Here is a 144,179-nt window from a genome sequence, read left to right on the forward strand (position 1 = left end):
ACACAAAAGTGTATATAAAAACTCACCTCTGGGATCCCCACTCTTGTATGCTAACAGTGTTAGCATACAAATCCTACATATTTCTGTTCAGAAGTAAATCTTGCTGAGTGAAATAGGACTTAACTTTCAAGTGGGTATAGCTTTGCAGCCTGAAAAACTAAAACCAAAGCAGGGCTGTGCATTAGTAGGTGGCTTAGTGACCAGGGACTCTCACTGAATTCTGTGCAGCAAAACAAATAGGCTACAAATGGCAACAATATTGGGAGATAAATTGGGTTCATTGGGTACAGATTTAGCTCACATTCCAATAAAATTATTGGGAACACATCCTTTAATTTTTTTAATCCTTTAATTTTGCTTCCAGGGCATTTTGAGATGTATTTTCAACAAACATGGAAGATACTGCGCCAAACAGCTAGAAACTATTTTTTAAAAAGAAAAGAAAATTAATGGAGCCCTTGGATCACCTTGCAAAACTGTAGGTAGTTGACCAGTGTTCTGGAGGTACATGCATTAGACTTATTGCAGAAGTCTAATGCATGTACCTCCATCCTCATCCATGCACTGGTGTGGACGGTGCAAACCAGGGATACTGGCTCCAAATTGTGGCACAGACATAATTCTTTCTCACTGTTCATGGGCCCTTTTTTGCACTGAGATGGAGAAATGAACTTGTTTGGAAAAAATATGGGTTTGTTCCCACTGATAATAGTATAAGGTCAGTGGCAGAGAAATAGAGAGACAGATTAAGAGTGAATCAAATAATGAAATCCAAGCTTCAATTGTGCTCCAATTTAAGCTGTAAAAAAATCACCAATTGGAGACTATCCTCAAGGTTGTATATAGAGGAAATCCAGCAAGAGAAATATATGTAACTTGGCCTTTTACATATAGTCATATTGCTACCACAGGGGAGATTACCTTTATTGTAAACCATCTTGGAAGTAAATTAAGAAATTGTCCAGTAGCATCTTAGAGACCAATTAAGTTTGTTCTGGGTATAAGCTTTCATGCGCATGCACACTTCTTCAGATACAAAGTTGATCTGAAGAAGTGTGCATGTACATGAAAGCTTATACCCAGAAGAAACTTGGTCTCTAATTTTTGGGACAATTTTTAATTTTTATTTATTTATTTCAACCGCGTCAGACCTACCTGCACCTTGGAAATATTTTATATTGAAAGGAGAGGTATGAGTCAAGAATAAAATCAAATATTCTTTTACATTTTCTTTATTTATATTTTTTTTAGTTTAAGAATTACACACTAGCCAACATTATTATATATTTACATGCTGAAACTGGCTGTAGTAAGTTTAGATTCAAGAAAATATCTCTTATGTGCTACTCAATTTACAATCATCATTTGACTACCTCCATGATCCCAGAGGTTAGCAGTCCTTTTGAGAAAAACATGAAAATCTGATGCAATGATATCCACTAGTATTTTGCATTTTCTAGCCATTGGAAAATGTGCATTATGTGCATATTAGAAAGGCTACAAGGTCATTAGTAAGGCTGATGATTACTACATTATGAAGTAAATAGTACTAAGTAAAAAAAGAGAGAGAGAGAGAGAGAGAGAGAAGAACGGTGCAAAGACAGTACTAACAGAACCATTTAAACACCCATGCAAATTAAAATGTGAAAACTCAAAACATAGTCATCTTGATAGAATTTTTGGATGTTTTAAATGCCCGTGTTAACTAACTCAAACTGTACAATGAACCTTAAATATATTTCCGGGTGAAATTTTCTATAAATGGCATTAACAATGAAAACATATAAAATGCTGATAAACTTGAATTAGATAACTTTTAGAGATGTGTGAAGCATTAAGAAAATAATTTAAACTAACTCTCCAACTAATATCAAACTGCAGCTAAGGTTGCCACCATTTCAAAATAATAGTAATAACAAATTCATCATCAGAGCACTTACAGAAATAATTTGACGCATAAGGTATGTGTTGTATATAACCTGCAAAGATAACGAATTCCAATGTATCAATTAATTAAAATGGATAGAGATGCTATCTGTATAAGCTAAAATATGGTAGTGATTAATTAACATTCCATTTATTCCTCAAAAATTCAGACAAATGTTTCCTAGTGCATTTTGTTAAACTTTACCTTTGGTGTTAAGCAGTGTCTTGATAGTGTTCCCTTTAAATAAATTTCTAAAGTAAAGATTCTTTGGCATGGGGGGGCTGGAGTAGGGCTAGGTTGGTAAGGAAGAGACTACTATACACTGACAAATATGCCTTTCTGAAGACATTTACCTTCATGAAACAATGTCTAGAGGCCTGACCTTCATTTATACTCAAGGGGAATGACGCAAAGAGTATGTGGGGTTCTGATATGCACATGGAACTCTAAATGTGCACGACCCTGCTTTGGTGTTTGGTACGGAGGCACCAGGCCCATGGTAAATTCATTGGTAGAGGACGATCACACAGGCACAGTTCTTCTGTTCTAAGCCCACGTACTATAGCATGCATTGTCCGTCTGCATTGCCCATTGTGCAGACCGCTTGCCTTTTAATTCTCCCATAACTGGAAACAAGAGCTTTGCTCCTCTGTCATGATGGCAAAAAGCCACTATGTTCTAAAAGGTAGAGAATTTTTAAAGGAGCCCATCATAACACACAGGTCAGGTCTCCTCTCTCTACCCATAGGTATGCTCAGTCAACTACATGACCTCATGTTGCCTGGGGTCTACTTTATAGCATGCTGATTAGCCCAAGGGTTAACTCAGAGCTGCCCATTAAAATGGAGTTGTACCAGCCCTATTCTCTCAAGATCATAGCTTTAGTGCAAGTGAACATCAAAGCACATCTTTCTGTTGCTGTGTCTACAAAATTCGGCTATGGATCTCCAATCTTATAAGGAGCACTGCGCCAGCAGTTACTGCCCAGTCTCTTTAGTGTTGAGAAAGCTGAAATATCAATCACTCAATATGTGCAGGTATTTACGAGATGCTAATGCGGATAGGGCATGCGCACATGTACATCAGAGCCACTGGATGGGGTTGCTAACTGAAAACTCTCAGTCGCTTGATTTCTCTCTGCATTGTGTCAATGATCCAGCTAATGGTCTGTGCATTGACTGTTATAAAGTTGCACTTCCCACAGATTTGTGTATTAAAATTCTTTTCTGGAATCCAAGTCTTATGCAAAAGGGTGTTTAAATTATTCTGCTAGAGAACTGCAAATATTGTACTTGGTATTTTTAAAAAAATCACTGAACAATTACTGTTTCTATTGACTGCTCATTTACAGCTTATTTAAATATTTACATGATTTTAGGACACTAACCTAAATCATAAATAGAATCAGCTTTTTGCCTTACATTAAGTACAAATTAGAAGTTAAAAATGTTAAGAAATCTGATAATATTTACACATGTTCGGTTTTAATTATGATTGCTCACTTTGTATGTTCTATGTACAGATAGCAAAATGTTATGACCACTACTTTAAAAGTATTGTACCCTGGCCTTCCTTTTCGCTTTTTTCCATATAAATATTTTGTATTTTTTAAGCTCATTCTAGGTATTAGGACTTTTTTTTTTAAGTTACTAGTGGACAATGTTTTTATTTTAAAAAAAGAGAAGAAACAGGCAAGCAATGTGAGAGCTAGTCTACTTTGAGATGCTAGGAGGTACAGTACTATCATAATGTCAAACTGTGAAATGCTTCGTAAGAATTATATGCATTGATCTGCTGATATAGAAATGCCCAGTTACCCTGTATAGTAAGATTTTAATTACATTAATAATTTGCTTTCTCAAAAAAATATTCACATATCATTTGAATATAGAAAGAAAACTGTTATTAGCTTATTCCTTTAAAACACCTATGTAAGAGTCTAGCCCAAATCCAGACAACCACAAGAGCTACAGGAGGGAGGATGCTTGCCTGCATACCAAAAAAGAAAGAACGAAAGAAAGAAAGAAAAGAAAAGATAGGGCTCAGCAGCACTGTCTTAGTCTCAGCCCGGATCATCCACCAGGAAGGCAAGAGCAGGCAGTGCTTCCTTTTGACTCTGTGAGCCCTCTTCTCCTTTCCCATAACTGACTGGCAGTATAAGCATCTCACCCCCTTCAGTACAGATCATCTCTTAAGAGGGGGGCAGGAGCATCAAGACAGAGTCCATGTGACCTTTTGCTTACTCCTCATTCCTGTTTCCTTCTCACTGTGCGGATGTGATATAATGGGAGAAACCACGATCCCACAACTCTGCTGGGGTTACAAACAGTTTGATAGATCTTGGAATTTCACCTCCCCGCCCCCCAAATTCCTTTTGGCAACCTTCCTGCACCTCAATAAAGCAGATCTGTGGGCAGAAACCCATTTCCATGTGGGTCGCTCTCACTGGATTAGGATGTCTGTGTGCATATAGCACGTATATTACACGCACACACACACAGAGGAATATATATACACATATTGGCATACATGTCTATATATTCGTTGTTTGCTTGGATAATGTTTAGTGTTTTGTTTCGTTTGCTTACATTAACTTTGCTAACTATGAAATTGGAACACAGTTTCAGGTTTGCTTTTTGTTTGTTTTTTTAAAAAAACATTATTTCAGTTGCACTGTTAATGTACATATTACCTTAACTTAAATGGGCTTTGTTCCCCAGATATATCTATACTGTATATCTATCTATATATGCACTTACTCTCATGTTCTCTATGCATTGTGCTTTTGTGTCTGGCAGATTCTAAGTCCCATCCCACCCCCATATTAGAATATAAAAATTCTCAGATGTTTCCTTCAGTGCTATTATTCAAGACTTTTGTTTCCCCCTGGGGATGCTAACAGAAAATGTTCAGAATGACATTGCTTGGTTCTTTCTTCCCAGTCATTAAAACTGCAATAATATAGAAACATAACATTCCTTAGGCAAACACAAATATGCTGCATGATTCTTTTAGTTTGGAAAATGCATATTAGACTTACTAGCAGTCATATACAGAACATATTTACAGAGCATTGATTGCAAAGATATTGTTAAAACTGTGCCGTATTATATAGTAATTTTGCCATAAATTTCACAAAGATGAAGAGAAAACACCTTAATTGCTGGCTAGTATGCATCCTGAAACCTGAAAAGATGGAGTGATTATTATGTGGAAATATAGACCAAACAAAACTGTGAGAGAGTATATTTTAGCTCAATTCAAAGGTAACCATGTATTTAAGTTTGCTTTATGCAACAATATTATGGTCCCCCACTTTTTAAAAGCTCAATCTAGTCTGTACACCTGTACACAGTATTTAGAATTAATTAGCTCAGAAACAGGGTAGTCTGTCTATTCCTGGAAGCATCTTTTCCTTAATAACAAAAAGGACCTCATGGAGGTGATTGTTTACTTGCTTTGTTATCCCTGTGGGTAGAATTTCATCCTCTCATTGGCAAGGTCAGATAATATTATGGCTTGTACTATAAACTTCCAGATATCTTAAAGTGCAGTACTAGGAGCTGATTTTGTAGTTTTTATTATAGCTGACCTGTTGAACCAATGTGAGAAAAAAAGGTATTTTCTTTGAAGGCCTATAAATCCCGTGCATTAATTACAAGGCCAATATTTTTCACACTCCTTAAACTTCATTTCTTAAAATAATAATGGGTGTTTGTACAAAGAAAATGAAAATCAGAAGAAACCATGAATACAGCATAGCTCAACTGTCACAAAAGATGTCCTAAGCAAGGGTTGTTTAAAACATGACTAGTCCAGTTGTGGATGACATCAAAAGACAGATGATGCCCTGACTTGTGAAGTGTACTCAGCCCCAATGCACATGGAAAAACATGAGTCACGTGATCAGTATTTTTTACAAATACATCATGATGTTCGAAATTCTCAACAATCATGTATGAACACTGGGTGCTCAGTTACCCCAGTTTTAAAATTCTTTACAGAGGAAATGCTCAAACACTCATAGTGCTACTATAAAGTCAAGTGGAGAAGATACACCAATAAATAAACTCTGCAGAACTGACTGGAAGATTCAACAATACTTAGTGGATTTAACTTTTTGCCTTTATTTTGTCCCACCATTTCAGGAATGGGGACCATATAATAGTATGAATTACTTGAAGGAAAACGGGGGCATTTCTATTGTTCATGATTTTGAGAAAAATAATTCAGCCTCTTCCACCAGAAGATGCTGGAGAATCCAGCTATTTAAAATAAATATTCCCCCCCCCCCCAGTACTCCCTTAAGTATTGCGTCTAAAAAGAAACACTTCTCAAACTGAATGCAATGGAACTGGGTGAGGAAAATAACCCAACTCTTGTAAGTTTATAAGCTGTCTGTCTTTTAAAATATATATTGTTTAAACAGCAGACGTGATTCTATTCCATCTATTTGATGTGGAAATGAGATACAAATCAAAACAGCAACTGAGAATCCGTAAGAGAGGTTTATACTAACAAGCAAACTGACACCAATTATTTGTATAGTCTTTACCTGTCCCTTACATTTGGAAACATTTGCCACTGTTTTCTCTCTTCCACAGGGAAGGACTGAGCACCGAGAGAAAGCCACCTATGAAGTCACTTGCTGGCCTACTTACATTTGGCACTTTACACTTTAGACATTATGCTTCATGGCACACTGTAGCACATAGTTGGGAATCTCTCAAACAACTCTAAGGGTCATTGTCACACAGCACGGTAACCACAGTGCTGCATTAACTCTTTGCAATTTATCTTCCAAATGAAATGCTTTCAAGTTTCATGAAAACTCCTCACTCACCCAAAACTTCCCTTCTCTACATCAGTAACATCATCTATTTGGGAAACCTCTGATACTCATTCCGCATGGTATGACGGTAGGCACTACTTAATTTCAAGTTAATGCATTTGACAGGTAACACAGGAAGATGGTTTGGATTGCAACTATAACACTTCTCTCCATCCAGGTAATGTTGTGTATGCTCCAGATGTGAAGAGAGGCATGAGATACATTGCTCTTTGAACTCAAACCTATTTTCTTGCTTCCTCTTTCTGTGCTTAAACTTATGAGTGCTAAAAGGAGGGTGGAAACAACAGAATGAGGAAGTTTCAAATTCTGCCTCCAAATATCAAATGCTATTATATATTTAAAGGTCATGTTGTATACATTTGTACTGTAACTTAAATATTTCACAATTTTGCAAAGAAAACCCAAACATTACAAAACAGATTATAGAGTGGGCCAGCAACTAAGGTGTTTTAAAATAACTTTTTGTCCTGAATAGGTTTTTGTTTTTGTTTTCCCTAAGTCCCACATTTGGCTGTACAACCGATTTTGAAGAGAAATCCAGTTCTTGATAGCTGTGTGGCTTTATTTTGTTTTAGTTCACATAGTAAAGCCAATAGACAATATTGAAGAAGGAGAAAACAACAGGGAAGAATATGCGTGACCATCGATCTATGGCATTTACATCAGTCAAGTCAGGGATGGTAATTTTCAACTGAGAAGCACGTCTCCTTAGCCGGCTTTTCTTTTGTGCCACGTGCCGTTCCAGCGCATTGCGGCCAAAGCTGTGTCTTGGTAAGCCAGCCTTCCGGTACTGAATACTTGAGGTATCATAGGCCAGCATAGTGCTTCTGGGGTCCCCAAGGCCTATAACAGCTTCAGAGGCAGCCATCTCATTTTTTATTTCAAGCGTGCTCAACAAAATGTTTTCATGTGGATCCATCTGGAAAACACAAGAGGTTGTCTTAGAGTGTGTAACGAAACGTCAGACTCAGCCAATCATCAAGCAGGCAAGACCCAAGAAGTCCAACTCAATGTTGGCCTACGGAAGTATGCAACTTAAAGTGGCATACATACATTTACTTGTGGGTCCTGTATTTTGAAAGCACAGGCAAATACATTGTATGGCACTGTTAGTAGCCACATGTTTGTCTGGCAGATATCTCGGAAACTTGCGGCACTGCCACTATGCGTTTGCATGAAGTGCTGCACTTTGCTGGCCCAAAAGTTCTGTTCTGACAAGACTTCTCAGCATTTACAATTAGAATGAGCTCAAAAGAATGATGCAGCGATGAGATACATCAGGTATAACTTCTGCACTTCATCACAGGCCTTCTGTTTGGATGCAGTGTGAAATCCATTGGAACAATTTTGGAACTCTCATATCACTAGAGTTCAAAATGCATATTTTGATATAAAGATTAGATTCTGTGTTTAGAGAGAAAGCTGATGAGCTGCTTTACACCTGCGCTAGGACCTCTTTCAAGTTGCAATGCCCAGGATAACAGTGTTCAATTCATCGTGGAACATCTCATCAGAACAGAAGGCTGGCCATGGCATTAGGCTGTACTTCAGAGGCAAGTCTAACCAGGCATTCATTTCAGAGTATAATCACATTAAATCTCAGCACTGGTTTTGAAGTGTTATTAGTAACTTTTTAAAATGTGAGATTATATAGTATACTGTAATAAAAAATAATAATGCCATGTTGTTTCTGGCATTAACTGTACAAAGGGAAAGTGGCAGAGCTCTCTGTTACTCTGAGGTAAATCTGTCACTATCTGCAATTTTTTCCTCAAAAAAGTTGCCATTTTGCTTGGCAGGAGATAAGTACCAATCCTTAATTTTAATAGCTGTTATAAACCAGTTTTCTTATCAGACAATTAAATTTAAATTGATGCTGAATATTATGTTAACACATTTTATAGCAATTCAGTAAATTCTTTACATTTTCATTTGAAAAGTGATGTGTTTTATTGGGCTGACTTCTAATGGTGGACAGATTCCATTTTCATTACATGAACATATGTATAAATAGTTCAGAATAAACTGCATTTTTCTACTCTTTCACTCTAGCAATTCCTTACATGATTGTGAACTCAAATGTGTCTGCAGGATTCTCGCCCCATTTCCCAGGTCCTCACTCACTTGCATTTCAGCAATAGTTCTACTTCAAAAGTGCAGGCCCTCTGTTAATTTCTGCTGCTAGAGGGCTTGGAGAATTTTAATTCTCGTTTGACAGTATGTATGAAAATTTTCTATGGAGAATATTTATGGCAAGGTTTTCTCAAACTTTGTTTCTTATCAAATCTTGCCTTCATTTTTTATTCTTCCAAGCATAAACTAATGGAAAATGAAGACAACTAGATAGGTTTAGGTGGGATATAATACACACAAACAATGATATTCTGAAACCGCTAAAGAGAGCCACACATTTAAAGTAGTCTTCCACGACTGCCATTTGCTAGATCAGGAGCTGTGGGTGGGCATAAATCAAATGCGCATCTGAGTCTGGATGCTGTATGTCAACACTGCTTTACTTTCAAGGTCCATTTATTGATAAGAAATAAATAAATAACATTGCCAGCATGCAAATTTGATTCACGTGCGTTTAGGGAGGAGGCCATACTTTCAACCCCATCCCCACTGTTGCCTGTTCTTCCTGCAATAATTGTCTGTGCTGCATGCTGTTTTCTGCAGAAAAATTCAAATGTGCACACAGCTACTTGAGTACACAGGTTATGTGTGATAGGCACACTACAGGTGAGTACGTGCTCACACATTTGCATTTGTCTGCTAACAACTACAGACAACGGGGACAATATGGATGTACACATGAGTAATGAGTAGTTTGAAAAGCCAAAGTTTTACATATTTATGGGGTTATAGATTATCAGTGAGGATTTATTATTATATTATTATTATTATTATTATTATTATTATTATTATTATTATATTTAACTGATTTAACTCATTAAATGTTTATCATGATATTATATCGAAAAGTTGTTTTAAATCAAGGATTCTGAAGTAAGCTGAGTATGTTAAATTTGAAGTTGTGCTGCTAAACCCATGTGGGACTTTGCTTCTTAATTTATGAACATTTAGGTTTCAACAGATCAAGGTGTAATTTAGTCAAAGTGATCCAATTTTGCTTTCCTATTAAAATCATGCGGAGTCGGGTATTGTTTGAAACCCCATATAATTTCTTTTTGAATATCTGGAATGAAATTGTAATTCAAAATCTGTTCCACTGTCACAAAATATGCCTGTTGCATAGGATATGTCTGAGCTGGAAAACATTTACGGTCTAGCCTGTAACAAAAGCAACTTAATTCTGATCAGAATGCCTGGAGTAGGTTCTCTACCACTTCCCATCGAAACAAACAGCACATTATTTCTGCAGTCTCATAACAAACATTTATGTATGTATAAGCATAGCCATTTCATTTTACAAGACATTATTACTACCCCGTCACTGAATTTTGAAGTCAGCCAGCCAATCCCAAACAGGAGTAAACAGGCAGGGGTGAATATTCCGGGGCCCCCACAGTGGATAATTGCATATTTCAACATGTATTTCATGGCATCAAGCTTTATTAAAGAATTCACCATTTTGCAAACAGTAAATTCTTTATAAAGTTGTTTTTTTAAAAAATCATTTTAAAGAGAAGGAAGTTAGTCTTGTGACACAAAAACTGCAAAACAAATACGGCATTTTCAATTACATCCAAGGTTAAAGAACAGGAGCACTGGTTAATCTGAACAGCTATACTGGGGGTGGTGGGTAGGTTGGATGGGGTGAGTCACACAAGCAGGGTAGCAAAGCTATTTTAAAGTTTCATTTTCCATTTCCAGTCAGAGTCCAGACCTCAGGAGTTAAGCCAGTCTTCAGCCTTCTACACACTTCAGGTAAAATGGAACTGTGCACTTGGCCAGAGATAAATTTGCTTGAATGTAAAATAGGGGTTGGTGTATTCTGACAAGGTAACTTTACAGAATATTGAGGGTATGAAACACTGAGTAAAAAAGTGCCTGGTAATAAATATAAATCAAATTCTCAAATGGCCAGCTTTGGAGTCTTCTATGGCTGCTGCGGAGATGCGATTAACGGTTGCTGCAATGTGAATAACTTGTCACACACCCAAAGAATTTAGGAGAAAAACAGCATATAAGCAATTTAGTATTACTCTTTTTTTCTTGTCATATGTTTTTCTGCTGTTATCAGACACTTGTCTGATAACACCACAGTTTGAGAAGGCTGGAGGTCTCTACACCTTTTCCAAAGAGACATTGGAAATTACTACATAGCCGTAAATTAGTAATGGATGAACCTCCCAATTGATTTACTGTATAGCAGTTAGAAAGTGATTGCACATGTCTTCAAGCTTTTCCTCGTTGGAAATTGGTCTACCTTTCATTTCCGAAACAGGAAATGCACAAGGTTACGATAAAGGATAAAAGGATGAAAAGTAAATTGAGCTGATTTTTGGATCTGAAGTTTTAGGAAGGCAACTGAGAGCACCATTGCAATACAGCAGGTTCACCCATCCCTAATGAAAATGTATGCTTATAACTATATAGAAGCTTACAATACAACAGTGAAACACATTAATTCTGCAGGGCGCCTTTTATCCAGACGGATCCCAAAGCGCTTTACAGATTTTTAGAAAGCGACATCACTTCACCAACAAGTGCAATCACCTCTCAGGCGAAATGGGGTGGCTATCTAACATCGCCAAACAACGCATTGTATTTTAGTACAGGAAATGAAGAATGCTGTAGCCAATTAAAACTATGCAGTGGGTGGGTGAGTGGTGGGAATGGTTCAGAAGGTAGAAGACAACTTAGAATACAACTAAAACTTGGACAGGATCCTGGCATTAAGATGCTAGTTCTTGCAAAAAGTGCCGTGGGATCTTTAATTGACCACTAATGGTCCAAGATCTCACTAGTAAGTCTCTAAGGATAGAATCATTAGAAAACAATAAAATATACCTTTGTTGAATACATTTCTGGACAATGATATGTGCCAATTATTCTTCTGTCCTGTAAGTTAATAAAATCAAGACCGGTTTCCATAGAGAAAAGGCAGCTGTTAGCTTTCATTAAAAATTAATGTACTATAGGCTATTATCATAAACGATGCACTTTAATTAAAAGCACAGGGCAATCTGAGCCAACAATCAGCAGAAGTATATCCTTGGTTTAGAGGTGCTGTTGTTGTCTTGGCCCTGACAATGTAGACAACACAAATTTGTAATGGAAATGTACAGCCCCCGCACACACAAAAACCTGGTCATTTTTGACCAAGAAAGGAACGATGACATGTAAACATTAGTTAGGAGAGAGGGGAACAACATGGGGATTTAAAAGGTGGTAGGGGGAAGGAAGTCTGGGTGCTGATATGGTTCTTCAGCCACATAACGGGATTCTTGATAGGGCAAGACAGACTTTATGTATAAAAAACATCCACAGGGCAGGGAAAATAGGTAAACATGTGAAAGGGGGACAAGTAACAAAAACAGAAGATGAATAGTGCAAAATATTAACTTGAACATAATAATCATGGAGGTATCAAACAATCACTTTAAATGATAACATGATTAAGTGATAAAAATAGAATTCACTGTTGGGCCTAAAATCAGCTTGCAAAATGTAGACCACAGAGCATGGGACATTGCTGACCCTCCCAGCTCAAATAGCAGATAGACCTACATGGCAGGTGATTCCCAATATCTAGAAACTCCAAAATGATGGCTCTCTATAGGTGTTGACTCTTTAATATCAGCAGCACACAAATCTAACAAATTATTCAGGTATAAAATAATTATAACTATATAATAAAGTGACAGTTTTTATTTAGTGGTTACATTAGTAGCTTTCTTGCTTTAAAAAAACAGCTTTATTCTTGTACTTCTGTAGTGCACATTTATTATTTACTATCAAACATGCATCAAACTGACACAGTAAAGCATTCAGCCCTTCAATTCCATTGCCTGCAAGCAACTCACTTTTAAAACATGGACAAACAAAGCTGTCAATACAGTCATACTTTTTTGATTATTATCTCTGATTCTGAAATCAAATGAAACAAAGAAAACAATGTGTGAGAGCACTAATGCAACATTGTCAAAGTTGGCCCAATTATTGGATGGATTGTCTTATCCATTCAGCATTCCACCCCTAACAAAGCCCTTCAGTAAAAGATCTGACTGATTATTTCAAATCAGTATGTCTTCCTTACTGTCCTCCGCTCTACTCTTCTTTTCCATGTCTGCCCTTCCCTTTTCTCAATTTATTTAAGACTGCTCCTTCTGTCAAAACCTTCTGCTTTCCTTTCCCTGCTACCTTCTCAATTCCGGTAAAGAAAAGGAATTGAGAAGGTTTAGCCTGTGCTGGACATGGATTGCTCAGTCAATGGCAGTCAGAGAACCTTAGGATCAAAGCAGTTCAGTCAAGGGCAGCAAATGACTCTTTAGTTTGCTTGCCTTGTTGTTCTACAACAGTCAGTCCTTCCAGTCAGCTACTCTACAGCTATCACAACAATATACCGTAGATTACCGGGCCTCTAATCTTGTGCACTTGACCCATTTTAAGATTAATAATTTTTCTGAGAAATTGTTTCATCGATGTACAATTTACTATATAATTTTAACAACAACTGAAATAAAGCTGTCTGAAATTAGATCTGCGTTTACAAATGTGCACCAATAGGTGTGTGTAATTGCAACCCACTATTTGCCCCAATGATACCACTGCTTCTGTCGAAGCATTATGCAGTTGTACTTTTCTACACTGTCTGAACTGCTACATTTGAACATTCTATTTGTGATAGCTGTATCAAAATGTATTCTCTATAAAAAGATCTTGAACAACAACAACAAAAAAGTACTTTCTGAGAATTTTTCTGTCATGGCGAAAGCTAATTATTTAGCTCTCTGAAAGAATTGGAAGGCAGGCTTTCAGATTATGTAAGATAACTGATGTATCTTAAACAAGCAGAAGCTGGATACACACTGTCCTTGTGCAAATTAAAGATGGCATTCTGAGATTGTTACTATGGACAGAGAGCTTTACACAGCTGACTTGACCTTTTTTCTGATGTCACCAGGAATAGCACTACAGACTGTATGTAGAAGCTACCTTGTGACCTTTTCTGTAAGAGGCCACAGGCAAAGTCTGCTGCCACCACTGCCTCACATTACCTTCAAAGCAAATTCTTACATAATGCTAATGGAGAGATGGAAAACAATGGCGTGTACACTGCTGGTTTATAGAAAATTCTTACACAACAGCAATGCATAGTTATAAATAGTTGCTTTTAGGCACTTTCTTTAAAAAAAACCAACGAATTCAATGTGAAAAATATGGATCAAAGTAGTCATTTATTGCAGACTGTTTTAATTTTGGCAACTCTCTAAACCTGCGAAGTATGCAGTATAGATTTTGACCACGTTCAAAACCAGAGCTGGCTAACCTATAGCCCTGCAGATATTGTTGGACTACAATGCCCATTATCCCTGACTGTTTCCCATGCTTGTTGAAGCTGATAGGAGCTGGAGTCTAACAGCATCTAGAGGGTTACAGGTTTTTCATCCCTGTTTTGAGCTGTAGCTTAACCATAAATATTTACATGGTGGAAAGTCATGTATACTTAAGCATATCAAAGCTTCATGATATCCTAAACAGTAGGAATAACTCAAGATAAAGGCAAACACTTAGCAGGATTCAACTAATGAGTGCTATCAGCAGGAACTCTGTGCAAGGAATTCCTCTAGCACAATGGGGTCCCCCCCCTCCAAATGGATGTCCCCGGGAATTGGCTCTGGGGGGGTTTACTTTCCCAATACTCAATTTTTAAAGGCACTGGGATGTCAGAGGAAATGGAATTTCCTTTACGAATTCCCCATCCCTGTCATTCACAGTTTGCCACCTGACACTGATATAGCATCATCATACAAATACATCTGCATTTGTTGCACTTTTTCATTGGCATATTTATGGAAACTGTAATGAGCGGACCAGCTCTATGCTACATTTATTTCAAATTCATTTGAATTTTTGGTTGTCATCATGGGAGTGCAAAAGGGATGCAAACTTGATAGGTAGCTAGAGGTTTAGTACTGAGCAGAACTGGTTCTATCTCCTTTGTGGCTACGAAATAGGTAGCCTTTATACTGCAATTATCTTTCCACTTTCTCGTGGACCTACGAAACTACTGAATGACACTGACAGCTGAAATGGGAGCCAAGAGCAACACAAAAAAGGTCTCCCACCATGTTCTTCAATCCTACCTTCACTAGCAAACTAAAACACAATGCTGGCTAAAGTCCCTCAGGCTTGCTCTTTCTTAATTATGCCCCTCTCCCACCTCTTATTCTGGCTAGGGAAATTTAACAAAATGACCTGGAACTGGTTGTCTGAGATGGAGACACTTCTCAAACAACATAGAAATACAAAAAGAGAACACATAATACTAAATAAAAACACAAACAAACTGATAACCCTCCCCCCCTCAAAAACATTTAAAAGGACATATACAGTGGTACCTCGGTTTACGAACTTAATCCATTCAGGAAGTCCGTTCTTAAACTGAAACTGTTCTTAAACTGAGGTGTGCTTTCCCTAATGAAGCTTCGCTCTGCAAGTGCCCTTCCACCATTCGGATTCCGTTCTTAGACCGAGGTAAAGTTCGCAAACCGGGACACTACTTCCGGTTTTGCAGAGTTCATAAACCGAATCATTCGTAAGCAGGACTGTTCTTAAACTGAGGTACCATTGTAATGTTAATCAGCCAAAGGCCTGGTTAAAGAGAAACTGGCGCCTAGCACCTAAAGATATGTAATGAAGGCACCAGGTCAGCCTTAGTTGGTTGTTTCTGAGACAATGAACAGGCTTCCAAGTTTTCAAGCATGCTGTCCGTAGATATGTGACATAATACAGAGACTACTGAGCCAAAGTTTATCATTATATGCAGAGTACTCTTAAATCACAGCCAACATGTCCACATAATATACCTTATCTAAAAGTGCAGATGCTGGCCACATCAGTTCAGACTATATTTTGAAGTGGGGTTTGCCTCATAGAATCAATAATGGAAGTTTTATTAACATATATTGAAATGATTTAATTGTCAAAGGAAGTGATTTCTATATGAACGCTTCTACAAAATAGCAGATCCTATTTGTGTATTATTGGACAATGATATTGTGGGATAAAAGTTTAGACAAGAAAAAATGTGTTTATAAGTGAATAGACTTGAAAAACAAATAAATCTCAGGCAGTAAACTAAAAAGAAGTTTGCTAGTAGCAAAGGCAGTTGAACTTTTTCAACTTTTGCAACCAGAAAGAACATGTGCAAATCTGTACAATTCTGTAAAAGAACTGAATCTTGGCACAGAATTCTAGGCTCCCTTCTTCTACTAAACGCTGCTTAGTAAAAATCCTTCATTCTCACGTAAATACTGTTGCTTACTAGCTTGTTATAAATTACTACTGCTGTTATTACTGTTGCATCTTCATATAAGATAATAAGAGCATGCAAGGTGCATCAAACAGGTTAGAGCAGTAGCAAGAGAGAAGAGATCCCAAAAGAGGAAGCAAGGGAAGCTCAGAATGTTAAATCTCATATAGGCATAAGCCCCAAAGAAGCTATCCAGAAAAAATTGCAGTGCTAAGAAGTTATTGATAAATGATTTACATACTCTGCATGGAAAATGAAGAGAAAAAAATTGCTCACTGAAGGAAACAGAGTTGCACAATACCTGGAACAAAGCAAATCCAAGATGGTATGATATCCAAGCAGTGTGAAAAGTTTTATGGATTAAGATTTCTAGTTGGCTTTAAGTATGAATGTATATATATATATATATATATATATTAAAAATAGCTAGTAAGCCACAAATGGAAGAACAAAGCTCATTGGGAAATAGATTACACAAAACAAGTAACTGCTTACACACACATATATACACATACACAGAGAGTCTCATAGAAATAAAAGACAAACTGAAATGCATCCAAAAAGAAACTTTTCAACTTTCAGGCACTCCTCAATGAATCTGTGAAAAACTAATGAAGACTAAAATAATCTAGAAGGAGCCATAGTTCCTCCTAAAATTAGGAATAAGTTAAAATCGTGACTCCATACTAGAACCTTAGCAGTCAACTCCATAATAATAAAACAAATGGAGTATGGCTATATTCACAAAGGGCTAGATCAACATGGTTTAAAGCTAAACCTACTGAATTAATTCATAAATTGTCATTGCAACATAGATTATTTATATAAAAATTCTTTTGTTGCTTTTCTACTAAAAGAATTCAAAGTGACTTACAATGTAATGGATGATGAGAAAACAGTGGATATTTTATCTGGGTTTTAGTAAAGCATTTCATACAGCACTATACAATAACTTATGGTTAGAAAGCCAACATAAGATGTCTTGGACAATTAGTACAATCAAATGGATCAAAAACTGGCTATCTAACCGTATTAAGAGAGTAATCGTAACTGGCAGTCCATCTAGATGGGGAGAGATTTCCAGTGGGATCCAGGGATCGCAATTCGGTCCCATTTTGTTTTATATCTTTATAAAAGATCTGGAAGACAAAGTAGAGAATATGCTAAATAAGTCTTTTGGCTTCTACTAATTAGGGAATGGTGAGCAGAGCTAGAACTAACATAGTAGTTGTAAAATAACTCTAAATACTTCTTTGAAATTGGATGATAGATTTACAGACCATATTCTAAATTAAATGTGAGACAGAAGATAACAGAACACATGGGAGCTTCACAGAAGAAAACAATAGTAGGCTTTGCTAGTCATGTCTGTGTCAAATATCCAAAATGATTTGAGCCTTTTGGACTCAAATACGTCATATCTCTTAAAAAGCCAAAGACATTGTCACATGGAATGGCAGAAGAGGAAACGATCTCACATGGAGGTAAATTATAAGAGCTAAGTGGATAGAGAGCTTGATGAAAGTAAAGAGAATAAGGAATAACATGACAGTCAACTGCAGGAGATTCAGTCAGAAGTAGAGGTGTAAGTGCAATTAAAGCCATTAAAACCAATTGATCTGACAAAACAAGCATTATGGTAATCTTGACACTATCTTCCCAGGCTGAATGTGTGGTGTCAGCACTGAACAAATTACACATTTAGAACATAACAGAAAGGGAATTCATGGAAAATCAATGGAAGAGGGGCTTCAATGGAGCTGAAGCAGCTTTGGATCAAGATTTAATGCGTAAAATATAATATAATTGATCTATGAATGCATGTTTTCTTGGTAAATGGCTGTGAAATCACCATATGGGCAAACCCTTATGTTTCTTTTGCTAGCAAAACTGAATTAAAGGAAGAATTGAGATGCAGAGTCAAATATATAAACACAAAGTTCACATACTTATAGCATGGATACCCAAAAAAGAAAAGAAAAAAAAGGAGATACTTGGTAAGAACAGAATGTGAATGTGAAACAGAACAAACAGGTTTCACAGTATATTTGATTCATGGGCAAACCTTTGAGCCCTAAACTCCACCCTGGAATGCTAAAAACCTGACAATGGCACTTGGGTAAACATCAAGCAGCTGCATTCAGGACAATAGACAAGAAGTAGAAAGGTGTTACCACTAAGCATGTCTGAGGGCTGTCAATTACTAGGACAGGAGCAACAGGACACATTCTATTAGATTTTGCTTCTGTGCTGGCAATCATTATGTTGAGTAGATTGCTTTCTGTTTTTTGTCCGGAGCTGGAACTTTAGGGACTGACTGTGGTTATAAAAATTAAATAACAAAAATATTTTGGGAGACACTGTTGAGAGGATCCACAGCATCAATTCAGATAGGCTTATCTGGAATGGTATTAGGCCAAAACTTGACTGTTTTTGCAATTTATTCTGTGTCGAGTTAAGGGCTTCTTGTCTGCCTGTGAATTTGGTCTGCTTTTTTAGCAGTTGTCTTTTAGATTTTATCAGTTTAATGGGTTATAATTTACTTCTGGTATTTTTTTTGGTGTTGTTATTATACAGCACCCTGGGATTCATTGGTATGGAAGGTGAATTAGAAACATTAGCAATAAAGTAATTAATAAAACCTGAGACTGATACCCTTCTTTATAATTTGTAAAAGCTTGAGAAACACCCCTTTGGCATGCACAATTCTTGTCCTCTCCTATTTGATTTCCTCTTCCTTTTCCTTTGTCTATAGCTTCCATGGCAACCATGGTTACACTTGAAACTGATATTTGAAACCATAAATCAGGCATTCTAGCTGCACCCCCATCCTCATGGTTGCTGCCCTATTTGTGATGGCAGTGGGGAAGTCTCCTGTACTCATGGAGGCTTCTGAACATTTTAAAAACCACAAAACATGAGGGTTCCAAAACCTCCACAGATACAGGTCTCCCTGATGCAGACAGCCACTGAGGAACATTTAGAGGACGACGATGAGGAGGATGAACAGGCAGAACTAGTATGCTTGTGGACATTGTTCCCTCCTTACATGTTGACTTAAGCCCTATTCACTATAGTGCTGTTTACAGTACTGAAAAGAGAAGGGTTGGGAGAATTCAGGCCAGATGGAGAAGATAGATCAGGTGGGCCCTTCAGGATTTAGGGAAATTTATACTTGCACCAAGCTACACACAAAGGTTGTTGAAAGAATAAATGAAGCTATGCTGCTGTTGTTTCCAAGAAGGGTTTTCTGAAGAGTGAGAATTGTGACCCCTTAGAAAATAAGAAATGTTGCAAGTTACCTTTTATGAAACATCAGACAACTAATAGCACCACAAAACTGATACTTTGATTAAAAAAATCACAACAGTTTTGTCATGCCCTATGATACACTGGAGGAACACTTGGTTGTATCTAAAATGTTGGTTCATCTCTGGAGATAAAGTTCTGAAACCATTTTCCTTTGGCACCTGAAACTTCACACTGGCTTCCATTGGCCTCTGGAAGCAGTGACAAGTAGGCACCGATGTTCAAAGATCCTCAGTGGCTCCCAGTTTGTTTACAGGCTCAATTCAAAATACTGGTCTTGGTCATTAAAAACCCTAAGCCTGATACCTGTATATTTCAAAGTTCCACCTTCTACAATGGTAACTAAACAATTGGTTCAGATCTTCCCTAGAAGCCCTCCTCTGAGTGCCCCTGCAAGAGGCCAATGAAGAGATGGCCTTCTCTGTCACAGCACTCAAATTGTGGAACTGCTGCCCTACATATGCTCATTTCACACCATCCATGTTTTTATTTTGTGTGGTCTGCTCTGTGTTCTTGAACTTTGACAGCCCTATTCTCTTTTTATACATCATCTTCTGTTATTATTTATTTATGCTTCTATCTTCATTGGATATCTTGTTGTACTATAATTCACCCCAAGTCTAATTTACAAAAGGTAGAAATATATTAAATAAGCAAGTAAGTAATATCCATCAGCCACAGTCTAAAAGGAGACAGTCTAGGCACAGAGAAAGGAACCATGTATGGAAATGGAGTTCCCTTCCCTCTTCTTTGGAAAGTTGATACATATAGAGTATCATTGAGAAAACCTTTGCATAGAGCAAACCTTTGCATGAAAATGTAATATTTGAAATGGCTCTATGAGTGAATGGCTTCCACATTTCCCCAAATAAAACTTGAAATTATAATTTTGGCAGAAAATATTTAATATCCAAAAATTAATCATTTTTTGCCAATCGTTTTTATTGATTTTCCAATTTTAACCCAATTACACAAATTAATTCCAAATTAATACAATTTTGTTTAAGAGGTTTTCCACAATCCATTCTTGATGCGTCTTTATGATCTAATACTACTGCATTTCATATTCTTATTTACTTCTAGCACACTCCATATTACAAATTATCACATAGTCAACAGCTGCACTCTTAATGATTTCTATTCATTTTATTATATTATTGAACTTTCAAAAAACTTCAAGTGAGGAACAACAGATTTTCTTTTCTTTTTCAATCTGCATGCGCCCAAAATTAATTCTTAACCCACCTTTATTCATTGGTTTTCTTTGTAAGCACCTTCAGGCATTTTTGGCATGTTTTATTATTTGAAATGTTGAAAAAAAGATTTTAAAAATAGACATGTACATGCCAATACAGTTTTTTGTGTGTATGTGTTATATAAACTGTTTTTGAGCACCACTATGAGAAGATAAGGCTACTGTGATGGTTGCTTCCTGGTTTTATGCAGTTTACCTCTGTTAATTTGCAACTAGAAGTCAAGCAAAATTACCATAGTACCATTATTGTAACAAGCTGCAGGTAGGGAACAGGGAAATGAAGGGTTGTATCCAACAAAGTACTCCCATTCACAATAATTTCTGCTTGCACAACAGACCTCTCCCTTCCTCTTCTCTCTCTGTGCTCCCCCTTCCCAATCTGCTTGGGGGAGTTGAAGGAAATCCCAAAGCAGATTTAGAAGGATGCACAGGGAGAGAAGAGGGAGGGGACATTCCACTACATGAGGGAAAGTCTTTGCATAAAGGGGGAAAAAACCCCAGAAACATACCAAAACGTCTAGCCCAGAACCGTGTGAATCCAACAGTTATCTTTCTCCCTCAGTTTTCACACATTTGAGAAAATACGACATGGAATTTGGATTTTTTTTTAAAAAAAAATAAATAAACAATTTTCTATGAAATATTTCAAGTTTTACATCTATACAATTTTACAAATAAATCCATGCCATATTTGCTGAAATGATGCTTTTGCTGACATTATAAAAATGTAAGTATACTTATATTGATTCTATATTCTCTGTCAAGTTTATACCCCCTTTTGGTTCTGTTATAGAGTATCACACAGCTTTCAAGCACGTCGTAGTTTAGCCATCATTTTGGATTGTTCCTCTGAGGAACAGCTGGAAAACTCATGAATTTTTTAAAGTCTTCAAACCTTCTGCCTGACAGGTGACAGCAAAGCCTATAGTGAATACAATCCATCTTGTAAATCAAGCTTCAGAAAGAGGAAAATGCCACTAAGTGACAGTGTATCTAAAGCCCAAGGCATTCAAGGGCTTTCCAGATGATTTGGGGTGGGGGTTTTTTTGCATTATAAATAAGTGTACAGCTGTGACAATTGGTTGCTCAGGATCCAGGCATCTATGGATCTTCTTCCAATGTAGGAATATTGCATTTTTTACCACTGCACAACACCATGTTAAATGGGAAAAAGTTATTTTCTTCAGCTGCTACACTCTTGTGTTAGACTTTTAACAAGCTAGAGAATTCATGCTATGTAAAACCATGGGGAGGTCTGTTTAGAAGAATGATGAGCGACACTTTCTAGAAAGAATTTGCAACACCAATTCTTATAAGCTTGTGACACTTTTGATGTGTTTAATGCTTTTAGTAGTGCTGTGCATCTTATTAGACTGTTTTACTATTAAAATACTGTTGTGGCATTTATTGAATGTTTATTGCTATTGTATTTTACTGTCAACCACCCACTATACAAAACCACAGCAGCAAATAAATATTTGTTGGGGGTGAGGGTGGGACACAAGCACATCAAAATTTGAAAATAGAAAAAAGGGAATACTAACAAAGTTGTCTATACTATATTAATGCCCCCACCATCTCATGAAACATTTGCATTGCTTTGATTATTTTTAAAAAGCCATCACAGCCATGCACTATTTGTTTCTTTTGCGTGGATATAAAATATTTTGTAAAGATCCACTAATGGATGTGGAGAAGTCTATTTTTGCTGATTTCCCTTCTCATCTTCAGCCCCTAGAAAATATGCTGGGGGGGGGGGCGTTCTAGTTTGGAAAGTGTCATGGGCAACTGTAAAGGTAGCAGGAAAAACTGCCCCTTCTGTGAGCAAAGGCCTCCTCTAGATCAAATACTCTTCTATAAAAGCACTTCTTCAGTCTATGCAGAACTGACTGCATCCCTATATTTAGGTCTCTGAACATGGTGTGTTTATGTCCAGAGCACAGACACACAAATTTATTTTTCCCATGGCATATGGACTATCTTATCCCTTCCACAATGCTATATCTTCATCCATTATGTAAAGTTGGAAGTATCATATTATGAACATTGGTTTGGAGCTAGTTCAAGCTTATTTAATAAGACTATAAGGTGTTTTGTTTTGCTTTCCCCCCCTTTGCTTAGTTTTTTAAAAAATCATCTGGAAAGGCTGTATAGTGAAAGCCAAGATGGCCCATAAAATTCCTACTGGACTTGTGCAGCAGAAGAACCAATGTAAAAAAAAAGCTCTGTTTGGAAGAAAATGAATTGTCTAATGCTGTAACTGTAAGAGGCTAATCATGTTCCATTGGAACTTACCTTATTGACATCCATTCGTAATTTCTCATTGTTAGCACTGGCAGCTTTTTCGGCTGCTTTCTTCTGGCGTTGTGGTCCCCTGCCAAAGAAGATGTAGTTGACTAATGCATACTCCAGTAGGGCCATGAACACGAAGACAAAGCAGCCCATCAGATACATGTCAATGGCTTTCACGTAGGGGATTTTGGGCAGAGTTTCTCTGAGATGAGTGTTGATGGTTGTCATTGTCAGCACCGTGGTGATTCCTGGGGGGAAGCATCAAAAAATTCAAAATAGTGTGTGTGTATAGATATAGATAGATATAGATATATAGATAAAAATATTAGGGGGAGCTGGAGTTCACTCTAGAGTAGAACTAGAAGAAATATTTTCCATACTAGCTTCTTTTTGGTTTTTGGGTGGTGATGCTTATTACAGTAATGAGCAAAAAAACATTAAATGCTACGAATTCTCAAAGTCAACACCATGGAAATCTTTCCACTTGTGTATCGCACAGGTTATAAGGTGCACCTATTTCTTCAGTGTGCTGGTTTTGCTTAATATTTTTTTACATGTTGTCTTCTGGTTTGAATTCTCAGAAAAATCTTGCTTGAAGACCTTGTGCAATATACATTAGCTTGAATCGAGGGAACAGTAGAGAATGCATTCAACCTTCCTTTAGGTAATGTTTCTTCTTAAGAGCTATGGAAACTTGACAAGGCTTAAGTTTAAATTTGCATTAGAGTTGGATCCTTACCTGGAATGCAAGGTTCAGCAAACTCAAAAGGCTTGCTAATGTAAACTGATTTTAAAAGACCAGCTATATTAGTTTGTAGCAGCAATTATTAATTAATAAATAATAATAATAATAATAATAATAATAATAATAATAATAATAATAATTTATTATTTATACCCCGCCCAGCTGGCTGGGTTTCCCCAGCCACTCTGGGCGGCTTCCAACCGAATATTAAAAACAAAGCAACATTTGTTGTAGCTGATCATTTATTGGATTACTGCGCCAGGAGGTTAAAAATATTTGTTTGCATTATCAGTTTTGTTGGAATGGCAACACAAAAACTCTTTCAACCTCTGATTTGTGTATAACTGTTGGGTGAATGAATCACAAGTTGAAAGAAAGTAAACAAACCATGACAAGGCCAGTGTCTTATGAGCTGTTCCTATTCTGCCTTGGGACACAATCTAGAGTCATCATTCACAGACCCACATAAAAGCAAAGTGACTTGTCAATTTTTCTGTCAGGGACAAGAGGGTTTGAACTAGGAATTGTGGGGTCTAGGTTTGGGACCTAAGCTGAACTGTAGACTGTGCATGTTCTCAGGCTTCAGAGCTTTCTTCAGGCACAAAGGGACTGTGCAACATCAAGTCGTGTGACAGGTGAAGCCTGATACAAATCCTAGAAGCCATGCCTTTTACTGCTGTATGGTCACAGATGTAGAACCTATTTGCTACTCTTCAAGCCCAGACCTGGCGTTGGGTGCAGTTCCACTCAGCTCTGGACAGCCTTGGCAAATGTCAAGACAAGTCAACAAGGGCATGTGACTGAAGGAAGTGGAATTCCTTGTCTGCATTGCCTGGAGTTTTTACCCCAATGTAGCCAGAGGCAATACCACGGTGTAAATAAGTCCATGGTAACTGGTATTATTGGGATTCAGCTCGGTAAACTATTTTACTTGTGGAATTTGAAATGCCCATTAAGAGAAGAAGCCATACTCCTGCAAAGTAGAATCCTGTTTCAACCTTACCCAAATTTTACCTAAGAAGGCAATACTACATGTTGAGATAGGAGCGTAGTAAAAGATACAAAGTGACACCATTGGTTCATTAGCTGGGTACTTCTCTATAACGATGGGCATAGAGGCTTTCCAGAGTTCAGGCAGGATCTTTCCCAGCCTTGTGAAACAAGAACCTAGAGACTGAACTTGGGGTCTTCTGCATGCAAAATATGTTTTCTCTCCAGCTTTGAACCCTCCCCATAGTCTGAGGAATTACCAGCAAGGTAAGAATATTTTGTAATTTTTAGATTAAATATATTGCAAGAAAAGTAGCTAAGGTTGCAAAACTCTATGGTCCCTGAAAAGGTGACCTAAGCCATATGGTCTTTTGGATCTCCCTGAAAAGAGAGGTCTGCTCTCTCAGGGGAAGATCTAGATTTATAAGCCTCTCTTTGAGGCAACTGAGAAGTCTGCCGCTAGTGCTCCTCCAACCAAATTAGAAAGGGGTGGAAAAATCCTGTGCTCCACACTTTCCACATGAACTGGCAGGGCATAGGTTCTTCTAATTTTATTTCTCCCCACTTCCCACCTCATATAGGTTTGCTCCACTAAGTAAACAGTGCTAATATAAATTGCAATGATTTTAAGCTAATTCGGAGAAGAAATTGTTTTAGCTGGGCTGTGATGACTCAAATTCTGAATCATAAATGTAAATTTAATAGGTAGTAGTACACAACAATGCTGAACACCAGCACAAAACATCACACAATCTGGCTGAGCTGAAGCACTTGTATTTACTTTGATTTACTCACTTTAAAATTATCTCTAAATATTTTATCCAAACTGGTTCAAAAGAAAGCTTTTCAGTGCTTAAATATATGTAAACCTGACCAGCCTCCAAAATTAGTACAGGAAGCACATTCAAAGGGCAACAGCCAAAGTAACATTAGTGCCAGAAGAGCTGCTGCTGCACAGGTGAGCTTTGTTGTGTGATGGGTATCACAAGTGGAAGTAGCATAATGGCACAAAAAGTAAATGATAGAGTTAAGCTGTGCAATAATTCCACCATTCTAAGTCACCCATTGGATTTGGCTGTTATGTTATGTTAGGAATGGAGCTTCTGTTATGGGTGGCTGGCACAACAGGATGGCACTCTATATATGTTGAGCAAAAAGTGCTTACCTAAAGCCACTCTGGCAGCTGAAGCATCATAATTGATCCAGAATGAAACCCAGGAGAGAATAGTGATCAGAATGGAAGGCATGTAGGTCTGAAGTATGAAGTAGCCAATGTTTCTCTTGAGTTTGAAACTGAGCGACAGCCTTGGATAGGAACCTAGAACATAATTTATGTTTAGAAGGTCAAGTTTCCGTTCTGTAGCCCTGCAAACACATTGTTAACATTTACAACCCGCAGACTTTTATTGTAATTCAACACCCATAAGGCAAAAATAAAATTTATTATTAAACAAACAAAATGTCAGTTTCTTTAATCTGTGCCTAAACAGAGATGTCAATGGTTCACTGCCCCTTTGCTAACAGGTGTGCATACACTGAAACCATTAAGCTTTGCAGTAGCTCAGCATCCAATACTGCATTTTGACCTTTGCATGTTTTACCTTGCTATGGTCACTTTGAAATCACCTGAAGTGCTAGGCTCAGAAACTGGTTCATATACTCATAGCCACAAAATTCAGGTAAGCAGAGTTGTATTCATTCTGTACTAGCTGTCATATCAATCAAACATAACAAGTTGTCATGTTGGGTATTTATGGCATGATTCTGCTCCTTCATCATTATCTTCCTGGCAGGTGATGCCAGAACATGTAAAAACTCAAAATAGCCCCTGTGTAACCAAATAAGCAAAGAGTGGAAAAGACCGGGCTGGGAAAAGGGAAATGAAAGGGGATGAGAAGTAAAAACACCAGAAACAGAGAAATATTTAAAACTGTTTAGGCTCCGAGGTTTTTTTAGGCCTCCCACACAAACCTCCTGTGAGAGGAGCAAAATTCTGATCCTTATACTTTCAAACCACTGATCTCTGCTCCTAAGAAAAATCAAACTGGGACAACTGTTCTGCACAAATCCATGAAATGCAAAAGTGGTATTTGCAATCAGACTTGATTAGCAGTCCGGATAGTTACATCCTGTTCTCTTGAGGGTTGCTTGTTAGTTAAACCCCCCCCCCCAAAAAAAAACCAGCCCCACTGAACTAGGATTGGAAGTCTGTGTAGCAGAAGCAGGAGTTGCACATCCTGTTTCACTATCTGAGGAATGTACTGCCCCCACCGAAGCCTTACTTATTGGGGTTGCACAACAGCTTCCGGCAAGATCTCACGAGAGTTGCATGAGATCTTGCTGGAAGCGGTGACTGCTTCTCCTCACTTCCATAGTGGTGGTGGCAGGGGCGCCACCCCATGGGATTCCACCATCCAAGGCAGCTGCCTCAGTCCGCCTCATGGGCAGCCTGGCTCTGAAAAAAAGGGGGGAGGGTAGTATCAAATTATGATTCCATATGGTGTCATCAGGCATAAGAAAAGGGCATCCATATATTTTAATAATGAAAGTGTATGGGAAAAGTAGCTTGCTTTTTTATCAGCTTTGAGAGTGGCTGCAGAAAATAGAAAATAGCTTATTCGTTCAGGTCGATTAAGGTTGATACCCTTTTAAAACAACAACAACCCACATTGGCTGAATACAAAAGTATTTATTATATGTACACCACAGTCCTATACATGTTTGTTTATGTACTGTGTTCAATGGGACTAACTTCTAGGCAAGCATGCATAGGACAGCAGGTTTTAATAAAGAATAAATTGTATTGGTTTGCCTATTCAGTGCTCATTTGTTTATTCTTTATGCGATCCATGCAGTTAGTCATTATGTACTATCCAAAACAACTGATGCGAAGCTTTTCAGCGAGCAGATAGATGCATTTCCTTTGTGGCACCCCTTCACAAACCTGTCGAGAAAGCAACTTTCTTGGTGATAAGTTCATAGTCCACAATGGAGAATTGCGGCAGTTCAATCTTTCGCACTCCTGTAACTGCATTATCACCCCCACGCCAGTAAAATTCAATATCATCTGTTGTGTAGCCATCTGTAAATAAAAAAAGGAGGAAAGCTTTAGGACATGGAACACTTGCAGTATCACATCTGCTGCAAGAATAATCCAGTCATTTTACTTCGGTTTATTCTTATTCGAGATAAATATTTACAAAGTTCAAATACACCGAGCAGTTCTGCTATGCATACTCTGTACATTTCAACTGGCCTTGATTTAATCTGGGACAAGTGAAACAGAAGCCGCTTAGGAACAGGAATCAGAAACCGCTTGGTAAGAATAGAGAAAGGGACTTTTTTGTTAATGGTACCTTGAGAGCAGCTAGAAGACTGTCTACCCTCACCCCATTCCACCTCACACTTTTGTTGTTTTCACTTGATATATTGTTTTGTTGTTTTAAAAACTTATGAAGGAGTGGGAAAATGGGTTAAAAATCCTGAGACAAATAAATAAGAGAAATAACTACTAGCTTATAGCCTAAACTGATGAGCCTAGCTAGTAGCTGACAGATTCAGATTTTTGACAGAGGAATCCAGAAGTACCAGGTGAAAAACAGATTTAACAAAAATGAAATCTGCATTTCTATTTTGCACTAATTTAATCCTCTTATACCCAGTTTGTACAACCATAGCAGCTGTTTAGAGCTTTGATTATTTATATACACATCTAATAATCATCTACCTTTTTTTTTTTTTAAAAAAACACTCTTAAAAGTTAAAACTCCTTTTTTCAAACAAGTATCACATTTCTGTCAATGTGCTTAGAAAGAATGTCAGGGAGTAATCATGGAAAGTGAGGAAGATTTACGGCAGGGCTGTTGGGCTGCAAATGAGATATTTCTTCTCATTCCTCCGAGGCTGCACTTGCTTCTTCAAGTCTGCTTTTCCAGTACTTACAGCATGTGCTAAACAGACTTTTCTGAGTCAGAGCTCATGACTGCTGGGTGTGTGGCGACCAGGAACACCGCACCAGCTCAACGATCATGCTAAACTGCCTCTCACCATTACTGGACTGCATCCCCCTGCAGGCAAAGTGCCTGAATGGAAAAGGAATGTCACTTGTGCAGCTTGTTGATGACACCAGCAAAGAAACTGTGGGACTGATGCAGGAAATGACAAGCGGCAATTGAGAGAAAAATCAAAGGCTTGGCAGAGGAGTATCAACGTGATCCTCTAGTTTTAGATATACAGATCTGACTCCGATTCCTCTTATCTGATTCATGAGTTCTGTAGCCTGCAGACCCAACAGGGGTCTATTTAGCTATTTAGGGATGCTATTTAGCTAAAAATGAAGAATTTAAATTAGTTATGCTCAAGTGCAGTTTAAGTTCCACCGCAATCCAATGAATATACTTTGGGAAATAATCAAAGGCATATTGATTTCTCAGAAATAGACTCTTCTGATTCATAGTAAGCAAGCAAATAAAATAGAGTAGAAACAGAGCCCCCCTTTCTTTCCCCCACTGCACTCCCAAAATCTGCCCTGAAGGGTCCACCAACCCCACCCCCCATAGAGTGTGAAAGAGTGTGGGGAGATGCAGGGTAGAGGAGGGCAGGGGGAGGAAATGAAGGTGAATTCTTGTGTGCGTGGAATCTCGCACACAGATAGGTTTGAATACAGTGCTAATAACTATTTACAGGCCCTTCTGAGCCATTTACAGCACAATCCTATCCATGTCTGCTCAGAGGTAAACCCCACTGAATCCAGTAAACTTAATCTCTGGTGAATGGGTAGAGAACTGCAACCTTAATTGCTTTTACTTCCCTCATTGCCATCATGGACTTAATTCTATACTGAAGCCTGAGAAATATTTCATACTTCAAAAATTTATGTTTTCATGCTCTTAAGCCGCTATTAGCATCTCTGGAAACATTTTTCATTTTTCAAAAAAAAAAGAAGAAGTTATTTTGGTAGCATGAAATATGGAGCTTCAATCAGGGGCAAACATGATGATGTCCTTGAACTTTATTTCCACTATTGTTCCTTGTTGCCTGCAGCACTCACTCTTTGCTTTCGCTGGAAAAAGCGGACACCAACATGCTGTTTCCTACTGAGTTAACCATATGATTGCTTCTCAAAGGCAGCTGGAAGCACTGATTAGTGACATCATCCTTTCATTCTGTTTCCATCAAAGGTGAGCACAGACCACATGTATAATATTTCTTTATGTTTCCTGTTTAAAATCTCCAAACAATTTTTGTATGCATCCTGCAGAGCTTTCTGACTATATCTCTAATATATATCTGTGTAACCTTGTTATCATGGTGCAATCTACGTGGCTGACCACAGATGGCACACTACAGTAGAGTGACAATTACGAGGACATGACAGTGAAGACTGGAAGACGGGGCAAGTCTAAGCCTGAGGCGGAGGAGGTAGTAAGGGCAGAGGAAGAAAGGTGACCCATTGAGGAGGCAGAGGTGATGTGTGAGGCAGAGCACAAGAAGAAGGAAGAAGGGGGGGGGCCTTCAAAACACACCACAGGCGTAAACATGCTGCTAAAAGGAAGGTGAAAAGAAGGTGCATTGAAATTCCAACTTCAAGAGATCAAAGCATGATGTCAGTTGTTGAATTTGAACTGCAAGGCAGATCTTGATATGGATCCAGCACGCAGAACCAAAACAGTTCCCCACTTCTGGCCTAAGGTGGGGAGGAGGGCAGTGTGAGAGGTGCAAGTGGGAGAAGGGGGGTTTGCAAGGGGAGAAAACATGGGCACAGGTCCTGCAAGTTATAGAAGAACATACAGAAAAAATGCATCAAATACAAATATAATCCTAAATACATTTATACAGAATCTAGCTTCTCCGACATCAGTGAAAATGGTTTCAATCTGAGGAAATGTTTGAATGATGATTGAGTTGGAAATTCAATGTCCAACTTCTTTTATTAGGCCATACATAAACACATGCACACAACCACAGTAGTTTTATCAAGGCATCAGCTCTCTCTTATCAATAATGAACTAGATTTCCCCATTGCCACCCAACAGAGGTCTGAATAAGAACTGTTTTAATACACAGGCTGCAGAATTTTCATCTGAACAAAATTCAGTGAATGAATCATTCATTTCTCAAGGATTAACTGGGTCATTATATTTAATCCTTCTCTAAACTGGTGGACATGTGTTCCGCTTGACTGTAACATTTTCACTGGATTTGTGTCACATTATGTTTACTTGCTTCTTAAAAGACTGAAAAACTAATGTGCTGTGAAAAACCAACTCTATTGCATTTTAAGATCCATTACCTGATTTTTCTGTACACAAATATATATACTGTTTTAATGTACTTGCTGAGAACAGTAAGGAAGCACCACCACCAGGGACAAGTGCATAACTCCTAGTGCATGTGTGATCCAATTGTATGAAGGAGATAAATACAACAGTTCTAGCTTAAAATTAGACACAGCCCAATAATTGGTGATGGTGTCATGATTAGACCTCTGATTCTTCCAATATCCTAATTTCTTGAAATATGTGGAGTCCCAAATTTTAATATATCCTTGAGAAAGCATCTGCAAAGGGTATTTAACAAGTCTTATTTCTGAAACATTCACATCTCAGGGCAGCACCTACAGTCACGAGAAATTGACACTAAATTTATTTAGGAATGTTTTGTCATAGGACAGGCCCTCTGTGAGAGAAGGAGACCCTCATATGCTCTCTAGTGTTAATCTGGATTAGATATGGGTATGTCTTTATTAGGCTCTGCTCTTTTGCAATATCATTGTACCTATAAGTCCCCCATCTAGTAAATGTGGCCCACACCGCATAGAAAATATTATCTCTGAGAAATAATGAAAAAGCATACACTTGTAAACCAAAAATGATCAAAATTTGCAAAATTAATTCACTATACAGAATAACAGATTTTAATGCAAAAACTAAAAATTTAGAAACATATTGTTTCTGTTCAAGCGCTTAAAAAATCATTAGTATGGAAAGGTGGGGTTGGAACCCCATAATTTTTGTGATGTAGACCCTCTCCCCCAACAGCTACAGTTCTTAGCAAGGTGGAATGGGATCATGGCTTAGATACAATTGGCGAGAGTCATGTGGTGGGATTTCTGGATTTCTTTAAGGGCACCCCTAACCATTTCTCCATAATCCAGCCCCCCCAATTTAATAAATAATAAATTAGACCAGGCATAGGCAAACTCGGCCCTCCAGATATTTTGGGACTACAACTCCCACCGTCCCTGATCACTGGTCCTGTTAGCTAGGGATAATAGGAGTTGTAGTCCCAAAACATCTGGAGGGCCGAGTTTGCCTGTGCCTGGATTAGACAAATTAATGGAGGCTATCAGTGGCTACTAGTCTTCATAGCCATATGCTGCTTCCAGGATCAGATGCACCCAGCCTCTGAACACAGTTGCTGGGGATGGGGAATAACAGCAAGAGACTACTATTCCCACATGCCCTTGCTGTGAGCTGCCCATAAGCATCTGGTTAGCCACTGTCAGAAAGGGGTTGGGCTAGATTCGCCTTTAATCTGATCCAGCAGAGCTCTTCATGTATTCTTATGATTCAAAAAAGTACACATACTTCTGTACTTCCTGGGATTATCTGGTGTTTTGGAACAGAAAGATTTGATATTTATATATTACTCATTTTTCTGAAAGGCTTACCACTGACACCTGAACATTCCCACAAATATACCACAAAAGCTAAATGCCATCACTCAAGTGAAAAATTCACACAAAATTTCAAATGCAGACACCAGTTGTTTGTGGAATGTTACAGAATAGATTGTAGACATACTGAAACCTGCAGCCTGCCATTGCATCTCTCTTTCACTAAAAAGCGAAGAGAATGCAATTTATTGCAAATTCTATGTGTCGTTTATAAAAGTGCCCCAAATTTTCTTGTTTGCTTCAGTTGTAATTGGTTATTAAAACTGTAGGTTGGGCTGACCAAGCTATTCTTCCTGGGCTTATAATTTGTTCACTATGTTTCACACCTGGACATAATAATTCATTCTTCTGTGCTGTACTGACTACTATCCCAGGTAACCTATGCTATTTCACAAATCCAAAGAAAACAAGCATAATCTCCATGACCCAGATCAAGCTACTACAATAAGATAATTTTAACAATGTCTGCAGTACCTGCAGCACTTCTCGAAACACCATTTGAAATTCCCTTTTCATCGTTCTAATAACACCATTACTTGCTGTAGCAGAGCAACGAAGCTATGTAGTCCCTGATCCAAATCTCTACCCAAGGATGTTTTCCATCCCTGCTCAATATCAGATGCTATGGCATACTATGTGAATGCAGAAATGGTCCATCAAAGGTGCTTATTTTGCCATACAAAATATCATCAAGTGCTGTTGTACAGTACTCAGTTCAACTTGGACACACTACTTATAGTCTCTGCAGGCCATTTAACAATTTTGACTTTTGCTCTGAAGGAAATTGAAATCCAAAATAAGAGGTCAAATCAAAACAACAAACAAACAAACAACAAACCCAATTTGGCAAAAATAAATAAATAAAAGAGGGTTGGGGGAAGAGAAGTGGCATTATTTACAAAAGATGATGGTTATGAACAATCTTAGCAGTGCCATTTTGGCACTGAAAAGACAACAAAAATGTATGTGCCTGCATATGCCAGAAACCCCAAAATTTTCATTCTAGCTTTCAGTAAAAAATTAAAAGATTAATGAAACATAACCAGTGAAATGAGGCACAACAATACCTTCTAAGTCAAGCTTTTCATACAAGCACACTAATATGTAACATCTAACCCCTATCCCCACTTGCTTGGCAGGCTAACGTGGTAGTGAATTAGAACCATGAATAGAAGAAGTGAATAACATCTGGCAGCTCCAATAATGCTGGCAGTGAAATTGCATTAGTGCTCTACTTTGCTCAATTATTCCACAGTTATATCACAAATATAAGTTGCAAGGAATAAAGCATAATTCCCAAACATAATGCCCACAATGTAAAGTTACCAATTTCCTTTGTTATACAACGTGCCTATGGGGAATTTCCACTCTGTTCACCAAACACTGTATTCTCGCAACTTGGGTTTTGGCACATGTGCCGTAACATGAGTGTGTTTCATTAATCTGCACTGTTTCATTAATCTGGTATGCCAATTGTTTCCCTTTCCTGGAGAGAGGTCTGCCTTAGCCACAGTAATCCATGCTCTAGTCATGCCGTGGCCTGGGTACTGTAATCTACGGTATTGTGCTCTCTGTTGGGGCTGCATTTGAACTTTCCTTCAGCTAGTTCAAAATACAGCTGCCAGAGTCCCGACAGCTCGACCATGTAATACCACTTGGGCATGGAAGTTGGCTCTGTTACAGCAAGTGCACTGTTTGTCAATGCATTCCTAAATGCTAGCTTTAATAATTAAATATTTAATAAATTCGACTTGATATATCTGAAGGACTGTCTAAAGCATCGATATCAAATTGACCATAGGTTAAGATCAACAACAGAGCCCTCCTAGTCTGCCCACCAGTTAGTTCAGGGAGGTCCTTTTCTGTGGTGACCTCACAGCTCTTGAACTTCATAACAACTTATTTCTGGAAGGCTACCACACAACAGTGTTTTCAAAAGCCTTGGAAATCTACCTGTTTCAGGTAGTCTTCACATGACAGATATCTCTGAAGGCTTTATTGAGCTTTTAATTGTACTATGAAATTATGTTGTATTAGGGTTGCCATATGAGGGGTACTCAGAAAAATGGCCTATTCATATTTAAAAATAAAAATAAATTTCCATCCGAGTTACGAGTAATTTTCATGAGTTGTAAACAAAGTAATTCATTCTGACGTTCCATTTTGGCCTTTCTGGACAGAGTAACCTGTTGCATGGTATCTTTAAGCAGTAACATGAAAGGGCACAGGGATTTCTTACTCATGTTCACAAAATGGTTTTCAATAGTATACATGGATTTCTTCCTTTAGCAGTTCATCTAAGTCTCAGCATGACAAGAGACAATAGGGCAACAACTCTAGATCCTGTATGGTGCCAGTCTATAAAGACCTGCATTTTGCAAGCAGATTCTTCCAAGAGGTTAACCTACTCTTCCAAGTTCTCTCAGTGGTAGCCTCTTAATTATGTCAATATGCATATGAGTGTTACATAATCTTGCCTCCTGGGCTAGAAAAGGAGGATATCTGCATGCAAATATTCATTAAAAAGAAGCCAGCAATAATATCGTAATATCTTTACATACATAAAAGGAACTTGGCCTCAAAGCAAAAGATGACACACTACATTTGTATGCAAAGAACACCACACAGGCTCATTTATGCCTGGGTATGTGAGTCTTGTACCGACAGCAGAATGTATTAATAATAAAACAATGAAATAAACTAGCACAGGAGGGCTTCAGATTTAGGGGATGATTGGAGAATACTAAGCCATGATCTAAAGAAACCTGGGACTGTTGGAAACTTGATCATATGCTGCTGGAGCTCAGAGGAAGAATATGTGACTGCGTGCCTAGTCAAGTAAAAAAGTTTAGCAGAGCATAGTCTGGGGGCGATCCATATTCTAAAGAGTAATCCATAGTGTGGCACAGGTACCTTACAGGGTTTATGGAACATGATTTTTCTTCCTGTCCTATCTCAGGCTTTTCTGTGCATAACACAGCAGAGCGTGGAAACTCATGTCTGCATAGGGTTTCTCTTTGCTGGATCAGGATGATGGACTAAAATGAACTAGCCAAGAATGGATAAGAAGCCTCCTCTCAGGGGAGAGCTCAGAACTGTGAAACTACATCACAGCAGTAGGGAAACTCAGGCAAATATGCCCCTCCAGGCCTCTCCATCGTGGGTACTTTCCCTAGGCCATGCTCCCCTCCTCAGGCCACACACCCCTCTTTTGAGGCTTCCCATACCCCTCACTACCTGTGTTCTGCATCCTCCCTGAGTGCTTTTGCCTGGTGAAATATGTCTGTGAACTGAAAATACCTATTTCTTGCCTGGATGGAGAGGTCTCTGTGTGCAGAAATCTCCGGCTTCTACATGGCTGCAGTACAACCTAGTCACATCTGTTGCCTAACCCGCTTTTGCCTCTGCCCTCTTCCTTCAGTGGAAGGTTGCTTATAAGCAAATGCAGCTTTTAGGCTAATAAAGGTTTCCAACTCTGCTATATAATTTAATGAGACTTCATTAAATTTTGTCACCTAAGGTCACAAAAAGAAAGAAAGAAAAAGGACACAGCCTTAATTTATTTGAGCAGAAGTTTATCTTCCGGTAATCGTTTAAAACCGCATTCAGCACAGTTCCAAGTTTTCAACGATTTATCTGTACACTGGAAAAATGCCTGCCAGATTTTGGGAATATAGTGTATAAAAAAACAAGCCCCCCAAATACAATTGGCAACTGCAACCACCCTTCCCGCTCTCAGATGGATTTCACCAGCTTTCCTTTTTGTAGCTCCCTCTTTTCTTCTCCGTTAGATGCTGTATTTGTTTGCTTGCTTCCTCCATACAGAACTTGGGGCTTTCTTGCCCTCTGCTGTCTACTCCACTTTCCCCTTTTCTAGCTATTTGACCCTTCTCTCTTAGGTCTTCTCCCACCACCCTTGTTGGCCCCACCTTCCCCACAACTCTCTTTTCCCCCCTAGGACACTAGTTTTGCCTAATACATCTCCTCTGAGGCACTTTGGAGGTAGTCATCCACAGATGCTCTGATCTGGATGCAGTATGAGCAGAGATGACTTGGCCACTGTCGGGATAAGTTCCAGTTCCCCTGGCACAAGGATGTTGACTCAAATGTGTTTGTCCTGCCACATGTACTTCCTGACCGCTGCTGATCCCAGTTTATAAGAGCTAGCAGGAGGGGAGTGGCTGAATTTGTCCAGGGGTTGGTGAGACACTGAAGGCACTGACCCAGAGCCTGGAGGTGCTAATGGCCTGGATGAGGGCCAATAAACTGAAAATGAATTGTGACAAGATGATACTCTACTGATGGGTTGCTTTGATGTCAAGGTAATGGGTAGATGCCCTGTTTTGGATTGGGGTCAACTCCCTTAAGAAGTACTCACAGCACCTGCTTCTTCAAGGGAGTTTAACTTCTTGAAGAGTCCATGGAGGCTGCAGCTAGTGCAGCATGCTACCTATTCTCCATGATCTGCACATGGTGCAGGGACCAAATTCTTGATGAAGTGCCTCTTCTGGTATGTCCCAGCCTGGCCATGGAGATCAGTAGAGGGTACTATCAAAACAAGGCTAAGGGATAGCAACTTAGCTGAGGACCTTCTCTCTGTGGAATTCCCAGCCTCTGGAGGCCTGTCTGTCATCACCTATACTCTAATTCTGTTGGATACTGAAGACATGCCTCTTTACCCAGGCCTTTGAATCTTATTGAGGTTGCTCTTTAGGGTCAGTGAATTTAACAATCTATGGGAATGTTTTACATTGTTTGCTGTTTAAAGGCTTGAGATTATTTATTATGATTTTGTATTGTTGTCTACCTGTGTATTTTATATTCTTATTCTGAGCTGCTCAGCAATTTTTAAAAATTAAGATTGATATATAAATGGATTTAATAAATAAATGATCTAAATGAACTAAATAATGCTGTCATTGGTTTTCCTTCTCAGACATTATTTTGAGCTTAACAGTGCTCACTTTCTAAAATATATTCTCAGAAGAAATGTTTGAACAGCAATTTTGAACCAGCAAGAGAGCCTTTGGGGCATAATTTGTGCTGTGAAAATGCCACCTGTCTGTGTGTTGAAGGCATTTTCCTTCCAGCTCACTGCATACCTAGAGCATTTGGACACCCTAGTCAGAACTCTCACTCAGCAAATTCAATTATCCAGTCCCAATAATTCCTGAGCTCTTAGATACTATAAAAATAAAGTTCTTTTGCTTGTCATAAGGAACATGTGAGCTTCTGTAAAAACAAATAAATCATTTAATTGTTTGCACTGCTGTTTTTATATTATACCACTTAAAGGTTATTGCTAACATTGCTTTCCAAGTGTGGAATCTAAGGTTTACTTTTGAGGTTCCAGTTCCAGAAGTATTTAGATATTTCAAGCTGGAAGACAGACTAAGAAAGGGAAGCTAGTGGGTCAGCTTCTGGATTTGTTTTGCTCAGCGTGTACAAAATGAGTGGCAGGCCAGATCAAGGTGCAATGAGGTTCTTAAAATGTGTTTGTTTATTTATTTAACTGCAGACCTGACAGCTGGATGCTTACATAGTAATGTGAAGCAGGGGACCCAGATATTTGAATATATATATATATATTGTCCACATAATAGAACTCTGTTTTAGATTTACACCTAAATACTTGAGGGTGCCTGTCAAAAACTTGTCATATTTATCCAGCTATGGATCAATATACCTTACTGTGATTGCTGTGAAATAGGATTGTTATTAATGCCTTGGATTCATAAACCAACTGAAATTTTGTCTTTTAGCCTTTCATGATAAGCACATTTGCATTTTTGTCTATCAATTCCGGAGATATATTACACCATCTCTATGCCATTCTTCATCTCCCGTAATATCAGAAGAGGAAATTCTTCCTGGAAATAGGAAAAAGCTTATTGCTAGCATGACAAATAGCCTTTTTGGCAACTTCTAATTTATTACAAGCCTGTCTCCCACCCTACACAAAGAGCATGCATGTGTGCACGCACGCAGGCACACACATTTGGATCATTGTTCAGCAACTGAAACCTAGTGCTGATATGCAATATGCTTAGGTTTGGGCTTATTTGGAGCACATGCTGCACTTTGTCAGAACAAGCCAAGCTCCCACCACAGGACTGGAAGTTGAATGCATTATGATTCCATCAGCGAGGCCTTAGGGAATACTCCATGGATATGGTAAGGTATCTAGACACCCAGCAAAGTATCTATATACCCAGCTAAGATCTTTTACATCCCCTGCCACTGCACTCAGCACTGCCTCCTTTAGTTTCTTCCTATCCTTCTTGGCCTCTCTCTGCAGTGCTAAGACCTTCCTATTTAGAGGTCAGACTTTAATTCCTGTTGGTGAGAACTACAGAGTTCTCCCACAGTCCATATCCTGAAGACCATAAAGCACACTTTTCATGCATTTATGTATCTGTTGTAAGTTTCAGTATCTCCAATTTTAAATGCCAGGAGCGGTATCAAATTTCTTCATTTAAGTTCACACTGGAGTACCCTGGTGATGCAATTTCTGATCTTTGCTGGCTCCAATAAACATTTTTGTGAATCTATTTCCCCTCCATTCTAATGTTTGACCTTCTATTGCAACGTAGACATTCAGTGTCATATTTTACACTATTTTCTCACCTGCTCACCCCCCATTTCTGGTCTGCCATCCTCCAGTGCCCAAAGCAATAACCCAAGACTATCTAACAGCTCTGCAGGGTTCCATTCAGAGAACTGCCAGTCCTTGGCAGAGCAGAGCACATAAGAAAACTTCTCTTTCTGTTTTCACAAATGTGCATTGAAGAAATATGCTATTGCTCAAGGTCTCATCGGCATTTACTTTCATCTTTCCTCACATTTGTACCAAAAATACAACATCTTTTTATTATCTTAACAAATTAACAAGACATGGCAGTTCTGCTGCAATCATGTTATATAAACATCTCCCATGAAGATATATCATTAGATTATATTTTAAGCTCCCATATGTCATCAGAATTCATGCTGAAGCAACCTTACAAAGCAATCTTTATGACAGATTTCTATGGATTAACCAGGTTCCCCTCCCCTCTCCCAACAATTTTCTCTGACATTTTGTTAAAACTTTAATACTCTAAGCATTGACAGTTGACATCCTTTCTGACACTACTTTTACCAAACATCAGCATATGCTACAAAATAGTAAATGATGCCTTGCAGATTTAGGCCTCTTAGCTTGAAATACACAGAAATGTGTTGGTAACCAATGGCACCACCAATTAAATAATTAACTCTATTAACTCTATTATGCACTATTCAGTTTTCTGGCTTCTTTCAGAAATCACTTAGATCTTCTAGATTTCTTTGCATTGTGTTGTTCTTGCCGCTAGCTGCATAAACTTTACAATGTGCTGTAAACATTACAGCCTTTATTAATAGGCAGCATGTATTTAAATAGCCTTTTATACTCCAGCTGCTGGTGATGTACATGAAACACGTCATTCGATGTAACTGGAGCTTATGGTGGGAAGGTGAGGGAGTGTAGAAGGGATCTTAATGGCCATTTGCAGGCCTAACAGCTTTTAGTTTTTTACAGACTAGAGCTGCCAACATACACAGATAGGGGCAAATCATAAGCATCACCATTATGGGCCAGTGCAACTGGTAATTAACAGTTGCATCACACAAGCATTTCTGGATTGGTTCCCTATAATACATGTTTCCTATCTATCTATCTATCTATCTATCTATCTATCTATATCTATCTATATGGGGTCATGGTGGCGCTGTGGTCTAAACCACAGAGCCTAGGGCTTTCCGATCAGAAGGTCGGCAGTTCGAATCTACGCGATGGGGTGAGCTCCCGTTGCTCTGTCCCAGCTCCTGCCCACCTAGCAGTTCGAAAGCACATCAAAGTGCAAGTAGATAAATAGGTACCACTCTGGCGGGAAGGTAAACGGCGTTTCCATGTGCTACTCTGGCTTGCCAGAAGCGGCTTAGTCATGCTGGCCACATAACCCGAAAGCTGTACGCCGGCTCCCTCGGCCAGTAAAGCGAAATGAGCGCCACACCCCCAGAGTCATCCGCGACTGGACCTAATGGTCAGGGGTCCCTTTACCATAATATTTGAAGAAGAAAAAGGCTTCTCAATGCTTTGAGATGGGAAAGGCTTTGTTTCGAATGAAACTAGTTCACATTTCTATGGGAGATTGAGGTGCAGAGGGATTTTGTTTAGAGGAAGGAGGGAGATTAGAAAAGTGGGGAAAGGCTTCATTGAATCTACTTTAGAGTTAATTGAATACTAGTTACTGAAACTATCAGCAGATGGAGCTGCTGCTTTACTTAACCCATTTTAAAGAACATACCAAGGAGCAATTTCCACCCATTATAAATAGCAGTTTCAAAGGAGTGATTTTTGTCAGGAACCCAACAAAAGAAGAAAGGGTTATATTCCTCTTCCTCACCTGCTGCAATAACCCAAATGCTCAACATTTTAGAATGGGCATTTTAAAAGACATGCATATAAAGGCAAATATGAATTTAACATCAGATTTAGTTTGGCTCAAACACTGTGTTTAATAATGAGCGTTCTATGTTTTCACATGCTAAAACAGCCCAAAATATCAATTTTTCTCCATGATTCTGCTTTTTCAAACATTTTCTTGCTGAGGACTATTAGTCCTAGGCTTCTTGCATGAGAAAGCTGCAGGAAAATCCAATGAAGGGCTGTCAAACCCTGCACCAAAAATACAAGGGGGTAAGCATTATTAGAATCAGTCTTTTTTTTTTATGGAGGTATAGTTTGTGGCAGAGGTGGGGAATCTCCAAGCCATAGGCCTGGCAAAATTCCTAATTTGGCTCCCTCAAACCATGGCCACCTGCCTCAAATCTAATGTCGTATGTGCCATGAGGCGTGAACCAGGCTGGGATATGACTGTTTCAGTTGCATAGATGATCCCTGCAGAAAGCCAGGTTGAACTCACCGCCTATAATCTAATATGAATAATGAATCCAACCCTGTTGTGCAACTGGCTTCCCTATGGGGAACTGGGCCATGCAGCTGATTCTTAAAGAAAGCAGCTCTTCTGCTGCAGTTCCCAAGCACCCAACAACCAGCTGTCCCGCCCCCCATTGAACCCTACTGGAGTATCGTACATATGTCAATAAAGGTTTGAGAGTCTGACATCTCAGCATAGCAAGGGAGGCTGTAACCAGGTGATCTTGCTTATTCAGTCTGCTGTGCAGGTGTTAAGCACTGACTCAGAGCTTCAAGGCTCCTGCTCTGCCTTCTTATGATTCTTTATCTTTAAATCAGACTTCGACTGCACAGCGTTTCAGAAAACTCATTCCAAAAGAGGACAGCTCCCAAGTCCTTCACATTGGGGACTGTCATCTGTAAAGCAGTACACATGGCTACCCTACTAGGGTAAGATTATGGGATAGCGTGATCAGAAGAAGAGACTGAGGAATCTGGTTCTTGAGTTCTCAGTAGTTCTCTTTGCAAATCTGGAGGTCCAGTTAGTCAAGAAGAAGTGTGCTAAGACTCCTGAGTTCAATTTTATATATGGGGTGTATGGTATATCCAGATTTAAGTGAGAGAGGGGGGAGACAGATAATACAAAGCATTATCACTACTTTCACAAATCCATACCTTTTTCTTTTTTGGAAAATATTAAATTATGTTCATGTGGAACAAACTGTGCCGGATTTTCAGCCCCAGCTGGAATCTCCCTAGTGAGCTTTACTATACCTTCTGGCTAAAAAAGGCTTCCTAAAAATCAGCCAAATCCCTGAAGGAAAATAAAAGGATTTAAACATAAGCAGCTGCCCTATGTTGCTTGACTAACAAAATTTAAAGAAATGTGTTCTTAAGAATCCATGAACTGAAAGCCTAAGGCTAGCCAATGGTCCATTTCAAGAATGGTCAAGTGGACTCTGAAATAAAATAATAAAGCATTCAGCCAGCCCACACCTTCTGGCCATTTAACAGCCCAAGATAAAATTTGGCTCAACCAAAGGAGGAGGAGTATAGCTAATTCTATTCCATGGAGCAAATATGTCACCGAAATGTTGAATATAAAAGTGAAGACAGATATTCTAAAATGTGGGGAAATGGTTTCAACATGCATTTTCTGTATTCTGAGGAATTCTGAGGAACACATCCAAAGTGATACTTAACTTCCTGGTCTTCCCTGTCTGCTTGCTGCCTCAAATTCTGTATGATGTCTAAGATAGACAACAGTTTCCTGCTTACTAATTAAATGTCTCCTGTTCAACACTTCCACTAAGGAAATATGACACTAAGGTATAGTGCTTGCAAAATGATCTCACACTGGAGGGACATGGGAAGAGCCAATATTGACTTTAGCACAGAGCACGCTTGTCATCTAGTGGTTAGAGCGACAGGCTAGAACCTTAGAAATCACAGGGTTCAAATTCCCACTTGGCCATTAATTTCACTGATTGATCTTGGGCCAGTAACTGCCTCTCAGCCTAACCTACATCAAAGAGTCATGGGGAAATAAATGAGGAACAGAGAACCGTATACACCACCCTGATCTCCTTGCAGAAAAGGGTGGGATATAAATGCAATACATTAAATAACAAACAAAAACATTATAACATGGGATCATTTGGATGATGTCCATGAGCCTGACAGGCTTAAAGAGAACCAGAGAGAAGGTAAATTTTGCGTGCCTTTTTTGAGCCACAGCAGGACCAACCATGTTTATGAAGTAGGAAGACTTAAAAAAACCCTTTGCCAGACAAGGGTGGGGGTGTGTGACTTATTATAAGCAGAGATAAAATATGTTTTATCAAGCTCTCTAATGGAGAGTGGATTTGTTGACTGGGAGTTTACTGTTTCCACCTCATATGTCAACATTACCAGCTACTGGGTTTCATAGAAAACAAACCTAAGTATTTGCTTGAATGCATGATTGTCAACATTCATAATGTAACTTATGGAGAACATATTGCTTGCCACATTGTATTTATAAATCCAGCAATCTGTGTTGATGAGGTTCAGGAAAGAGAGTTCTTCGGAGGAGCTGCATCAGTGGTAACAAATGAGGCATTACATTACCTTCTATCACACTATCAGCATCAACAGCTGAGATTTAAGGGGCTTCTGCAGAGGGTTGGAAACGCTTTTTCAATTATGAAATGGATGCAAGCCACTTCTGAAGGAGGCTGCAGATTACCTCTGACAGCACTAGTAGTATACAGTAATTCAGTTTAAAGCTTACAGACTAGCCATGGAAGTAAAGTCCACCAAACTCAATCGATCTAATTTCAAGTAGACATGCATTGGATTGCACTGTAAGGGAGAAACGAGGTACTATGTTAAATACATGTATGCATTTAACGTAACCTTTTTGCTTTAAAAAAACAGCCATTCTGGGAGGGGGAACGAGCATGGTGGGGGAATTAAACTCCCTACAAGCTACAATGTTGATGGATTCCTGGCGCCTCTGCTATTTTCTCTTGAAGGGAAGCTGCAATTGGATTGCAGAAACTGTAAAGTTAAGTAATTATGTTAGAAACTGACTTTTTTTTAAAAAAAATAAAGACTCTCCTCCCTGTAAGGGAGGGGAGGGGTTGTGGTCGGGGCCCGAGCCCCGGCTAGCAGGGGGCGTGGCCCCCTGCTGCCCGCTCACCTGGCTGGCGCTCACGCCCCCTCGGTGGCCATCCAACCAGGGGCCACGGTGGGGGCGTGTTCAGCAGCATTTTGCTGCAGCGCCAGCCTTCCCCGGCCTCATTCTTCCTTCCTTCGTGGGAGTTTGTCCTTTGTCTTCCTTGTAAGAGTTTTGATTTTAACATTCATTCAATACCTTCTAACTTCTGGGCATCGTAGCTATGCCATGTTCAGCTTATACACACCATTCTTGCAAATAAAACTTTAAAAATGTGAAATTGGCAAGACTTCCCCCTTCAATTCTGCAGCAGTCTTGGTAGACTTTCAAAGCAAAATGAGCAAAACATTTTTTTAAATAAATAAATAATGGAAGCCATTGTTTTTGAAATGGTGGCATGATCTTCCTTGCTATAGAATCATAGAACTGGAAGAAAGAATATCACTGAGAGCACTAATCAGTTCCTCAAGATTACAGGGATTTGAGTTCTGTCTTCCTCCTCCTATGAATAGGATGAGCATTACCAGCTGAGGATGGACTGTCTGAATGTGAGGCAATTCTCAAAAAATTAAAATACTATTTTGTTTTTTATTCTTGTCATGTTTCAGGATAAATATTCATTTTGAGATAGCCCAGCCTTTCATCCTCCAAAGGACTGGAAGAAGCAGAGCTGTTAATTCACAACAGCAAAAAAGTTAACAGTCTTTGCCATAGCAATTTGGAAAGACAGTATGTGCCAAGTTTATATTCCCATGATACTGCACCATATGCATTTTGTAATTTCTGAAAGCTTGTAAAGTTTCCTACTGAAGTAGTCGTGTTACAACTTGCATGCCAATATGCTCTAGCAAACTTGCAATGGCATTTTCTCACATCAGTTACCATAGTTTAGGCTGATAGGAAATGACAACTGCATCCCCTAGCATTGCTAAAAGTTAGATGAAGCCTTGGCTGAATTCTCTTAAATGAACTGCTGTTGTTGTCAGACATAAACTAACTCATCACTCCAGATTTCATAGATCTAAGGCATGGAAAATGAGAATATTTCTAATGGCAGAATGCAGCTACATTTTCATGATTCATACAGACTTTGAACATGCTGTATTTGCAATACAAACAAAATACTGATTGAAAAGGACAAAAGTAACTTTGGATGGCACAATGTGTTCATTCTGTGCAAATGTCATTCCAATCTAATAAATATAAGATTCCATGTGGTTTAGTGTTTCATTATATTATTTCATAATCTTCCATCCAATGAAACATTGCCTTCCTTTACACTATCGGGGTCTCTTAACGATCCAGCACTTTGAGTTGGCTCATGCAGTGCAAATCTCCTACATGTTTGTCACTGGAGAACGTGAGGCCACAACTGGGAGGTGCTCATAGGTTAGTGCTCCCACCCAGGGGCCAACTAAGCAGTTGCAATGACCCGTGTGATTATGTCATCTTACAAATTGCAGTAGATGCATGGACAACGTCATGTAGGTGCACTGATTAATAGAGAATGCCACCTTTGTAAGAGCCTAATTGTGAAACCCTGCAGACTCCCTAAGTAGCTTCTCTGAGCCTTCCCTGAACTAACATTCTGCTACCTTCATTGATTTTGACACTCCCATTCCAAGGACCAACCGAAGTGGTGCAGCACATGACACCCCCTCTCCAAATTAAGATATAATAATAATAATAATAGTAATAATTTTTATTTATAACCCACCCATATTATTTTTTTAAAAAACCCATAAGACATTAAAAAAAAGTCCCAATACAGGGCTGCCTTCAGATGTCTTCCAAAAGTCAGATAGTTGTTTATTTCCTTGACATCTGATGGGAAGGTTTTCCACAAGGCAGGCGCCACTACCAAGGAGGTCCTCTGCCCAAGGCTGGTGTACTTATTTTTCAATCTGAGCCTGATAATCCCACATGTGCCTCTTTGGTCGCTGACAGTAAAAGTGCAATCATTCTAGATCTGTAGCTTCTAGTGTGGTGTGCCAGCCATGACCTTGCCACTGCCCTGCCCCACTCCATCTAGCACCATCCAGGAAAGCTGCAGAGATGCCGGTGTTGGGAAAAGCAGCTCTGCACCACCATACAAGACACTACTGTTATGAACTAACTAATTAGCTGCCCATTCAATACATCTAGAATCAGCTGCCCTCCCACTCTGTTTGACGGAATGGCCAGTGCTACCCATCCTCCTTCCCAGCTCCTCCACCTAGTCACGGTTCTCAAATGTTGAACAAAAATCCTCTTGATAGGGACCATAAGGACTAAACTAAGCATGACCGGCAAGATCTATGATTAAGATCTCCCAGCAATGTAATCATAATTTAAAAAATAGTAGCTGTAGCATGCCACCAATCAGATTAGCACTGTGGCACTGGAAATATTGTTCACCTGATAAAAATTATGCCCCTTAGCTGCTAGTATCTCTACAGAGCATATAGTATTTTGGGGGGTGGGGGACAATTTTATTCACAAAAACATCACCAGTGGGGTGGGGGAAGGGCTAAGACCCCTCTTCACCAGCATTACAGTCCTAAGGCCATTCTCACCACAGCTGCTTTGTTCACTGATTTAACCATCTCCTAACCACAAGTTTTGTCTCCCATGTCATGGCAAAAACAAGATTTTTTTTTAAAATGACTACTAATAGTATAATAACGCTTACAGTAGGTTAATCCAAACAATCTGTGATCAGATATTAGAGCCACAATGAGAGATGGTGAGAAAAGGATTATTTTTCTGCTTTTAATATATATTTTTCTCCTGTTGCCCAAAGTAAGAAATTAGCCCATTTATGCAATTCTACTGGATGACAAAGTTACAGAAGTGGGAATTTGGACTGCAGCAATTTTAAGCTGAGCTGGCAGCACTTTCAACAAAAGAAAATACTATGATTAGCAGATTTCATTATTCCATACAAAAATAGCTGTTCAGTTCTAGCAGGTTTAAATTCTTGTTGCAGCTGTTATAACAACCGGACATCTTCAAAGCCTGAAATTCATCATTTTCCCATGCCAGGAGGTAGGGGTTATTTATACAGTCATTTACAAAGCTAAGTTATTGGTTCAGAAGCAATGTGTAATGAATGAGGCAACTCGGTTTTCCTAAAAGATTTTGCAGAAATACCTAGGGTACTCAGCCTCCCTGCTTCTCTAGAGGCAAAAAGTATAATAGGAATGAACAATACCTGTTCTAACCTAACATGAACTTGCATGTTTTCTAGTATGGGTCAAGACGGGAACATCTTATATGCTGTTTACTGGTCTGGATCATAAAGAATCATATATTTAGTTAAACAAAATGTCTTAGACATGTTGAATGCAATGATAGTGCAGTATTGCTTGGTGAATATGAGACAATGGAATATGAGACAAAGACCCACAAAAAAATTATCTTTCAGTGCAACTAAGGACATAAAGATTGACTAGTATTAGTTCTGAAATGCAGCAGAAACTCCAGGCAGTCCTTTTTTTTTGGAAAAGAACTGGAGAATGCCTCTACCAGCATGCATTCACTCTGGGATAATCCATTTGCCACTAGTGATGCCAATAAATCAAACTCCCAGTATATTTATTTTGAAACTTTTAAATATGGATTTACTAACCCTGCTCCTAAACTGGACACAAAGGACAGCCAATGCGTTACTTAGATAATCTCAGAATTCCAACAAACACAGTTTATACTCATGAAGATTGATGCAGTTCTCCAATATATAAAGTTTGCTGTTTGATATTCTATCCAAGGCACACTAATTACATTTCCTCACTTAAAAGCAGATGTCATTTGCTAGATTTTTAGAGCAGATAATGAACAGCAATGAACATACACAGTGTCAAGAACTGCTGTCAGGAACGTTAGTAAATTTTTGATCTCATGGATACGTTCAGAGTAGACCCTAGTACCTTCGGTGAAGAGTTATTTGACAAATGAAACAAAGGCTACAATTAACTCTCTCCACGGTTTCACACAGTGAAAAATGAACAGGACTCCACATGCTTCTGTTCTTCAAAATGCAAACATGGGTATTGTTTTGTAAAATGTCTTATAGAGCAGCAAGATAACACATTACGTATCTATGTATGTCTACAAGCAATAACAGAAATTTGGCATTCATGAGTGTTGCACAGCAGATCTAAAGTATCACATTTTAACCAGAAATCAATAGGACAGAAATCAATACCCCTACTTTCCTGGAGCAAGCCCCACTAATCCCATTGACACTTTCTTCTGAGTAGGCATGTATAGGATTACACTCAAAAGTAAGACCCAGTGAGCCTACTGAAACTTATTCCTAGGTAAGTGTTATAAGATTGCAATTTTGTTTTAAATCAAACAAAACAAAAACATTTCAAAAGACAAGGAAGGATAAAACTGAACAGCAGTAACAAAACCCTTTCCACTGAAGAATGGCTTTTTATGCTTCATACTGTACTTTTATTTAGATGTTTCTAATTATTCTGTAAGCCACCTTGAATCCTGGTTTAGGAAAAGGCAGGGATATTATAGAATCATGGAATCATAGAGTTGGAAGGGACCCAAGGGTCATCTAGTCCAACCCCCTGCAAAGCAGGAATCACATCTCCTCTCATTCTCCTCTTTTCCAAGCTAAACATACCCAGCTTCTTCAACTACTCCTCATAAGTCTTGGTTTCCAGACCCTTGACCATCTTGGTTGCTCTCCTCTGCACACGTTCCAGCTTGTCAACATCCTTCTTAAATTGTGGTGCCCAGAATTGGACACAGTATTCCGGATGTGGTTTGACAGTATTATTAGTATTATTATTAGTAGTAGTAGTAGTACTTTAGTACATATATGTAAACACAACATATTTGCAGACAATGTTATACAAGTCAGATATGTATAAACCTAATTGAAATAACTCTTTGCAATGAAGAAGAATCACAATATGCACGTTTTGTACTTTGTGATCTGAATTCCAGTACAAACTGCAGTTTGAAAAGCTACTTTCTGAACATGTTAAAATGCTCACATTGTATACAGTCTTTTCATGCCACTGGACCAAGTTAGAATGCACATCGGAGAAACCACCATTTTTTGAAGACATGCCCCTCCTTCCCTTACAGCCTCCCTCAGTGTGGAAATGGCAAACATCTTTAGCAGAACCACGGTCATTCTCCTATATGCATTCTGAGGTGGTGCAGTCTTATGACAGAATTGCGACAACCACCACATGTTTGAAACACCTCTTATTTAAGCTTGTTCAATACCTTGGAAAGGATAGCCAAGGGGCTGTTTTTACTGAACAAGGATATCTATTTCTAGCAGAACAGGAAGTATTCTTCAACACAAGAAAAGCATTTGAAAAACATTTTTCTGCAGTCCCCTTGAGTGTGCAGAAAGCTGTAAAAAGAAGGGATCTGTCAAGAAAACCTTTAAACGAAATGAGATTGCATGTAATCTTATGTGTGGTATAAGAAAATGGGGGGGGGGGACCTTAGCCTTTGATTCAAAATCTCTTTCATGTTCAACTGCTAGAGGAAAAGGTACTTCCCAGGGCAACTGCCATTCAGAGAATTTATCCATGCACATTTGCTCTCTATGTGCCACAAATTAATTTTATTATTCTCAAATTTATTTTTTTCAATGAAAGCTATTTGTTTTATTTGAAAATGTATCTAGTCAAAACTATTTAGTGCGCTGTTTATTATCATCATTTCTGTGGCTATTATAAACTGTGAAACAAATTAGCCTTTTAGTGTGCATATGTGGCCGTGCATTTGCTTCTTCCTTCACAATTGTGAGCAATCAAATCAGGAAGTGTCCAATCAATCATGGTTCCCATTTTGTCTAATCTGGGAAATTATGCTTGCCAGCTTCAGAAAAAGTCAGTATATTAAACACAAGTTTGAAATTAGTTTTGTTAATAAAAGGTATGTGGCATGTGAACATACAGATTCTACTTTTAGCTGTCATGACAATCACCCATTGAAAGGCTTGCCCTTCATGGATTTGCCTAATTTTGTTTAAAATGCCAGCACTAAATTCAGTGGACAGTACATGTATTGTATAAATATGTGCTTTTAATCGTTCTGAACATACAATCAGTTCCATTGTATAATGAAGGTCTAGCATTATGACAAAAATAGTTTCTCTTTATTCACTACCTATATGGTTGCTAATCTGGTACGTTTCTGTCATGCTTCCTCCTCCCCTAGTTATCTTGTTCCTAAGCTAGCCACCCACACAAACAACCAAACAAACAAACACTAGTTTAGCCTTTTCTCATAGTGAGATACTCTATCTGGATGATCAGGGGGTCTCTAGTTGGCCTTTTATTTATTTATTTATTTATTTATTTATTTATTATTTATTTAAATACTTTATTGACAATCTTATACAACAAATAAAGTATACATCTTCTTTTATTAGGTAAAGGTCAAGGGACCCCTGACCATTAGGTCCAGTCGTGACCGACTCTGGGGTTGCGGTGCTCATCTCGCTTTATTGGCCGAGGCAGCCGGCATACAGCTTCCGGGTCATGTGGCCAGCATGACTAAGCCGCTTCTGGCGAACCAGAGCAGCGCATGGAAACGCTGTTTACCTTCCCGCTGGAGCGGTACCTGTTTATCTACTTGCACTTTGATGTGCTTTCGAACTGCTAGGTTGCCAGGAGCAGGGACCGAGCAACGGGAGCTCACCTCGTTGCGGGGATTCAAACTGCCGACCTTCTGATCGGCAAGTCCTAGGCTCTGTGGTTTAACCCACAGCACCACCCACATCCCTCTTTTACTAGACATGAGTATAAATCTTATAAATGAAGCAACAACCATATACAAGTAATACTCCATTTGTTAACAAACAAAAAACTTTCTTATTCCTTTTAGTGAATTTTCCATTATGGTTCCAATCTCTCTTCTTTTATGGGGGGTGGGGGGTGGATGGACCTTATCTGCTGACTTTAGGCTTTTTTTTTTTTTATCTAGGTCACTTTTCAGCTATTGCTTGAATTTATTCTGTCCTCATACCTCTCTGTGCTGTGCTCCATCACATCTAGCTTTAAGTTTTCATATTTAGCTGCTTTCTCCAGCCCAGTTTGTTCCTTTCTTTCACATTTCAGCTGCTGTTTTGACTTCCTTACTCAAATCCTGGCAACTGACCTTTTGTTCCCCTTGGATTGTGATTTTGGATCACTTTTCTGGTAAATAATTATTGGCTCCATCATGATTTGCCGTCCTTTAGAGCAGGGACAAAGAACCTGTAGCCCTCTCAGAGCAAACCATACTGGGCCTGAGAGTCGGGGTGTGACTAAAATACATGATGACTATTTACATTTGTTGTGGGAGCAGATGTGCACCCCTGAAAAATACCCTACTGTACCAGGCGAGGAGACAACAGAACTCAAGACCATGCTGAATAACTAAGGAATGACTAATACCAAGATAAACTAAACCTAAACCCCTGAAAATAACCTAGCGTAACTGATTTTAAAGATTGTGTTGAGACCATTTTTAGTGTGCTGTGCACCCTAAAGTAAAGCACATAATCTATGGCAGAAAGCAAAAAATGGCCTAATCCCATGTTTCCAGAAGGTAAAAGTGCTTGAAAATGTTATTTTGTTGTTGTTGTTATGCTGGTTTTTCTGTTGCTAAAAATACATTGTTATAGCTTCCGAGAATGATCTGCCATTTTTAAAACAAACAAACAAACAAACAAACAAACAAACAAACAGCAACACACCCTTACACCTTATCCAGGATACTTTGTGAGCAGAGTAACTTTGTGAGCAATAGAAGCTGACAGGAGCCAATGAAGCTGACAGGCTTATAACTGTGTGTAAGCTGCATGGTACCTGTTACAACTGTCTTATTCTTTCATGCCCACCTATGGTTTGATAATACATTTCTTTTTTAAAGTGACAGAAAAAGAGGGAGAGAATAAAAATTCTACCACTAGTCCAGTGTCAGCAAACACACAATACAGGTTGAGTAGTCTGTGAAATTGTGGGGCTGTGTCATGAAAGTTACTCCTACAAGGGTTAATGAAATGAATGACAAGTCTGAAATGTAGAACTGCCACAGTCCAGAGCTGCTGGCCAAGGCATGTGTCTGGGTGGCACCATATCTTAGAACGAACTAGCAAGGTCACCAGCAAGTGAAGGCTACTAGCTTGCATCAGGGTAGTTTGGAAATTATGGAGAAAGAAAACCACACCATGTGAACACGCCCCTTGCAAAAAGGACTGCAGCACAATTTCCTCAATACCCTTTAAAAACTGCACCCTGCTGTCTCCATGGCAAGTCTTTACCACAGAGAGATTAAAGGATGCTGAAAATAAACAAATAATATCTGACCAATTTTCCTTGTGATATGCAGTTCCTACGTTTAAATGGTGGGAAGCCTTTTTTAAAAAGAAAAACTTCACTTATCACAGCAGGTATTTCTTGACTGCAAACAGTCATATTGCACAAAAGTAGTACGCGTGCGAAGAGGGGGGGATAAAAGAATCCTAGGAAATAGACTACAAGCAAAAATAAGCAAACCATTTAAAACTTTGTGGTAATTCTGAACAATGCAGTAGCCATAACTCACCCAAAGAGGAATTAAAGTTGAGTATCGCAATTCTGAAAATTCACAATATTCCAGAAAAATCCTATTGGCCTTACAAGAAAACAGAAAGACACTCACCAAGGTGGGTAAGGGGCTTCTGAAAAGATGTGTGTCCCTCATGAAGCAATAACATGGTGGTTGTAAAGAATATAGAGGATTAATGGTGCTTTAATTACCGTAAGTACTATAATGGGGATGAGACAAAGATGACTCGGAGACAGAACTCTTCATTACATAGATCACAGCATTGTGACAAACAGGAAGAAGAAATTAACTGTTATCCTCAAAATCATCATCACATCACTGAAATCAATGGTATGAGTGGGACATGATTAGCTGAACATTTCCAAAATTATTTTAAATAATTTTCTGGTTGTATCTGCAAGCTACACACCATAGCTTTTACATATGGATGGTGTCATCTGAAAACCAGTATCCAGCAGTTCCTGGGTTTCTTTGTTTTATTTATTTATACATTTAATGAGAGAAACCGGTGTTCTGTGAACTGCAGAAAAACATCTGTTTGCCTCTGGCACAGAGGCTCATTTGTTAACACACAGCTAATATTGGAACACAGGAAAAAAAAGTTGGTGGAAAGGGAAAAGTCTGAATTGTCAGATAACGTAGACATAGATTTTGTCCACTTAATAAAATAAAAAAGGAGGGAAAGACCAATGCATGCACTACAATCTATTTTTCTGGGAGTACATGTCCCAAGGCTCGGCAGTCAGGACTGAGTTATATAATATTGAAAAGAAAAGTGGTGAAGGACATAGGCAAGAGTGCAGAGAAGACTGGGAGCCCGAAGGCATGGGAACCAGGGATATTAAAACAACAACAACATTCATGTAAGCAGGCTTTCCCTCTTCCACTGTCCTCAACCCACTTACACCCCCTCCAGAAAAATTGTTCCTGGGATAGTACAGGGAGTGAAATTAAGATGGAGGAAGCAGTTGGTATAAACTGGGTCCTCCTTATGTGAAAGGAGGAGGAAAATGAAACCAATCCATTTGGCAGGAATTGGTGCAAGGCTGCTATGGAGGAAAGGAGGAAACGATGGATAAGGGCACCCAGGGACTAGGAAGATTCGTAAGAAGCCCAAAAATTTGCTCAGCAACAGAAGATGGTGGGGAGGGTAGTGGAGTTGCCCTGCAGGTTGGGGATGGGCAAGGTAGTGGCAAGGTTGAGGGAGCTCTGGGTTGGTGACAGCACCATCCAGCTGCATCCAAGGAAGTCTTATGTCACTGGGAGGCTGATTTGTTATTCCCTAGCGTGGGTGGTGCTGTGGTCTAAACCACAGAGCCTAGGGCTTGCTGATCAGAAGGTCAGAGGATTGAATCCCCATGACGGGGTGAGCTCCCATTGCTCAGTCCCTGCTCCTGCCAACCTAGCAGTTCGAAAGCACGTCATAGTGCAAGTAAATAAATAGGCATTGTTCCGGTGGGAAGGTAAAAGGCGTTTCCGTGTGGTGCTCTGGTTCACCAGAAGCGGCTTAGTCATGCTGGCCACATGACCCGGAAGCTGTACGCCGGCTCCCTCAGCCAGTAAAGTGAGATGAGCGCCGCAACCCCAGAGTCGTTTGCGACTGGACCTAACGGTCAGGGGTCCCTTTACCTTTACATTTTAACATTAGGATACATGAAGAGGCTGGCTGAAGATCCTGGCTTGTTAGGAAGCAGTAAGCCATGCTCTGGGTTTGGATGTAATAGAGACATGCTACTCATGCAGAATAAATGATGATAAGCCAGCAACCCTGGCTTACCATGATGTGCAAATTTCATTTCTACTGTATATCTAAGCCAACAATCTGAAGGATCTGAAAGCAAGGACAAATGTGCATAAGCACTCTTGCTTTTCCTTAATTTAAACATTTTCCTATGCTGTGAATTCTGATCCCACCTTCAGATTACCTTGTTCTAGTATGCCTATATTGTTATAAGCAACTGGCACTAATTTTTATTTAAAATAAATGGCTTGTTCTACACTTACCCAACCAATCCATTCATCCATATACCTGCCCACACACTTCTTCCCAGGTGTAACCCTGGAATAAACTACAGGAATAATATCCCTCTATACTTTCTCTCTAACTAATTGTAGAATTTACTTAATTTATTTCTTCTGTACTGTAGTGCCATTTTTGTACCTTCAAGTGCTGTTTCAGTTGTTTTTCATATATCCTAAATGTGCTTTGCAGAAAGCATTTTTAGGGCTGCCTTATGACCTAATTCACCTACACAGAAAATATTGCACTCCCTTTACACACATATACTTAGCACCAAACTAAATGAAATGTAAGGCATCCCATCCTGCTGATACCATATAAAAAAGCACAAAGCTGGCAATATGTCTTATAAATTGTGCTGGTACTTTCTCAGACAGATATAAGTGGAAGGAAAATTTGCCTTCCCATAGTATTTCATGTTGCTGTTACTAATTCTGGGTCATTATTGCTGAACTGGAAACAACCGCAGAATATTGAGAAATCCAGGTCACAGGGAGGAATTCAACATCATGCTATTTTGATCGTTCCATCAGCTCCAGCGTTTCTGCTTACCAGATGGAACAAGCACCCTCTTCTCCTCCCTGCACACTGGTCTGGGGGAATCTTCTGATCCTCCAAAGTGGATTGGGGGAGGAGACACACAGGGAGAGGAGAGAGGAGGGAAGTCCCATTGCACTAGTGGGAGCCCTTGGGTTGGCTTCTGGTAGTTCACCAGGTTATATGAATCTGGGCCACAGTTTCCACTAATATAATTCAATGGTTTGGTTTTTCTCTGTTTGCTAACAATGCACCATTGCTAGTTATATATCACACACACATAATTAATCATACATGTATAGTCAATAAGCAAAGGCAGCAATTATTAATTATCCTTAAATATTACAAGTAAAATACTGAAAAATGCATTAGGTAGGTTAAACATCAAAGTTTGGTTTCATGGCAGGATTCAGCATCATTTGGCCAATTAAAAATAATAATAATGGAGGGACTCATCAATTCAGTGCCACACGGAACCATGACACCACAGCTCATTAACAAACCACGAAGGAGTGCTTAGAATGCAGAAGGAAGGGTTGGAATTGAAGCAATAGTGGATGGGCATAAACTGTCAGCTATGTATTAAGGCCTAAACAACACCCATCCACCCACCTACAATTAAGGTCACACAGCACTAGGGATGCTTGAATCTGTCAATTTCAGAATCTCGCAGTTTCTCATTTTTCCAATCAATAGGTGATTGATATCACCTGTATTGATTGGAAAAATGAGAAACTGAGAGATTCTGAAATTGACAGATTATATATATATCTATATCTATATCTATATATATATAAAATTCATCAACATTATATGCTACTTTCTCCTAATATACACATTTCTTTATTGTATGCAATTTTGCCTTATACAAACATTTGTGTTTGTGATTTTCATTAATATATGTGTTTTTATGCCATTTTGTATGCACTGCATGGCTGCGGAATTGCACTACAAAATTTGGAGAAGTGTGAATTTTGAAGGGCGGCCGTATTTCACTTCACTTCTTCTTTCAAAAAGTGCAAATCATGTAAAATTACATTTAAATGCAAATTGAAATGGAATCCATCCCAGTTCCTCTCCAGCACCTTATCCTCCTGCATGAGTGCTTCAACAAACACACCCAATCAACTGAATATGTCAACTAACTTGCTGCACACAATGCTTACTTATAAAGTTATCATCAATGTTTTATGTTCTTGTGCAGAAAATGCAGAATTTGCAATATAAACACTGGGGGGAGGAATCAAACATATGAATCAGTACAAAGAGGCAGGAAATAATAATTAAAGTAAATACACATGATAAAGCAATCACGTTTGCACTGGGAAGCCTAATTACAGTGGTGCATACACCATCTACTTCAATGACCAATCTAAACCCTTCATTTAAAAAACCTGAAACAAATAGCAATCCTGTTCAGCAGCAGAAAAGGATAAGGAATTGATAGTAATCCTCATGCTCCTTGCATGAACTCCAAAAGACATTTGAGTGAGCTGAAAATTGTCCATCAAACACACAAAATAAGTTCCTCTAATCCTTGTGCCACAAATTACTAATCCATCTGGAGAGCTAAATTTGTTTTGTGTGTTTACAAGGATCTAAATGTCATCCGACACACAGACAACTAGGTTAGTAGCATGTGGGTGCAGGGGGAAACATTAAACGTCTGAATCAGTTTGAGTAAGTAGGATTTACAAAAAATAAAAATAAAAATAATGTACTTACAGCTCTCTATCTCCAGTGTGCAGTTTTGTTCATCCAGGGGGTATCTTCGTAGATCCATCATACATGCAGCTGTTGTTGTAATTCTAGGAAAAAGCACATACAAAAGCTATTTTTGTGGATTTTGTTCAATCTGCTTGATATATAAGATTCTCAAGTTCCAAGAAAAGTCAAGAAAACAATCCATATTTGCAAGAAAACAATCAATATTTTTGCCTGATTTTCGAACAAGCTGAATGCCATTTATATTGCTTTATGAGGCATTAGTCTTTTTTAGTCATGATTTCACTTCCAGTGGTCATAAGCCAGTGGTGGGTGGGTCATAGGCAAAAAGTGGGAGGAGCACTTACCTTACCTTTGTACAATAGCTATGAAAAAGAAATAGGTTTCTACATGCACGCACACACCCTTCTATCCTCAATCCAGGTAAACAAAAGGCATCATCACAGTTAAATGACACATTCTAGCCTGGCATAAACACTTGGGGAGGGAATGCAGTATGGTAAGTGAGAGGTATGGTCTGGGGAGGAAGTTTGGATGAAAAGTAGTCCCTGCTAAGTGCAGATAATTATAGGACATCACCACAACTGGCCACCATCCCCAAAAATGGTCACACAACTTGTGGTTGTGTGAATCACTCTTTAGGCTTATGAATCTCAGATGAATTAAAAACCCAACAAGCAAGTTTTCTGGAACCAGTTCCTCTCACATAGTGGGACAAAGAATGAGGGAGTACATTGAGACAGAGCTTTTTGTACAGCACCATCTCAGAAGAGCATGATGTCTCGTGTATCCTGCAGTCCGCTGGAAAGATGCAGAACTGTCTGTGACTAATATTTCTTGCTAGTTCTGCCAGGGAAAAGGAAAGGAGTAGTGAGAGTGAGTAACTCTTCTGTGAAACCCATCATGAAGTTGTGTAGCCCTTCAGCGTTGAAACGCCACAGCCAACCAAATCTATAGAGAAATTACCTTCTCCTTTTTTTGGCCTTTTATCTCTCACAGAAGCCATGGCTCTACCACCTCCCCCCCCCCCTTTCCTTAAAGACTTCAGCTTTGGTCTGAGATATTGAATTTTAATAGAAAATTCTAATAATTGTACTTTTCTTCACAAACACAGCTTTCCTTATTCACACCTAATAGGGTGTCGGCTTCCCCACTTCCACACAAAAGAGTATATAAACTTATGACAAACGTTCTGAGAAAATTTTCTGAGAAAACTTGTCCACAAAATATGTAGAGTAAGGTAAGTATTTAAAGTTCCTAGTTTCCTGCCCACCGCACCCAGTAGAAAACAGGTATGCAATCAGAGGACAGATTTGAGTTCCTCATTAGCAATCTTCAGTATAAAATTATTTTCTGCACCTGTTTTCATACTTTTATTAAAACCCTTATCAGAAGTCTCCCATGTGCAATGACTAAGCTCTGGTGACTCTCGTTTCTGAAATAGTTACAAAAGCTGTGCACTTGTAGCTCTGCCCAATGTTCACTTCTGCTTCTTGGAAGCATGCCTGCTTTGTGACAGTTGGAAAGGCTGGCAGCAGACCCAGTTATAATATATGGAAATCTGAGGACAAAACTGCCTTGTGATTAATTTCTCTCCTGCACGGAGAGATCAGCTTTGAAGAAAAATGGTTATGGCTTTTAGCAACAGTATTTTCTTCTTTTCTTTTAATTTGCTGCCTGTTGTGAAATTCAGGATAATTCTGTTTCCAGGTCCCTTGTGGAAAAAATAAAATAAATTCAAAGCTTCCCTTCTACTTGGGCATTAAGATGAAGTGGGGCATTTTAAGAAACCTTGAATTATAGTGACATAATCCCCGCTCCCCAACATGTGAACTTTTCAACAGATTTGGGACTTGAAAGTACTTGGTCTAGCTTGTGGGGTGGAAAAAAATACTGCCACAATCTGCTATTCTTCTGCTTTGCTTTGTTTTGCTTCTGGACTTTTTCAATCCAGGTGAATCCCATGGATGAAATAAAGGAAAAAAGGGATGTTGATATGATGTTTCACACCATATCTCTTGGTTCATGGTTGGAGAAGGGAAATACAGTCTGCAAGCTCAGATGTTAACAGCAATGATCAGAATCTTATTGACCATGAGAATCATGTGATACCAGAAATCCAATATACTGTCCTTGCCTGCTCTATGAGCGCCCAAGTGGAGCAGGGCCTATGAGGCACAGTGAGGCAACCACCTCAGGCAACAGAGCCCACTTGGGGCAACAGACCCCAATGTCAATCTTTTGCTTTGCCTTGTTCCTGATGTAGATCTTCCCTGATCCCTTCTTCCCTGGCAGGGAGGAGGGGCGCCATTTTGGAATCCATCTTAGGTGCCAAAATGTCTTGGGTCAGCACTGATGTGGTGTAATACAGCATCATTGCACTCTACGTATACAGTGGTACCTCGGGTTACAGACGCTTCAGGTTACAGACTCTGCTAACCCAGAAATAGTGCTTGAGGTTAAGAACTTTGCTTCAGGATGAGAACAGAAATCATGCTCCGGCGACGTGGCAGCAGCAGGAGGCCCCATTAGTTAAAGTGGTGCTTCAGGTTAAGTACAGTTTCAGGTTAAGAACGGACCTCCGGAATGAATTAAATACTTAACCCGAGGTACCACTGTAGAATCAAACTGGGGAGACCTAAGTTCAAATCTCTACTCAGCCATGATGTTCACTGGTTGAATTTGAGCTAGTTTGTTTGTCTCAGCTTAAACTATACAATAAGCAGAACCTAGGAAGGGCATTGCTTGTAGCTGCCTGTGTCTACCTCTTAAGAACTGTAGGAACTGTAGTTCACCCCTCACACTGCTATGATTTCCAGTACCCTCAACAAACTACATTCACAGGATTCTTTAGGGGAAGCCGTGTGCTCTAAATATATGGTGTGTATGCAAACTTCTTCTTCACCTTGTGCCTTGTTTCATCAGCCTTCTGCATTTTTAATGCTCACATCCACTTTTACTATCTCTTTCTGCTAGATTGTATTGGCCTACATACAACTATTATCGACTTTAATCTCAAGGAAATAAATGTTAGATGGGATCGTTTTACTCATCCATCAAATTAGATTACTGCTATTTTAAGCACCCTGCCAGCAAATGGTGCTCCTCAGTACAATTTGTTCACAGAATTTATTAAATAAGTTACTTAATTTTTTAAAATCAAAAACTAGGCAGGCCTGTATCGGAAAGTTTTTAATGTTTTATATATGCTGTGAGCCACCCAGAGTGGCCGGGGGAACCCGGCCATATGGACGGGGTATAAATAATAAACATTATTATTATTATTATTATTATTATTATTATTATTATTATTTCCAAACTTTCATGGCCCTCTTTTTTGTTTTGTCTTACAAATAAAATAAAAATGAAATTGAAACCAAAAGACATTTTGGCTAATGCAAAAATTGTATGCCATCTTCAGTCTGTCCTGCTACATAAATACAGCACAAACCAGCATCTAAGTGGTCACTTCATCATCAGGTTTAAGCTTAAAATCTTTAACGTCACAATAAGCACTCAGGTGACTGGCATATTTCACTGTGACTCCAGTCATTGAAACAAAAGGTCTTCTAAGCTAGACAGCTGTAGAATCACAATTTGTAGTCTATGTAGGAGGATTGCTGTGATTCTATGATTCTATAACTCACAGAATGCCACAGTACAAAGCAGAGCATTTGGCCATAACACAGAGGAAAGCTGAGAAACAGACACATAATTGAGTTAAGAATACAGTCTATCACTTGAGTGATTTTAATAACAAATACAGCTATAGTTATTGGGTCATTAGATGTGTCTGGTGTAGGAGTTGATGGCCCTATGTCAAAACCAGAAAAATGTAGCTAGACTAGGAGACGGCTCATATGTTTAAAGAAATGGCTGAATAAATCTGAATGATGTGCATGCTTCTTCTTTTCCTACACAAAGAGCTATGTGAAATCAGGACTAACTGTTTGGGCCAGCTCATCTGCTATTAGTTACCTACCTACCTACCTACCTACCTACCTACGTATCAAAATTATATCCTGCCCTCCTTCCCAAAGGAGCCCAGGGCAACAAACATATCTGTAATAAAAGCACAATGTGTGTGTGTGTGTGCTCATACACACACACACGTATACATTTTAAAACTGTTTAGAAATCTAAAAAAACAACAAAAAACATGAAACACAGTAAGACATGTCTGAATAGGCCTGCCAAAAGATCTTTTCAGAAACCTAAAATGTTTCCTGATGCCTTCAGGAAGTTCCATAATACAGGTGTTGCCACGCTATAGGGAAGCACAGAATGGACACTGAACAACATTTGTAGAAGTGCAAGTTCTGCAGATTGAAGTGATCAAGTAGACTTAAAGTAAACTCTGCACAAAAATTCTACAGAAAAACCCCCTGTACAAAATGCATTTTATTAGTTCGAGATCTCATTAAACAGCTGCCACTACATCTCCCTTTAATATTTTTTTAAGTCTGTTTTGATAAGGATAGCACCTTGATGTGGAAATCACTTAGTATACATTACCCTCCTTAAAGCATCACCACCATTAATTTAATAACATTCTAATTTTACTTTAATTTTCCCCCACTACTCAATTCAGTACTGAAGTCCATAAAAAAACCTCTCATGCTTTCACTTGAATTGGAAAATGCCTCCACTGCCCACTATCCATTCCATAGTTCTTTCTATCTTCCTTACCGCTAGGACGCTGCACATTGTCCCAGCAATCTTGTAGATAACAGATTTAGATTGTATTGAAAATCAGATGAACAGATGAAGCTTAGAGGAAATGAAATGAGGTGAAACAGGCAAGAAGTGAACAGATGAGACAGATGAAATCTCTCACTCTGTTAGCAAATAAATATACAAAAATTGCAAACAGAACATTTAACATAACTAATGCAATTTTGCGGGGTGAAAATCCTTATTTTTTTAAAGCAGAGAAAGAAAGATGGTTGAAAAAAATGATGACATCTTAAGCATGGGGACATTCCTAACATTTCAATTTCCTGCATATTTTGTGGCTGTATATGTCATCTTTCTATCACATTTGTTCATAGTAAAAATAATTGCTGAGGAAAGTGTTGGGGGAGTAGGGTTTTGAACACTATTTATGAAAAAAAAATTATAAAAAAAATTACAATGACACATTGGCCGGAATGTGCAATTCATTCTGGGACAGACCATCTTAAGGAGAGGCCATAAAATGGGCCACATTGGGAATAATACAAAGCCAATTGGATTTCTTTATTTTAGATAGGTTGGAGAGAAAAGGATGACAGAGGTGGAAAACTGCAGCAGCATCCTGAATACAGTTTCAAATTCAAAACAATGTAGCTAATCCAGGGACACCTGCATCAAATCAAGAAGAGGGCATACTATGTGAGAAATAATGCCTGAAGGGTTGAGAATGGCAACAGAGATTCTAGGCTGCCAAATCTGAGTCTTGGAGAGCTGGAAAACTCGCAATTCTGCTTGGACAGAAAGGGACATGAACACAGACTGGGAAAACAGATAGTGCCCACCTCAGCTCTTACCCAAATAAATTCTAACCCACAGTGCTATTTTTTCTAGAAAAAGAGGTGCTGGACCTCACAATGAATGCCTCCTTTGTTCTCTTATAATGGCAATAGTGTCCACCTGAGAGGTGCTGGAACTGAGTTCCAGTGAGAGCCAGTGTGGTGTAGTGGTTAAGAGCGGTGGACTTGTAATCTGGTGAACCAGGTTTGATTCCCTGCTCCTCCACCTGCAGCTGCTGGGTGACCTTGGGCTAGTCACACTTCTTTGAAGTCTCTCAGCCTCACTCACCTCACAGAGTGTTTGTTGTGGGGGAGGAAGGGAAAGGAGAATGTTAGCCGCTTTGAGACTCCTTAGGGTAGTGATAAAGCGGGATATCAAATCCAAACTCTTCTTCTTCTGCTGCTGCTGAAAAAATGTCCTGCTTACTCAAATACTTGCCTCTTACCCAAAGAAATCCTAATGCCTCACTAAAATTAGCAACATACAACTTGAATGGCTACAGGAAAGCAGTGTCCTCTGTGCCCTTTAGAGATTGCTCCAAAATGCTGCCACTGGAAGATGTGGAATTGCATGGTTCTTGAGTGACCTTTGTACATTTATTGATGTTTGCTGTACTGTGTTTTTTAAGAAAGCACTCCTATAAAATAGTATAAACTGTATTTTATAGGAGTGCTTTCTTAAAAAACACAGTACAGTGGTACCTCGGATTAAGTACTTAATTCGTTCTGGAGTTCCATTCTTAACCTGAAACTGTTCTTAACCTGAAGCACCACTTTAGCTAATGGGGCCTCCTGCTGCTGCCGCGCTGCCGGAGCACAATTTCTGTTCTCATCCTGAAGCAAAGTTGTTAACCCAAGGTACTATTTCTGGGTTAGCAGAGTCTGTAACCTGAAGCTTATGTAACCTGAAGCGTATGTAACCCGAGGTACCACTGTACAGCAAACATCAATAAATGCAAGTTTAAAGCGGCAAGCTGAAGTTCCTATTTTTCGTTTTCTTACTTATGCATTGGCCTACCCAAAGATACGCAATCCGCCATGGTTAGGCTGGAAACTTGTATGTTGAGCATAGAGAGCCAAATAGATAAAAGAATCCTCTGCTACTGGTTCAGAGTTCAACAGATGGACAACACTAGGTTACCAAAAAAATGCCTGATTGAGCTCGCGAATGGATTACCCCTTAAAAACTGGGTACATCATTCTGCCCAACTGATGGGCAAATATGACCTCTCAGGGATCCGGGCTCAAAGAACTTCCCCTACATTCTCAGAATAATATTTTTAAAAGGGCCACAAGGGCAGTGGCTACTAAAAACGACTTAAACTCCATGTACCTATCCACATGCGCCCCATTATATTTTAAACTTAGAGAGGCCCATGAACATACGTTTTCAATGAACTGACTTTTGTACAACTCCGGAAAGCTGTTACAGAGTTACAATTAAATACAATAAACTCTGCTTATAGAGATGGGAGACATACCAGTAAATGAACGTGTTTGTATTAGGGGATGCCCTGAATTAGAGGACCTTACGCATTATATCTTACGTTGCCCCTTATATAATGAAGCAAGAGAATGGTTTTTGACACCTATAATGACAAGGTCCCCTGGCCAGAATCCTTCTGACATGATTCTTAATCTCCTTGCAGACATAGATAAGCATATGACGTGGTGTGTAGCACTTTTTGCAACTGCCGGCAGGAAAATTAGAAAAAATTATATAACCGAGATAGCTATCAACTGTAAAGGAGATGAATTTAATTGACCCCATCTACACCAAGCTGTATTTTTCTCACTAAACTTTGTACATAATTGTCTATTGTATTATTTAAGATTACTTTTAATATATTAGTGGCCCTGTGGTGATTTTAGCTGAGCCTCAACATAGAAGTATTCCTATTTTTCCATACACATCATTAAGTGTAATTTTGTAGTTCAATTATTTATATTTTAATGCTATCCCATTTTGAAATTGCAGAACAATCTGCTTCCAAGAAATCCACACACCATATAACTGCCATTATACAAATCTGCGGTGCAACCACATTTGGACTAGTGTGTATGGTTTTGGTCGCCCCACCTCAAAAAGGATATTGCTGAGTTGGAAAAGGTTCAGAAAATGATCGAGGGGAAGGAGAAACTGCCCTTTGAAGAAAGGCTACATAACTTGGGGCTTTTTAATTCAGAGAAGAGGTGAGTCAAAGGCAACAGGATAGAAGTGTACAAAATTTTGCATGGCATGGTGAAAGTGAAGAGAAGCATTTCTACCTCTCTCATAGCACAGGAACACAAAGTGCTTGGTGTTTTGGGTTTTTTTTTTTCCATTTTCTCTTCCTTTGGTCTCAGTAGGAGGGAGAGCAAGTACTCAAACCCAAGGGGTAGTTTACTTAACCCCCCTCATCCAGGGGTCCGTTGGGGTAACCAGATCAAAAGCCTCCCTCAATCTACTCCAGTTTTATTAAGGATTTTCTTGTTTTACAGAAGTAAGTGTAGTGCCTCGTATTTTTTTTTTCATGTAACGTTTTTACAAATCCGTTTCATTTGTTGAGGCATTAGGGGGAGAAGAAAAAAAAAGAAAAAAGAAAGGGGGTGGAGAGAGGGAAGATGGATGGGGGTGGGGTCGGGTGACGGTGTTTCTATTATGTTTAATGTATGTAGAGTTTGGTGTCAGCGTTGCTTATGTTGTTCACTTGTGTTCCTTTGGTGGTGAGAGAGGTTGGGGTTGGCCTAGGGTGTGATTGTTTGCTTGTGATTGGCTGTGGTGATCTTTGTTTTCGTGTGTGAGTGAGGTGGGTGGGTGTTTTGGATCAGGTTAGCCATATTGATTTGTATGCTGTTGGTGGATTATTGTCATTGTCCTGTTGGGCTGTGTATGTGCTAGAAGGCTATACCTATTACAAGCCCTGAGAACATAAACTGTTTTTCAAACAATAGTTTCTAGTGGCTAGTGCCAGAATCAGGCAATTCTAGCATCTAGCATCTATTCTGTTTTAATGCTTTTTTTTTTTTACAGTGGATGTAGTTCTTTTCCTTCTGGTTTGATTTTTTGACATCTCCCTCTGGCCCTGTAGCATATTTCCCATCTGTTCATACAGATGGCACATTCCAGCAAAGTCAAAGAAACTGGTGTCCCAACATTCCAATATATTATGCTATACTTGTATGGGCATGTTGCAAAATACTGGGGAAAGGAAGCCATTTCAACTTTCTCAGGAAAATTAAAGAAGAAATCCAAATACAGAAAACTGATACTGTAGCTATATGGCTAACTACCCATCCCACCTGTTTCCTCCCGGTGGCCTTTTGTAACTAACATTAGAACAACAAGACTATCTTGTAAAGGGGCTTCCATTGGTTAGCCTCAAAGCCAAGCCATTTGTGACTTTCATCCATATTGGGAGTCTTCAGACTGCCTCTAAGCTTCAGTTAGACTCCCTGCCAAGGAGAAATCTGCAAGAAGACTTCTCCAGGTTTTGTCTCTTTGTAGATAGAGCTGGTATAGTTGGGCAAATGATTAAAAACGCAAGCTGATCTTCCCATTCCATGCTTGGCATTATCATAAATATATAATGTGGACTTTGAGCTTTTCAAATAGAAGGACATTGGTAGCAGAAGCTCACACAAGGACTTCTGCTAGCACAAATGGGTTCCCCCCTCGTCCCCATTGCAATTGACTTGTGGGTGTTATGAGAAGCCCCATAACAGCACAAGGGGGGCGGCGGGGGGAGGAGAAGTGGGATTGTTGTACCCAGCAAGCTGAAAAGCTTCTGCTTTACAGAATAATTGCTATAGCAGTAAGTAGAATTCCTCCCAGTATAAATACTAAGAGCAGAATTCTAAGCTTGCTTTCTTAGCTGTCAGACCTGCTGCGTTTAATGGGACTTGGAATGCTTCAAGACAGGTGTTTCTTGTGGGATGGGTGCTTCTCATGCATGACTTTTTTCTTTTTCTTTTTTTGCGGTATCCACACAACATTGTTGGTACAAAAATGCCAGCCCGTATTCCACCCCCACACTTACACTTTATAAGAAATAAATTAAGTAAGTTTTTTAAAAAAGAGGAAGTCCTGTGGCCAACAACACATTTGCATTATTAAGCCCCCATATGGAAGTACCCTAATTCTCAAGCAACTGTGTTTGCAGTTGGAGCCTAAGTGTTATGATTTTCTCCCAAATATGGAATCCCACCAGGATGCAATCTGGTTTTAAAGTTAAGTTTCAGGAGACACTAATCGTCACATAAAGTAGCAATCAGTTCTCTAATGTTCTTGCATAAAGTTAGTCATCCCTCCTCCTTGATCACACATATTTGCCTCCTGCTGCCTTTAAAAAGGTGGGTTAGAAAACAGATTCCCGGTTTTCTTCTTCTTCAAACTCTATAAGACAAACCATAGAATGCCCACAGAAGCTCAGTTTCCAAAAACCCACTAGAACTTCATGGGTGACAAATGTTGACTCATCATTTAAAACATGCCATAACACCATGGAAGCAAGAATAAGCTTGCTCTTCTGAAACAGTTCACATCACACAGAAGTGAGCATTTTCCTTTCTTTTCTCCAAGGGGACAAGTTTTTGTATGTAGGCAGTAAAGTTTGAGAGTTTAAAATTAGCGCATTTTATGACAGAACTAAGCATTCTGCAGCAAACAACGGTCTGGGAATCCAGGCTGTTGTTTCTCTGCAGTAAAGGATTTTTAGGGAACAAGCAGCATCTGGGTGGAAATGCTGAGCTGTTTCCCATCTTTTGTATGACCCCTCAATGCCACATTGTTCCCAGTCAGGGTTCTGAAATAGAAAACAGCAGGTGAGGGGAGGGTTAAGCATTCTACTTATTGCCACGTCTTCTCTACAAATCTCTATTCCCCACTCGTAACTTGCTTTACAATAAAAAAGCAAAAACTGAGATCTTAGGGCTGATCCTGACTTCTCTTGTTTAGTGGATCTGTTCTTGTTCACTTTTAATTTCCTACCTGGAACCATCTCCAGAAAACCTGTGTTTCTTTGTCCACTCTTGGGTAGTGCTTAGCTTGATTTTTCTGAGTGTATCTGTCTTGCAAAAGGTATTTAAACATACCTTCTCAAAGAAACCAGAGGCCTTTCTCCTGGGCATAGTTGGCCAATTGGTACCAAAGAAGGATAGAACCTTTTTTATGTATGCCACAACAGCAGCAAGAATACTCATTGCAAAGTATTGGAAGACACAAGATCTACCCACTCTGGAAGAATGGCAGATGAAGCTGATGGACTATATGGAACTGGCAGAAATGACTGGCAGAATCCGAGACCAGGGAGAAGAGTCGGTGGAAGAAGACTGGAAGAAATTTAAAGACTATTTACAGAAATATTGTAAAATTAAGGAATTTTAGAAGGATGTTGGATAGAAACTAAGTGGTTTCCAGCTGTAATGCTTTAAGAGATACGAAAAATGGTTTATAAATGGGTAAAAGCTTAATGGTAAGGATTTGCTGAACTAACAAACTGAACTGGAATACAAAAAAGGGAGGTACGTGGAGGTCCGGGGAAATAAGTGTAAGGAAGATATGTTATGGAAAATTAACGTGTTTTTAACTGTTTTTATTTTGTATGTTTCTTTTTATTCTTCATTTTTTTGTTATATCTTAAAAACTTTATTCTTTTTTTCTGTATTTTGTATTGTCTTGTATTTTTATCTTTTGTTTTTGTATTCTTTGAAACTTTAATAAATATCTTTTTTTTTTTAAAAAAAAGAGTGTATCTGTCTTGCTCCACCACCATCTGTGCTTGCCAGGACTCAGAGGGACTGTTCCTAAGAGGGGTGGTTAAGGGTGTTCTAGGTTGTCAGGACTCCTTTTACTCCTCCTCCCATGTTTTTAAGAGGAGTCCTTAAGGGCACTGTGGGCTTCTGAGTCATTGGTACTTCCTCTTCCCTCTCCCTTCTCTGAAGACACTGGGTCCTTTTATTTTTTAGAGGACCAGTTTTGTGATTATGCAGAGATGTGATAAAATGAGAACAGAGGTATGAGCTGATTTATTTATTTTTTGACGGGGTCATTTGGAAAAGGAGGGGGGAAACCAGGCAATAATAACTGGAAGCATGCAGTTCAACCTTTTGGAACTCTAATAAAAACTGGCAGGGGGACAGGTGCATGGAAAGAAAGGGAGGAGAGGAGATGCCTCACCTCTAGATACAGGAGAAGCAAAGTATAGATGGGCCCTTAGATTTTAAAAACAACACTTGACAGCTCTGAAATATTCTACCACAGCTGTAATTATGATGGCCTTCCAACTTCATCATCTTTATACTGATGGAAGCTCAGTTGCTACAAATATACTTTATTTTGATGTGGATATAAGCTGTTTGGAAAACTCACTTGCAACACGAAAAGGTCAAAAATTAAAAGATGGTAAGGTGGTGTCTCATGTACAATGTAGATGTTAAAATGAATTCTTACCTTTTAAATGTTTACAATATACTAGTGCAGGAAAACTAGTATTTCAGAAATATGCTGCAGCAGTGCAGCTAAAGTCAAGAAGGTAAGCAGGGCATTTTTTCAAAGGTTAAGCACATATCTTTCAAACACACATGTAATCAAGCACATGTTTTCTGGCAAAAAACCCTGCTGTATTGTCTGTGCTTAAAGTAGCTGACTTTTTCACAAAGGCATACACTAACAGTATATGATCCACTTTTCACAGTTCAGTGTTTCCTTGTTAAAAGCTACATGGCTAAGTCTGCTTATCAAGGAATATGTCTGATTGAATTCAGTGAAACTAACTTTCAGGTAAACATGCACACCACTGGACTGTTCTGTCACATATCAACTCTACCAAAGTTGCATTCCAGAAACCTCCCTTCTCTTCTTTCTTTGTTGCATGTGTTTGTATAAAACTCAGTATCTCTTAAAGTCTCTTAAAGTACTTAAGACGGGTGGGCAAGTCCAAAATCACCTGGAACTGAAACTATGGAATGCTGGAAAATAAAGGAAAAAACAAATCTTAGCTTTAGATATTAAATTATGGCATTTTAAATATTAGATGCTGACCTGAGACCATAGAGAACTGTCCCATCAGGATGTAATCGAATCATTCTGTTCTTCACAGTGACACCATGCACAAATGACTTCTTATCATTCAGGAAGTAGGTATCGGGAACCCAAAGCTGATCTGCTACTCTATTGTCCAGTGTAAGATTTAAAGGTATTACATTATACGAAAGCCTCTTATCCCTCCATGCTTGCTGAAAGTACATTGTCAAGGTATAGTCCTGAAATGATAGAAGAGAGAGGGGAAAATAGGTTGAAAACGATTTTACCATTTCTTGTGTTACCTGAGATATGCAAAGCAAATCAGGGGTTCTTCCTGCATAACCACCAACATACGGCCGAAACCTAAAACATCCATGTCTGAACTACATCTGCCTCCTAAATCGTAAAATAAGAGGTGCACAAATGTTTTGAGTTATAGGATCACCAATGAGTAGCATGATAAAGTCTTTTAATTATTCTACCTTCTCACATTACAGGCAAAAATCTTGAAATCATAATAGTCAAGTGACCATCCAATAAGTATCCTTTGCTCATTAAAAGAGACTTTATTTAGTATGATCTGCATTACTTGATTAAAATGTGAAAATGTTAGCTTTGGAAATGTACTTTCAGTTCTCTTTTTCCAGATGTCAGTGATAAAATTCCTTTATTTACGTAAGCAACTGAAATAACAGTGATAAAATGAGGCATTGTTTCATGAAAGCATCTATCCAGCAGTAAGACAAAGTATTGTGCCCAAGAAAGACTATTTAATAGTTTTGAATAAATTATAAAATAACAGGTTTGTGATGCACCATGTATTTAGTAACACAACTACTTAAGATTCAGTTGGTCAGACAAAAACCAAAACCTAGGCAAATTGTCACGTTCATCTAGGTCTCATATAGACAGTATAGAATTGCACTGTCAGCCTGAAGGAACTACTAATCTGTGATCTTTGAATGAAGAGCAGTTATAAATTATTATTATTATTATTAACAATAACAATAATAGTGTCCTGCTGAAATGAGGTACCTGTAGGAAAGATCTTTCCTTAACTTATTGGCAGTGTACAAGAACTGCTTGTCAAAATACTCACGGAGACATATTGTACAAGAGCTGGTACAGATAACTTTCCTTTCCTGTTCCCCCCTTTCAATTGAAGTTGAAATAATTTTATTCATTCAGACACATAACACTAAGGCAATCCAATTATCCTGTTTGTGAGGGTAGGAACAGTTTAGCTTCAGGTTTCATGGTCATTCCCAAACTTGTAACTGAATATATTTAAGTGCTCCAGTACAGCATATCTAAGGCCAGATGATATTCTTTGCAGCTCTTTGCAACATGTATGCAGGACATAATTTCAACCTATGACTGCATGCAGTAATTTACTGCAAATATTTATAAACAATCCAAGCACCAAAGCATTCAACTACCCCTCAGAAATTTAATACCCGAAGTGCAATGTTTGCAGAGTGAACAAACACACTTTTTATATTCTATTATCAGGGACCATTAATGATTTTTTTCACCAGAGTTTCCTTTTGTCACTGGCAGAGGTAAAAAAGGAAGTTGGAAGGTGATGACCTATGCATGTGTACTGAGATCTCCCTTAGGAATGAATTTGCCGCATATACTCTTCAGCTTCCCTTTAGCCCAGAGCAGAACACTCAGGCATATCCCCATTCATTTCCTTATGCTCAACTCAAAGGCATATGCAGTTTCAATTGAGTAAATTTCAATAAATCAACACTGCATCTCAGTCTCTTTCTGTGTGTATATATGTGTATATTTTTAAAAAAAACACACACACCACTATTTGACTTAGCAATCATTCTCATCTCTTTATCATAAATTACTGTAATTTTTCTTTCGATTGCAGATAAATAGTTGATCAATCCTTCACTAGAAAGTCCAAAATGCACAAACACTGTCCACCGATCTTACAAATTTTCCCTTTAGATAATAAATGGATGATTTTCTGCCATTGACGAGACAACTTCTATAGCGATTTCTACCATTTAAGAAATATATTTTAAAAAAATAAAAATTGTCTAGCAGCACCTTAGAGACCAACTAAGTTTGTTCTTGGTATGAGCTTTTGTGTGCATGCACACTTCTTCAGATACACTGAAACAGAAGTCACCAGACCTTTATATATAGTGAGAGGGTGTGGAGGGGTATTACTCAGAAGGGTGGTAGGAATGGGTGATTGGCTGATAGGTGTGGTAAACCTGTTGATGACTGTTAACGACTGCAATTGGTCTTACAGGAAAAAGCAAGGGGTGAGATGGCCAAAAATAGCTTTATCATGTACAATGAGATAAGAATCCACTGTCTCTATTCAGACCAGGTTTCTCCATAGTTTTAAGTTTGGTAATAAGTTGTAATTCAGCAACTTCTCTTTCCAGTCTATTTCTGTAAAAAAATTTTTTTAATATGACAGCTACTTTGAGATCTTGTATAGAATGTCCTGGGAGATTGAAGTATTCTCCTACTGGTTTCTCTGTCTTGTGTCCTTACATCCCTTCTCCTTCAGGACTGCAAAAACAATTCCAGCTGCTTCTTAATTAGCATACCATGTTTTAAAATATGCAAAGCATGATTTTGAAGTACCATTGCCTACCGTGTTGTTATACAAATGTCTTCAGTTATTAAGAATAATGCTCAAACTATCTGTGGATGAGGTCTGCAGAAGGTAACACTCCAGAGAAAAAGAATAGAAAGTATCAAGAATGGAAACACCACATTGAGAATCCTAGACACAAACACACCCCATCGATTGTTTACAAACCTTGTACCTTTAGCAGAGAAAGCAAAAGCAAAACCCTTCGTGGCTAATTGCAGAGTAAGAAACTTGAACTCTCTAATGGGGGGAAAAGGCTGGATTCTCTTGGCATACTAACATGTATGTAGCATTTTGTGTAGATTTGGCACATATTTTAAATAGCAAATTCCATGTTATATAACATTTAATGTTATATATGTTATAACATTGTTATATGTATAACATATATAAAATGTTATACATATAACATTTAACAGCAAAAAAGGTGTTGTTGCTTTTAAAGAAATTTTAATTACAGACACTGTTCAGTTTAAACAATGAAGATATTTATCACTTACTCTTAGCAAATTCATGTTTGCACCAGAAACGCCATCAATTCAAACAGGAATGCTCAGTAAGCTATGTGCTGCACAGTGCTGATTTAGCCTGCTGCAAGTTTTGGCATGCAAGAAACAATTTCAACTTGCTGATACCCCTAAATTTTATATGAAATAAACTGAAATATGAAGTCAACAGATTTATAGTCAACCTAGACAAAAGACTGATTATGGCAACAGATCACTGAAAGAGAAGGAAAATAATGACTGCTGACCACCCACTTACTCTTAACAGGATTAGTATTCTAAACCACATTTTATTTTATTTATTGTAATAATTTGTATACGGCTTAACACTTCAGTTTCTAAACAGAGCACAACAGAGATACAGCATAAATTTAATTTAATTTAATTAACCATTAGGTAGACTACTGATGGGGACGTGTCTCCCCAACATCTTATATATCCTTGGAGACACTCATCATTCCTCCTAACAATGAAAAAATGAGTTACTCAGCTGAGAGTTCTTTCACCCAGTTTCAGCACATCAGAACAGCACAGTCTGGGGGAAATGTTGGCAGCAGTTCACCTCAGAACTGCTATTTCCTCTCACAAATGTCTTGTCTTGTAATTATAGATAAAGGGTAACCGCCTATAGTTATTCATCAGCACACGAAAGCATTCTAAACATGTGCAGAGACACTCTCTTTATTATTTAACATGTTTGGCAAGCTCTGGTGCAAATGAGGCACTGGCTAAGGAATAAAGCAGCAATTTAAAATGTCTGGCAGCTGAAGCGATGGCCCAACAATGCATAAAAACCAATTTGGCAGTAACAAGCCACAAGTGTACTTAACACAGATAAATGAACATCTAAACTGTACACCAGAGAAGGTCTGCTCTGCGATGTGAGAGCGTTGCATAAGTGACTTTGCAGACTCCTCAGGAAACTTGGCACAGGCCAATATTTAAAAAGAATGATAGATTGCTGAGTTACTCTCAAATGTGTCTTTGCCAAGCAAAGGAGGCAAGCTGACCTAATTATTATATATCAGTTATAATATTGTGCCAAGATCATTTTGGGTAACATTTCAATAGACACATCACAGAGCTGTTCAGTTACTTTAGTGAGCTCAAACACCTTTCGAAAATAAAAAGGAAATATATAGAGGAGTCTATATAAAGGAAAACAAGGCACTTCCATAAATTCCTTTGGTCATAGCTGTTCTTTACCAAGCCCTCTCAAAGCTGTAAACTGCAATCCTGAACACATTTACTTGGAACTAATCCTACAAAAAAATCTGTACAACTTATTTCTGCATGAACATAGGTAAGGTTTGTGCTTTTTCTTAGGATTTTTAGCATATGTTTCTATGGAAGCTGAGCCACACTGAAAGGATAAGTTGTATCTTTCCAGGGTGTTGTGCATATGTCTATAAAGATAGACATATCTTTATAGTACAGGGTTGAGATATTTGTTCATGAGTTTGCAGCAGTGGTGACTAACATGTCCCTCATATCTTATATCCCCCATCATGATTTTTTACATTTACATTTTATATTTATGTTTATTTTTAGTGGGGTTTTTTGCAGCTTGGTAGGTAGAGTCTCTCCCCTCCCTTTTAATTTTTTTATTTTTGTTAATTAGCACAATTTATTTATATACTGCTTTCAGTCCAAGAACACCTGGCTTGGGCCTTCCATGTTACTCTCCAAATTTATCTTCCTCCCTGGCTAGTCCATTTCCCTACCAGTCTCATGGACCCAATAACTGCAGGCCACTCAGTGCTGGGAGACCAAACAGTGCAATGGGCTTTGTGGAAGCCTTTCTTCATGATTTTTTTAAAAAATAATTTATAAAGATTAAGACCCATAGGGCAGATAGGCCCTTAGGCTCCAATCCAGGTACACTCAGTGGGACTTAATTATGAAAAGATACATATGCTTAAACTCCTAATTGTACAATAGAAGGTATCAATAAAGGTGAAAATATATAGATTCTGCGTCGGTAACAAGCAGTAAAAAATGACAACAGAAGAGTACTTCCACTTCTATTTTTATAGCCAGTGATTTATGATTTAGTTTGACTGTAAAACCTGGTTGTTTATAATATGTATAATACAAATGCAAAAGAAAAGTAACAATCCCAAACTAAATGTAGGTTGTTGAAAAGAGTACACAATGTGTTCTTCTGGAGTTAAAGCTTATAATAAGAACAAATTCATCTTCATCATTATGTGCTGCTAAACATCAACATCAATCAAGAGACAATTCCATAAGGAGGCACATGCATTCTCTCTCACACGCCTGCACCTCCTTCTGCTAAAGACATCCTGTTGCAAAAGGTGGGGCTCTGAACACTGCAAACAAGCATGCTAGTATTTACGAAAAGGAAAAAAAGAAACGCTGTAAATTGGAAGTAAGAACTACTAAGTGAGTTCCATTTCGTGCCCACATGCCTTTTCTCAAAAAAAATTATTTCGCTCCATAAAGCTCATACCAGTTTCTTTTAATATTATCTTTTTTATATAGTCTCATCCCACAAAATGAACAGTCATGCTTGTAAAGATCAAGAGAGAGGATCCTATTCAAAATCTACTAAGTATGGGGAAATGAAAAGGTATTCACTCGGTGCTGAAAGAATATTTAACTCCGTACCAGGTAAAGGCCCCTCAGGAGTAGGTGCCACAACACAAATATCCGATCTAGGGTCTCCACCCTCCTCATCTCCAATGAGAGGAAAGAGGAAGAGGAAGAAGACCCTCTGATAATATTATACTATGTGGGAAGGCTCATTCAGAAAAAGGTGGTCCCTTAAGTATCCTGGTCCCAAAACATCTAAAGGAATAAAAATTAAGAAGAACATTTTAATTTTTGCTCAGAAGCAGACCAGGTTCCAGTGAAGTTGCTTTAAAACTGGTGGAATATGTTACTAATTATTGGTCATGGTCAGCAATCTGGCTGATGCATTTTGAATTAAGTGGAGTTTTATTTTCACCCACCAACCGTATATCCACCTTATTGATTTTAGACATCAGTTCAATATTTCAAACATACATTCTTAAGTGTTTCTTTAAATAAGAGTTTATTTTATTTTATTTCTATTGCATTGTTTTCAATACGTTTCACTGATTTTGTATTTTTTAATATAGTTTTCATTCACATTATAAACTACTTCAAGCTTTGGAGAAGGAACACACAAATAAGTAAGTAAACAAACATAGACCACTGCTGTCATAAATGGTTGGAGCAGCTTCATAAAGGCAGTTATGGCTGCTAATTTCCTTCCGAATTGCTTGCAAAAGGGTATGCTATGACAAATGTATAATAGCAACTACCAAGCATTTTTATTTGTATATATATCCATTTTCTAGGGATTCGGGTTACAATATAACAAGACATCTCTTCTGATTGTCCAGCTAATAAACACAACTGTCTCACAACCAGTGGTAAGCAAACAAATGACAATTGCAAAGCTGAAGAGAGAGAGTGGGGGCGGGGCGGGCGGGGGATGTTATTTTGAAGCTAGGATGTTCCTCAGAAGCTTCAGCCTTAATAACCAAAAAGCTGTGTGCTGAGGGCTACTTCTCTAGTTACTACTTAAGTCAAATCCAATAAAAGTTAATGGGGGATTGCTGGCCTAAAACAAATCAGCAATGCAGTGCTGTTGCAAAACAGGAAAAATGCTATATGGCAAATCTGAGTTCACTGCAATGTAACCCAGATCTACCTTTTTCTGCAGTCCAAGGAAATAGATGTACTTGCTAAAGCAAACAGCAGCGCAGCAACAACAACTGTGGTATATAGCCACGTTTTCATAGAACCATAGCTGGCAACTTTCAGATTTGAAAATAAGGGATCAGCAGCCTCAAAAATAAGGGATCAGCAGCCTCACCTGTCCTGGGGACAGTCTACAGGATATCTAACAATCTGGGATAGCAGCGGGAAGCAACGGGAAACGGCACTGGAATAAGGGAATTTCCCGCAAAAAAGGGGAAGGTTGACAGCTATGCATAGAACTGTAGAGTTGGAAAGGACCTGGGGGTCATCTTGTCCAAACCCCTGCAATGCAGGAATCTCAACTAATGCATCCAAGAGATATGGCCACCCAAAGCTCAGCTTAAAATGAAGTAGAGTCCACCACCTTCCAAGGGAGTCCTCTCCACTGTCAAAAAAGCTCTTACCATCAGAAAGTTCTTCCTGATGTTTAGTTGAAACAAATAACATGCTTTTGAATTGTTGACGGTGATAATGATTTTCTATATTTTTCTGTACAGTATTGGTATTCATCTGGTGGATCAATGTCCTCAAATGGGTTGTTGCCCTGACCTAAGACATACTGCAGCACCACTGTATTTTATTTGGCTCAGGGTGTATATATGTGTGTGTGTGTGTGTGTGTGCAAAGAAGATGGGAGGGAAGAGAAACGCAAGGGAACATTAGAGAGGGAAAATGTTGATCAAGTTTGTTTACAGTCAAGCGTTAGCATAAACAAAGAAAATGTAAAAATACAGAACAAACAACAATAGCTGCATTTCACTTCAAAATGAAGAGCACATCATATGAAAAGAAAAGATAGGTATATATTGTTAAAAAGTGGGCTTCATGTGGCATGTTGTGCTTAAAGCTGCTTGAATCCTGATCTGCAAAGATTTTAAACTACAACAACTACATTAACCAGAGCTCAAAAGCAATTTTCATGGCTTTCCAAGTGGTGAATATGTAAAATTTTCCTGTATAAAGTCTGGGAAAGTCTCCCCCCCCCACACACACCACAAAGATAGAAGTAGCCATTCCTTCTCCCACAACTAGCAGAGATTCCAAAATGTTGAACACAGATTTTCTTGCTAATCTTAGCCTGCTCTACAAAATGATGGTCTGATTATGCCTAAATAAGAGCAGTATTCCACTGCTGGCACTACAAAGAAAGCAGTAAAGGCAAAACAAAGGAAATGTTACTTAGGCTTTTAAAAAAGGAACTAAATCACCCTTATTCAAAAAGGGCAAATGTATTGAATTCTTCATTATTAGTGCTTAATACTAATTACTAAGAAATATACCAGGCAGACCTTTCAGAATTATTTTCCAATGCACTATGCAGGTAGGAACATGAGGGAAATTTCTTTCAGTAAATGCATGCATGAAAAATGATGCACAAGGGAGCTAGGGAACTAGGCAGATCCATCTACTCTTTAGGACGGGAGCCGAGATGAACAGAAGATCTCAGTTAAACCCTACAGCTTGTTGGAGAAAGTTCTTTGCATGGAACTTTCCAAGGTCCTGAAACTCAAGTCAGTCACAACCTGCCTGCTTAAGCTGCTCTCGTGGTCTCCTGTGACATTCCAGGTACTGTTCTTAATTTACAGTAATTCATTTTTTGCCTGTGTACACATTGATTCTAAAAAAGCAGTAATCACAGTTCATTTGCCTTTTTCCTGGGAAAAAAACGATATAGCTATAAGCTTCTCATAATGTAGCAACACATTTTCCCTTGCAACGAACCCTTCCAGAATCACAAATGAATACAGTACCCTGCTCTTTCCCTCCTTATTTAGCAGTGCAACGTCTGGTGCTCTGTGAAGTGAACTAAGGAATCAAACATGTAGAAAATAATTTTAAAACCAACCCTTTCAGAATGGTGTCGATGTTACCCTGGAGGTCTAACCTTGTCGATTCCAACCACTCCTCTGGGCCTAATGGGTCTAGCTTTGGCCTGACAGGCCATCTGTCTTTCTGAATCTATTTCTACCTTGTGCACAGGCAGTTCTACTGGCCTGTGCTTGACATTTGGTGCAGAAATGCTGTGGGCCTTTTTACGGCTAAATAGAGAGTCTCCCACAACTAATTATTCACACTGTATCCATTTCTCAGTGATAAGACAGCATCCCCCTTCCCAATTTTATTGATTATGCCAGTGTGAAAGAAGGAAAGGAGAAGCTGTGCATGTGGGAGGAAAAGAATGAAAATCATTCTCAATTGCTAATGCAATTCTTCTGTTTAATTTGTAGTTTGAGACTTACTTTAACAATTGCAATCCAATACATTTCAATACATCTAAACTACAATGCAGTAGAATATTGATTATGATTTTTTTGGAATGGTTGCAAGATGTCTCCTAGCAAGCAATGATCTGGCCTGCATGAAGACCAGATGTGGAAAAGGGAAGAATGGTTTCACACTTAAGATGAGCGTACTGCCATGAATAATATGTATAATTTGTTGTATTTGTTGACATATTCCCCAAGTGTCTTTTCAAAAGACTAATGCATTATATCACAAGTTTCTTTTGTGGTAATGTGATGTTGGTTTGCCCAAGGACAGCTCCCTTTTGGTCTGAAGTTGCTTGTCAGGGGGCTGGCCAAGACAGGACAGATAGGACGACCCTGCAGCAGGATCCAGTGGCCTGGGAAGGTCTTGGCTCAGGTTGGGAGGGCCCAAGGAGCCTGGTGAGAGACTTGGCTGTGGGTGAGTGTTTCTACTCACTCTGTTCCATCTTCCCATCAGTCCCTACAGCATGAGGACTCTACCTCCATCTCTGGAGTTGTCAGAGTCTTGAGTCTGGTTCATTCCACCAACCATAGCCACACCTGCCTTTCCAGGAAACACTGTTGCCCTGCTTGTCCTGTCCACCTGAGGAAGCAGTGATGCACCGCCTATCACAGAGATGCCACTGAAAGCATGAACAGGCAGGTCAAGTTCAGCCCAATCTACAGTTGCCCAATTTAAGGAACCAGTTGCTGTGCTAAGCTGTGCTAATTGTCCTGTGAATATAAAAGCTGCTGGTTTTGGTTTCATTTTGTTGTTTTCATTTCCTCTCCCCCCCCCCCCCACTTCGGTAAATTTGCAAAAAGAAAAAGAAAAAAATTGCTACCACCAAGAAGCAGTGTAACACAAGAGCACTGCTGAAGTATTACTAGGAGTTTAAAAAGTCATATAATTGCCAGGCTTATTTTAATATATTATATTTTACACTGGATATCTTCTATTTTTATCTGATGTGCAATCATAATTACATACTGCAAGTTTTTTGGACAGAGAAGAACTCCAAGGGAAAAAAACAAAAACAAAATATCAAATATAGATAGCCATTCATTAGCTAAGATGCTTGTAAAATATAACTTTTTACCAAGTTTAAGCAGTGAACAATAAGAAGCTGCTGATGAGTAACTAATATGGACTAGCACATTCTATTAGTAACCTGTACTGTTATTCCCTTCCAAGCCTTCCAAGCAGGTTGCTATCAGAGTGGGTGGATCATCCATCTGATTTGTAAAGATGCTGTTATACTTGCATTGCTAATTGCTTTTTCACATACATAGAATATTAACCTTTTTTCTTTCTTTTCTCTTTTGGAGCCAACTGTCCAAATCAAGTGCTTCAGGATCCAAAATCTTGGATCCCCTGCAAGTGGATGCACAAAAGAAAATGAGCCAAATTACCATTTCACATATTTGGAAAGCTTTGTCCCCAAGCCATACAAGTAACATTTATTTAAATTACATGATTTAACAGGGGTGTGTGTGTGCTGCTAGCTGACTTGCCCTGGAAATTCTTTAACATATAAGCTTGCTTAAGATTAATCACAGACTTACCAAAGATTAGACCTACTACCAATGAACCTATTCTGAGTATGACTACCACTGGGTATCACTCAATTTCTTAATGACAAGGCATAAAGATAATGCCTGCTAGGATTCAGGATTTTCACAAGGATGATAAATTAGTAAAATCTGCATTCTGTTTTTTATTTAAAATATTGATCACTTTCAGTGATAAATCCCTAATGAATATACAACAGAATAAAATACATCAGACATAAAACAGCAAAGTATTAAAAGTGAGCAGATAAAATTATCCTTTAGAGGGAATTGCTACCCCATAGAGAGCAAGTAATTAACTACTGCCATCACACCCATAAAAAACTCAAGATACAACGTAAGTTTCAAAATAGGTTATAACAGATTAGAGGAACTGCCCAAACCAATTAACAAGATCAACCAAATCAAAGTAGTCCAAGCAGGAGTTATCCAATAAGGGGAGAATCTTATCCCCCCCCCCCCCCATCTCCTGAGTCATGTTTACAGCCATAATCTGTGACCATGCAGCCAAGGACTGGAAATAAATCCTTTCTCCCTGCCATGTGACCCTGACATGCACAACAGGGGCTCTGCTGCCCAGCGTTCACCACACCTAAAAAACCCCCAGGAATGGAATGGGCTAGCACACAATTTATGAGCTTTGAACTAAAACAAACTGAGTTCTTACAAGGATGCAGTGAGGGGAAAAAATGATTGGGTACATGACTGTGAAGCCTGTCACCTGGAAATGACTGTAATTTACCACCTGCAGTTTAAATACCTCTTAGCATATTTGCTGGCCACAACAAAGCCAATTCCTCAGCAACAGAAATATATTCAAAAGCATGCGGTCTGGAAAACTGTTGCGAATTTCCTTATTAATTCACATTTTTTGTACAGTAATGTATCTAAAAACAATTTGAGATGCATCGTTAGCAAGCATTTCTATCCAGTTAAGACCAGTCTGATTTTAGCTTTCTGGTCCTCTTGCTGGGAAACCACTGCAGTGCCTTGCTAATCAGTGGGGAAGTTCTCTAAGTTCTCTCTGAATTCTTGCAGACTGTACATCTGTTCACAAACTCATTCATAATTTGTATATCACTTCCTTTTCGTTATTTAAAAAAGCACACACCAGTGGTTTGAATGAAAATGATAAACCGAAATATCAACTCACCACAAGGGAAAAAAGAGAAAAAATCTTAATTAATAAATCCTAACGGGCACCAAGTTTCTAGCAAAAGGAGGTTGACAGCTAGATAAAGATACACCTAAGAACATTCATATGAAGCAATCTAATAAATATTTGATTGCACATGCATAATCTTCACAACTGGAGGTGCTGGTGGACTATGCATAAGGTTTAAGTGCATAAGGAGGAACAGCCAGATATTTTGTTGTATATAGAAGGTTGTACTGCTGCAGAGAAAAGTTGATCTGCATTAAGAAAGGTATTCTGCATCGATTGTGCATAACATGGTAACATCTATATACACCTTTATTCTACAGAAGTGGTTCCCTATTTCCCCCCTCACAGAACACTTGAAAATTGGTAATGGTCTTGGTGGACCATTTAATGATTTTTCAACCTGTTGTAGCAATTGCAATGCCCTGTGCTAGATGCTGTAAGAATTTTAGCTGTGCTTTTATTACTTCTTTTATTTCTTATATTGTATTACAATCTGTCTTCCATAAAATTTAAACTATAGTACAATAAAAAACTAGACAAAAAAAGAAAAGAAGCAATAAAAATATAATTTGATATCAATATGAATTTTTAATATCGACATGCCACAGACCCCACAAACGGTGTTCGCAGACACAACCATTGGTGATCCATGAACCAAAGCTTAGAAATCCCGATTCTATAGCCTGGCAATGGTTAATATTTTCATGCTAAATGGAGCACCCCTCCACAAACAAGATTACATTTCAATGTGATTTTTCACTAACAACTGTTACAGACTGTAGCAATGTAGACAGAAGGAGCAAATTTGGTTTCTTTACACAATCCACAATGAGTTTAAAAACTACAACTATCCATAATGGAAAGAGACATGACACAACAGAAAATAGTGGTCCTTTTAAAATAGTGGTCCAGAAAAGCCTTCTTCTACAGTGCATCACAATATTCAAAGCACATCAAGACACAGTAATGCCCAGCTTATTACACACTGGTTATTCCAGAACAAGCAAGTATAACAAGTTTAGCCAAAAGGTCAAAGAATACTGATACTGCCATTCTGTGTATGTCTGCACAGAAGTAAACCCCACTGAGTTCAATAAGGCTCACTCCCAGATTAGTTGATACAGAATTGCCACTTAAATGGAAAACAACAATAATGATGCTTCCAGCCGTTAAAGGCAGTTGTCAAGATTATTTATGCATGTTATTACAGGAAGTTTTCAGAATGTAATTGCATCTCATTTTAGTCTTGTTTTATTCAGATTAGTTCATTTCTTTAACTTCTGGTTCACTTGTCAACTGTTTTATTTGGAAAACATCCCACAGAATATTTTGCAACTCATGGATCCTGCTTTTTCCTTCACCTTTCTGAAGATATTTGAGGTATTAAGGAAATGGAGTGTGGAAATAAATCCCAAAGATTTCCTGTTGTATTTGTTATAAAACAGAACGCCATGCTTCTAAATATCAAGGAGGAAATCATTTCTCACACATGCAGTCCAAATGAAATTATCCATTATTGAGCCAGTCTGCATTTCTTTTTATAGCTGCTCTAATTATTAAACAAGCAAAGTTGTGGAATGCTTCAGTATCCTACTAATTCCATGCTGGATTAAAGTTCTTTTAAACTTCACTGCTTTTTAATTATACTGCTGATGAGAGTCCCAAATACTTCCAAAGCTAAGCTCTTCAGATAAATTGCTGCAATTCCAACTACCACCTCTCTTTCCTCTGGGTCCTCTTTCCTATGCAGTCTTGAGTGCTCTCAAGTCCAGTTCCTTAGAAGAGCATATGCAATATAGCATTGGAATCCTTAATAAGAGAAGTCGTGTCAACTGGATTATGCATAAACTGGACACCGGTGAATTCAGGCAAAAGAAAAGGGGGCACACTAGCTGTGAACTGCAACAGATGCTATGACCAGCATGCCAACAATTGTCCTTCAGTGCCACAAGAGGCCCTGGAGCTGATGATCAAAACCAATTCTGCTGCTTTAATTGTTGGAGACTCGTTGAATCTTTTCATCTACAGATGCCCTCCTTTCACCCTTCCATCCCTACTAGCTGATCAAGAGGTTGTAAGCAGAGACCGGGTTTACTTTTACCATCAGTTGGCAAACAACAATCCTGACTCTTCCCAGCAGCTGATGTTCAAACTAGTAAATGTCGCAGTGTGCTACTAATGCTGCCTTCTTTCTGCCATTGTACGAGTGGTGGGATTCAAGAAAATATATCACATATATAGATTGTTCTCCTTGCTATTATTTAATGGTTTTCATTAACAAAGGGACTGTCAGCATTCCATATTATTCCAGAGGGGCGGTTGTTCTGGCATGTTACAACAAATATTTAAAAAATATACTGTGGCACTTTGAAGACTAATAGTGTTTTTCTGGACTACTGAAATGTATACAATATGCACAGCATATTCACAACCATTCACAACAGCATAATTGTCAATAATAATACCTTCCTAAATTTGCTGTGCTAATCTTAATACCTGTAGTGGGAAAGGAAACCTTGGTTCTGGCAGTCTGAAACACATACAATTGGATTCAATGAAATTTTAGGTCAGAACGTCCATGCTGGGGTCTCTTTTATGTTATGGGGGGTTGAGGGGGAGAGAATACTGCCTTTTGGTCATATTATTCAGAATTCCTCAGTGCACCAACTGGGAAGAATTTTATGACTTTTGTGTAGTGAACAAAATTTGGAGACTCAGAATGGGAATTCATCTGCTGCCTGTCATCACATCATGTGTCAGCTGCATGATGCCCTGAGCAACATGCATGCCTTTAGCTTGTTCTAATTTTAGTTTTGATTTATTCATCTTCGCTCATTTCTTTTGTTCTTGGGTCACTTCATTCATCTGCAGTGATTGAAAAACAACACAAGTACAAATAAAGGAATGCTTGCAAGCCATGGTAGTGCACAACATGATTCTCCACAAACAGTCATTTGTTCCAAGGTTGTTTTAATTAGCTTTTAAAGGACAAGGCCAGTTAATAACCTAGAGAATATATTTGTCACAATTCACATTCTTCTGAAGAGGTAAACAGCATAGACAAGGTAAGCAACATATATAATTCTTCCAACATTCATTTGTGAGAGCACAGAACTGAATATTCCACTGATTATGCTTTCATAGAAGCATTATAAAAACACTATTAAAATCATAGAGAGGTATTTAATATGCACATGTTGATTTTGTGTTGAACGGCTGGGCAAATGGTAGAGGTTAGAAAAATTCTCGCATCTTACAGGTATGCTTTCCTCAGCAATGAATTGTTTTGCCCCCAAACTTTGGAAAATAAGCATATACATAATAGCTCCACTTTAGTTAATTAATCTACATTTATCTTACTAAATTCAAAATGAATTTACATAAGGAAGGTTTCTCTCAACAGCTTCATTTTTGAGCAGAAATCAACAAGCACTAATGCAAGTCTCAGTCTAATGATGTTCATTCCCTACCTGCACTAATTTCAAAAAATTCACTAGATGATTGGCAGAAAAGTCAGCAACCTCATTTTGGATGCAATTTCCTAAACAGTGCTTTTTTAAAATGACCACCACCACAACAACAACAATCTGAGAGTTGGCGAGAAAATGATTTGGAAGTGATATTTCAAATACTGCTGGATAAACAATGATAAATAAAACCATTTACTGTTTCTATAACATTTAAAATTGTTTAAGGTGATATTATGTTTAACTTCTGTGGTGGTGGTGAGTACGCACTTCTAGATAATGTGGTATTGACAAGAAGCCAGGATAAAGAGGAAGGCATTAGGGACCTCAGATCTGGAAGAAGAAGTTGCATCAGATAGGGAAAAACATGGATCACTTCTAGGAAATATGAATGCTTATGGGAAGTAGGCAAGTGCACCACCTTGCCCCCATGACTGAGGGGGCTGGGGCCATGCAACATCAGCAAGCCGTGTGTGCACACATAACATCAGCACACCCTACAGCACACCCCACATGCCATGAGTTATGTTTTAACCTGTCTCGTACTTTCTCTCCAAAAATGCCATTAGCAGCAACCAAGCCAAAGGGGATGGCATTCCAAAGTGCAAGGGCAATTGCAGAAAATGTCCATTTTCTGGTAAACACCCTGTGATATTCTGTAGAGTGTGTTGCCACATGTAAAATTTCTGCAGATTTTCTAAGTGATCTTACAGATCTGTAAAGAGGTAGGCAATCCTTTGGGTAACCTGGCTCGTTTTTTTTTTTTTTAAAATCATTTATCTGCTTTGATTTAAATAAGTATTTCCAATTTACTTTATTTTGGGTCTGACTCTGGTTTCTCTGGTTACCACAGTGGATTCAATGAAGCAAGCTCAATACTGCCAGTTAAAGAACCTATTTATGCCTGGAATAACAGCAGCTAAAAGAATCTTTCCAGGACACAGAACAGGAATTAAGTTACTACATGTGGCTGGAACTTTCCTTTTTCAAAAGGAGGATCAGAATGAAAATTATCAGATGATTTATAACAGATGATCTGCTTGCAAAAATCATTGTGCAGCATTAGCCAAAGCATTTTAGGAATATCATTTGTAGAGTCAATGAACCTCTAATATGTGGCATATAAAGCAGCCTTGAACTGGATAGGGGGTCATGATGTACTAATTATTTGGTTACTCACACAGTGGCTTAGATGCAATTGTACAAAGTTTAAGGCATCAAATTGTGTAGCACAGCTCTCCATAAATCTCAAGTTCCAGCATTCTAGGGTTTGTAGTTGATCATAAATCCTTGTTAAAATGGAAACCAAGCTAGCATTAACTGTGCTGAACAGCAGTACTGACACAACACTTGACAATGGTTAAGATTAGCAGATGGAAGTTTGGAGGAATCTGTGTTTCAGTACATACAGTAATTCTGTAGCAGTGTAGCCCTGTGGTTTCCAATGTGGCACACTTTGATACTAAGCAAGGGCAGTGCCCCTCCTAATTTTCATTAAAAATGACTTTTATTGTTGCTTTCTTGTTTGCAAAGGTTAATTGTTTTGAGACAGGTTAGGTATTTTTCCTGGGTTGCTGTGTTGTGTGTGTTATTTTGTGGTGCTTCTTAGATTTCCAAATGTGCCCCAGGCCCAAAATGATTGGAAACCACTGCTGTAGTCAGAGGCACCAGGTTTTGAAGCAGAATGTGGGGGGTTGACTTTATGCACCTGACATCAGGACATCGGGGGAGTCAGGGGCAGAGTCAAACATGGCTCAACCCCCAGGAGATGGTGCCCCTAGCTGTAGCCCATTCCCAACACTTTAACCATGGTAGAAGACTTAATTTATTTTTATCAAATTAAATATCAATATGTTAAAAGTGAGCTCTTCCGTGAAAGTAGCAATAGTGTTATTTATTTACCCTGAGATAGAAAGGTTGACCAAATCATTACAATGAATACCATCAGTAAGAAAAGCACAGCACTTGCCTATATTTCTTCATGCAAACTGAGTATTAATTCATAATTAATATTTCATTTTTATGTAATTTGCCATAGCAGAATTTTAAAACTTCATATCATAGACAAAATGGCACACTCAAATCAAGAGAGCTTTAAATGGGAATCTGCCGCCACAAAACGTCAACCAGAAGCAGTGGCAAACTTTTTCCTTTTCCTTGGAACTCAACACTAACTTATGCAAACCACTGATACTGATGAGTTGGTATTGCCCAGTGCCCACAATCAAGTTTGGAGACAAAAAATGAACAAAATGCAGGCAGAGTTTGTGTCTCAGCATTTAGTGTGACAGCTTACATTGGGCAACTAGTCAGAATTCAGAGTGAACTGAGTAAGACACCAAGTTCAATTTTAGAACAATTTTATAAAGAGAGGTTTGTGTATCTCTCTCTGTGTGTGTGAACTTGCCTTTAAAATAGGCAATAAGCAGGTTAGCAGTGAAGATGGCAATTAAAAAAAACAAATTTGAAGGCAGAGCATGGCAATTTTAAATTATCCCAAAGGTGCACATAACCGTCAGGTTTTCTGAACACATACAAATATTGCTTATAAATGGGGATAATCCTGTTTGCAGCTAGTTACATAAGCTGAGCATATACATGAGTAATAAGCATGAGCTGTCAAGCCCTTAGCAAGTTACAGTTTACTATCTTGCCTTGTGTCTCAAAACATATTATCACCAAAGGGCTGGCTTCTGTTGCCCCAATGATGCAAAACAAGAACATTTTAGAAAATATACTTTGTAACTTGTATATTACAAAGCACAACTAATGCAACTGCCTAATTTCAGTATAAATATGGCTTTGCATACTTTTGGATTAAACTGTCCACCCTCCAAAATTGGCTTGTGGGGAGTGCGGGGGTGGGGAATCCCCAGAGTAGCGCATTGAATTCACACAAAGTGTGACATTGAGTTCTACCCTATAACTATGCTTTTGTAAGGTTTCACTATACTTTTAAAACTGTTTTTAAAACGTGTTACATAATAAACAAAAGCAAACATAAAAAAGTATAGATATGATACTGCCTAAACCTTATTCTGTGATGGTTGTTCGCTCCTCTTCCTCCTCCTTTCTTTGGCGATCACTCGTAGCTGAGTAAGATTGTCTTCCATGAACACAGTCTTAACAGTGAGTCTGTAAGATTTTGGCCAGCCACAGCTAATACAAAGATAAAGAGATACCTCGATAGAACAGACTGCGGAAACTATCATCTTTTTAAAAAAAGAGATTGATAATTTTGACATCCTTAAAGTCTGCTGGGATCTCCTCTCTCTCCCAGATTTTTTCGTGAAGTTGTTGTGTAAGTTCAATTCCGCCCACTTTGAAGACTTTGGCAGGTCTCCCATCAGGTCCACTGACTTTGTTGTTTTTCATTTGGTTAATAGCCGCACACAACTCTCCCAGAGAACCTCAGCAGCTATGGGGGAGCTGCGGTTAAGGGGATGCTGATAATGTTCTTTCCAACGCAGTGCAATAGCTTCTTTATCTTTTAGAAGTGTGGTACTGTCCGTTGTGCATAGGGGGCATATGCCATGATTTATTGGCCCAATAAATATTTATTATTTTGTGGCTTTAAAGAAACTCTGTGCATCGTGAGTGTCGGCTATGTGATGGATCTCTTGAGCTTTTTTTTTTTATCCACCAGCTGTTCTTTAGTTCTCTGGTTCTTCTTTGAACCTCAACCTTAGTGTTGGCATAGGTTTTTTCATAATGGCATAGTTTCTATCTCTTTACCAGATCTGAAAAGCCTTCCTTTTCTTGTCAAGAATGCGTTCAATCTCACTGTCATACTCATCAAACCAAGTCCTGGTGTTTATTGGTTTGGTATCCAATAGTTTGTTCACAGGCTGTAATAATGGATGTTTTTAGCTTGGTCCAGTGTTTTTCAGTGTTATCAGGGAACTCCGAAAGCAGATGGTCTTTAAGAGTCATTTGGAAGCAATCCTGCTTAATAGGATTGAAGGGCTTGAGTGTTCATTTTGCACCTTGGTTTCCTTCCTTGAAGCCTGCACTGAGGTATAATATTGATAGCCATCGTGGAACGTATTAATCGGTGATCTGTCCAGCAGTTGTTGGCACTTGTCATACCTCTGACAAAGAGCACATCATGACTGCTTGTGCCTCCATGATTTATTTATTTTGTCAAAAGAGTGTGTTGGTAATAACAAAGTTGTGCGTTGCACATATAGTCAAAAGTCAGATTCTATTCTGGTTGCTGTTGTCAATTCCTTCTTTCCCAATAGTCCCAAGTCACAGTTTGAAATCTTGCCCAACTCTTGCATTAAAATGCATTTACCGCCCACTCATACAGATATCCCCTTTTCCTTTTCAGCCCTGGAAATAATGATAGTGCTATATTTGCAGTGCTTTAACAAAGAAAAAGAAAAACCAAACTACAGTGAACATAAACTAATTTGAAACCATGATCGGAGATTTGGGCAATTTTTAGTAAGAATATCAGTGATGAGATAAATGTTTGCCACAGTTAAAACTAAAGGGGGGGAGAAGTGCACAGGAACAAGTCTGTGAGTTCTGTATCACCAAACTATGGTTCTGTGACTAGGCAGTGTTTTATCTTCGCTAGAGAGTGAAGGGTTATTCATATTTCTATTTACTGTGACTCCAGTGTGCTCCTGTTGTTGTTTGTCTTAAACTAGGTTCACATCAATCTGCATCCTGTGGCTTTTAGAGGAATACTGCTATTTGATGCACTTTCTCTCAAACCAGCTTCCACCTGATTAAAAAATGGAAGCCGCCATTCCATTGTAGTGTGAAAATATGTATTATGATGATCAGGATGGTTTTGTGAATGCACGGATGACAGAATGTGCACAGATGAAAGTGTCACTGGTTTAGGGAATGAAATCATGGGGAGAAATCATCCCTGCCCTGATATGAACAGTTATTAAATATACCAAGAAAAAATCACAAATATACCAAGAAAAAAGCAAAAAAAATATGTCCAGATTCGTCGTAGAGGTCTTGAGAAATGTAGAAAATAACAGGATATATTTATCTGAAAGTCTTCAAACTTACACGACCCTTTAAAAATTAGCTGATGAAGGTGAATACATCGAAACAGGGCCCTGTCCTGGTTTCTAATCCATAACAGACTTCTGACTTCTGCTCAGTGATTGAAACTAAGACCTCCACGACGAATCTGGACTAACATGAATTTATCTTGACTCATAAACTCTTATTTCTAATTCTGTAATGAATTATTGTGTTATACATATTTTTATGAGTTTGAGTCTGTAATCTCTGTTAGAGTTTGTAATCTCTATTTGAGTTTGTAATCCTTGTCAGAATACATACTTTTGAATGGATTAGTTTTTGTTACTATTGACTATTGATTTGCGAGTAGGGACCACTCCCACTACTGAAACTTACATTGGCCTGAGTTCTTGGTGTGCTTTCCCCCCGATATGAACAGTTGCAGGAGAAACTGACTTAGAGACACAGCGGGGGTGGTGATGGTGTTGGTGGTGGGGAGACAGCAATGACCTTGCAGCATTCCAAGAAACTAATGTGAACACATAGAATCTGCTTTGCCCTTTCATACTTTTTTTTTTAATATTTAACAGAGAAAAATCACCAGAAAATAAGAGAACCTTATCATGCTTCCCTGTTTATTCCTTAAAGCATACAGAATGAACCTTAATGCAGAAAACAGGATAAAGATCAAGACAGGGTCAGTTTCTCCCTACTGATCTGAGCTAGTTACCCTAGGATGCTAACACACTTGCTCCGAGACCTAAACACACTTTTTTAAAAAAGTGTATGCTTAAATGTATACAGCAGGGAAACCTAATGTTGTTTCCTTGGAAAAGCAAAGTGTCATCAACAGTTTGATTCTCCACATTCCTCCAGTTCAAACAATGACTGAGTTTGTACATACAGTGGTACCTCAGGTTACATACGCTTCAGGTTACATACGCTTCAGGTTACACACTCTGCTAACCCAGAAATAGTGTTTCAGGTTAAGAACTTTGCTTCAGGATAAGAACAGAAATCGGGCTCCGGCGGCACGGCGGCAGCAGGAGGCCCCATTAGCTAAAGTGGCGCTTTAGGTTAAGAACAGTTTCAGGTTAAGAACAGACCTGCGGAACGAATTAAGTACTTAACCTGAGGTTCCACTGTAATGCTGAACCATTCCATGGCTAAGATTGAACAAACAAGCATGCTTTCCTCCTTCCCCACCCTTCTTCTTGCTACACTACCCAGATCTAAGCTTGTGGTTTGTCTCTCTCCAGAAGAACCATGAACAGTAAACTCAAGAACCAACTTTGGTTATAGCTGCCTTATATTGAGTCCACCCAGCTCAATATTGTCCACACTAACTGCTAGCTGAAATCCCAAGTTTTCAAATAAGGGACACTAGCTCTAACTAGAGATCCTGGGGACTGAATCTGGGACCTTCTGCTTGCAAAGCAAGTTCTCTACCACTGAACTACATCCCTTCAAATCCTAAGCATAGGGCTTACAATCTTGTAAGCATGTTTAGGATTGCAGCCATCGTCACATTGTTCTTTCATGCTTCTAGAAGCTGGAAGATTTGTAGAGAAAATGTGTATTATTGTGATGAGGCTGATTATATTTTAAGTGAGAAATCAAAAATCTATTCTGCTGTACTTAAAGAACTTCTGGAAAATGACAACCAATCAGCCGCATTTAAACACAAGGGGATGGAGTTGTTTGCCCTCACGTAGCTTTAAGCAACAAAAAACCCTCAAAATATCAAAGATTTCAGTTCATAATGACTATTCTTTAATTATTATTTTTTTAAAAAGATACATGCACGTTTCTGTTATCATTACAGAAATGTTACCCTGTGCTTTTTTCAGATAATTTCTGGTTTCTTTTCTTTTTTTAAAAAATGAAAGCAATACAGCTAAGAGATAGTTATTCAGTCATTGTACATACAGAATAGATGCCTCATCACCAAAATGTCAAGTGATGCACTGAGTGTTGATGCATCATTCTGTTCTCAAAAAGTCAACCCAATTAAAAAGTTAATCAAAATGAAATCCTGCACTTCAGTGCTCTTATGATTATGAGTACCTTATCTAACACATACTCACTTCTGATTTGATGAAAAACAGTTTCCCCCCTAAAAAATAATAATTATTAATTTGCTTACTGTGTTCAGCTCTGGAGACTGGACATCATGCTTATTTATTATATTTATTAGTCAACTCATTAAAAAAAATCTCTAGACAACACGCTGATTAAAATAAAATACATTAAAATTCAGCATGGACACCCTAAGCAACCCTAAATGTTAAAGAAAATAAGAAAAATTGAAGAAAATATAGCAAGAAGTACTATGTGCAACTACAAATACATTTAATTTCAGCCACATACACTTTCTTTCACTTAGATAGTATGGAAATTTTGGATGTTACATTACATGAAACAGACTGCGACTACCTACCACTATTTCTGTGGAGCAGTGGGAGAAACTTACTCTTGATGTTATAGTGCCACTAGCCCTAAAGCTATTATAGCTGCTCGATAAAAATGAAGGATGCAAAAGGAATCATCGTTACACAATTAAAAAGAAGTTTGCTCTAGTGCTAAAGCGGGGGGGGGGGGGGAATCAAACCTCTCCTCCCTTCACGCTATTGCCCACAATCATTTATCCCAGCTACCCCTACGTACTTAAATAAAAAGGGGTGGAAGTAACTGCATATTGTAAATAGCACTATTCACACTGGATAATAAACCTGACACATTATCATTACACCTTTTAAGTTCATCCCCACTCAAATACTGAGTTCGCTTAAATGTTACACTACCAGGAAGAAGGCACCGTTCCATGTCCCAACTTGTATTGTGACTGCAAAGTGTCCTGCCTTCTCTTGGGTCATGCACTACAGATGGGCATGCTGTCCCAAATGCTCCTTGGATTCATTCAGAAATAATCCAGAGTTATTGGTGGGGAGGTGTTGTGGGGGCACTGCACTGGAAAAACTCAGATTATTTTCCAAGGGTTCGGGAAAACACCCACTTGTTTTTACCAATGTACCCAAAAAACAAACAAACCAACAAATCCCTCTCTTCTTTTTATTGACCTATCCAGTGGTTGCAGAAGCAGTAGTGGCACGTGGTGAGAGAAGGAAGGTTTTTCCTTTCCCATCTCCCTCCTCCGTCTTAGTTTCTGCAACATCCTGGGCAGCAGAGAGCATATCTGGAAGATCATGGAAGAGGTGGTTGCAACTGTGTTAACCCTAGGGAGAACTGCTATCTCACTGTCTCCCAGGTTGCTGGTATTTCTACTGTATGATGCTCTTAGGACTGAGTTTTCCAGGCTTTTTTCAAAGATGTAATTTAATTTTTATTGTGGCATTTTGTATTGTTTTTAGCATATTGCACACCACTTCAAGTGCTGCTTAGAAAGCGGGGAAAGAGGTACAGCAGTAATAATACTGTCAATAGTTTAGTATATTTTAATGCTAAAGTAAACAGCATGAAATACTTTATACAAGCAAAAATGCAAAGTTTTACAGAAGTAGGTTAGAACGGACCTATGTCTCAAATAAATAATTCATACTTTCAAGCTCCCATAAAACATTTAATAGGCAATAAAGCTTAAGAGCCAGAGTTTTCAAAATTTCTCAGACCCCAAAATTGATACTAGGTTTTCAAACAAGCTTAATGCCTAGTTTGTCTCTTTCAACTGAAGTGGACAGCTTTTTCAAAGCACTCAGCACTTCAAGCTCAGATTCTTATTATGAAAAGAGTCTGGCAGAGCAAACATCCGGCTGATAGAAACTCATACAATTTTATATGACCAAAAAACACAGCTGAAATGTAAGAAATGCTTTCTACTTGCTCCAGTGGCAACAAAAGCTATAATTACACATATTCCAAGTCTTCAAGATCTTTTTTTAAAGTATTTTAAGCTTCTCCATCAATTGATCTCTGTATGACTTATTTCCTAACCATTTTCTCCTTCTCCCATCTGCTTTCTAGTATGCATTTTCTAGCTTAGGAAGTGCTGATCATTGTTTCACATTTAAATATGGCCCAGTTCAAACTAAGCCAAAATATGAAAGAGCCTTTTGCTTCTGCATCCCTTTGCTTCTTCCTTCAGCACATGCCTAAATACCAAGTTTCATCTCAGCTGAGAGATTATGTTGACAACTTCCAAACAATCCAGAATCCTAAACCAACTTCAACTTTTTCCAAAGTTTGGAACCGTGATTTCCCAATAAAGATGAAACAGAAAATGATTCCTCCTTAGAGATTTCCTGGTTTAAGCACAGCTCATGCAATGGGGATGGTGCATCAGCAAAAGACTCGTTCGTGTCTCAGATTATTAAGAAGAAATATCATTGTCCAACAGTCTCTTCAAAGCTCCTGCTTAAATTTAAAAGTTAACTCTTCTCAAACAGATAGGGCTTGGTTGATACCAGGGAGCTGTGCCTAAGCTCTGGAGACTCCCCTTCCAAAGGAAACCCATCACACCATCTCCTTATGAGCCTTTTGCAAGTTGGAAAAAACCTTCTCTTTTAGGAAGCATTTGGGCTGTGGACTGCTATATTAAGCAATTGGTCTCTGGATTTTTGTTTTGTTGTTAGTCACTTTGACCTCTTCAGAAGAAATGTCAGATAGAAATTATTCACATAAATAAGCCTGACTCCCAGAACACATCTGTCTTTCTAAAATGCCCTTCAGCCATGAGAGCCAACTCTCATTGGGCAGGCTTGCCTGCTCTGAGTGTTAAAAGGTATAAAAAAGTCAAACCCATAACACACACATACACACTGAAGACTTTAAAAAAAACAACACTTATGCTTCTACAGGATATGATCTGGCTCACAGAAACTGGATTATTTTTCAGTATTTCTCTTAGTGGAAATTCCACTCACCAGTTAAAGTATTTCTGAATATTCCAACATTCTGTGACATCACAGCACACAGGGAACAGCTGGGAGAGAGGAGTTTGTAGGTGGCAGGCACCAACCTCCTAGTGAGAGCCAATTTCAAACCAATTGTAATTTTTAATAATTTACTCTGGCTTTGTTAAATGTAAGGATTCACTCACTGTATTGTTCCAGTTTGTTCTGCATTACTCATATAACCAGAAACAGCATAATGGCATACATAAACCACAGGAAACTTATCAGATGCTTCAGCCTTAAAGACCAGTACGATGCCCATATAATTAATACTATAATAAAAGCTATTAATGCCAGTGCAGTGTCCACACTACGGTACTTATTACCAAAGTCCTTGTGGTTATATTGCTTGTTTCCTGTGTTGTTTTTCCAATGGCTAAATGTTAATGCAAATATCTTAGAGAGGGCAAAATGTTTAAATATTTTTTTGTCTACCCACAGTATAACTATTACAATAGGAGCATCAACATCTATGTATAAGTTTAATTGTTTCAGCAGCAAATTTAATTTCCAGAATAGGCATGTTAACTTTGTAGCAGCAACAAATAGCTTGAGAGCTCATTTAAAAGAAACTTGATAGCCTCTAAATTGCTACAGAAGAGTTTGTAATGTTATTAATTGCTTAGGTACCCTTATTAAAGTTAGGATGTGGGTCAGTCCTGATAGGCAAATGGTATAGTCCTGGCTAACAACAGACAATTCCCATTATGGCAGTCTTCTTTCCCACTTCTTTCTGGAATCACTGGGGCTCATTTTCTTACAATGGTTCAATCTGTAGTGGGTGACACAGACCCCAAATTCAGAATGAATCTGATCTTTTTATACTCTCTCAGAGAATTACCGTATTTTTCGCTCTATAAGACGCACCAGACCATAAGACGCACCTAGTTTTTGGAGGAGGAAAACAAGAAAAAAAATATTCTGAATCTCAGAAGCCAGAACAGCAAGAGGGATCACTGTGCAGTGAAAGCAGCAATCCCTCTTGCTGTTCTGGCTTCTGGGATAGCTGCGCAGCCTACATTCGCTCCATAAGACGCACACACATTTCCCCTTACTTTTTAGGAGGGAAAAAGTGAGTCTTATGGAGCAAAAAATACGGTAAATGGGCGAAAAGACTTTATCTGAGAGGTTTCTGAAATCTCATAAGTCAAGTGCCCAGGGAACCACCCTGCCAACTTAATCATTCATTCCACTCTTTTCTCCAAATCTCTGCTTACCATTTTACACTTGTTCACATTGAATTGCATTTTATCACCCACTCACGCAGGTTTGGAGAGGTCCTTTCAGAGCTCTTCACAATCTCTTTTTAATGATCCTGAACAATTTAGTATCATCTGCAAACTTGGCCACCTCACCACTCACTTCAGGTTGAGAAGCACAAGTCCCAATAGTGATCTTTGCTCCACTTCAGAGAACTGTCCATTTATCCCTAGTCTTTGCTTCCTGAAACTTAGCCTATCCATGAACTACAAGAGGACCTTTCTTCTGACTCTTTGACTGCTAAGCTAGGTTTGCTAGGGAAACTGTTTCCAGTTTTCCTGGCAAACAACACAATTGAGGCGTCTGAACATGCCACCAAGACTACTGGGGTATGTCATTTGAACTCCTCCTGGTTGAATGAATTGAGCCAAATGGATTTAGAAAGTACAGACACACAGCATATAGAAGCACCAAGCATGTTTGGAGGCCTTCAGAGTGTCAACTGGTGTCAACAGTCTTCTTCCCCACTATTGCAACCTAAGCTTGGGAATGCATGGGAAGAGGCAAACCAGGTGAACACTACACCGGGGGCAGTAGGTGCTGAGGCAAGTGAATTACAAGCTCAGGTGAACTTTGGAGGGAGGATGGATTCCCTATATTTGGGTATCTTAAATACTTGTGTAGTTTAAACATACATACACATCAGTTCAACTTTGACTATCTTATATGTACACTGGAGCTTTTCTGGCCTCTGCAAAGGCTTTAACCTGCATGCTGTTTATTCTAGTCCTCCCCTCCAGCTCCCTTCATATGACTCCTCAGAAGAAAATGATGATTTGTACTTTGCAGATAGAAACCATTGCAATGGTCTCTAAATTTAGCAATCAGTGAAATCTGTTCATGTGGAAGCCCAGAAGATTCTTCAAAAGCAACCAGCAAACCAATCACAACTTCCTGCTGGATTTGGAAACCCAGTTCTTTCTGCTCCAGAATCCAGTGGGGAAGGGGCGCTCAGAAATTCCATGGGAATCCATTGTTTGAATTCAAGCATGCAGGTTCATCTCTGAATTTTGTTTCCTGCTGAAGTTACTTAGATGATAAAAAGTTCCAAAATATTACAAGAGCCCTCTTCACTTAGTCGCAGCTGTGAAATGCACTATGGATAAATGATGCCCACCTGCATAGTTAACAGCAAACATTATCTATCCTAACATACATTTCTAGGATAATGCACTTGGCTGAACAAAATTTCTGAGCTAGGCTATATTATTTGTTATAAAATAGTAACATTAATATTTTCAATCTCAAGAGAGCTAGTGCCATTCAAGATAGAATGATAGACATAAATTATTGACAACTAGGTACAAAGTCAACTATTCAAAAGTATTCTCAGTGGTGTAACTGCTGCCAAAAATCACTTTTTCGTTGTCAGGATTGCACAAGACATATTTGAACCTTCTTGTGTACGCTGTTAGCTCACAAGGGAGAGAGGCTTAAAAAAAATGGGGTGGGGTGGGAACAGTGATGTGCATGTGTGGTACAGTTGGAGCACACTGTCCGCAATGAACTATATTTAAAAATGGGGAGGGACATGTTTCAAAATAAGGTGGTGGAGAAAGGGGTGTTCTTCCTGGTGTTCAGCATTTGTTTTATCATTCCTGTTTTTAACACACTTGCTTGATATAGAAGGGATACTAAGCCTTTGAAGTAATAAAGCTGTAAATAAGGTCACAAAATGGCTTGCAGAAATTCATAACTTCAAACTACAAAAATTATTGGAATATGTCCCAATCTGCAGAGGAAATCACATTTTTCCAGCAATGAAATACTGCCATTTGAGTGTTGGGAAAATGTGATTTATCACCAACAGAAACACATGTGAGGAAAGGCAACTAGATTGTCAGTGCCAGAGTAAAAAAAAAGCACATTTTTATTGCTGAACAAAAATAAACTGGCAACACCCTGACAAATTAATTAAGTTCTTTTTAAAAACAAACAAAAAAAACACTCCTTGTCAACAAGCCTGTTTAATGGAAATGTGTGCTTGCTCTCATATGCCACTTTCACATGTCACTCAGATTGTATACTGCCATACATATATGCTGTTTTGGACGGATCTCCACTCTCTTCACTTCTGCATCAACAATTGTTCTTGTACATTCTTTACCAATATATCCAGGACTGGAGGGAGGGCAGAGGAGTGTGTGTGTGTGTGTGTGTGTGTGTGTCATGATCCTCATATCTTCTCAAGATATGGTTCTGCATCAGCATTTATTGACAAATTAAAGGCCAACAATGTGTTAGACCAAACGTTAGATGAACAATTAGAAGATACTACGTGACAACTATGTTCAAAAAACCTGGGCTAAAATTTTCTAACGTTTAATAATATTGGTGTTACTATTGACAATTGGATACTTGTAGCCAACAACCCAATTCTATGAATCACTCGGGAGTGAATCTCACTGCATCCAATGAGGCCTACTGCAGGCAAGTGTGTGTGTGTGTAAGGCTGCAAACATAAAACACTTGCTAGGAAAAAGTGGAGCTCACTTTTGAGTTCACATGCTAAGGATCACGCTGTAAATCTTCTGTTTTGTCACACATGCCAAGGTTTAGCTGTGCTAGACAGTAACTTGTACAACATTTTGAATATTTTACTTTAGACTTTGGGGGGCGGTGAGAGACCACTAGTTTCAATGAAATGTAAGTGAAGCTCTAACTGAAGCAAAACACCTTTGAAACTGTCACTCATGCTTTTGACCAGACAAGCCCAGTATAAAAAGGACACACACTCAATCTTGTACAGCACAAGGCTACTCATATCTACTCAGAAGCATGTCCCATTAATTTCAATGGGCTTATTCCAAAGTATTGCATTGGATTGTAGGCTTAACAATAGTGAATGACCAGGAGCTGTCCATGGTACCACATGCTTCTCTTCCCTGCAGCCCTTCCACTCTTCTGCTCAAATTCTTTTTACCAAATTTAAGTAATTGTTAGTTGGCACCAGTTGCAATTAGGGTTAATATTAACTGAGGACTGACAACTAGGATTTGAAAGTAGCTTCAAATTCTGGTTCGAGACAAACACCAGTTATTCCAAACTAGTGTTTCCCAAACTTGGGCCCCAGCTGTTTTTGGACTACAATTCCAATCATCCCTGACAACTAGCTAGGGATGATGTGAGTTGTAGTCCAACTACAGCTGGAGACCCAAGTTTGGGAAACACTGGTCTAAACCATGGTTAATGTGGCTCTGACGTAGTCCTTAACTATGGTACAGACTAAAGAGGCAGGAAATTGAGCTGAGAAAAGAGGTTTTTCTGTAAACCCACAGCATGCTCCTTTTTCTGCAATCACAGGAAGGGGTTAAGATTATTCGGTCTGCAGCAACCTATAATGACAATATCAATTTATGCACTGCCAAAGTAAGTGATAGCATGGCGACTAAAAACCACACAGAAACAGTAAGGCCTTCTATGACAAAATGTCAGAGAACAAGCTATGCAGGTCTATGCAGAATTAAGCTCCAATGAGTTCAATGGGACTTATTCTCAGGCAAGTGTAGGATTGCAACCTCTATTTTTTAAAATAAATCAGATCACATTGCAGGAAAGTGAAGAAACTCTGTGTTGTCCTTGGCACAGGCACATACCCACCATCTCATGAAATGAGTTTACTGACAATTTTTTATCTTTCATCTGATTAAAAGAAGCCTTATGAGGCCAAATTCATTTTTTCCAAACAGGTGGTTTTTTTTAAAAGAGTACTATCTAAGTAGGACTATGAATATTGTTTTTCACATTATGTTCATTCTTCATCAGTATAGAGACCTTTTCTGATACTAAAGTTTCACCATTCAAACTTCTGGAGGACACTTAACAGACTGCATAATCTTCTTAACAAAACAGAATAGTTCCAGCCTTCAGAGCAGAACAGGTTCTTATTTTAACACCAGTCTTGCAGATCAGCTTTGTAAAGTATGAGACTCTTGAACAAAATTAATGTTAATATTTCCAAAAAGGCATTAAAACACGGTATGTGTTACCCAGGTTAGTTTTACTAAGTAGTGGGCCGATTTCAAAAATATAATCTGCCATTTCTAGACATATAGACAAAACACTAGGAGCATGCTGGAATATGTTCACGTGACAGTGATCTAAATTCAAAGTTCAGCGTCTCTCACTAGACATAGTATACCTTAGGATCACTTTCGGGAAGAAGGAATTGGAATTAAGCATGGCCTCGGTGATCAGGTTCCGACACAGTACAACAAAGTCTCTGAACATGAAACATGCAAAGATTTCATATTTACACAACCATTTCTCGATACATTAGAAATTGAATTGTTCTTTCAAAGTTTGGAAGATTATGCCTATCACAAAGACACATTAATAACTTCTGAAGGAAAAGTGTCACACCCTGACAATGTCACCGAGTGTTAACTCATGTCATGCTAATGTGCAATAGAGCCAAATATCCCAAGCAATCATTTTAAAAAATTTAAACACAGTGCATGGGGGGTGGGGTGGGAATCTGTAATTTAAATTGAACATATTCTAATTGAACTCTAGGTCTCACTCATTAATGAAACTGAGCTGACACAATTTCATGTCATTATAATTTGCCTGGTTATCTCATTAAAGCACAGTCTTCCATATTTTACAATGCTAAGCTACTGTGATCCTTTAACAAACACAATGGATGTTAAGGTTCAACACAGTCTGCAAATGAAAACCAAAAGTTCAAAAGAAGTTAACCCTAGTGCTTCTTGTTACTTTCTTTCCTTCATTAGTGGTCTGCCGCCTGAGTAATGGATATATGATGAGGCTATCTTATAAATATATATATTTAAAAGTGTTTTAGCAACTCTAGATTAACTAGTCTGACAGATAGCTCAATCACTATGCAAGAAATTTTGTTTTAATAAAATAAAAATAATAAAAACTTGCCTCAAGTGTAGCATGCTACAATAGGGCAGTCTTCCTAACAAACTTTCCAGTGTGTTTACATGGCTTCTACAAACATTTTTAAAAATGGAAGGCCAAAGATATGCAAGACAAAGTGTGACCACATTTTATGCGATCCAGGTCCCATTCCAACATATGTACACACCCATCTCTTCACCCTCTGTACTTTCATTTAATAGTATGGCTCTACACATTAGAACTGGCAATAAACTTATATGAAGCGTTCATGCAACATTTAAAAACTGCATTCATCAACCTAATTACAACTTTATGTTTGGGTGCACAACATTCATCTCAATCCCCATGCCTCCCAATAGTAACTGAAACAATTAAACTGTCCCAAATACATGATGAAAATGTTAAAATATTCTGAACTGTTGTGCAAATCGATGTCAGCAGGGGGCGCTCCTGCATGAAGCAAAAGGAGGCCACTATTGTTCCTCTAAGTCTCTCAGTAGCACTTAACTATATGTCTGAAATGGTCTCTCCTATATACTAAGACTGTCAAAAATAATAATAATCGTACCAGCTTTTTACACACTAAAAGTCGTAGTGTTTAAAAGCTTTTTGGAATAAACTTGCAGATGTTAATCTGAAGGACAATGTTTTATTTCAGTGGCTGTACAAGAGGCCTCCTAAAACTCATTCTAGTAATTCTATGGATTCCCCCAAAATACCATAGGTTACTAGCATTTTCTTATTCAGACGTTTCAGATAAAAATAGCCCAAAATCAATAGCTTGAGAAATTATTTCACACTGCTTTCTGACATCTATGTAGAGAAGACGCAGGCACCCAATTGGGGGTGGGGGGTGGAGAGATGGCCTAATTAACTGGCGAGCGCTGGTGCACATTGGTGGTAAATGAGAAATAAAAGCGATAAAGTCAGAAACTGCATTCACAGTTATTGATTCCACAGACCCTTGTAAAACCTGGTTGGGGGGAGATGGACTGAAAGATAAATGAAATACTCACCATATTGACTTCTGACACCATGTCTATGCTGGCAATGTCTATGTTCATGCCAACAGCCACAGGGGGACCTGCAACACAAGATGGTCTGCACTGTGATCTCTCACAATTTAACTCATTCATGCAAGCATTATTCGGACTGAAGAAGGGGTGGGGCAGCAGGGCTTCATTTTAGCCACGAGTTTGCCTTGCAGCGTTTCCAGGATCGCCGTCAGCAACGGGTGCTTTATATAACACACACACACACACACACACACACACACACACACACACACACGTGTGTTAATAAAGTGTCTTTAAGTGGCTGGCCGGAGATACACCCCACTAGACTTGCAGTGTGAGTTTCAACCCAGAGGCTTCTGTTCCTGCTTGCTGCACGGGCTCAGTCCGGTTAGCCGAGCCCTTGCAAGGAAGCGAAGCCGAGCGAGAGGGACGCTGACTCGGGATTCAAGGAGGACTTTACGGGGCTCTCGGAACCGCACGCTCCTCGGAGCCCAGTACAAGTAGAGTGCCGTCTGTACTAGCGGCTGCCACATACGTTCAGAGAGGGTCCAAGGACCCGGTTTAGCATACACAAGCACAAACGACGCGGAAACCTGCTCCCCAACGCACAGCTCACGGGGAGCAGAATGACATTTTCATCTCGCTTAGCCGAACATCCTGTACTCAAAAAAAGGAGAAATGTTTACTGTGGCCACAGGCACAGCACACCAGGCTTGGTGACACGGCTGCTGGGGAAACTTAGGAGATTTGCATCTCCATAAAGCCAATTAGCCAAGCTTTAATTACGCGTTAATAGGTAATCAACGCACACGAGACCAAGTACTGTATGTATAGATACAAAAACATACAAATATAGACACACACACGAGGAGATTTAAAGGATCGTGTCACGGCCGTTCTGAGCTAAGGGAAATTGGGGAACAATTGGCTTAACTTTGGGTCGAGCTTCAGAAAATGGCAACATAGATGCAGAGCAGGAGCAGCGCTCACACCACGTTGAAAACACACACACGCGTGCGCGCACACACACACACACATACACACACTCCGGAGAAGGGACAGCCTGAGCGTGGAGCAGGCTTTTCTACAAAAGCAATCGAATTACCTCCGAAATCTGGCCTCAGCCGAATGTCGTAGCCTTTCAGCAGTCTATCCACGGTCTCTTTTACCAGGGACATATTGCTGGGATCATTAGCACTAAAGAAAGGGGTAAAAAGACATGAGGAGAGAGCGGTTTTCCCTGTCTCTATCTCGCAAGATGCATTCTGCACCTCCCAGTTATACAGTACAATTCAAAGTGAAGGCGAAAAAGAGAGACCCTTTGGCCACTTACCTCTGTGCACACACCACTGTTATGATTAAGGGCAACGACCAAATTCCAAAGCAACCCTTTTCCCGGACTCTCAGCATCCCTTTAGCTTTTGATATGATTTAGGGCTTCAGTGGAAGAGAAGAAGAGATCCAACTTATTCTAGCCAGTGCAGTAATTCTAATGTGGAGCGCATGCGCACGGCGTACCACAACATCAAAAGGAGCAGTGGTTGCTGCTGGAGATGGAGCAAATTTCCTTGCCAAAAAAAAGAAGGAAAGGAGGAAAGAAAAAAATTAAAGGGGAAGAAGGAAATGCATTATTTTAAAAAAGAGAGTAATCCACAAAAGGATTAAGAGGTTGTTTTTTGTTGTTGTCCTTTTAAGTAAAATAACACAGTCTTCAACAACCGAGGAAGTTTCAAGAGTTGCAGGTCACAGCAGTTTTGCAACCTAGTTTAAATGGGGAAATGTGCAAAATCGGATTAGGAACGGAAGGAAAAAGAGGTTAAAATGGGAATGCAAGGCGTGCACATGGGGGAGGGGGAAAAGCTAGACTTTATGCTCTTTGGGAATAGCAAATGGTGGGTGAAATCGCGGGGGGGAGGGGGCCCGAGTTAGCAATGGGTGGCTGGAAAGGGCTCAGCCTATAGCATTTGGGGGAAGGGGGGATGTGAGATGATGACGAGTTTCTTGGTAGGGGTGAGATGGTTGCCTGAGCTCCTGGAAAAAGAGAGAGAGAGAGAGAGAGAGAGAGAGAGAGAGAGAGAGAGAGAGAGGTGGTCTTGGGGGCACAGAAATTAAGAGCGGGGGATCGCTGGATGACGTCGTGGGTCCTGCGATGCTCAGGGTTCTTTACACCGGAAAAAAGTAAAAAGTAGGATCTACAGAGCCTTAACACCATGCAAAGAGGCTGAGACAAAAGGCCACGTCTTTCTTTTTTCGGTTTTTATTGTATTATTATTATTCCACCTAAGGAGATCGAGCATCTATAGAAGGGATGGGGCAATGCGAGAAGGCGATCGTGCCTAAATGCACCACCACATCGTGCCTAAATGCACCACCACCATTCCTAGGAAAGGTGGGGTGGGGTGGGGGGCTGGAAGAGGGCAAGAGGGGAAGTTACCCGGACGAGAAGTCTAGGCTGTCAGTGACCATGCTGCTGCTGCTGCTGCTGCTGCCGCCGCCGCCGCCGCCGTGGTGCATTTGGCACTCACAGCCTCCTTACCTTCCCTGGTAGGAAATTGCAGAAATGCACCGCTCAGGGCTCGAATCGATGCCCGCGAAGAAAGCGCAGAGGAGCAGCGAGCTGATTTGGGGATGCTTTGAGTGACACTTAAATCCCCAGAAGCCGAGCTAGACCCGAAAGGCTTCCTTGCAAAGATGCCTGCTGCTGCTGCTGCTGCCGCCGCCGCCAGCTCCTTTCCTCCTCCACCGCCGCCGCCGCCGCCACCTCCTCCTCCTCCTCCTCCTTCTCGTCCTGCAAAAACCCACTTGGAGCCGCCGTGGATCTGTGCTGCTTCATTGAACGGATGCGGGGTGCGGGGCTGAAGTGCTCGCCTTGCCGGGGATAGCACGAGAAGCGAGGAGCGCGCGCGCGGGGGGGGGGGGGGAAGGTTGGAATTAGGAAGAAACACTTGGATTCCTCAATTAAGCCACGAAATCTCTAATTCGCTACAGGGGAGAGAGAGAGAAGGAGAAGGAGGAGAAGCAGCAGCAGCAGCAGCAGGGAGAGAGGAGAGGAGAACGGGGCGGAAGGGGGGGGGGGCGTTCCACGCCGCGGGAGGCGGAGGGGGGCGGCGGCGGCGGCAGAGAGAGGTGAACTGTGCTTGTGTAGGAGACGCCGAGAGCCTCGGGTAGCTCCTCAATAAACGTTTAGTCATTCCGCACACACAGACCGCGGCAGGCGGGTTTCCAGCCCCGGCCTCCACCACCACCACCACCACCACCACCTCCCCGCCTTTTGCCTGCTGGCTGCCTAGGCTCGGCTTTTCGGGAAAGGCTGGAAGCCATTCTCCCGCACTGGGCCGTCCCCAGCCCGAAACTGCCATTACAAGCACACAACACACACACACACAAACAAGCTCAGGCCGCTTCAAACATAATAGGAAGGCGCCTCTCGGCTGCCCGGAATGAACAAAGCGGGGTCGTTTTCCTCAGGGAAGGCCTGCCCCGTTTCAGGAGCCCAGGCCTGGCGGGAAGCGGGCGTGAGGCGACAGCGGGGGGACGTGGCGGGAAGAAGAGCGGCGACGGAGGCGGCAGCCTGGCTCTCTGGTTGAGCACGTCTAGCTGCACTGCCTTGTCAACCGCAGAGGCGGCCTGAGGAGACGGGCTACCGCAGCGCTCAGCGGCGCGGCCCGAGAAGGGGAGGCGGCTCCCTCTCTCTCTCAGCTGAGGCGCTTCACCTGAGGCGCTGGGCTGCTCCAGAGCAGAGGCCGCAGGCGGGAAGAAGCGGCCTCGCGTGGCGCAACACAGTCCTGCCCGCCCACCGCTGCTGAGTGCCAAGGCGGCGGGCGGAAAGGGGGGCGCAAAATGTCCGCGTGAGGCAGGAGAACTCCCCGCGTTTCTGCATAGCGGGGTGTGTGTGTGTGTGTGTGTGTGAGGTGCCCCCAGGCGGGCGGAAGCAGGGGGAAGGAGTGGAGGCAGCGAGGAACATGGTGGGAGCTCAGGTGGGAGAACGGCAGCCCCCGCAGAGCAAAAAGAGACTCGGCGTCGTCCACACCGGGAAGCACATTTTTTTTACCTCAGGTCCTGTCCCTGAGGGTACGGGGAGCCCGCTTTAAACTGAGGCTTTTTATTTGGACTCCACAAGCGCCTCTTATGGTGGCGCAAGTGTCGAGCGGGAAGGCAGGGAGTCCGGGGTCTCTCCTGCGCAGTCAGTCCGTCGCACACGCGCCCAATGCAGTAGCGCCAACTCGTTTGGCAGCGGCGCTCCGGAGTCTGCGAATGGCTTCGGGCGGCAGACCTGAGATCGGAACTCCCAGTACTTGGAAGACAGTCCCCTTGCGATCCAAACAAAACAAAACAGCAGTTGGAATGGCCTTCATGGAAATCATAGAATTGGAGGATCGTGGCCAAACTTGGCCCTCCAGCTGTTTTGGGACTACAACTCCCATCATTCCTAGCTAGCAGGACCAGTGGTCAGGGATGATGGGAACTGTAGTCCCAAAACAGCTGGCGGGCCAAGTTTGGCCATCACTAGTCCAACCCTCTGCAATGCAGGAATCTTTCGCCCAGTGTGAGGCTCGACCCCACAAACCCTGAGATTAAAAGCCTCGTGCTCTACTGACTGAGCTAGCCACATCATTTGATGTGGCATCATTTGAATGAATGGGGAGCTGTGGGCAATAGATTGGCATATGCTCATCTTGAGGGGGTTGCTGGCTCACAGCACCCTGAATTCACCGTTGCCCCCAAACAGCGTTGAGGGACTTTCCACTGGTCAATCCACTTTGACTCTCTCCTTCAGCTGTCAGCGTTCAAGAGAGCGCCGTTTCCCCACCCCACACTAGTCAGCTTCCATTTGGGATCCTAACCACAGGAACGATGAGAAACATTCAAAATCCCCTGAATCCTTTACTGGCCAGGTTATTTCCAACAGCAAGGAGGAGGAGCTGGCTCGGAACATACTCAATCCATGTGACCTAGTAGCCACTCTGCAGAACTATGGGGATTTCTGAAGCTGCAAGGGATACTGTTGGAAAGGGAAGTGATATATGTAAAGGGAGTTGTTGCTCTGCCAAGATAGGAGGAATGGGGAATCCGAGTTAAAGCGTCATGCAACAAGAGGTCCAGGCTAAAGTTGGCGTGCCACAACAGTGGAAACAGCTTCTAGGAGCATGAAAAGCTAAGTGGTGAAAAGCAGCATGAAAGAGGCAAAGTTGAACAGGGGGGAAATATCCCTGGGACAACTATCTTCAGGCAGGGAGGAGGCTAGAAAAAAACATATGTGCATACTGAACCAGCTGGCAACAACAACTAAGAATATTGTTCTGGATTTCCTGGCTATTGGACAAGCAGCCATGGAAGACAGCAACCTGAACAGATTCCTGATGCAAGTTTTCCTGGGTATAATTTTGAACTTTACAAATTGACTCTGAGGCTACGTCTTTCTTTCTTCTTTTTGGTTATGGATACTCTCTATAGATACCTCATCCTCTATATGGATGAGCTCCCAAATTCATAACTCTTTGCATACCTCCGAAATGGCTTCAAAGTTTAATCCTGTGAAGTTTGAGCTATGCACATGACTGAATCTTCTGCCACTATATTTCCCACAGGATCCATTTTAAACTTGAAACTCATCTGATCTCCTGCCTTGGGGAGGCTGTGTGGAGATCCTTAACTCCATGCCATCTGACCAAAGGCTATATGAGAAGTAGCTAAGGAAGGAGCTGGGGTGTGGCTGGGGAGCAAAGTCATCTTCTTCCCCAGCCTTCCAGAAACTTGCCATTCAGCTAACATAAATGCATGTCTCCCCACTGAATATGGGGACGGGAGAAACTGACAGGAAATAAACTGTTTCCCTTTGACCTTTTTGAAGGTCAACAATCAGCTGGGGGCAGAATTAGCTGGTTGGGCACAAACTTTATTTCAAACTGGGAGCACCTTGGCTGTACTAGAAGCTATCCTTCAGCTGAGATGTTTACACGTTTTCCGACTGAGTACCCTGCTTAGGGGCAGCCAGGGTTGAATAACTTGGATGCCTGACAGCCTCCTTAGCATAATGTTCAAATGACAGAGATGAGTAATTCAGCCTTCTCTGTTCCCCTTCCTGCCCCCCATCTTGTTGCTCACCTGGGAGGTGTGCTAAAACCATGTATTTTGGTTGTGGACACATCCAGGAGACATATAAACAGCAGCAAGCATGGTACATTGTTTATGCCACTGAAGTTGATCCACAGGATCAAATTACCTGCCAAACATCTGCACTTTTTAAACCACCTTGAGTGACATCTACCCAGTGCTACCTGCTATACAATTGCATTCATTTTGGTATAGTTTCCATGAAATGCAGTTGGTGGGTGGAAATTGTTCAGCAGCAATTGCTTTCAGGTTTGAATTTTAACCTTTTTCCCCTGGCTCTTTAGTTGTCATCTTTGGAATAGTTGCTTTTAAAAAATGTGCAACAGCAATTCATTAGTGACTCTTAAGAATTTATTTTCCTCTGTTCTATTTGCATTGCAATCTTCTTTCATTTTCTGTGGTATACAAAACCTGCCAACCCTCTTGGGTTGAGTGGGAGCCACTTCTAAAAACTGATGCCTCCTTCCCACTGTCAAATGTGACCTTTGCTTTTGTTCCTATCAATTTCACCTCTACTGAAGTTTCCTCAACAGCCTTATTTGCTATTAAGCTGTTCAAGAATCGAGTTGGCTAAATCAAAGTGCAATATGTTGCAGTACATCTCGGCTCCTTTGCAAGCTAATTGGCAATACTCTTGCCTATTTGCTCTGATGAACTGAGTCAGTATTGGCCATGTTTGAAAGCTAAGGTTTGGTCAGCTTGTTATTATTGGCTTTTAGTTTATTTTTAAAAGGCCTAAACTCAATTTTAAGAGGCAGCCAATAACCTGCCCATCCCAAGGGAATGTGGTTTCCTATATATGTCACCTCAGCAGTAGCTGGAGGGTCTGGTTGGGCGAGAGAATTGTCAGATAGAAATTCTACCCTTCATTGAATTTCTGTTTCAACTGTTAGTAAGTTTGTCACCAGTCAAAAGTATGTTTCACTTACTTGGGTTCTTGGTGTAACCTGTGCCTTCTTCACTTCTCACTGACTTTTCATGGCCACTGCATCATGGCTTTATAAGCTATTGGTTGTTTCAAAGGTATGTAGAATCATAGAATCATAGAATCATAGAGTTGGAAGAGACCACAAGGGCCATCGAGTCCAACCCCCTGCCAAGCAGGAAACACCATCAGAGCACTCCTGACATATGGCTGTCAAGCCTCTGCTTAAAGACCTCCAAAGAAGGAGACTCCACCACACTCCTTGGCAGCAAATTCCACTGTCGAACAGCTCTTACTGTCAGGAAGTTCTTCCTAATGTTTAGGTGGAATCTTCTTTCTTGTAGTTTGGATCCATTGCTCCGTGTCCGCTTCTATGTGTGGGTTCTGTTTTGCACAATCCTGAAGGCTTTTCCCTATCAAAGGATGGATGCAATAGCTTCTCTGTGGTTCTTTTCCTGCTTTCTCTCTTTTCTGCCCAATGGAGCACATGGTTGGCCTACAGCTCATGCAATGGAAGCCTTCTTGGGCAGTGAAATGGCCTCTATAGGACTTCTAAAAGTGGGTAACTAGAGCATGCATGTTTCCTTTTCTCTTTATGAACTTTTGAGATAAAAGAATCTTCCTTGTTTAGCCTGATTTGGAAACAGTCTTTTCTTTTAGGTTTCAAATTCTAGGTGAAGGGATATACTAATAATAAAATGAAGTTTTTGTTTCAAGTGCCTGTGTTTCAAGAGCCAGTGTGGTGTAGTGGTTAAGAGCAGTGGACTCGTAATCTGGGGAACTGGGTTCGCGTCTCCGCTCCTCCACATGCAGCTGCTGGGTGACCTTGGGCTGGTCACACTTCTTTGAAGTCTCCCAGCCCCACTCACCTCACAGAGTGTTTGTTGTGGGGGAGGAAGGGAAAGGAGAATGTTAGCCACTTTGAGACTCCTTCGGGTAGTGATAAAGCGGGATATCAAATCCAAATCCAAACTGTGAAAACTTACTAATATCATAGAGCACAGCAGAACATATCAAGTGGTTATGTTGGGGTTTTGTGAAGGATTGGGTTATTACCAAAATGTCTGGTGGGCAAAATAAAAATAAAAATTAATGAGTGTTAATTATTAAGGTCCAGCTGACATGGTGACAGTCAATGATACGTTTCTCTGATTTACTTACTGCTAGTATGTGACTATAGGTATGAGGTTAGGTGGTTGAGGGAAAACATTTGTTGTCCTAGGTCATACTTGCCTCATGTCCTTTCTTACCTTCTTTCTCCACCTACAGGAGAGAAGGACTCTACAGACATGAGGCTGTTGCCTAGCAACACCCCCTTCCTCTCTTCTGCTGCATCTGGCTAGCCAAGGTAAGAGCCAGAAAACCACTGCATGACAATTTTTCCATGTGTCTCTAGCTTCCCCTTCTAGTCTCTTTCTGCGCATTGCCATGTCCAGACTCCTGGTACCCTGTTCCTTGAAGTATTGTACAGAATAGTCTTCCCCAACTATTGGGGGAACTTGTGCATTATAGGTATATTTTACCACAATTCCTATGCTGACTGGTGCTGATGGGAGCTGTAGTTCAAAACTTCTGGAGGGCACCAGGCTTGGGAAGGCTAGTAAAAAAGGAAAAATCCATCTGTTTCAATGTTTTCCTTGTGCAGTTCTTAAAAGAGTATGAGTTCTTGCAGGCTTTGACCTGGCATTGGACTTGGGGCCTGAAAGGCCATTTCCCATATATGTGTACCCAAAACTTAAGATCCTCTTTGGAGGCCCTGCTCTTGGTCCCCTTGCAAGTGAAGTGTGACATGTGGCTGCCAGGGAGATACCTGCAGTGGGGTTGAAGGCACAGGGCTGGCAGTAGCACCCTAGCCATGAAATAGTTTTCCCAGGGAGGCTTTCCTGAAACGTCCATGGGCTGGGTGTAGACCACCAGTGGTTAGCGAGCATCACTCAGCGTATCCAGTTAAAAATCATACAATATCTAGCACAGCAGGCAGAAAAATCATTACATGGTCTGTAATGATCCTCAGCAATTTTCATGTGGCCTACATGGGGGGGGGGGGGAGAGGAGCACTGCTTTATTGCCATGAAAGTTTTTTGTTGCCTTCTATTTGTTGGTTTCAATTATTATGTATTATATTTTTTAACCTTGTGTTGCTAGTAACCTCATGAGCAAGTATTTATTGATAACTAGAAGGATCTGTTCAATAAATCATTACCATCTTAGCTCCATATGCAGTGAGAAGAAGAAAGGGAGGCAAGATGAGAAGGTCTTCTGATCATATCTAGACTGTACTGCACATGGGGCCGTGGGGCCTCTGACATCATGTAGCTCAGTTAGTGTGGTGGTTCTTATTATTGAGCATTCCAACAGTTTTTCAAAAGCTATCACAATGTTTATAAGTTGAGATTCTGTCAAAGACAGGAAAGTTGCCCATTTGGCTGTGAAGTCTTGGCATAACAGTTTCAATATAAAATGATCCCCCCCCCTTCAATGGCATAGCAAGCAACTTCCCTTAAATATTACTTCTAAGTAAAAATGCGTAGGGTTGCACCACACATATACAATCCTTACTCTGCAAGCCCAGTAAACTGTCCTAAACTGAAACTAATTTGTATCTTTGTATCTTCCCTCCTTTTGTGTCTTGTAATTTGTATCTTTCCCCCCTTTTTGTTTTTTTAACTGCTTCCAAAGCCTGCCTGAAGGCATCCTGATACTTCAGGGAAATGTATCAATAATAATATTGTTTCATTGGTTTTAGTGAGAGTAAGGAATTTATGTAGCTAAGTGCTAGAGCATCTCTACTTTTTTTTGTAATTGTATACCGTTGTGTCCCTCACGTATCCCAGGATGACATGTTTTTATACAGAGGGACCTGGAATTAAACAAAAGGGTCTGGTGCTGTCATGTCTACTTTGGTTCTTACAGAATAAATTCAAATTGTGACCTGAACCCTTCTAAAACTAGTCTCAGTTGCTGCACTCATGTGTTACTTGAGAATAAGCTAATGGATTTTATTGACATTTGATGTGCTGGTGAGGTGCACAGAGCCTTCAGTGAGCATGATTGCAAATTAATGCCAATTCAGGTGGATGTGAGTGCTGCACAGATATGGAGAAGTATCAAAATTAGATAAAGGTGCTTTAGTGAAATAATAAGGGGGGAAAGATGGCAATATCTGGCTGACTATAGAATTGCAACTTCATATTACTTTGAAGTACGGTAATAGATAATTTTTTGTTGTTTCTATGAACAACTTGATTGGCTACAAGAGTAGATAGGTAAGAATATGCCTAATGGGCTGTATTATGTCCCAATGTTTTTTTGGGGGGGCATTTCAAATATATATCCAGTTTCATATTGGATCCAAGTTTTTATCAACTGTCTAAAGGTAAAAACAGCTGTCTTGTAGCACGTTTGTTAGGGCATAACCTTTTGTGTCCAGAGAGTTAGAACAATAGTTTAGTTTAAATCACAGATTTATACAGTATTAGTGCATTTTAAAAGACTGTGTGATGGGTTTTTAGTTTTTTGGTTTTTTAAAAAGCTTGTTTGGCAATTTGGTAAAATATGCTATTCTGTTGTGTTGTTGGTAAGTTAACAAACTTGCTGCATATGTAACACATGTCACAAACTTTCCAGTTGTAGTGAGAACCCATACATTGACCTGTCAGAGCTAAATAACATATACCTCAATAAGAAAGCAATGCACAAAAGTCCATTCAAAGCATGTGTTCAATGCCCTTTGAAGACTGCTTGTATGAGTATGTACAGTGAATGCACACAATTTCTGTATTTGATAAAGAAATATATTGCTTGTGATCAGTGGCGGAGGAAGTCACTTGGGCACCTGGGGCAGCGTGCCCAGGGCTGAGGTGCACCGCCGGGCCTCTGGAGTCTGCCTGCCTCCTCCCACTCAGCCGCCCTACAGCTGGGGGGGAGGCAGTGGGCGGACCATTTGGGCAGCGTGGAGCCTGTGTGCGCTCAAGCCACTGTGTCTCTCCCAGAAGAGACACGTGGCTCAGGCATGCTGCAGGCCCCACAATGAGTGCCACCTGGCATTTTGTCACACCCCCCTCAGTGGTGACACCCGGGGTGGACCGCATCCACTGCATCCCCTTCCTCTGCCCCTGCTTGTGATTATGATGTGTTAATGGGCAATATTTCTGTTGCTGTTCTATGGTTTGAACAGGAGTATGCGAATCTGTAGATCTCTGTAGATCATGGCATGAGCATAAGATTGACATAGGGGCATAAGGTTAAGGGTTAACACATACTCATAGACAAGTGTGTGCTATAACTCCAATGAAAGATCCTAAACCTCTCAGCAGGGTGTATATGAACACACCCAAATGCTTGCTGCGCTTGTTACACAATTGTAACAACAGCTCATTAAAAACCAAAGAACATTGTTTTTCCCACGCCCACCTTTAAGGAAAGAGACTGACCTGTATTTCCATCTTGTCTTATAGTGAACTTCTGGTACTTTAATTCCCTAGAGAGTTTTTTTCTGGTCCCTGACATTCAGCATAAGAGTCTGAGTCACACTCACAATCTAGCACTTAGCTCTGATTATTCTTTTTTAGATGTTCTTATAAATCAAGAAATGTTTTCTTTCTTCAGTTCTGTGTTTCTTGTCTATTGCTTACTGTTCCTATCCCCCCTTCAGCAATCCTTTGCTTCTTAGGCTTTTGTCACTTGTTCTCCTATTTCCTTTTGCCTCTTTCCATTCAGCTTGCTAGCCCTCTGCTTCCTCCATATTTTGTCCAGCACCCTTGTTTCCATTTGCTTGGTAGGAGCGTAGCCTTATATTTAAACAGACCATTGGTTGATCTTGGTTGATTTTGTCAATTTCTTTTTTTACTTCACCATGTTTTGGAGGTGGGAGGATTATGGGAATCTGGCAGAAGATGCATTGGTTGATACAAATTGCAACCCAGATGCTGAGTGATGCATAATAGCAAAGATGGATACTGTTTAAAATGCCAAGCAGGCTCCCAAATGAAAGTACCTGTCTATCCCCATAGTTCAGAGATTTTCACTGAAATCTCTCACATGGTGCCTCATCCTTCATTTTTTCAGAGGAATAAACAAGCAATGTTAATCTGTCAGCTCCAATTGTCACTTTTATTTTATTTTCCTTGCAACCCCCTCCCTTCATATAGGATTTAATGTACATTAGTATTCTGTTGCCTTCTTACATGGCATGCCTGCTTCCTGGGCTTCTTACGTATATACCTGACATGTGGTTTCCTATGTGCATTGGTAAACTCTCACAAAATCCCGAGATTCGAATCCAACTGCATGAAGAAGAGATTACGATGTGTTAATATCTGAACCAATGCATAATCTTCTCAAGAGGTGGGATGGATATCACTCAAGTGGAGCCAGGAGTGCTAATAAAGTGCTTGACAAACAGGGACTACCGTCAGTAAACCTGAAAGCCTTAATCAATTAATGGGTTTGATTAGTAGCTTAATTCAGTAATCACTGATTTAAAACGTAGGTGTTTAATTGGATTTTCATCAGGACTGTTTTTGGTGACAGGATTTTGGTGCTGTGAAAACAAGAAGGGAATATAATTTTGGATATGAAGGGCTCAGGAAAAAAGAAAAGAAAATGCAGTAACTTTGAATAATGTTTGTTTTTTAAATGAAGGAGCAGTTCATCCATGTGCACCAACCTTTATAGCAAACAGCATTGTGGAAATTAAGCCACTGCGCAGTAAACACCTGCATTATCAAACAAATGCAGCAAAAGTTTGTTTCCAGAGGCAACACTATTTACTTTTTCATTCATCTCTTCTTTCCTCTGACATTTTAAAATTAATACTAGATTATAGATCTATCATCTCTATCTATCATCTCTATCTATCTATCTATCTATCATCTATCATCTACCTCTATTATATCTATCATTGTTTTAAAGAAGAGCACAATCTACAATGACCTTTTCACTTTTGTTTCACTTTTGTTTAAAGGTCATATTTGTCCTCAAGCAGAATGCAATTTACTTATTCTTGGTCACAGCAGAGATGAAATACTGTACTCAAGAGTGTGTAGGTCTGGTTTTGAGTCATGAGACACTGAAAAGAAGCCCCACAAAGCAAACACCTAAGTAGCAATATATTTGCATGCTTTATATCTATCTATCCATCTATCCATCTATATCTTGTCACTGAAGTAAGACTGGCTTTTATTGAAACAATGGATGAATTAAATTATTTAGGAAGGGCTATACTTTTTAGCACCCTGTATGGAATAGACAGAGCTTGTCTCTCTATATGATGCTAGTCACTTGCTGATATCTTAGGGTGAGGCCTTGCTCAAAATTCCATCACAAAAGGAGGAGAATCTGGTAGGCATTTGGTACAGGACCTTCTCTAAGGTGGCTTCAACTTTTAGGGATCCAGTTAACTATTGAGAACAGTTTTAGGTCAATTCAGCAGACTCAATAAACATATATGTCTTTAAGCTAGTATTTAATTGGGTCTGCATAATGTATAGCAGAGGTGAGGAACATGTGACCTCCAAATGTTCTTGGACTCTAGCTCCCATTGGCCTCAATCTGCATGGCCAATAGCCAGGCATGATGGGAGCTGTAGTCCAGTGACATCTGGAATGCCACATGTTCTCCTTCCCCAATGTATGGGTTTAGTAGTAGTTAATTGATTCCCAATATTATGCTACTGTTTACAGTATGTTTCTTTTTTAAAAGCTAGATGCTATAAATATTATGTAAGTAAATAAACCAAGTCTGGAATTGTTGTAATTACCTTGACATAACAGATATTTCAGCTCTTGCAAGACAAACAACGAACTCGATTTTTAATAATAATAATAATAATAGGAACTATCATTTAAATAGCACTTAGAACAGAAGCTTGGAACTGGGAAGATCAAGGCCATATATCACACCATTCACTTACCAGAGCAAGGAGAGTTCATGTGTTAGTCTAGTAGTCCATAAAATGTTGTCATTCCTCTGCTCTGTATTTAGTTCCACAGCTTCATTCCCCTCTGTACTACATCACAGAAGATCACAGGTAGAAAGAACAACTATGGAAGAGGACTCTTAGAGTACTAAGATTGACATTTTCTTTTGCAGTATGACCTTTCATCCTAAAAATCTTGGAGTTGCCAATATGGGTGATCCCATTTTATTCTCAGCAATCGTATTAAGTATGTTAGGTTGGGACATAGAGCTTTATGGCTGGGCCAGGTCTTCTTAGTCCAGAGTTAATACTCTCTCAGAACTAATAAACCACATTTTCTGACATCCTCATCAGAAGAGCTCTGAATGTTCACCTCTAGGTAGATTGTAGGGAGTAAGTGGATGTCACTATGATGCAAACAAGGAAGGTAGAGTGATCACCCTATGTGGATGTAAAGGCACTGGTGGGGCCAGTCTGGCACGCCTACTGGTGTGTTTCCACCTCCAGGATGGCCAAGTTAAATTGGCACCTGAGATTAAAAAATACAGTGGAGCCTCGCAAGACGAAATTAATTCGTTCCGCGAGTTTTGTCGTCTTGCGATTTTTTTCGTCTTGCGAAGCATGGTGTCGGGAAAGTTTTGGAAAAGCTTCAAAAATCACCAAAGTCTTTAAAAACCTCAAAAAAGGCTACCACACCGTGTTCTATGAGATGCTCCTTGAAGTCAAGTCGCAACTGTATTAACGGTTTTAAGAAAAAGGAAACAAACTTGCAAGACGTTTCCGTCTTGCGAAGCAAGCCCATAGGGAAAATCGTCTTGTGAAGCAGCTCAAAAAACGAAAAACCCTTTCGTCTAGCGAGTTTTTCGTCTTGCGAGGCATTCGTCTTGCGGGGCACCACTGTACCAGAAAGAAAATAATAAATTAAATAGATTTAAAAAATAAAAATAGAGTAGTAGTAAGCAACTACCAATTCCTATTGTTTTGTGACATCCAAAGCCAGCTACCTGAAGCACCTTCCTTACTCTGCCTAATGGCAAGGCTGGCCTGTTTGGACAAATCAGAATGGTGTGACATTCACTTAACTGGCTTATACATTTGACAGATGTTGCTTTTCTCAATCCACTGAAGGCAGGGGAGGTGTATGTCCAAAGATGGATGTGAGGCACTGTAGAAGAAGACTTTTATGAATACTTTGTGATTTTTAATCAAAATCTCCATTATCAGCTCAAGTGCCTCCTCTACTATGTCATGCAGGTGACATACTGATATCAATTTGGATTACCTCCATCATCAGAGGCAATTTGCTTCTGGGCAACAAAATTGGGAAAGTGCTGTTTAACTTATGTCTTCCTTGTGGGCTTCCTGCAGTTACCTAGTTGGCCATGGTGGGAACAGAATACTGGGCCAGTTGGGCCTTTGGTCTAACCCACCAGGGCTTTTCTTTCCCCCTAACATTCTTAAGTTCAGGTGTGCTTCAGCTGTATTTTGAGAAATCTGCAATTTTAATTGAAATGAGAGTGCATGTGTGCTTGTGCACATATGCACATAAATAAATAAATTAGTGGTCTGCTAAACAAATTGTTCACCACCAGTGAAAAGAGACAATAACATTTGTTGGTATGGTAATGTACCAAATATAGACTAGCTGATGTCAAATAGGGACATAATTTGGAGAGACAATTTTGAGTACAGTAAACAAAAGCTCCTTGGAACTGTTCATTCTGAAGCACAGAAGAGGAAAGGCTACTCTTGACTTTGCCCAGAGTAACATACAGGAATTGATTCAGAAAGGAAGAGTGGTTGAGCCACAATAGACTGGGCAAAATATAATTCAATTTGACATCTTCTGTGCAATCATACTTAGAGGTAGTATTGTGACACTGAACTTTAATAGTGTGAGGGGCTTTTTTTAAAAAAAGAAAAAAGTTGATTTATTTTTTTAGTGAGAAAGACCCTGTCTGTAAAATCATAGAATTGTAGAATTGGACCCTGAGGATCACCCTGTCCAACCCCCTGCAATGCAGAAATATGCAGCTGTCCCATATGGGGATTGAACCTGCAGCCTTGGCATTAACAGCACTGTCCTCTAACCACCTGAGTAGTACAGAATAAGAATCCATAGAGAGCAACATGGAGGTAGTTTGCAAATATCTAAAGTTTTAGTTAAGAACCATGTAAGGCCCATTTGAATCTCAGGTCCAAGGGTCTCCGATCTGTTTAAGAATCTTTACAGAAGATGCTAGTGATTGAATCTGTGATCTTATGGATGCACAGCATGTGCTGGAGCTGTCCTAACCAAGTTGCACAGACCTAATACCCAAGTATCGAAAATGCTTAAAATAGTAAACAGCAAAGGCAAATAAAAGCAGCAAAGAAACAAACTGTGGCTGCACAGTTAGACATATTGCCCAAAATGCCCCATTCATGACAGGAAATCTTGCCCAAATAGGTTAAAAGATAAACAAACAGTAGCTTGGAACTTAAAAAGAAGAATAAATCTGAATACACAAAAAAATTTAACATGAGCTTGTGATTCTAAATGCTCTGACTCATTTTACAGGGTGGTTTTATATCTCAGAAGTAAGTCTACTTTGAGTTAAATGGGGCTAACGTACAAATAAGTGGGCACAGAGTTGCAGTGGAAGCAATTTTATTGTAAGTGGGAAAAGAAGTGTGGAAATGATAATCAGCAAATGCATCCATCAGTCAAGCATTTTTGAGTAATCCTCCTAGATGTGTGTCCTCCTGGCGGCTGAGAGCTGCAAGCAAATAGGAAGCCATTGTCCACTGTGCAATACTCCCTACTTTTCATACCATATGGGTTCTAAATTTACTCCTCTGTGTCATTGGCTTCATTGTTTAGAATCCAAAGCCCCACAACGTAGCCTGCTGACATGTCTGCTCTGGTGCAGACACGTCACCAGTTTTAATAAAGCCTCGGAGCTCAAAATAGGTAAACCCAACAGGTGCTGAACATGTATGATGCTGGGGTGTTGCAATCTGTTGTATACTTTTGATTTGTTGCATTCTTTTGACAGTCACCCAGAGACCCTTTTTAAAAAATTTGTTCTGTTATGGGGCAGCCAATAAATAATACAGATATAATTTCCAAGACAAGTGAACCTTGACTATCCTAGGCAATTGTTTATATAGATTTGTATCATAAGATAAGTTAACCTAAGCACATTCACAGAATAAAAGTTCCTTGCCTCCTCCTTTCTGCTGCAACCACTTACATCCCTTGGAAGCTTTCTGAAGTCACTGGGGAGGAGGGTACTCATGGAAACTGTGGGCTGGGGTGCAGGGAGTTCCTAGCGTAAAGAAGGGATGGGGAAAATGTCATTGCATGAACCTTCTGAAGTTAACTTATCTCAGGATCCAAGCCTTTATATGGCATTGCCTCAGACAGTCATTAAGAAGCCCCCATTTAAGCAAAGGTCAGATCCATCCAACTTCCTCTTTCAGCTTGTGGACCTCATTAATGAAATTGTTGAACAGAAGGAGCAGCTGAAACAGCTGAGAAACCAAAGGAAAGGTTTGGAGGATGAACAAAATATATACAAATGCATGTTACAAGGAACTGGTCTTTTTTGCCCAAGAGTGGACAGATAATAAGTGATCATATAACTAGGATTCGCAAGATAAAACAAATAAAAGAATATATGCTGGGTGGAGTGAGAGGTTGTATATAATTATATCTGCTGCAGCCCTTAGGAGGATTACCTCTTTTAGGCCTCAGCATGTCAGGAAGAGAGGGATATGGGTGGCACTGTGGTCTAAACCACTGAGCCTCTTGGGCTTGCTGATCGGGTGCACTCTGGCTTCTGTCACAGTCTTCTGTTGCACCAGTAGCAGTTTAGTCCTGCTGGCCATACGATCCAGAAAGCTGTCTGTGGACAAACGCTGGCTCCCTCGGCTTGAAAAGCGAGATGAGTGCTGCACCCCACAGTCACCTTTGACTGGACTTAACCATCCAGGGGTTCTTTACCCTTTTCTTTTCTTTTAACCTATGTCAGATAGATAGGGAAGAAGGGAGGAAAAGGGCAAACTTCCTTCCTTTCCTCTTTCTTTGTACCTACTGCTGCTCCAAACACCACTGCTTGCCAAGGAGCTTTTGGGGAGAGTTTGTGGGAAGAGGCAAGAGCTGATGGGGGCAAGCTGGGAATTCTTCTTTGGCTCATTTTTATTTATTTATTTTTTAAATCCAAGATGTAGAAAAAGTCTAGGGTTTTAAAAGCTTACCTCCCATATGAAGGGTACCTTGAGCTCTCAAAGTTCATATCCAAACCCCTGGAGAACTTTCCTGGCACAACCTTCTACCTACACAAACTATGATTTCCAGAGCATGTCCTGGCAGAAAGTGAAAATATGACTGCTTCTGCTATGTCATGTAGCACAGCAGAAATTTCCACATTGGTGCTAATGATTTTCTATGACTACATCTTGCATGACCATCTCGTTTATTTTTTAATTTTTATTATATTACACTTTGGGGTTGATAAAGTAGACGCTCTGAAATTGATCCCACCCCAGGAGACCTGGGAGAGTAGAGAAATATTAGCTTTGAGTCATGGAATAGGGAAGTATAATCTATATTTTTGGTATCTAGCTTAGTGAGGTTCACTACTTTCAAAGAAAATGTGATATGTCTGTCCCAACAGTAGGGAGCACAAATAACCCAAGCATCATGTGATTTTAAGATGCATTCCAATATATTACAGATGTACTTGCAATGCTTCAAATAATAGTGTCAAATGTTTCTTCCTACCATTTACAATGGTACCTCGGGTTAAGAACTTAATTCGTTCTGGAGGTCCGTTCTTAACCTGAAACTGTTCTTAACCTGAGGTACTACTTCAGCTAATGGGGCCTCCCGCTGCCACCGGGGCATGATTTCTTTTCTCATCCTGAAGCAAAGTTCTTAACCCAGGGTACTATTTCTGGGCTAGCGGAGTCTGTAATCTGAAGCGTCTGTAACCCGAGGTACCACTGCACAGACTTCTTTTATGCAAATATATACTCAAAGTGGGATTTAGCATACTGAAACAAGGCACAAGTTAAACTAGCAGAAAAAAGGGGGCCACAACAACCCTTTGTTCAGGGGCAAATAAGTATAACATCTGAAAAATCTGAAGAAGTTATATTCCCTTGTCTCTGTGGAAGGTGAAACACATCGGACATTGCATATTTCTTAGTCTTTAATAGCGTAGCTACATGCTGTGTTAACATAAAGGATTGTCTACTGTAATATGTTATATGTGGAGCTGTTTTGGAAAACTGCTCAGAAATGTCATTTATTTCAGTATACTTTCTCCAGGCTGTTCAGGAATTGGTCTGGGGGAACAGTGAAAGGACATTTCTGGCTACTGATCCATTTTCTGAGTAAAGTGTTGGTGCTCAACTTCAGAGGCAAGAAACCTATAGTTCTCCAGAAGCTGGACACTAATTTCAATCAGCCTCAGCCAGCATGGACAATGGCTGGGGCTGATGGGAGTTGTAGTCCAGTTCCAGGTCACCCAATCCTGCTTTCAGGTCCTATACAAATTAAAGCCCATGTACCTGTAGCTATCACTGCTCACATACTGAGTTCATCTTCAAAGGCTATCCTCCACATGTGATGATCACAGAAAAAGAGCCTTCTCAGTGGTAGCAACCCATTCGTCAAATGCTCTGTTCGCAAGAAGCCTACTTGGTGCCAATATTCTTATCCTTCTGTTGCCAAGAAAAGGTCTTTTATTTTCCTATGATTTTAATGTATATTAATATTTTTTCTCTGTTAACATATTACTATGCTTTATTTGTGCTCTATCTGTCTATCATATCTATCTATATCTATCATCTATCTATCATCTATCTATCTATCCATCTATCTATCTATCTATCTATCTATCTATCTATCTATCTATCTATCATCTATCTATCTATCATCTCTATCTGTACTGAGGCCTTGTCTCTCACAATCACCACCCCTGCAGACTTAATTGGGAAATCAGTTTGGAGAAGCGGACCAAAGAATGTAATCACTGTGCCTTTTTTGCTGATAGTGTGATGAAGGAAGGAAGTTATTCTGCAATGAAGAGGCGACCAGTGCTTGAATCAGCAGCTTCAGTTATCTTGTGGCATCACCATTGTGTACCTGATTGCAGTCAAAGAACTTCAATCGCGTCATCAAAGAACTTCATTCACTTTGAATTTTTTTTGAATTATTGATTTTTTGCATAACTCTTGAGACAGACCCTTCTGTCCTGCTTCAACAAAGACTTCTGAAAAATAAGAGGATTTCTTTGTTCTAGAAAACTTCAGATCATTTCCCCATAAGCACTGTTAGGGGAGCTCCAAAAAGGCCATTTTCTGAACCTTTGACTCTTTACTTCCTGTCATATGTATATAGGGACCCCTGACCATTAAGTCCACTCGTGACCTACTCTGGGGTTGTGGCGCTCATCTCGCTTTATTGGCCGAGGGAGCCGGCGTACAGCTTCCGCGTCATGTGGCCAGCATGACTAAGCCGCTTCTGGTGAACCAGAGCAACGCACAGAAATGCCGTTTACCTTCCCACCAGAGCGGTACCTATGTATCTACTTGCACTTTGATGTGCTTTCGAACTGCTAGGTTGGCAGGAGCAGGGACCGAGCAACAGGAGCTCACCCTGTCACGGGGATTCGAACCACTGACCTTCTGATCGGCAAGTCCTAGGCTCTGTGGTTTAACCCACAGCGCCACCCGCGTCCCTGTCATATGTATATACACATACATAAATTCAGATATTGCATTTAAAACCAACCAACCAACCAACCTGGTTGATGAGAAAGGCTTTGCAACATAAAAATTACTTTTTTTGTTAAGTGTGTGTGTGTGTGTGATTTTAGTGGTTAACTGAATCCTTATATAAATGTGTGCTCTGGAAAGTCTGTATTTGAATATTTGATGAACTGCTAGCTACAGCCAGAATTTTATACATACCATCCAAAATTTAAGTCCAGTGACAGGCTGCCTGCTACATGACGTGGAGCAGACAAGCTTTCTAATCTAATGTAGTGTTTCTAATAGTTTTAGTGGCTGACATTTTTCTCATGGTTACAGTAGCAGCTTTATGCCACCTGCAGATACATCCTTTAGAAATGTCCCTCTGATCACTGATTGCGTGTGTGTATTGCTCTCTGAAGTGAAAGTAGTGTTAGGGCGAGAAACAAATATTGCAAGGAGGGGAAGAAAAGAAATGATGACCTGGCTTCTCAAGATGGGATGGGGAAAGTCCTTATCTGAAATGTGGAGAGCTGCTGCCAGTCATCTGGTCTCCCTTCCCCTCTAGTTGTAGGAGTAGAACTCCCATCATCCCTGACCATTGGCCATGCTGGCTGGGACTGATGGGAGTTGTAGGCCAGCAACACATGGAAATAAAATGAGCTTTCTGGATATTTGCTATCATTTCACTTTCTCCTTCCTTTGGCTTAGCTCTCAGTATTCAGTTTCTGTGTTTCTCATTTTCTGGGTGACTTGCTCATATCATCCACCAATTGTTTCTTGCTGTTGCATCAGCTTCTGTTCCTCAGATTAAAAGGCTTGTAGGAAGCGTAGTTATCTGACAAAAGAAATGAACTAACGCAGGCTGGAAGTATATTTTTGGCTGGATGTATGGAAACTGCCATACTCCTATCAAAATCACATCCCTGCTAACAAGGACACACACACGTCGGGAGGGGGAGTCTGTCTGGATGAGACCCTGAGACCCTTCCAGTTCTTGGGATCCTGTATCTGTGGAGATAGAATATATAAGAGCAAGCTTGCCAAACCCGTTCCTTTATTAAGGCAATGACCTTGGCTCAATAGTTAAGCACCACAATTAGCACAAACGAAGAAGTTGCTCTGTGCCATAGAACAAATGAGTGGGTCTTTCCTCCCACACCTCACTAACTGCTACAGTTGTGTGCGAGAGAGCTGGGGAGACAGGACATATTTGCTCTGTGCTGGGCTTTTGGAGTGCTAATGCTATGAGCCCCTCCAGCATAGGCTCAGGTTGTAATGCCCGCTCCCCACATCAAATGGGGGCTCCTTTTGCATGATCTTGCGCAGCTCCCCAGATCCCAGTGCGACTCCTGGTAGTTCGGGCTGGCTTCATCCTCCCCAGGCTGGATACCTGGAGGTCTCCACCTACCTCAGCCAATTGAGGCGTTGCCAGGGGATCGGCCAGGAAAGGGGAGGGACCGCCCTGCCCACACAACAGAAGGTGAATCTTACCTGCAAAGCGTTAGTTGGCTCCAGAGCTTCTCCCACCTTGCCCTCCCTTAGTGAAGTCTTCTTTTGCAGGGTAACCTTTTCCCCACAGGTACGCAGGCGCTGCTATGTCAGGGTTGCTGTTGAAGGGCCGGAAAGGAATTTTCCTGCATTGGCAGGTTTTACCTTTCCCGTAGCAAAATGTCACAACTTTGGCAGTTTCAGGCCTTGGGCAGAATCCTTTGTCTTCCTAAATGGCGGGGGGGGGGGGCATGAAGCGGTGACCCATGCCTCCTTGCGGCTGTGATACTAAGGTTCCCCATTAAAGGGGTCTTTAGGTGAGGCATTGGCCATATGCTGAGAGGTTGTCATTGCTCTCCCCTCCAACAGCGGTGAAATGGGGGGGGCTCTCTGTTTGAACAGATGTTCTCCAGAGCCAGCCCAATCCCCACACATTCTGGATAACCCTGATGTCTCCCAGATCCCTGGCTGGGGGACTGGGAAGGATAAACGCCCAGTGCCTGAGCCAATGTCTCCCTACATCTGAAACTTAATAAAGTTGTGGCCAATTTTAATCCCATAGTTTTTAGTTTTTACTTTTTACGGCTATTAGCCCATAAAGGATGTACAAACATAAAAGCACAGAGGCATAAAGACCGATATATTCGGCACCAGAAGGTGAACACCATGATGCAGGGGTGGGTCATTGAGCAGAGCCAGATAATAGCTTGGGGCCCGGAGAGCTCCAAGGGACGGATCCCAGAAAAAGGAAAACTGAAGACAAGATCCGACATGCACTCTCTTCAAAACTGTCCGATTAGTATTAATCCCATAGCACATTGTCTTGAGTCATTATTCCGCTCGGGCGTCACCTGGGGTTGGGGGGACTCAGCCTGTCCATGCAAATAAAAACATATAACCTAAAGACACCAGAGCCTCTACTGACCTTCATTTGAAGGAAACCGAACCCTGGGTAAGTGCTGGAACTCCTGGCCATTAGAGTGGCATGTAACAATGTATAGTCACGGAAATGAGGTATTGAAAGAATAGGAGACCTGATCCATTCCAAACAACAGAAACAATGAATTGAATGCCCAATAATATGGAGGCTTATGACACGATTGAGAACCATTCACAATCAAGGCAATAAATTCCACAGGGAGGCTTCATGAATAGAAAAGGCTCTCTGCTGCTGAAGTTACCCATTGCATGGAGGGCAGAGGATCTGAGCAACAGGATTACACAGGAGGATGCAGAGTCAGCAAACACAATGCTGCCTTCTCCTTGAACAATACTAATTGCGTAGTTGGTTAACATCTGAACAGGGCTCAGAATAATTCCTAAAACTAATCCTGAAATTTGAGCATCCACAGTTTGCCACTGTTTCCAGTTCCTCCGTTTGCATTTTTCCTTTCCTCTGACTTAGCAACACACACATGGAAATTGCTCCTTCATTCTTGATGTGATGGCAAGTATGGTTGCATTAAGATTTCTTTCATGTGGTGCTTTACTGATGTGCATGTGCACACTGATGAAACACAAAAAAGCAGTCTTGATCCGATTTGATTCAATCACATTAACATTTATTTTCTTGTGGCATATTATCATCAATGCATGCATCAGCACATCAGTAAAACATGGCACAAATAGAATCCTGATGCAGTTATACCCAATCACATCAAGAGGGATTTCTTGCAATGTTGATCAATGTATGCATGCACATTGGTAAGGAGGAAGGGTGATATGACTAAAGGAACTGAAGACTGCAACAAACTGCACTCTTCAACACTCTGTAGAATATCCAGAAATACAAAAATGATAGATTTGCAATGCATCAACTCCGGTTCAGAAAAGGGACTTTGGAATGTGTAGATCTGCAGCAAAATCTGAATGTAGAGAATTTTGGAAGCATCCTTCCATCCATCTGTTGCTTCATATTCAAATAAGGAATATTTAGGAGATGTAAAGATTTCTATATACTGCCTGCAGGAAACCAGACAGGATATGAGAGTATGACTGCCCAGCCTAAGGAGTTTAAAATGTATAGAGGAAACACAGAGAACAGCACAAAAGAAATATATCGTCATTCTGTTTCTGATATTACACACACACACGCGCGCACACACACACACACACACACACACACTTGATGGATCTATTCTACCATGTAATTTATTTCAAAATAGCAGAATTTTAAAATGTGGATCGTTTAGAGCAACTTACTTTGTGCAACCTATGAAATGTTTGCCACTCAAGACTGCCCACGACTTTAATCATCAACCTGGGAATACAACCAATCAAATTCCAGCTGCCAGTAGTTTCCTAGGTAACCGGTAAAGATACTGACAGAGATTGCGCACGGTGAAAGAAATGAAATATATATAACATCTGTCTATCAATTTATCTATCTATTGATCTACACACACAGTATGTTTTGAAAAGGTTAAAAGGTATTGATATAAATAAATACAGAATTGAATGACATGTTTAACTGTGTCGTTGCACAGTAATGTGTGTGTGTGTGTGTGTGTGTGTGTGTGTGTGATTGCTATGTGGGATGGGTGGTGCCCACAATGGTTTATCTGGTTTCTAAATGTGCCCAGTATTTATTGCCCCTACTTACTATTTTATTGTGCCTGGTTTCACTTATGAGCCACTAATAGCAAAAGAAAAAGAAAAAAACCCAGAGAGGACATATTTACCCTCTAAGTTATGTCAGCGAAAGGAACAGCTACATCTTCCTGTTCCTTCAAAGCCTCCTGACAAATTAGCTTTTGTTATTCGAGTGGTTAACTAATAGCTCTGGAGTGGATTATTTATGTTTCCATGCAATTTTAGAGAATGGCATTGTAGACCTATATTAGTGCCACAATATAAATGTCATTGGTACACTGAAGGAAGGTCCATTAAGCTACCCACAAGGACAAAAGGGGGCACCTATTCTTATTTTACACCATACACATATATCTTCCTGGTGTTGTTATTCTGAAAGCACACAACTCCATAGATGCAATGTTTTTGAATACCCAAATGGTTCAGTTCAGATGTTAAATAGTTTTCGTAACATGCAAGCACTTTGAGAAATTCAACATTTTCAATCACTTGTCGGCAAAGAGCCAAGTACCAGGCAGGTTGGTTTGCTTTAAATCGATTCAATTTATACTGGTGATATAAATCAACAAGCATGTCTCCATGGCACCTAGCACACACACAAGGGGTATGCAACCAATCCATGCCGGACCTGAATAACAAAGCAAATCAGGGTGATTTTACTTCTCCCCAACTTGAACGAAAATGCCCTCCGTCAGAGACTCTGTGGCTCTGTTTTTCTAGATTCTCTACTTATCTTTTTCTGATGCACCAAGCCCACAGCCAGCAGGGGTGGAGGAGGCAGGCTGCAGGCATTCATTTATTTCTTAAAAGGAAGTCTCTGGCCCTCCTAGAAATAAAGTTATGGCACAAAATATTCAGCTCTTCTTCTGGACAATTTATATGAGATGAGCTAGTGTGATCGCTCTTGCCTTTCAGTGTTTTTAACCAATGAGTGAAGTGAGCGCTGTGACTAACTAGCGAGATTTCTGGACACCAGGTAATAGGAATCCCTAAAGAGCTGCTGTTTCCTCCTTCTTTTCAGTGCACTTCTCCTGCATCTGCCTCCTTTTTGTGTCCTTTGAATCTCTTTGCCCTTCCTTTTTTCCTAGAAACCAGGATACATTTTTCCTCTGGTGGGCATGTCTTTGCCAAGAGACCTAGGCATGTCTCCTGCTGTACAGGAGCTAAGGACCAGACACACATAAAGACTTCACTGTGTAGTTAATTTACAGTACACTAGTACAGGATTTCAGCCTAGGTTTTGGTTTAGGGTTGACATGGGGATCAGGGTTCTTCTGCCTTTATCAACCATGTGGCAGGGACAAATTCAACAGGTCAAGCCTTTTCTAGTATGGAAATACAATTATAGGAAAGCTTCACCTGTACACAGTCCATCTGTTAGGCATGCTATTAGCCACTGATTTATTTTGTGTAGCCATTGATTTATTTTGTGGCCCTCCATTCCACCTGCAAAAGATAACGCATATTTGCACAAGATACAAAGCACCAACTGTGGCCTGTTTTCCAAGTTGGACAGAGGGTCCAATGCATATGCAGCATATTCGGTTCAGAAAATCCCTGCACCTGAATATTTAAAATATAATATTATTTGATTCCTGAATATTTAATGCGTTTACTCCAAGCTACACAGTAAAGCTATGAAAGTGGGTAATTTGATTGTAAAGTTAATAAAATGCAGTTTGAATCAAATCTTTCTCTAATGTATTTTGGGAACATAGCATTTTTCTATTTAGTGCCTACAAATTTTAGGAACAAGTTGGATCAACTGATTCTTTTTTCCTTATATGTTTCCTTGGAAGCCTGTAAGGCCATTCAACTGATCTGCATTTTGAATGGTCACTTGTAAACCCATGTTTTCAATACTCTCCAGTGCTGTTTAATTTAGCTCAAAGTTGCCCAGTGTCAGGATGTGAGGCTACAATGGGTCTTGAACTGATGATATGAGGGATGTCAGGTAGAAATTCAGTTGAGAGACTTCAAGAAAAGGACTAGACTGAGAATTCAATTGTGTGGAGATGGGACTTCCTTTTTACATTTTGACAGTGTGCCCCCCTTGACTGCAGGACCCAGAAACAGTGAGAGCTGTATATAGAAATTAATGAAAAGTTAAGGACCTTGCTCACTGGTCACTGTTTTGTTTTGTATGTGTATGTTTCTTTTGCTGTGTATGTGTCAAACTGCACTCCTTCAAAGTGTTTGTGTTCTTTCTAAGTCAGGTTTTATTCTGTCAGAGGTTTTTATACATTAAAAAAATGTTATGCAAATACAGCCCACAGTATATTATCTCAATATACTGAAGATAGTAGTGCTGGCTTTGTTGGAGAGAGTGACTTATGACAGCCATGCAATGTAATATAACCCCGTGTCCAATATTATTTTAATACTGCTGTCTGGGGCTGAGAGAGATCATCTCACAACAGCCCTGTAATATAGCCCAGATATGCGTTATTTATACACACATGTCTGGATGAAGGAGATTATCTGGATCTTTTCAGGATGGCTTCAGGCCTAATTTTGGCACCAAAATTTGGCACCTTGCTCACCATAACTAATAACATTTACTTGGGGAGAGATGGGGAAATCCTACTGTGTTGATTCTCGTCAATCTCGCTGCAGAGTTAGACACCGTTGGAGTGACTCTGTGGATTTGGAGTAGGGGACAATTGTGGTTCTACTCCTGTCTACAGAGTCACTTCCAGACAGTAGCAGTTTCTTATGCACTTGTGCTATGGGGCCCTGCAAGTTCCCATCTTGTTAGCACCAATAAGAAACTGCTGGGAGCTGTCATATGGGGATTTTGAGCACATTACCATCAATATGTGGGTGACATTCATCTCCCTCCCTCCCTCTCTCTCTTCCATCTGAATCAGGAGAGGTGGTGCACTTGGTAGACTAGTGCCTGGAGGCAGTGATGGCCTCAATGAGCACCACTAAACTGGAACTGATTCCATTCCTCCATGCCTGTTCACTTCTGATAGGAGAGGCGGGCTGAGGAAGAACAGTTTATAGTAGCAGAGCAAGATAAGGCAGGGAAGGAGGGTGAGCTTTGCTCCCCTCGCCAATGCACTCCTTTTAGTACACAGCGCTAACACCCTCCTCCAATTCCCTGCTTTTCAAATGTATATACACACATATATACGCATATCTGGTTTGGTTCTTAGACATACTGTTTACTCCTCTTAGGTGAAGGTTTGGAGATCATTGGTACAGCACAAACTTTATATGCAAAAGGTTTCAGGTTTAGTTCAAGGCATCCCCAGGTAAGGCTAGGAAATTCTGCTTTCTCAAATCCTGGAGAACCACTGCTGGTCAACACGGGTAATACTGAGCTAAGCAGACCAAAGGGAGCTTTCTATGTACTAGAGCACTATGTTGCTTTAGAGTTCTTGTTTGCATGGCAGGCTGATGACCAGGTGTGGGAGAAAACTGGCCATAACTGTTTATTGACTACAGCAGGGTAAGTGGGGTTGGCATGGCATTGAGTCAGGATTGGATAACCCTTATGACTCCCAAGCTGGAGCCTGATGCACCACCCCAGAATGCCCACTGTGGAATGCCAAAAGGAGACAGTGTAATGCGTGCTATGTGATTGTCATTCCACTGGTAACTTGCGATGAGGGGTGTCAGTCCTGGCCCACCCTGAGCTAGCCAGAAGTTGGAATGCCTCCTCGAGACCCCCTATGAGGGTTCTCCTCATCATACCCAGTGCCATTTTCACTAGGTTGAGACAGTGAAGTAGAATATGCCCAGCAATCATCTACTATCCACATAGGAAAAGGGAAAAAAAAATACCACAACCCTCTTATCTGAAGGCCAATCATGGTTGAGTGTAAACATTTATTTCCACCTCTAGAATTAGTGGTCACTTGAAGCCTCAGTGGAAGACTCTAAAAGCAAGGGAAGGAGGGATAGGAAGGGCCACTAACATGAGAAAAAAGCTGCTTCTACAGGTAACAAACCCTTTTAAAGGGGCTGTTGTCACACCTTTCCTCAAGATCTTACCAGGAGGAAGTCCCCCACTTCATGGTGGCAGCTGCAGCACCCCACAAGCTGGCTCCAGTCTTAATCCCTCATCAGGCCAATTTTCCATAATTCAGCTTGCATATCTCTTGCTATTGAGGAGAGGAAACTATAGAGACATTAGCCAATGAGTACTTACTCCAAGATTTAAGAGCACAAAAATGTCTGTGAAACTCCCTTGGCTATTTTTGATCACTGCAACTAGGAAACTTGCTCGTTCTGGCTGCAGAGCGCCTTTCCTAGATGCTACATCGGTGGGCCTTGGAATTCAAAACCTAAACATTTCACATTAGCTCCATGGCACTCATTGTTCTGTCCCAAGGTTGCAGGGCCCCCTCTGACTGCTGACCCAGTGACAGTCACAGAGGCTGCAACTCCTAAACATGCATCAGGCCTTCTGATGCTTTAAAAGGCTTTGTGGTCCTGAGACCAGAAAAACAAAGTAATGTGCAAGCAGATCCACACTGTTGCATCAAAGCAGAGAAAATGACCTGAGGGCATCAGTGGGGCTCTGAAAGGAGAGTAAAAGGTTGTGTAGCAATAGTTTTGGCAATGTCCATAGCTTCTTCTCACACTTGGGGTTTTAGTTATTTATGTAACAGGTAAATATCTAAATAAAAGGAGACTTGGGTACCAAGGCTGCAGTCCTATAGCCACTTAGCCTAGGAACTAAGTCTAATTGAAACTCAGTAGGACTTACTTCTGAGTAGACATACACAGGATTTTGCTGTAAGGAAACTCATGAATTCAGTTTTGATTCTAGTAATTTACCCTAGATTATGTGACAGAAGAATGAGCTATCTGTTTATATAGCTGTGTAGGGAGACCATAATTTTAGTCTATCACAGAGACAAAACAAGTAAGCATCAGAAACAGTAAAGGTTTTTAAATTCAATATATGCCCAATTAATTTAGAGACAGAAAATTGGTTTAAATTCAAGTGTCTGTCTTGAGATTGTTGATTAGATGTAGTGTTGCCAAAAAACTATTTCCTAGAAATTGTATACTTTAAATAAAATGTTTTAATTTTTTTAAAAATTAAAACAGTATTTTGGACAGAAGAATCTATTTAAAAGCTACTTGTTCTCGAATCTCTTATTTTTGCAATACTTAGGTCAGCCGTTCAGACTGCAGGGGGGAGTAGTGGAGGGGAAGAGACGTATTTATAAAGAATTTGTATGAGAACAGATTGACCCAAATGTAAGTTACTAAAATAGATTATATTAGCTAGAATGAAGCACATTGCATGCATGCAATCAGCATGAGCTTTGTGAAGATGTCAGATCCTGTATATATATTCTGGAACATATGCCTAGGTTAATTCAAGGTAAACCTTTTCCTCAAGGAAGTAAAGAGCATTTATAAATACACGTGACGTAGAACAACATCCTCATAAAATTAAAAATGCCTGTGAGTACTAGTAGAAATTCCAAGTCTTCTCTATTTAATTTTTACCTGCGCAGAGCAGGCAAAACAAGTGGTCTATTTTTAGACCAGTCTTCTAAGTAATTAATCATTGGGGTTAACAGAGTGATAACCAGCACAGTCAATTTTCTCCTTTAGACCTGTAGGTCTGAGCATCTAAGGGGGGTGGGTGGGGGTGGGGTCCAAAAGAGAGATGCACACTGCCTTTTCTGTCTGGAGGTGAGATAGCTGCGAAGGCAAGTGTTAAAACAAGAGCACAGGTTCTGTGTGCTTTTAGACATTGCTTATAATAGGCACAGACAGAGGAACTGCAAGTGACTCATGCTTCTTGTGTAATGTGCTGAGCAGCAAGCTGCACATCCCCAGCCCATCCCCACTGTGGAGAGAGGCATGGCTCCACATGCATCCAGAACCCATCCATCTCACAACATAATAAAGCCAGCCACCCTCCATTTGTCCATATGGGCATATCCCATCCATTCTGATTTCAAGGTTCTCCTTTTGAATTTCTTGTAGTCAGGCCTGCTTTAAATATTATACAGAGTAGGGCCAATGCTAATCTGACACACCTTCTCTGGCTTAACTGTATGGAAGTTTACCAAGATGAAGGATGCTCCAAATTTTCAGCACAGGGCTTTCTTAACCATCATTTCCAATACCCCCCAAAGAAACCTATTTCCTTAATCCTTCACTAGGCGTGGTGGACATGGTCTAGGCCATAAGAAAACTTAACATGCTGGTAAGCATGAACAGGGTGGGGGAAAAGAATGCCATATGCAACATCATGCATACAATGTTGTGAGCTGGACAGATTCGTACCACTTTAGGCTGGAGGTGGATGTCATTGAATGTTCTTAAAGAATCATAGAATTGTAGAGTTGGAAGGGACCCAAAGGTCATGTGCAATGTAGCAATCTCAACACGTCGTTCCCCATCCAATTTGAAACCATGCCAGACCCTGCTTTGCTTTGTAAATGTGCAAGCAGTTTTATTGCTGCACGACCCCCTTTTTAAAAAGCCCTATTGGGGTGCAGGTTAGTAGAAGAGCATCTGCTTTGCATGCAGAAGGTCCCAGGTTCAATCCCTTGGTATCTCCAGATAGGGTTGGAAGAGACCCCTATCTGAAATCACAGAGAGCTGCTGCCAGCCATGGTAGATAACACTGAGTAAGGTGACCAATTTCTACTATCTGGGCTCAGATACAAATGGCGTGGTCCAAACTGGCCAGTGGCCAGGTTCCACAGTGGCAGACAGGGCTCTAAAGGGCCAGAGATGGATAATGTGGTCAGATGGGATGGAAGTCAGGCTCTCCAGCTGCAGCCCATTTTAGTTCCATAGGTTATCTGATACCTTTGGGGCTGACTGGCTGCAGCTTCTCTTCCTGCCACTGTAGGGGGTGCTGTGGTGCATCAAGACTCTGGCCCCCCTCCTGGTAGAGGTGAGGGGAGAGAGAGCCTTGCAGCCAATTTCCAGGCTTGAGTACACTGGCGCCTTCCATCAATGCAAAAAACTAAATGTCGAGGGAAAGGGTTTTCCCTGACATGCCAGTTTTCTGTGTGAAGGGATTAATTTATTATATGGAGGAGAACTTTTGTCACCTGAAATCTGAAGCAACAGAGCCCACCCCACAAGTTTACCAGCTCAGTCAGACAGTCAGACCTTTGCACCCAATTGCTGTGTGTATATATAATTAATATTTATTACTTTAGAATGCTGGCTGCATCAAATGCATATATATAGCCATTTCAGCACTAGGGCTGTGGACAGCACCAATAGGGAAGAGTCAGAATTAAAAGAATCAAAAGGAAGGGGCCTTGCTGTGTCTGGTCTTGAGCTTGTTATATCCCACCTTGCTCACCAAAGAGATACACAGTTCTCTCCCCCATCATTTAACCCCCACAACAACCCTGTGAGGTAGGTTATGCTGAGAGGCCCAAGCTCACCCAGTGAGCTCCATGGCTAAGTGGGGACTCGAACCCTGGTCTCCCAAGGTCCAGCACTCTAACCACTATACCACACTGGCTGGACAGAAGAGCCAAGTCACACAGACAGCTCTCTAAAGCACCACTGTTGCCTATACCACCACTTCTAAAGTACTGTACACATGCAATTCAGCCCTAAGTGGCTCTTGTCCCAACTCAATAGCCCAGCCCTATCCAATTCATATCTAGTATCATTAGAATTACAAATAATAGTATCAAATGGAGCCTTGGGTAAGGGCCATAGCTCAGAGGTAGAGCATCTTGTTTGCATGGTCACAGGTTCAATCCCTGGCATCTCCAGGTAGGGTGGGGGGTGGGGTGGGACACACTGTTGGAAATCCTGAAGAGCCTGTCAGTCACTGTAGACAATACTTAGCTAGAAGGACCAATGGTACAAGGCTGATTCCTATCTTTCTATGGTATCTTCAGAAAAGTTTCCCAGTTGCTGCTCAGGTTTTCATTATAACTCTTAACCTTGTGCTTGCTGTCTAATACCCTCCCTTCATTTTCTGCACCTCGCAGGCTGAGGCTCAAGCATGATTCCAAGTCTTGTCATGTGCTGTGAGTTGCTTAGTTCCTTAATTAAGGCTGCTGCTCTCTCTGATGGAACATTTCAGAAGCCAGTTAGCATTTGTACTCTTCCAAGTCTTGCTCTAAAGCTGCTGCTTTTTAATGAGAACTTTTGCTGTGGTCTACATAACTCCAAATGGCATCCAGCCATTATGCTCAGGATCTGACAGGTGGCCTTTTCCATTCAGCTTTCCATTTAGGTCAAAAATCAAACCTGATCCAGGCAAGCAGGCTCAGGGGAAATTAGAAAAGATGGCTGTGCTATCCAGCAATAATAAGGAATTTACCTTTCTATGGCACCAATATAACACAGTCATTTAAAGTTAGACCCTACTACATGGACAATTTGAAGTGACTGCATTGTAGAGGCCAGTCACTAGTGGTAAAACACCAGGCAAGTGATCACATAAGTTGGCTTTCCCAGCACTCACTATTAATTTGCATTAATTTGCAGTTGCGGGACTGCCAACATTCAGCAAATACCGTAGTTCTATCTCCATTTGCAGCACTCAATCAGCCTTGATGATCTTGCCTCAGTGTGCAAATACTGGTAGCTCTGTCAACTGACAGATTAGATTGGGTACGTGGTAAGATTTTGGTCTTTGATTTAGTTGGTGAATATTCCTATAGCACACCAGATTAAACGTGGATTTGCCAGCCAGTGCAACGGTATGACTACAGCAAGCATAATTTACATGTAAGTCGTAGCAGGTACTTACAATCTCTGTTCTGTTTTGCACACAATTGGCAATAAAAGCACATTACATAAAAATAAAAATAATATGGGATATGCCAGAGGCCCAAACTAACAATACTTTATGTGACGGATCTTAGATACTGCAGAATAAAGAAGGTGAATGCCAGCACAAATATCGGCTCAGTCAGTCATAACGCAAGATGGAAATCTTTTAAACATATATGTGCAAAATGCCATCACAGTAACTCAGCCAACTGGCGGCAGATGCACCACTGCCACAAGTACAATATAAATAGAGTAGATTGGTGGGGCAAAGATTAAGGAGAACAACAAGATTCTTCAGAATGATATAAGAGAAAACAGAAGAAAACAAATTGAAAATGTCTGGGCTGAGCCATTCAACAGCATTGCAAAAGTGGTTTTCAAGCAGCGATTTTAAGAAAGAGTAGCTTGATGGGTAGGATATGTTCCCAATAATAGGAGCAGAATATTACAAGGCATGATTCAAAATAAGAATATTTGTTTTGTTTCCTATTTCCTACTTTCCCTGACAAAGCTCTATAGCAGCTTTTGGAAATGAGACTTTAGGTGTTTTGTTTTGTTCTGTACTGGTTACAACCATAAAGGTTGAGTAGGTAGTGAACAAGCTGGACTAGTCAGGCAATGCAAACTACAAAAAAGAACAACAGTACAAATTCAACAGAAAGCGCCCTTTAACTTCCAATAGCTTTTCTTCCAACCAGTATAAAAAAATAGAGCTGCTGTCTCCTATTGGCCCAATTATGGACCAAAAGCCATGCCAATTTTTAGTCTTTCCATAGGCAGGAAGGTATATTCTATTATTATTATTATTATTATTATTATTATTATTATTATTAAAAAATAATAATAATAATAATTATTTCATTATTTATACCCTGCCCATCTTGCTGGGTTTCCCCAGCCACTCTGGGCGGCTTACAGCATATATAAAACATACTAAAATACCAAACAATAAAAACCTCCTTATACAGGGCTGCTTTCAGATGTCTTCTAAAAGTTATGTAGTTCTTTATCTCCTCGACATCTGAAGGAAGAGTGTTCCACAGAGAGAGTGCTGCTACCGAGAAGGCCTTCTGCCTTCTCTCTGCTGGCTCATTTCCTCCTCCAACAGAGCACACTAAGACTTAGGAGAGGACCACTTTGCATCATAAGTTGTTGTTGTTTAGTCGTGTCCATCTCTCTGGGACCCCATGGACCAGAGCACGCCAGGCACTCCTGTCTTCCACTGCCTCCCGCAGTTTGGTCAGACTCATGTTTGTAGCTTCGAGAACACTGTCCAACCATCTCGTCCTCTGTTGTCCCCTTCTCCTTGTGCCCTCAATCTTTCCCAACATCAGGGTCTTTTCCAGGGAGTCTTCTCTTCTCACGAGGTGGCCAAAGCATTGGAGCCTCAGCTTCACGATCTGTCCTTCCAGTGAGCACTCAAGGCTGATTTCCTTAATAATGGATGCGTTGATCTTCTTGCAGTCCATGGGACTCTCAAGAGTCTCCTCCAGCACCATAATTCAAAAGCATCAATTCTTCAGCGCTCAGCCTTCTTTATGGTCCAGCATCCTAAGTTACTTTATAGAAATGCAATGCCATATTCCTCTTTTTCTTCTTTGCAAAACTACTACTTGTTTGTCCTGTTGTGGTCAATAAACAACAACAGTGCTCCTTCGTTAGATTAATGAAAGGTTGCTGAAGCCTTTAATGTCATCAATGCATCAATGGTCTTGAAAGCCAGAATTATTTCCCCATCCCCTGTCAGCTTCATGTTCTGTCAATCAGGAGGTGGGACAATGCAATTCTATTCAAACGTAAGCATCATTGTATTTGTTATTACCAGACAAGTGTGCCTGTGATTGACTCCTGGTGGGATTCACATGTAACGGCTTCAGAGAAGAGAACCTAAAGCAAACTTCCAGGAACACAGGCAGAAATTATGACAGGCAGCCAATTAAAGTAATTAAAGCAAGACGCAGCATGAGAAGGAACAATACTCAAATTGCAGAGGAGCTCAGAGTGAGCCACTTACCATTTGAGTTGGCATCCTCAGCTAATGTCTTTAGAAGGCAATGTGACAGCCATGGTTGACCAAAATGGAAGACAGGGGGTGGGACTTGTGGAGTTCATGAAGACCCTTCCATATTCTGAGCACTGATACAGCATTAAGGTCAAAAACTACGGAGCAGATTTAATGAATTCAGTATGGTAACCTTAAACTTTGCCTGCCACTGTACTGTGGGAATAAAATATTCATCCCAGTGCTGTTGCTCCTCAGTAGATGCCTGGATTGTAGCTGGATAAGCTATTGACACCTTGTCACAAACAATTAGGTTTAGTCCCGTCATGCCTGTCAGCATGACAGAGCAGAAAATAAAAGGTTTGGAGTCAAAGCAGCTGCCTTATACTGATAGTCCATCTTGCCCTATACTGTGTTTACATACTGTGTTTGCAGCTCTGACTGGTATCTTTTCTGGGTCCTTTTGAGCCCCTGGTACATGGGGTGTTTCAACAGAGACACTGAACGTGGAACTTCATATTTGTAAAGCATTCTGTACCACAGAACCAAGGGACAGCTCCAGGTCTGAGGCTGAATTGGACAAAATGCCCACTGATGGGGCCCTCTCCTACCTCAGTGGATTCCCCCTCCACCCTCGCCAGAGGGTGTTCCTGGAGGTAGCAACAGCAGGCGGCAACAGTGCTGCACTTCAACAGAGATGTCCATTTTAACTTCCCATAATGCCCTAGAGCAAAGCTATGTTGGGAGCATTGGGGGAAAATAAAATGCGTCTCCACCCCCATCGTTTTGCCCGGACACTGAGGTCCAGCGCCGAGGGCCTTCTGGCGGTTCCCTCTTTGTGAGAAGTGAGGTTGAAGGGAACCAGGCAGAGGGCCTTCTCGGTAGCGGCGCCTGCCCTGTGGATTGCCCTCCCATCAGATGTCAAAGAAATAAACAACTATTGGACTTTTAGAAGACACCTGAAGGCAGCCCTGTTTAGGGAAGCTTTTAATATTTGATGAAGCATTGTGTTTTAATATTCTGCTGGAAGCCGCCCAGAGTGGCTGAGGAAACCCAGTCAGATGGGTGGGGTATAAATAATAAATCATTATAATAATAATAATATAAAATGCTGGCACTATAGCCTGGAAAGAATAGTTTAAGGTGGAGGGGGCAGGCCAGGCCTCAGCTGCATGGATGGGGGGAGGGGACTAAGGATGGTGGGTCCTGGTGCTGGGCCTGAATAATAGTATAGCCTGTCACACAAAATGTTGGAGGTATAACTGCTTCTCCTCTGGCAGTGTAAACACTAAAGTAACAACTCGGTAAGCAAAACAGAGGGAGGAATTCAACCTAGCGCTAAGGAGACCACTCTGTCAGCACAAAGTGTTTCTGCTTTCCTCTCCTCCCCAAATGTGCCAATGGGAAGTACATGGGGGGGGGCGAGTACAGGGAAGGACCCATTGCTGTAGTGGAAGTCCTTGTTTGGGCTTCAGCTGATGGGACTCATTAGTTGAATCTGGCCCATATTCGCAAGAACCGGCTCTACCAATCAAGCCTCATTTGTACCCTGAAGAAAGCAAGATAAACCATGGCGGGGTAGCCAGTGTGGAGCCTTCCCTTCCACATGTTGCTGAATTCCCATTATCCCTGACCATTGGTCAAGCTAGTTGGAACTGATGGCAGCTGAAGTCCAAAGACACCTGGAGGGCTACCCTCAAACTACACAGTGTCATTGGTTTCAATGCATTCTTATTAAGTATCTGTTATACCGATAGATCTGCCTGCTAAGGCAGGTCAGCAGCTCTGAGAAATGGATTCTGCATATTGCCACAGCAGGTGTTTCAGGAATGTGATCCTGTTACATAGGCAGCACAGTGTTCTATCATGGGGTTTTGTTTGGTTTCTGTTAGCAACCAATGTACATTTTTGCATGATTCTCCTATTTTATACTTCTGTATCAAGACAAGGCTGAATGTTATGTACGGAAGAATATAGGCAGCTTGCTCATTGTCCATCTGTTTTTTGAGGCTAAGTTAATACTGGATACCTATGCATTTGTCAAAAGGTTTGGAGATTTGTTTTTTAATCATGATTCTTCAGAAAATAAAAAATGCAGTGGAAGGGTTGCACTGGCAAAAATAATAAGGACTTTCCCCACCCTTTCCTCCCAGTGTGACAAAGGGGGAGGTGCCCAAGCAAGTCGCTTCCACCCCCTTCATTGCCCAACTGCAACATAACAGCCCTGCAATGCTCCAGTGGGTCTTACTCTTGAGTAGTTGCATCTACCACCCTCCCATTTACTTCTGCAACCCAAATGGTAAGCAATTAATTTTCAAGCTTCCCTTGTGAGTTATGTGGAGTGTTAAGGCAGCCCAACGCTCTCCTTGAGTCTCTCCCAGACCTCAGAAGGGTGTGCTGGTTACTTACAACTCTGGTCCTAAAACTCCAGTAGTCTGAATGCCAAGCATCTGGGCATGTGGGGATTCTAAAACCCCAAGGTTGGCAACCACACACACTCCAGCAGTCAAATAAAAAAACTTTGTTAGGAATCAGGTGTGTGGGGGAAGCAGGCAGAAGATCAAAACAGGATACAAAAGAAACCAGAGCTCTACAAGTGAACTAATCCTAAACTACACACTACACTAGCTGTTCAGGTTTACTCACCAATAAGCAGCATCGATGGTCAACTTTACAGACAGTCCAACTTGGAATCCTGGTGTTGGAAAGAGAACAACAGGATCCCCTGGTTATGGGAGGTCAATGAGGCTGCAGGGGCAACTTAGCTTTATAAAATTTTCTCCCCTCTTATAGGAGGGGTGACCACTGACTCTTCCTGACTGATAAGCTTCAGAGTTAATTGGTCAGCTGTCTCTGTTCCTCAGGCCCTTTAAGTACCCTTTTTGCATATAAGTTTAGCACAGGCATGGCCAAACTTGGCCCTCCAGCTGTTTTGGGACTACAATTCCCATCATCCCTGACCACTAGTCCTGTTAGCTAGGGATGATGCGAGTTGTAGTCCCAAAACAGCTGGAGGGCCAAGTTTGGCCATGCCTGGTTTAGCAGGAGACACCTGACAGACTGACTTAGAGAAATGGTGGGCAGTTTAAATCCATGCTCGCTAAATCTGCTCTGTAAGGTTGGGGAAACCCATAGAACAGATTTAGGGGGTGCATGGGAGAGAAGGGGAAAATCCCATTGTATGAGTGAACCTCATTCCACATTTCCATGTTCCACTTAGTGCTATGTTGATTTTCACCCGCAGCTTCTAATTTTAGGAATATATAAACTGAAGATGTAGCCCAATAGCATCTGGAGAGATACTGTTTTCCCACCTCTGATGTAAATCAATAACAAATCAATATTTTGTTGACTGATGCCTACAGGAGAGTAGAAAGGACTATACCACTTTGGAGGGAGATTCCAGTTTTTAATTCCCCTCCTAGTTAGAAAAAGGTGGGGCTGCAATAGAAACTAGTATATTCGGGAAAAATATTATATTCCAGTCTTTGACTCACTATTTTATGTTTCTATTTGCAGACAGTTTTAACGCAGGAAATGGACAATAACCAAAGATGGGATCATGTGCTGTCAGTTTGAAGTGGTACAGGCCATTCTGTGCCTCTGTAGACCAGGAACAAATTAAATAAGTAATTGACATAAATGCATTTACAGGGAAATGTCAGAGCACACAATGGTATCAGTAAATTGCAGGCCCATCACATATGTATTTAGGACTGGGGTGGTTACCACTAGTTTAACAGCAGTACATTGCTACTAAGCTTGAACTGTGGTCTGGAGTGCTTATTTAAAAATAGAGTTTGGATATTCAGTCATTTGTAGTGCTACCATTGCTTTGGTTACAGCTCCAGCTAAATGTGTTGTGTCAGCAGACTGTAATACACACAGACACTTTTAACAGGTCACCAACTGACTAAACGTCACACTTAATTTCTATATTCCCTCTGAGCCACATTCTTGAAAGCTGAAACACTCATTCATCAGGACCCAGGCTTTCAAATGCTGTTTCTCTTTCACAAGATGACAAAAGGCCAACAGTTGTGTTTCATCTGGATTTCTAAATGAACCACATTGTTAATTTGAACCCCCTCAACAATTGACTGTGTTTTCTTTGGGCGCTGTCCTCTTGGGTACAGGCCAGGGCCCACCCACACTTTTCTATTTTTGGAAGTTTTGCTGCAGGCCTGCATTAGGAACCCTGCCACCCTGCCCTCTTGCTGCCAGCCCAGCATCACCATACTTGCTAATGATGCCATCACTTGCACCACCCACCCTGCCACATCTGTTGCTGGCACCAGCCAATTTTGGGTAAGATCTCACATGAAATCAGCAATACCAGTGCTGCTTCTCCATTGCTGGCAGAAACACGGGGCACCCAGCCTTGCGGGCTTCTGCCAGCTTGGCCCTGCCTGCCAGGGATCTAGTAGAAATCCTGTTAAATAAAACCTGTTACGTTATACCAGCTACTTATTGTTATAGATTTGAGGAGGTGTTTCATTGGGCTACAGCCCATGCTGCAACATCCTATTTGATCATGTATTTGAGATCTTAACTAGATGCAAAGCCTGGAACTCCTAGAGTCATCTGGTTCTCTTAAAGCAACCGCAAAACCCCCACTTTGGATCAGGACTACAGTGCAGGTTGCAATTGTTATCCCCACTGCTGTGGGTCCAATACAGATTGGGGTCCCCATGGTTGCTTTTGGATAAGAAAATCATTCTCCTGTCACTAATCTCCCATGTAATCTCTAGATTAGCCTTGAGGTGCTTCCAGACAGGTGTTCATTGTAGGATTGGTGTTCCTCATTCAGGAGCCTTTTTGTTTTTGCATTTGGTCACCTTCTTCCACTTAACACAGCCAGCAATGAAACTGGATATTGACATATGGGAAATTACTTCTCTCTTTTCTTTGCAAGTGTGAGTTGTTGCTGGCATCCATCCATCTTGAGGGACAATGGAGTGTGTCTCCGTGGGTGAAGTCAAACTGCTGTGTTAGCAGCACCAAAGTGACTTCCCTGGAGTGCAAGCCTTGGCAGTGTATATGGAGGTCCTGGGTTGCCCTGATGACAAGACCTCCACTCTTGACATCACTGATGTGGTCCAAAGGAAAGCAGAGCAATATGTTTGGCTCCAGCTTGGCTGCTGGAGCTAACAGAAGGAGGCCATTCAACTGTCTTAGGGACTCCGCTCTGGTTCTTCTCCTGAGGATATCCCACAAGGCAGCAGATGTTTAGGCTCAGAGTTTTCCTTCTATATGGGCCAACTTCCCAGCTTGATGAGCCCCATCTACCCCTGACTTCCCTCTACAGTATGTGCAGTAACCACCTTCTTGACCGTTGGACCCACTATTGGCCTCGGCTGCTCAATCTGCCAGAGCCTGCCTTTGCATGCAGATGAACTCCCTAACTCACCAAGGGTTTGAGATCCATCGGCTATCATCACCTGGTTTAGCTGACCAGACAAAGCCATTCCTGGGGTGTGGCCGCTGTTGCATGCTGACAGTTTCTAGGAGTAAGTGCTATAGGTAAATAATAAGAAACACTAAAGATACACTAAACTTAAAGATGCATTACCTTGCTTTTTGTATATACCAAATGCAAAAAAACTGAATAGTGTGCAGCTGGTATTTAAGCCCCTGAGGTAAACAGGCTCTGTTAATATTCAGGATCTGCTCCGGCATTCTCACACTCAAATATCAGCAGCTGTCTGGGGAGAGGACCATTACATTGGTAGTTGGCAAGCAATTATGCTGCTGTTTGAGCCGAACTCTTTCTCTATATGGCTTGCTGCCTCCAGATCTCCATCTTTGTGCTTCCCTCCCCACTTTACAAATAGGAAATAAAGACATCCAGTGTTCTTATTCTTCAGGTGCTTTTGGGAGATCTACTGTTGTTCCCTTTAATGCTCTGGGCAGCAGATAATTCTTTAAAAAGGCCATATTTTGAACTGAGTTGAAAAGGCCAACAAAATGAGTTCTACCCATTCCTGCATGGATTGGAGCACAGGCAAAGGGCACATTGAATTGCTCATTCCCAGTGCAAATATGAATGGCCCTTCTTTCCATGTCCCTCCACTCCCCCATTCAGTACCAAGCAGGACTTCATATATATGCTCTGTTGCTGACAAAGGTAATTTCCCTGCGATTGTTGTAGGTGAAAATATAGGCTGGTCTTTAGTTAAGAGGTTATCTTCCACACAAGATTAGCAAGACTTAAAAAGAAAAAAGATCATGATTTTAATTTATTATGATCAAATTGTGGATGATTCCAACACCAGGCCATCTCCAAATTCTGAAATATGACAGGAGAAACAGAGTGGACACAGCCTCAGATGTAACTAGCCCTCCTCCTCACTTCTGTATACCTTTGACCACCTCCATATCTCCCCCTACTAACCATCATAGGGATGGCAGTCCCATTCCCATCCCCTGCTTCAGTCCCAGCCAAGAAGAAACGATATTGGATGTGACTCACAGTCCAGCTCTCACCTGGGATAAAAACTCAGCATTCCCCGTTTCCATCCAGTAAGGACACAGTTCCATGAAGGATTGGACTTGTACTCCAGGGTCATGAAATCCATTTCCACTAACACACACAACTTCGGACCACCTCCAGCCCCTCACACTAGAAATGGTCTAGACCAGGGATGTCCAAAGACCGTTTTGGGGGGCCAAATCCACCCCTCCAGTCAGTTTTATCTTGCCCCTGTGGCAGTTTACTTATTGGTGTCAAATCTTTAAAAAAGCTCAACAAGGTCAATTCTTTAAAAAAAAACCCCTCAACAACTGCATCCCTAGCAACCCTAAAAAAAACCTCAACACCT

The 144,179-nt window shown here is 40.2% G+C and overlaps 1 protein-coding gene across 7 annotated transcripts; it reads right to left on the reverse strand.

Moving 5' to 3' along the window:
• Nucleotides 1-1,216: 1,216 nt before the first annotated feature.
• Nucleotides 1,217-104,891, reverse strand: GABRB2 (gamma-aminobutyric acid type A receptor subunit beta2). Of its 7 annotated transcripts, none has more exons than XM_080995260.1 (12): nucleotides 104,369-104,891; nucleotides 103,166-103,379; nucleotides 102,938-103,029; nucleotides 101,833-101,900; nucleotides 69,463-69,683; nucleotides 56,932-57,014; nucleotides 27,757-27,894; nucleotides 25,978-26,130; nucleotides 23,081-23,325; nucleotides 17,250-17,360; nucleotides 11,754-11,804; nucleotides 1,217-7,698 (listed from the first exon to the last, which is right to left on the reverse strand). In XM_080995260.1, exons 2-12 carry the CDS (start codon nucleotides 103,240-103,242, stop codon nucleotides 7,351-7,353), a joined length of 1,587 nt encoding a protein of 528 aa, XP_080851386.1. In that variant the 5' UTR covers nucleotides 103,243-103,379; nucleotides 104,369-104,891; the 3' UTR covers nucleotides 1,217-7,350. The 7 variants fall into 7 exon arrangements, with proteins under 7 accessions (XP_080851386.1, XP_080851384.1, XP_080851385.1 ...); XM_080995258.1 differs by having other exon boundaries at nucleotides 103,166-103,399; XM_080995259.1 differs by having other exon boundaries at nucleotides 103,166-103,399; nucleotides 104,267-104,380.
• Between the last annotated feature and the right edge of the window lie 39,288 nt (nucleotides 104,892-144,179).

The sequence above is a fragment of the Podarcis pityusensis genome (genome assembly GCF_964106645.2).
Source record: "Podarcis pityusensis genome assembly, chromosome: 2".
NCBI lineage: Eukaryota > Metazoa > Chordata > Lepidosauria > Squamata > Lacertidae > Podarcis > Podarcis pityusensis.

Excerpts from the sequence above, each read along its gene's own strand:
- GABRB2 (XM_080995260.1), bottom strand. The coding sequence starts at position 103,242 with ATGCTGAGAGTCCGGGAAAAGGGTTGCTTTGGAATTTGGTCGTTGCCC. Across the intron at positions 101,901-102,937 it reads GCTGAGGCCAGATTTCGGAG|GTCCCCCTGTGGCTGTTGGC; the intron begins GTAATTCGATTG and ends CTTGTGTTGCAG. Across the intron at positions 11,805-17,249 it reads ACGATTACTCTCTTAATACG|GACAGAAGAATAATTGGCAC; the intron begins GTTAGATAGCCA and ends ATTAACTTACAG.